This window comes from Acanthopagrus latus, chromosome 5 (genome assembly GCF_904848185.1).
Source record: "Acanthopagrus latus isolate v.2019 chromosome 5, fAcaLat1.1, whole genome shotgun sequence".
NCBI lineage: Eukaryota > Metazoa > Chordata > Actinopteri > Spariformes > Sparidae > Acanthopagrus > Acanthopagrus latus.
Window position 1 is genome coordinate 7,333,310 of NC_051043.1, and position 142,737 is coordinate 7,476,046.

At 42.9% G+C, this 142,737-nt stretch overlaps 3 protein-coding genes across 12 annotated transcripts; all 3 read left to right on the plus strand.

The window, feature by feature from the left end:
• The first annotated feature begins 14,416 nt into the window (after window positions 1–14,416).
• sorbs3 (sorbin and SH3 domain containing 3) lies at window positions 14,417–44,594 on the plus strand. 10 transcript variants are annotated; one of them, XM_037097465.1, is made up of 21 exons: window positions 14,417–14,513; window positions 26,117–26,189; window positions 26,937–27,125; window positions 27,301–27,373; window positions 28,085–28,218; window positions 28,442–28,505; window positions 30,338–30,376; window positions 30,465–30,552; window positions 32,269–32,377; window positions 34,775–34,828; window positions 35,007–35,114; window positions 35,763–35,818; window positions 38,829–38,899; window positions 39,510–39,571; window positions 39,757–39,803; window positions 40,042–40,156; window positions 40,249–40,374; window positions 40,904–41,449; window positions 41,556–41,659; window positions 41,760–41,866; window positions 43,303–44,594. In XM_037097465.1, the coding sequence occupies exons 2-21, from the start codon at window positions 26,178–26,180 to the stop codon at window positions 43,362–43,364; spliced, it is 2,166 nt and encodes a 721-aa protein (XP_036953360.1). In that variant the 5' UTR covers window positions 14,417–14,513; window positions 26,117–26,177; the 3' UTR covers window positions 43,365–44,594. The 10 variants fall into 10 exon arrangements, with proteins under 10 accessions (XP_036953360.1, XP_036953368.1, XP_036953365.1 ...); XM_037097473.1 differs by lacking the exon at window positions 14,417–14,513 and adding an exon at window positions 14,939–15,231 and having other exon boundaries at window positions 40,904–41,005; XM_037097470.1 differs by lacking the exon at window positions 14,417–14,513 and adding an exon at window positions 14,946–15,231 and having other exon boundaries at window positions 43,886–44,594.
• An 894-nt stretch (window positions 44,595–45,488) lies between these two features.
• pdlim2 (PDZ and LIM domain 2 (mystique)) lies at window positions 45,489–90,751 on the plus strand. Its single transcript, XM_037097474.1, has 10 exons — window positions 45,489–45,904; window positions 58,374–58,502; window positions 60,411–60,562; window positions 64,666–64,735; window positions 65,164–65,315; window positions 67,395–67,458; window positions 80,627–80,745; window positions 86,716–86,864; window positions 88,108–88,219; window positions 88,766–90,751. The coding sequence occupies exons 2-10, from the start codon at window positions 58,410–58,412 to the stop codon at window positions 88,953–88,955; spliced, it is 1,101 nt and encodes a 366-aa protein (XP_036953369.1). The 5' UTR covers window positions 45,489–45,904; window positions 58,374–58,409; the 3' UTR covers window positions 88,956–90,751.
• Window positions 90,752–96,953: 6,202 nt separating this feature from the next.
• Window positions 96,954–142,029, plus strand: adgra2 (adhesion G protein-coupled receptor A2). The gene is made up of 19 exons (XM_037097353.1): window positions 96,954–97,961; window positions 119,303–119,374; window positions 131,847–131,918; window positions 132,939–133,010; window positions 133,109–133,180; window positions 134,237–134,400; window positions 134,795–135,008; window positions 135,188–135,352; window positions 135,431–135,629; window positions 135,718–135,867; window positions 135,961–136,122; window positions 137,175–137,375; window positions 137,502–137,691; window positions 138,163–138,371; window positions 138,456–138,583; window positions 138,694–138,817; window positions 138,901–139,049; window positions 139,755–139,844; window positions 140,010–142,029. Exons 1-19 carry the CDS (start codon window positions 97,660–97,662, stop codon window positions 141,427–141,429), a joined length of 4,155 nt encoding a protein of 1,384 aa, XP_036953248.1. The 5' UTR covers window positions 96,954–97,659; the 3' UTR covers window positions 141,430–142,029.
• The last annotated feature ends 708 nt before the right edge of the window (window positions 142,030–142,737 follow it).

A 142,737-nucleotide genomic window follows, 5' to 3' on the forward strand; every position in this document is an offset into this window, starting at 1 on the left:
TTATTATATTTCATGAATTGTATTTCAAAATGTATGAAAATGTATCTTGCTGCACTTTATTTCTCACTATCAGTCATTTTAATGTCTACAATAAATATCGATTTCTAAATGCACATATAAGAGTGACAGAAGTTGTAGTGAACAGGTCTGATAGCAGCTTCAGTCGAGGAAAAAGCAGAAAATATCAGTAAACTGGATTATAGCGACAAAACTTCAGCATGCTTTAATATGAGTCGAATCTCAGAAGAAAAAACATGACAGCTATCTGTGTCGGCTGTTTATATTATTTATATTTTTATTGTGACTTTGCTGTTGTGAAACATTGCTATTCTTACTCACATTCAGAGTAGCCGTCACACTCATTTCCTGGTTTTGTCACAGTTATAGATGTGTAGCCTGTATTTCTACTTTGCACTTGCCCTCCAATAAATAGCCTAATAATAAACCAGTGTTTCATTGCTTTTAAAGAATTGCAGCTGAATCGCATGTCTTTTAAACCTCAGTGTTATGATGATCTGAATAAACTCATGTTGACAATAATCTGTTGACACAAAAGAAATGGCAATTGCATTTCACTCACAGCCACACAGGATACACAGCTAAGTAGTTAGCTTTCTATAAGTACTTCGTTTATTAATTTTACATGAATTAATCTATATATGTGCACGTCCCTGATCTCCTGTGATAAACATACAGGTCTTGATGAGGGAAACCAAACCAAAATATAACAGAGTATTATAGTGATTATTTTCTAAGGGAGCTGTCTGACTGAGTGTGTTTATTTCTCTCATTAATCTGCTGCATGTTGTTTGTGGATCTGATGGAGACACATACGAACACAACCAGGTGAGCTGCATCTGTTATCACTCATCTAAACATATGAATATATACAGTCAGTGTACTTAAAGGATGTGATCCCATGACAGCATCCACACACCAGTCAGTGATCCACTAACTGACTTGTTTTCTGCTCTCAGCCATTCTGTTTTGCCTCTTAACTATTCTAACATTACTGCCCAAAGTACTGATGCGCACAAACCTAACTAAAAATTCAGAGAGGGAAGGTAAGACACTTGCAGCATCCTCCTTCTCTGAACTCACTATCTGAAGACTGCAACTGATAACAAAAGGCTCCTGAAAACAAATCTCCAAAATGTTTCATGAGTTAAGACAGTTTAGCAGTGAATTTGTGAAGGTCTTAAATGCATTTATGCGTTAAAACAAATTCTGTTAAAAGTCGAAATTTTGACTATTTTTCATGTTTGTTACATTAGACATGTAAATTCACAATGTATTTGTGTAACAGCCATTTTGAAACCTCACATGCATGACAAAAGAAAAATGGCTGTTGTGCCTAGCAACAGTTGCTATGCTGCTGTGTCGGGGAGGGACTAAGGTTCTAGAACGTCTCTGATGTATGACCTAAGGTTCTAGAACGTCTCTGATGTATGACCTAAGGTTCTAGAATGGCTTTGATGTATGACACGTGAACAGAATGTCTTTGATGTCTGACCTGATAAAATATTAGACCAGGTTTCAAAACACGCACATTTGGTTGTAGACCTCATTACTGCTCAGATCAGTACGTGGAAACTACGCTTTGTCATTGGGAGACGAATCACACACATTTTGTGGTAGACTTATTTTCTACTAGTGTTAAAACTCAGACTAGTACGTGGAAACTACGTTAAGTTACTGAGAGACGATTCAAAGATGATCGATCAGAATCCAGCTACGGGCAGCATGGAAACAACAGCCACACAGGACACAACTCAGACACAGGAGCCATTTGGCACTGATGCTTATCGACCACAGGTTGAATCCTTTTTTCAAAGGATGACACCAGAAAGATGGCGAATGCTGAGTTTTGGTACTCCTGATGGGGCCACAAAGATTATGCTGGCAGACCTGCTTTTACACATACAAACATCTGTGTGTAAAGAGTTGCTGGCCCATCTTAGGAGACGTGCAGGTGTGACTTTGGACAGTCACACACTAGATGCGTACAATGTTACCGACGGACTTACTCAGACTTTCGCTGAGACTCTGGGTGTTTCAGATCCAGTCCAGTCTGCCAGCTCGAAAGCGTTGTCAGACTTGGTGGACAAAGAGATCTCAGAGTCCGTCAACTCTGCTCTCTCCTCTAGTGCGGACAGCAGGGAGCACATCACTCCCCCCAGCAGACTTAACACTATGGTTGAACATGCCAGCAGAATATTAATGGCATTCGCAGCCAAGATTAAGTTTTCTTCCAGTCCTGTGTTAGGTGGACGGAAGAAGGATGAAAAACTTAAATCTGCATCAGTCAGTCAGTCATCACTTGAAACAGTGGAATCAGACGGCCAAGAGAATATCTCATCAGAGGACAGCTTTGTGAGAGCAACATCTAAAGCTGCCGTGAGAATAATTAGGAAAGAGCTGGATGACATTGCAGAACCTGTTTTGGATGACGTGTCGGCATGTGAGACGCTGCAATCCGAAAGCTCTCAGCAGATTATGGCTGTTGCAGATGACATCGCTGAGCTGATTGTTGAAAAGACTGCAAGTTTGGAAGAGACAGGCTTTGCAAGTTCCAGTCCAAAACCCAAACAGCAGCAAAAACTGAAAATAGTGTGCAGCAAGATAAAAACCTTTCTTGCTAAGAGTCTTGCCAGGGCCGGCATTTGTCGCATCGCAGCAAACCTAAAGGCACAGTTCCTTCAGGACACGGACGATGACAGCAGTCAGTCGTTGCAGTCGCTCATAGATAGTATTGACTCTTTAATTGAGACAGACCAGTGTAACGATGCGGATGAGCAGGCTTCGATTCCTTGGTTCGAAAAGATCTCCAGTGGTGAATCCCAGGAGGTCACACGGGAACTGAGTGATGTCCTCTACAGTCACCTCACAAATGGAGACACCCCCGAGGTTTTCCAAGAAATACAAACACCTGGGGCACAAACCTGCTCGAACAGAGAGGTTGCCATTTCACGCTCTGTCATGTATGCTGACATAGAGATGCAAGTGAGGAATTTTCTAGCCCTAATGAGCTGGTGGCTGTATACTCAGAGTGACAGCCACAGTCAAAGTGTGACACGGACTTTAATGTACCAGGTGCCAAAGTCTCCCAAGACAGCCTCCAGAGTTGAGGAGACACCAAAGGTGGTACAAAACAAATTGTCTGTCCGACTGCTCGTTGAGATGGTGGTTTGGGACACATTCGTCAAAGTCCATGTGATTCCTGAAAGAAAAGAGGACATCATTCAGCGTTTATTTAAAACCATATGGGCTAAGGTTGAAGGTGCAGATTTATACATCAAATCGTTAAAAAACCTCAGAAAGGCAATTTTTAAAGAACTGTGTTTAATTTCAGGCAGTGCAGAGACACTATTGCTTGCACTGAATATGGACGACCCAAGACTTGATAGTTGCATTGCACTGATATTTAAAGATCACTTGACGACACCACCAAAACAACCTTGCGCCATCAGCAGGTTCTTCTCCTCTGTGGGCGAATTCATCTCCAAATCCTTCAGAGGTAGACGAAAGATTGGTGTCCTGCCTACTGACAATTTTCAACCTGTGTAAAACACGGGGTTAGGCAGAGAGAAATTGCCCCCACCTTCAAAGATCATCTGACGACACCACCAAAACAACACAGCATCATCTGCAGGTTCTGTGGCCCGTTAACAGCCTGAGACCTGACGTGACATGGGGTTTACTCCGGGATGCTCCGGTTTCTCCCACTTTCCTTGCAACCATGAAGCTGATGGGGGCTTTAAAGCCCTCAAAAGCTAATTGGTAGCAGGAGGCTACCTTGATGTCAAGGCTACTTCCTACTCCACTGGCCTCTGTCAATGTATAGAGCCCAGTGGAGCAGGAGGCAACCTAGATGTCCAGGTTAGCTTAAAAAAAACAACTTCTTTTCCTACTTTCCATAGGAAATAGACAATTGGAAACTAGCACATAATGGCCTGTGACCTGAGCCTATCTGAATTTGGGTGTTTCTTCTGTAATGACATGGGGTTTACTCCGGGATGCTCCGGTTTTTCCCACTTTCCTTGCAACCATGAAGCTGATGGGGGCTTTAAAGCCCTCAAAAGCTAATTGGTAGCAGGAGGCTACCTTGATGTCCAGGTTAGCTTTAAAAAAACGTCACACAAAACTAAAAATAACAACTTCTTCTCCCACTTTCCATAGGAAATAGACAACTGGAAACTGGCCCGTAACGGCCAGAGGCCTGAGCTTCTCTTAATTTTTGATGTATCTTCTGTAATGACATGGGTTTTACTCCGGGATGCTCCGGTTTCTCCCACTTTCCTCGCAACCATGAAGCCAATGGGAGCTTTAATGCCCTTAAAAGCTAATTGGTAGCAGGAGGCTACCTTGATGTCCAGGCTACTTCCTACTCCACTGGCCTCTGTCAATGTATAGAAACCAGTGGAGCAGGAGGCGACCTTGATGATGTAGCTTTAAAAAATCTTTTTAAAAATAACTTTTTCCCCCACATTCTATAGGAAATAAACAATCAGAAACTTTTAATAATAGACCAACAGAATACAAATATTAATAAACAGTGATTCAAAATCAAAATCTACAGTTGTGATGAGTGCCCACCACTTATTTATCCAAAGGACTGTACGATTTTTAATTACCCTATTCAAGATTGTTTAATCGCTTTTCACTAAAAAGGATGTTAGTAAAATGTAAGATGCAGTGATTGCAGTATGTTGAAGGGCCATTTAAAGAGGATAGCATGATAACATCCTGACCCATGAATACATGATGTTTAATAATGTAGTCATGTGTCAAAGTTGACAATAGAGTGTTGCAGGGATGATGTATTATTGTAGGCTAACCAGGAAGTTAGCATCCCCCTGGTTCCATCGACAAAAAGCTAATCTCGGTGGAAAACATACATTTAGATATTTACAAATTTTGTTCATCAAGATAATCTTCATAAATCTACCTCTTTTGAGATTTTCGAAGTGTAAATTAAATTGCTAGATGTTATAAACAGACTACATTGCCGTCACATGACTTAAAGCTGCAGTCTGGAGTTACAAGAAAAACATGGACTCAGCGGGGATTATTGCAGATTACTTGAATGATACAGTTCCCAGGTCAGACACCAGATAACCAAGATGTCACATTAAAATAACAACAACAGCATAAGCCCCGATTGTTCCATTTCTGACCAATACAACTAAATTACAGTGACAGGTGCCTGATGCCGAGTCACTATAGTGACCCGGGTAACAAACAATATTCCTCACATGGCGGGAAACAGAGTTACCACAGTGCAGCACCATGTTGTCTTTCTGAAGCATAAGCTAACCAGTAGCCATAAACACAATGCTAAACACTGGGGTTAGCATACAAGCTAACGAGCTAGATTTACCAACAAGCTACATAGCTTGACTGCAACATCGTACGGCCATATGCACTATTGCGAGTATTACTGTAACCACCGACACCAAAGCCTTGTGGTTAAAACATAGAATTAAACATATATCAAGCAGTGGTCCTTACTTGTCCAGCAGAAAAGCAGCTAACTCCGCTTTGCTTTGCTTCGATATTTATCCTTGTCTTCTCTCTGCTGCTGCTTTTCTTCGTCAGTCTTCTTAAATCTTCACGTTGACATGGGCAATGGTGGGACGTTTTTCAGCTCTGTTGTTGTTGTTGTCTGCCATTGTTTACAGTTTGGGTTTGATCATATCTGACCAGGTAAGAGCAGGCACTGCTAACAACATGCACGTGCTAGAGAATGATTGACAATTCTCAGACACTCCCTTTGGCTCTGATTGGTTGTGTTGATCCGGGAGCAGTGGATTCTTGCAAATCAAATTAGGGCCACCGGATGGAGCCAAGGACAGTGGATTTTTACACATCTAACCTGTATCTTGTTCTACTGTCAGATCATTATGACAATTTTAGCAAATGTAACAGAAAATAGTTACAGACTACAGTTTTAACTGTAATAAGCGACACAAACTTCTTTTCTTTCCATCCGAGAACTGCATGAGAGGTTGAACAACCCAGCAGCAGAGGTAAAGGAGGACCTGAAGAGACCACTGCTCCTGTACCACAACAGATCAACACTGACGCTCCTCTCCGCAGATACACTAAACATTACAGAACGCTAAAATATATCACATCGAATCATTAAATAAAGCTTCAGGTGCAGACGCTACCTTTTAAAACCAGTTATTCTGCTGCCAAACTGATTCAGTGTGACTGTTAATATTAGATTGGATTTGAACTCTGATGTGAAGAAAATGAGATCAGTTTTGTGAGTTTTGTGTTAACTTCAAACAGGTCTCTGGCTCAGGGGCTCGGTCAGTGATCCCTCCATGCCTCCAGTCTTCACACCTGTGCAGGATTAAAGGGAATCAAAGACTGAGCTATCATCTCCCAGTTTGATCTGACCCAGTCACTCGGCACAGAACAAGTCTCAATACATTAATATCCTGTGAAGTTTGTCCCTTTTCTTCTAGGATAAGTACTAATCTCAGTCCACACTTTAACTTTGAGCACCCATCTATGATCTTAGGAGACAGAATAGGTAAAAGCAGTCCAGTATCACAACCTTCAAGGATGTCACATAGTGAACAACCTACGGCAGGAGTTTTCAGGTCTACAAATATTTAAGTTTTTTTTTCTCCAAGATCGTAAGACGCGAAAAACTGCCAAACATTTCCCATAAGGAATGAATGGGACGAGGTCAAAAAAGTCGCAAATCTTCAACATTTTTCAAACATCTCCTGCTCTGGCATACGTTGACCTAGACACACCATTAAAACTATAAAATGTAGATGAAACTCCAAATTATCAACGTGATATCATACTTTTGCCTTAGCTTTCATAGTTTTTTTGACACGGGGCAAAGCGCACAGCCCACTCTCGCGATTCCCCGGCGGGGAATTGTCTAGTTGTTGTTGTTGTCTGTACACATGCACATTGTTGTGCAGATTTAATCAAGATGAATAGTTTTGATTTGGTTCTGTTGCAGTTGTTGAGTCAGAGGCGTCACACACATGCAGCGTGTTCTGCCTCGGCCCTCTGATATTCCACTGTCAGGCCGTGGGAGACCAAGTCAGGCTGAACCGGGGGGGTCGACTGGCAGAGAGGACGGGCAAGACGTTCAAGAACGGCCTGGTGTTCAGCAGCCGCCCGCTGAAGATCCAGGAGAGGATCCGTCTGAGGGTGGAGAAAGATTTGTCTAACTGGCACGGAGCTCTGCGCGTGGGCTTCACCAACGTGTCGCCCTCAGCCAGATCTCGGCCTCTGCCCGCCATGGCCATCCCAAACCTCACTGACACACCTGGGCACTGGGCTGCTCCTGTGCACGAATCCATCCAGAGTCCATCCAACCAAATACTATCTGATTTGCACATTTGTAACCAGAGGAAACAGTTTGTGTTGGACTATCTTCTAATTGTAACATCTCGGCACACAGGTGGCTCTCACTCTCATTCTGAATCTGTCCTTGAATCACTGAGAACCTTGTTCTCACTTAGCTTGCCAAACAAATAATGCTCTTTTTAGGCCCTATAGTGTTTTCCTGGCTGCCCGACATCATTCTAGCGAGGAACCTGTGTTTATTCTGGAACCCCTTGAAACCCTGTAGCCCCTATACACCCTCAGTTTGACATTTTATTTCCTTGTAGTCTTTTAGGAGCACATTTGTTTATTATACCCAGAAGAGTCTTTTGTTTGTCTGTTGTCAAAGTAGTGGACATATCTCCATGATTTATGTGTTTTTTGTTTATAATTCTATGTAGGTTGGGCTGGCCTGTAGGCCTGTTTCTGCAGTGCTGCCACAACTCTGCCTTGTGGCCACCGGTGTCTATGTCGGCCCTGCGGCTCCAGAGTCATCCAGCAGTTCGGCAGTTGTCCGTTGTGTCGACATGAGATCAGAGCGCCACCAGTGGATGGGAGGCATGTCTCTGGGCTGCTACAAGCTTCTCGGTGCAACAAACAATGTCGTATCACCACAGTGATCTGACTAATGGTCGGACAAAGAGTCAGCTGTGTGGAGATATTTCACATTTCCCACGCCAACTGTTTGACGGCTGTTTGCAATGTCTGCAAAATAAATGTTTGGAGGGGTGGTGGTAGTACTGCAAAGTTCAATACTACCAATTTAATCAAGCACATACAAAAGGACCATGCTAAAGAGAGCGCCCAATTCCTGCAGCTCAACACAACCAAAGGAGCATAAGACAGTACAGCCCAGCCAATAACTTTGGCAGAGGCACTTCAACGGCGCGAAAAAGTTTCCGTCGGAAAGCTTGAAAGCTTTGGAAATAACACAGAAAGTTTTAGAATGCATTGTTTTAGGTGCTCGACCAATGTCAGTTGTTGAAGATGAGGGCTTCTGTAGCCCTCTGGAATACTTAGAGCCAGGGTACTCTCTTCCATCACGCAAGTATTTTTTCCAAAACCTGTATACAGCTTATCATTAATTCAACAACGTTATCGGATCGGTATTGGGTATCGACAGATACAGAGCCCAGGCATCGGTTTTGGGACTGAAAAAGTCAGATCGGTGCATCCCTATCCTTGAGTAGAGATTGTTTTGTCAACCTCGTACGAGCTCATGAACCAACTGTCAACTTTTTAAATTGAGAATTGCATCTTGGAAATGGAAACCTGTTGTAAATAGTGACTTGTATTTCTTTTAAATAAATCTGATACCAGCACACAGCAGAAATAAATCTGTGCATACAGAAGCACAGGCCATAGACACACAGCAGACAGCCCCTAAATCTGCAGTCCTGAATCACTGCAGCAGGAGCCTCAATAAAGACTGAAATATTATTTTGTGTATTATGTAGCATGTTGTTCAAATGTGCAGCAAGGCAACATCTACTTTTAGTTTCGTTATTACTTGTTTACAGTTATAAAGGTTTTTTACAACTGCAAAATGAATGTTTAACAAAGCTGTTTACGACAAACCAAAACACAGGCAAGGTGTGACACTGAGGATCAGATGTAGCTGATGCTGCAAGAAATTAGCTTCATCAGCACCAAAGGTGTTTGTCACTTATTCACATTGTCAACTGAGCTTAAATTGTTAATAGTTCATTTGTTGTCTACAGATTTGCTCTATGCTGATTATAAGAAACTGATGATTTCACCTTTGGTCTGACATATGCAGACTTAACCTAAAAAGAGTAGATGATTAATGATTTGATTGCAGTTCATAATCAAGTTATCAAAGGCCTTCATGAGACACAACATAAACTCGCCTTGTTGGGCCAGGAAATCCCAGCAGATCACGATCAGTGTCAGTGTTGAACAGGGTCTCACACCCAGCCATGTGACAGCTGCAGCCCCATTCAACAGGCCTCTGGATGCTCATGTGTCAGGGGCACTGCTCAAAGAAGTTCAATGTTACTTCCTCTGTCTACCTGTGAGCGCTCACAAATTACACATTGGGTTCAAGTATGTGAAAGTTAGAACATAATATGAAAATGTGTGTAAATCAAGTGATGATTGTCACTTAAGGCTTACTTCCTGTTGCCAGTAAGTGACTAAACGACTATAACTCTGATGTGGAAAGTAGATGTTGTCTGGCTGGGACTGTAATCACACGTGAAATTTGGGGATTTGACCATTTATACTGAAGTCACAGCATCTTCCTGTTCACAGTGAATAAAATGTTGCCATAGCGTCAGATGAAAACTCACAATCTACACCATATACTATTATCAAAGTGACCAAACTCATGGTAGATCTTGCTGACCAGCCAGGAGAAGTGTGTACACATCAATGTATATAAGCTGTCATTTCCTGTGGCCAGAAAGTGGTACTCTGACCATAACTGAATATTAGCATGTAGGAGTCTTCTGCCCTGAAATAATCTGGAAATTTTTCAAAGTGGCTGACTTCCTGAGAGTCAAAACAATTCCTCGCATTTCATAGGATCCACGCACACACGATGGTTCACACGGCGGCCATTTTCCACCGTTAAGGGTGGGCTGTTTGAAAACTGGGATTATGTTCTGATACTGTGTTGTATTAACACTGGGAATCTGACAAATCCTTACCATTTCACTGCTTATACTGAAATTATTCATTTAGCTGTACTTTTATCCAAGTTTTTGGAATGGAAACTTGTTGCAAAGAATGATCGGATTTTTTCAATTTTTTCATTTTTTTTTCAGTCAGATTCTGGACATTTATTGGAATTGGAACACAGCACTACCACATTTGAGCTTACTGTCCTGAGTGTGATGGCAGCTGTGTCAGCATGATCTATAATTCTGTTGTAGGGAAACATTCAGTGACCAGCAGTTAGATTTTCTGCGATGTGTGCAGATTGTTCTCTAGAGGTAATCTACTTGATTCTATCAGGACCCTCTCTCTCTATCATTCGTGTTTTGTGTGCATGAGTACCTAAATGTCAAAGTATAAAAACAACTTGTTTACGAGTATAACTTCATATAGCTGTAAAATGATCATTAACACCGACATGTTTATTGCAGCAACCACATGATTCACAAGAAATGCCGTCATAAAACAATGACGAGGCAAGAGATTATTTTGTTGATTGCACTCTATAATGGTCAAGAATGAACTGTCAGCATTCAAAATAGGATTCTGAAAATGGAAACCTGCAAAGAATGAGTTGTATTTGTAAAAACAAACGTAATACCATACATCAGAAATCTTACATTTTTTGCAAACAGAGGCAAAGATACAGATTGCCCACTGATGGATCTACATGGTTGAGTCATTGCTCAGGTCAAAGCAGGAGCCTTAACAAAGACTGAAATACGAGTTAATCAATCAACAATCCCACTGTCCTATAAACCAATCATAAACACAGTGCCTTTTATCCATTTATTAAACATGTAGCGTGTCTATGGAGGGTTGTTGAAATGTGTATGTGCAACATTTAGCTAGTTATTACTTGTTAATAGTTATAAAGGTTTTATAGCAGTAATCAGGAAATACTTCATCATTGCTGCAAAGCAAATGATTAGCAAACCCAGTTAAGATCCTGGCAAGGTGTGACATCGAGGATCATATGTGCCTGACGGTGCAAAAAATTAGCATCATCAGCACCAAACGTGTTAATCACTTATTCACATTGTCATTGCTTTTTTAAATCAAGAAAGTAGCTCACTTGTCACCTGTTGATTTGCTTCACATATAGGTTACAAGACACTGATGAAGACATGCAGATTGTTTCTCAGATTTAATCTTTCTGATACTGTAAGACTGGAAAAACATCTCACATGCAAACAAAATGTTTGTCCTTTATATCTAACCCTTATGGTACATAATGTGGATATGCATTCCAGTAGCATAGATTATGCATTACAATTGACAGCAGACCAAACTAATCACAGGGGTGGATCTCAGCCACCCATTTTGAGACATAAAGTTAGATTAAGTTTTATTGGCATGAATGTTTCAGTTACATTATTGCCAGAGCTTAATTACAAATTACTGAACGATTACATTTTACACAAGAGACCTAAATACATAATTACGAGATATATTTTATGTCTAATACTGCTCTACTCAGGTAGAAGTACCGATACTTGTGTAAAAAAAAGGACTCTTATAAAAGTAAAAAGCACTGATTCAACTTCTTTACTCAACTAAAGGTAATAAAGTACAGGCTCTGAAGTCAACTCAAAGTGTAAAAGTTGAAAGTATCTCTTTCCTCAAGGACATTTCTACCAGCCATCTGTATGCAAAGCTAACTGAACCTCATGCATATTAATATAAATCAAAAACTATCAAATTTAAAGGTAGAATCTGTAGGATTTGTCCAAGCTGTTTCTTAAATGCACCAAAAAGATGGTTGATTGTTGAGTCTCATTCCTCATTAAAATTGTGGAAATAACGTCTTATCACATCAGTTTGGGCTCCCAACTCTTGGATTGTGCTGTACTGGCTGTATGCAACCATTTTTTTTATTATTATTTTTTTAAATGTTCTCTGTTGCTGTGGAGTTCCAGTGTCTTTTGTGAACTTAAGAGCTATGATTTTATCCATACACAGGCAGGAGCTGTTTACAGCATATGTTTAGGCTGGTTTATTTCCTGCATACTGTAGAGGATATTTTTTCCTCTTCTTGTCATTTTAGCCACTATAACAATGTCTTACACTGTTATGTGTTAATACTAGGTTTGTATTATTAAATGTGTTGACAGTGTGCATGATAAACCCCAGTTACACATAAATGTTAAACTTGAATTGAAGATAAAAATGACACTTCGATAAGGTCTTGAAACTATTTCTACACACTGATGGTGGCATTTTTAAGACTCTGGCGACATCTGTCTGTATCATTCATGGTACAATAGGAAATCCACACAGTTCTTCCCAGGGCCACTAAGAGGCAGTGTGCCACAGCTTATCATGTGACTGACCACTGCATAACAAAGTCTGACAAAATGAGACAAGAGGATAAGATGTTTTTGGCAAAATGCATCTAGTTCCCTGATTTTTGGAAAGAAGGTATACTCATTAAAAAACAAAACAAATGTGGCTAAATTTCCATCTAATTCTATTACATACGTTCAAAGGAAAGGATGTAATCTTTTGCAATGGTTTTTTTTTTATTTTTTTTTTTTTATCATGGGGACCCAATATGTCCAAATGAAATAACTAGATATGTGACTTATTACAAGAGACATAATAAATTGTTTGAAAAGCATTACACTTATGTCTAATACCTGTAATATGTCTAATATGTCATGTCATGTCATTGTCATAACTGCTTATCCCTTTCCATGGGGTTGCGGGGTGTTGCTGTTGGAGCCAATCCCAGCCTTGTCTCAGGGCGAGGGCAGGGTGCTCCCTGGATAAGTCGCCAGCTCATCGCAGGGCCCTCACTGATGAGCTATGTGCGGTTCAGTATCTCACTCAAGGACACTTCGACATGCGGCTCATCTCTGCACGTTGAGCTACAGCCGCTCCATGTCTAGTATATCATGTTTTAGTAGGAATTGCCTGAACTTTACATGTGATAAGTGAATAACACATGACGCTTTTGTTAAAGTTATTCAATTGATAAAACTCTGAACTTTTGGATTATCTGTAACACTTAACATTGAACTGTCATAAAATGCGTCACTGTTTTTGGCAAATTATGCTTTTTAGATTGTAGACTGTGTTGTAAGAAGTATCCTCAAAGTCATACTCATAATGTTAAATGTTACTGTGGTAAAAACAAAGTCACCATGACGAATTTGAGCAAAAATCTCAAAGTAACTGATATGTATAATGTTTAAGTATCAAAAGCAATTCTCTCACAAAAAAATTTGATACAATAGTAAAAGTAAGTCATACCCATATTTATGTGTATGTATACATCATCATTTTAAAATGTGCTACTATGGCTCCAATTCAGCATACAATCTGGTAAGTAACTAGTAACTAAAGTATCAAAATAAATGCAGGTGAGTAAAAAGTACAATATTTGCCTCTGAAATGTAGTGGAGTGAAAGTATAATGTAGTGGAAAATGGAGTACAAGTACCTAATTTAAGTACAGTACTTGGGTGATAACACACAATGTTAGGAAAGTAACCAAAAGTCATATGTTAAATATAACGCTAAAATATTACAACGGTATGACTGTTACAAACACAAAATAGTACTTGAGTAAAAGTCTACAGGCATCTGATATTAAATGGACTTAATGATCAGAATCTGTGTTTTTTAATGTAATTGCTCATAAATTAATTGCAAAATGTGTTATTTTGGCATGCAATCATATACATACAGCATGCAAATACAAAGTAACAGGTAACTTCAGTTATCAAATCAGTTACAAAATGTTGCGGCATAAAACCACTGATATGTAGTATGCTGATGTATAAATTTTACAGAAAATGGAAATACTCCAGTTAAAGTAGTAAGATTAAGTACAGTATTTGAGTAAATGTTCTTCGTTACATTCCATCACTGAAAAAAAAGAAAAAAAGAAGCAGAAATAAAATACCCCAGTAAAAAAGTATCTAAAAAATGTACTTTAGTAAAGTACTTGAGTAAATGTACTTAGTTACATTCCATCACCGCCACTTAGCAACATTACAGACAGAGACGGCACAAAAATGCCAAGTGCTGTGTGTTCAGATGTGAAGCTGTCAGTGTCATAAACTGATGTTTCTTTAAACATGGTGGCTCTTGTTTCTCCTCTGGACTGCGGTTCCTCCGACTCACGGTGTCACTGTGGAGCTGCTGGTTGTTGCCTCCTGCTGTCCAACGGGACGACGGACTCCAGAGGCAAAGAGCGACGCGACCTTTGGTTGCTGATCTCACGGCCAACCTGTTAAATATTTATCTTGGATGGCGGAGCTGAGAGACGCCTCTGGACACAGAGTGCAGGAATCCAGCGGGCGTCTGCAGACTAATGTGTCATGATGAGGAAGCATGGGAGGGGGAACACACAGATAAACCTCTTGGGAAGCTTAACAGAAGCTGAGCAGAGCCTGTAGTTGCAGGAGTACAGCTGATCTGATGTGGACTTCCGTTGGCTTTGCTGCAAGGTTTTCCTCATACTGGGTGAGTAAAGTGAGGCCTGGTAACTGGAACACAACATGGAAATACTGAGACTTCCCTGAGGCGCTCAACTGTTACTGTGTGCATGCATTAGAAATTCATTTAAAGGAACTCCTCTGAATGAAAGACTGAGTGAGGATGAACTGACAGGTGAGCACAACATCATATACATCATAGGCAGGGCTCCAGACTGCCTTTTGTTTCTGATCTGAATATGACAGACTCAACATCTGACAGTGGACAGAGCATGCTATTATAATATGTGTGTCACTCCTATTTATTGGGATGGGGATGAAAATCGCCTCCTCCTCCTTTCCACGTAAAACACTGGAGGGCGGTGCCACTGAGCCAGTGCCTGTATGAGAATCTCTATTATTTCCAGCTGCGGATGGAAACTATTACTGAGTGCCTTCTCCCTGATGAGCTGTAGTGTGCTTGCTCCCTCTCTCTCTCTCTCTGACATACACACACAACACAACACACACACACACACACACACACACACACACACATTCACACGCCTACAGACGTTCGGTCAAACATCCAGACCCTCGCTGAATCATTCACCAAAGATAAAAGACACCCTGTTGGCCTGAGAAAGAGAAAGAGAAAGAGGGAGGGAGAGAGAGAGGAGCAGCCGCGATTCCCTCCTTCTTTTTCATTCACTTCCTCTCCCTCCGTCTGCACTGAGGAGACCTCACTGCTCAGCCTGCACTCGCCTGTAAGTACTGTACAACTTGTGCTGCCACTTTACACCATGACTAGAGAGGGTATAGAAGTAGATATTCACAGTTTAAGAATTTTTCTGTCACTTTAATGAGCTTGACTTGGTGATTCCTGCTTTTATTGGAAAGCAAACACACATTTGAGCATCATGTTGTTTTCCTTCATCAACCAGTTTATCACTGGAAACCATGCAGACAAACCAGATCTGTCACTGTTGTCATTTTTCCTCATTTTCTCAGAAAGTCATTGAGCAACAGTTGTATGTAAAGGGCGGTTATGAGGAGGACTTTGCCTCAGTAGATGCCAATCTTTTACTGTCCGTGCTTCAGAAGACGGTTATCAGACCTTTGTCCCAAGAAAGCTGTTGCGTCTCTAGTTGCTGTTTTGGTCTAAAACATTTAATCGTGTGAATGTTTCCCTGTCAGAAAATCCCTCAATCATTTGTTTGTTATGCTTTTTTTTTTTTTTTTTTTAAATAAGCATCCTCAGAGCAGAATGTCCCACGAGGATTTGTTTTTCGCCCTCTCATCCTGGGACACTCACAGCTGAGGAAAATGTTGTTTACCGCTAAAATAAACCCAGATGCTTTTGCGTTGTTCCCAGAGAAATTCCACATGTGCTCCGTCAGAGTACAACCTGTGGTATGAATGACACACACCGCACTGAGCTCCTTGTTAGGCTTTACCTGCCTGTATCTCTTCAGCTAAATCCTCTTTACCCTGTGATTTTTTGCAGACTTGCTGTCCCTTGTTCCCTTCGAGGGGTAATCACCAGCTTGGTTACACTTTTTAAAATTTTTTTTTTAAAGTCATCATGTCATGTAGTTGTTGATTACATAACAGATTTATGTCATAGTTTATGCATTTTTAATGAGCCTCTGTAGCGACGGACTGGCACATACCACTCAGTGTGAAAGGACAGTTAACAGGGTGGTAAAGGTCCGAGGGACGGAGGTAAAACATCATGTGTCTTTTCTCCTCCTCTGACAATGTTTCACTGTGATTAAAAAAAAAAAAAAAAAAAAAGGGAGTCGGAATTGGTGAAGCCTTGTGTTTGTTTAGCGGAGACAAAGTGAACAAGGATCCAGTGTGAGGGAGAGGTGTCAGGTCCTGGGCCAAAGCTGCAATCGCCTCTTGCGTGATGACCTCATTTTGCTGCAGAGTGACAGGGTGTCAGATGTGGTCACAGCGGGGTGAAAGTCTGCTCCAGCGGGACACAGATTATTATGAGAGTACCCTCCGCCTGATGCCTGAAGCAGCGCTACCCAGCATGCCCCTCAGGTTCAGCAGCTCAACTGTTTGGCAAAAACAAGCCTGTCAGGAGTACAGGCTCAGTAAATGGATATCTGCCCCGAGTTACGCTCTACCAAGCCAGACCACTAAATTATTAAAAAAAAGAGCTGAGTCCTTCAATTTCATGTTGGTAGTGGCCAACACACACACACGCACACACACACACACACTTTTAAACTATTGACTAGCCTCTGTTAAATGTTATTCTTTGTTTCTTTGTCCTGTCTTCTGTTTACTGCTACAACCAACAGTAAACATGAGCAGGCGACTGGATCTCCCACCTTGTCACTGGCCTACCTGCTGCACCCTCAGTGCCAAAACAAGCCTGTCAGCATGTTAGATTTCAGGTTGTGCGTTGTTTGTCATCGCTGGCAAGAACTGCGGGCAAACAGGAAATCCTGCTTTTATTTGGGCAAGTTTTGTGTGCAAGAGCAGCGGTGGGATTTAAGAATTGTGCCTCATTGCTCTTTGAATGTTTTCAGCTCTGTGGTTTGAAGAGTCACCCAACCAGAATTTGAATGTTGACCGACTTATCTGTGCTCATACTGCATCTCCTAGTTTGAATAATTTGATCATCGTCCAGTCATCCAGTTACTTGTCAGTCTTGTTTTCATATGTAAGTGGAGACTGGCAACTCACATTGTGGGAACCAACAACTGTGTGGGGACCAAAATGCTGACTGTAAAATTTAGGGTCAGGACTTGAATTAAGGTTGATGTATGTGTGTGTGTGTGTGTGTGTGTGTGTGTGTGTGTTATTCAAGTTCTGAATTCTGAGTATTTAGAGAGCATAAATAACATGTCAATATAGTTGTAATTTACTTTTACTTGTAATTTTGATCTTTAGATAAATTTCATTGAGAAAATTACTTTGAATCCTCAAGAAACATTAAATGGCAGATACTTAAACTGTTTTACCCAAGTACTTTTTGTATGGGTCCAGATTCTAATTATCAGAAAATGTAAATAACATGTACAAATACATTCTAATGAACTTTGTAACTTGTAATTTCTTTACTTAAGGGTTACTTCTTTGTTCACCACAACTTTAGTAACTAATTACTTTGCAGATTTAGAGAGCATAAATAACAAGTCAACATATTTGTAATTTACTTGATTTGATCCTAAATACTACATACATTTATTGTCAGAAAATGTATTTTGACACTTGTAGCAAATTTATAAATTGATGTAATTATTATTATCTGCAATCAGTTTAACAACAACAACAAAAAAATTCTAGTAATCAGAAAGATGTTTGGTAAATGGCCAGGCCTGTAATCGACCCTTAGTATACATGTAAAAAAGTGTGTTTAAGTCTGACTTTGACACTTAAATACATTTATAAGTCAACACTTTTAACATTCAGTTAAACAGTCCAGTGTGTGTGATCATGAGAGAGACATCAGCAGGACCTGTCCTATAAGGTGTAGAGTAATGACCCCAAAACACTTCCAGAGCTACTGGAACAGAAAGAACCTTTGCAGGCCTTTGCAATCGCACATAAACACACACACACACAAGCAGAGGGAGGCATGGGAGAGATAAAGTTAAGAGGGGGTGTCATGGAGTCACTGGGCACTGTCTGGGGAGGTGGAGGTGATGAACTATTTTCATTCCCCTGGTTAACCCTGCACTGTGAAATATCACCTTATCACAACAATAGGGCTGCTCCACTGAAGGAGGTGCCCTGAACTGACAAGCCAAGAGCAGGGGGCCGAAGTGGGGTTGCTATGGTGATGCCTGTCAACCGGGAAGTTGTCCGCGGAGGCAGGCAGAGCGAGGGCTGGGAAAGAAAGAGAGAGAGAGAGAGAAAGAAAGAGAGAGAGGGAGACAGGGAGACAGAGCGATTATGTGTCCTGGTTAGTTTGAGAGAAAGAGCAGGGTCGAGTGTGCAGCGTGGTTTACGTGCAGGAAGTCAGGAGGAGGCGTGAGTTCCCTTGTTGCTGTCTCTTTTAAGGTGAGTACACTCTTTCCCATGGGATTAAACGCACAGGGAGTGATCTTAACATTGAAAGTGTAGAAACTTGTGTCTGCTCAGCTGCTGTTTAAGGTGGAGCAACCTGTCAGCCTGCTCCACAGGATTAATGCCTCAGACTTACCCATGAGTGCATTGTGTTGAAGGCGGGATGTTTTTTTTAACAGGTTCACACATTTGATAGGTGCAGTTTGGAGGTTGTAACAGACCTGTCGGGCTTTTGGGCAAGTGGTGGCAGGAACAGCTGTGAGCTACAGCTGGAGAGACAGAAACATAGAGAAAGGGTTACAGTGACAGTGTTTCCTAACATGTCATTCCTCATTGCTCTGCCCGGCTGCTATGTGTGCACCAGCAACAGAGCTCCAGAGAGTCAGAGGAAATCAGGTGTTCTCTCAGAGAACTTTCCCTTCCTTTGCTGCAGATTCTAAGTGGTAATGACCTGAAATCAGGACGGTGCAGTCATCACCGGTGGCTCCCCTTACTGTCAGGGTGATTTCTACAGCCGGCTCTGATTCCCTTTGTGATATTACTGAGGGTCTGAGCTGCCAGTCCTCATATCCACAGGCTACACTCAGCTTTAGAGATGCGAAACGACAGGCATGAGGATTTGTGTGATGTGTCCGCAGCTCCTGTGATCTCAGTGTGCATTTTCTCATGCTTCGCCTGACACATCGTGTTACAGTTTAACGTCCACAAATCTTAAATGATGTACAGTGTGTTTGTTGTAAGAACAAATCTGATAAAACTGCACAGCAATCCGGCTCCTCTTGAAAAGAGAGGCTCTGATTTATGACCCTGCTGCTCCTCCTGAGAACACATCTCCATTGACAAGAAACACGCATGCCGGCTCCTCCTGTTGCTCCGACTGGAGGAGCACCATACAAGGAGGTGAAATACTTCTCTCCTGATAAATGTGTGTATCCCCCAATAACTGCATATCATAAACTTCCCACTGCAGGACCTTGTATGGGCTGCATGTGCACATCTGCTAAGTTGCAGAAGGGCAGCGTGGCTGTGTGATCAACCTCACAGGACCTCTAACGTCTCTCACATAGCTGCAGAGTGACTCATTGAATGTGTTTAGAAATAAATGCCCCTTTTATTTATTCACCAAATGTGCTTGTAATTACCCTCTCACTATTTTTTTAAAGCAGGATTCCTTCGGTTTTTACGACCGCGTTATGTAACTTCTTGGGCCGCAGTAACATCTTGTACGTGCAAATTGGTGATAAGACTTTACCCTTCTGTCTGTCATGTCAGCTGATCTCCGGGAAATACACACTTCATCAGATGGTCTGAATCTGTTTGTTTCCACATGTATAATCTATAATCTACATGTGAGGAAAAGCTAATCACCGATGAAGTCACACATATAAATGTAAATTTATTATGTTGAAATTTTCAAATTTTAGATGACATGTCAAGAAACAAAGAAGTCAATCACATATTAGATATTTGAAAATGTAAGTCTCACATGTTAGTAATTTCAATTCATATGTGAGAAAAAATTAATTATCGGTCAAAGTCCAAACGTCAAGTTCATTTTTTTTTCTTTCATTTTTTTCTGATTTTAGTCAACATGTGAAAATATTCAGTTCACTTATGACAAGGCAAAGTTCCTTTGATGGTTGTACAATGTAACTCAGAGTATTTAGGGTCAAATGTAGTGCCAGTCAGTATTTACCCAAACAAAATTACCACCTTAAGCAAATACTCATATTCTGTGCAGTTTCCTTCATGTATGTTGCAAGGACTTAGATCCCTTCACTGGACTGTGAGCAGTAGTTTCCACGTCATGGAGTCAATGATTAACTCACCACCCTGCACACAGAAGCAGAGAACAACACTTATGCTAATGAATGGCTATCTGTTCACAAGTGACAGTTTTATTCTTTTTAATTTAAGTCTCAGGACATCCAGTCACTGCTCATTACTGACACATTCTCCACCGTCACTCTCTTGTATAGATGATTTATTGATGAATTGATGAATTGATGATTCCTCCGACCACAAATCTTTGCTTTCCTGACGGTGCGCTAACAGATCGCAGAAGTTCATGGGTCAACACTGTGACGGTTATTCATTAGGGTATGTGTGGTCACCTTGACAGCCCTGTTCTCAGCGAGAACAATGTAAGAAGCTCTGCATGCTGTGAAGAAGGAGGTCAGCATGGGTCAGGGTCTGTTCAGAGAAACCTGGTTGCATCCTTCTATGGAAGAGGCAAATGTGATGACTAATGAATGTTGAGGAATAATGACCTCATAGCCAGTTCTGTCATCAGTTATATGAATGAGAACTGTGGGGTGAATTGTTTTATCTCTTCACACATTTCTAAGGTTTGCCAATATTGGGATGTTTTTTTGCATGTCTATGTTGCTATTCCTGGTTGTGGAAACCTCCCATTGTGATTCACAGGAATCACAGGGGTGTGGTGAAGTTCAGTGACCTTGTAGCTGCTGAGTAGGTCTGCTCTGGCTCAGCAACTTCAGATAAAAGTCTAGTTCCTCATCCGCTCCTAATGGGTAAAAAAGGAGAACAGAAAATCCCTTATTTAATTTTTTTACAATGTACCAAATATTCAAAGGGACAGTTCACCCCAGGATACTTTTAAAACATACGTTTTTTCCCTCTTACCTCTTTATCTAGATTGTTTTGTGGATGTCTGTACTCTGCAATACAATCGAACTAGATGGCAAAAGACTAGATGACCAAATATAATCCACAGACCTTGTTGTGAGCAGTTTCATGTAGGGACTACTTTCTTTCTACTAAACTACACCTGGCAACCACTTTATCATGGAGGAGGAAGTGTGCATCTACTCATGGACAACAGGCTAGCTAACTAAGCCAGCTAATGTTACAGCTCAGCTGAGGAAGACACCAATAATGTTCCGTGCTGTCATGCACATGGGTCTCTCATACATGGTTAGAATCAGGAGAACCTGAAGGAACTCTGAGGATATTTGAGAAACCTTGCTCACTGAACTGTCCCCCTCCGTACTGTGAGCTAACTTTTAAACAGTAAAACACATCAAATGGTTTAAATTGACATTAACTTGGTGTGATAACTGACAAGTTTACACGTTAAAGTGTAAACTATTTAGCTTTACTGTTTCTAAAGTTTAAGCGAACTCTGGCAATGATCCCAACAGCATCATTAGAGCAGCAGCTAATGCTAGCTTCAGCTATGTTAGCTTCCAAAAAGGAGAGTTTAAAGGTTCTACAGATAGACTGTTCCTTCTGTGCAGTGATGCGGTTGGCGACTGTAGTTGAGTAGAAAGAAAATACTTCCACCATGAAACCGCTCACAACAAGGTCTGTGGATTTTCTTGGTAATGTCTCATGATTTTGGGAAAGAGATATTGCTGTGATATTTTCTCAAATGTATTTTTGGCTGACATCATATGGCCAATATATCCAAACTCATACCAAAACAATGTTCATGGATAAATATCACAAGAGAAAAAAAAAGTGCTTTTAATTTTGGGGTGATCTGTCCCTTTAATTTGATGGTGATGATGGAGTTGCTAGACTTCTGTTCCATGGATCAGTTTCCAGAGTTTAACATCTGGCTCAGTGCTCGAGAGGCCGGATGAGTTTCCTGGGGACAGAGGCAGAGATTTCCATACTAAAATCCCCTGATTCTCATTTTCAGCGTCCTCAGTTACCCTGTGATGGACTAAATGTAAAACATTCGTCGAAAGCAACATAGAACACGCTTCTGGCTTTTAGTTCGGAGTTTTAGGATGCTGCATGTTTTGAAAGTCTGAAGTGGACATCATCTCATCCTCAGTGATGATAAGAATGGGCCTTTTACGGCAATGTTTTTCCTTCCATCATGAAACTGATCTAGTGGTGATAATGAACCTCTGACCTAGCAGGGGTTTAAATTGTAAATACATGGGCTATAAAGTTTATGTATTTCAGAAAGATAGCATCAAGGCCTTTACACACCACCAGCTCTAAAATCCCAGTCTCCATGTAAAACTTAACGCTTCCTCTGCTGTTGAGTCTCAGTAATTACATAAGAATGCTCTGGGCGTTCGGAGCAAACCCAGAGAGAGCCAGACTTCTGGACAGGGATTTTCTTGCTAGATATCGACCCTGATTTTTCCTTATTAGGTAGGATTGTGTTTGGTGCTCTCAAAGGGGGAATGCGTGCGCTGCTGGAGGATTTCTCTGTTGGATTAACCTCCCCAAGGAAATGAGACACAGAGGCAGTGTTATGACATGAGCTTACTCATCAGGAGGATGAAGCAGAGCTTTTCAGTTTGTTAGCCTCTCTGAGTGGTAACAGTTCAAATGTCAACTCAATATTAATGTAGTGAAAACAAAAAGTGGTCCATAACTCTAATAATGTAAAGCATAATAGATTTATATTATTTATGTATTTTTTTGTATTATGTATATTATATCTATGTTTACATGAGAACAACATTTCTGTCCCACAGGGAATAATGAGGGTCAAGTTCTTGTTGTTACAGCCTTGCTTACACTGCATGAATCTCTATTTAATGAACAGCACTAAATATCTTCCTAACAGCTATATGGTGCTAAGGAAAACCCTGGCAGCGCTGGAAACACAAATAGGTTGTAGCTACACATCATTTAATCTAGAAATATTATCTTTTTAAAATACTTATCATGTCTTATTTGATAGACAAAGCTGATTATGCTTCAAATGCAGAGATCTCTACTGAAGTTAGCAGGCTAGCCATCCCTGGCCCATCTTCTCTTGAAATAACAGTTTGTGCCTCAAGCAGAGATAGTCTGAACAGTCAGAAAATGTATCTCTTTTACCATGAATGAAAATTGTGTTGAGCTAAGATGAGATTAAATGTCCTCTTAACTCACTGTAAAACACCCTTTTGTTCAAACTTGACTCGAAGGAAATAAAACTCACCAAAACCATCTCAGATTGTCTTTCCATTGTCACCTCTGTCTTGGTCAAAATAAATCCTCAATTCACCCTGAGGTGTGGACAAAGCCACTGTAAATAGCCTCCATACTGTGTCCAACATCGTCAAACTGACCTTTTTTGGGCTGGCCCCTAGTCTGCTGTCCAGCCATGTTCACTGGGCTGAGCTCGGCTTAGCGGAGCCCTGTTGGCCCCGGAGACTTCCTGTGTGATCCAAGGTCTTGGCCCAGGCAAATTCTAGGGATACTAACTTCATGGCTTAGGGCAAGCAGCGCTAATTTGCTGACGGTAACTAAGCACAGCCTTGTCTTGCATAGCCAGACCTAACTCCACAGCACTGTGTCTGCACCAATTCTCATTGGTATAGGACGGAAAAACCCTCTGCCCGCTGGCATTTAGTGTTAGAGTAAATAACCAGTTGCAGGTGGTTGATGTAGTTTCATGTTTTTGGTTTTTGAAAACAGTAGCAGACAGGAAGGGGTGAATAGGGCGCCTGGTGACATAGTTCATACCAACAGCCTACATTTGGTAATTCAGAGTAGCTCCAGCCAAGCAGGGCAGTAGTCGGTTACTCTATATTTCTGGAGCTGCTTTTGACTCCTAGTCATTAAAGCCTGCTGATTAAACATCTATCAAAGATGCTATGAACTGTAGGAGTTTGAAAAAAGTAGATTTTTTTGAGGGAGGAAAAAGTGCAATCATATTGCACTATGGGAAATGTAGGATCCCAATGTTTTCTTGTTTCATACTCGAGACTAAAAAGTGATGATAACACAGTCTCTGCTGCTTTGATTCTAACCTTTCTGTTTTATTAGACCTGTGCCTTGTGAGTCCATCAACATTATGGAAGTGTTTGGAAGTATTTTCTGTAACCATACACATGATTAAATGCATGGGCATGGAAACACAAGGCAGAGATGTTGAACTGCAGCAGCTGCTGTTGATACATGACTGGCAGCAGTGTGGAGGTGAAAAAGAAGCTCCTTTGTTTCCTCTTCAGAATTTCTGTATCATACAAGCCTTTGTGTAAATGGTTCTTGTTGAAAATGCCAATAAATGACTCATGTAGTTATTTGTTCATCACTGTGATGTGCCCTTTAAAGTGAATGGCAGTCTGCTGAGGAAAGGTCTGGTGTAAATGAGTACCAGCATGTCGAACACATTGTAAATTGGATTATGTTAAGCCATTATTTGTACATGTGGTTTGTTTGCAGTGTTTCCTGTTGTTAGACGGATAATCAGCTGGCTGTGATTGCGTTGGGCGGTGATAGGTCATCTGTTATGCCTGAGCAGTAATGGTATTGTTGCAGACACAATCCTCCGGTTCCCATTTTTTTCCCGTTATGTAACGCGGTTTATTGGGAGATGATGACTCAGATGGAGTGACATCGTCTGGAGACTGGAGCATTGATTCTATCTCTGCTGTAGCCTCCTACCCTTGTGCACAGAGACACAGAGTGCGTTCAGTTTTTCTTGGTCTTGACCACAATGATTATAGACTCTAATGCTCAGCTGCAAATGCCACATGGAAAACTCATCAGTGCAAATTGAATTGGGCAGCCCTCTGCCTGTAGTAGCCTGGCCCACACTTTCTTGCCAAGCTACAAAGCCATAGTTTGCACCACGACAAAATAGCCCAATCCTTATATTAACCCTATTGTTTACTTCTACAACTGATGCGTTTTCCCAACATGAGACCAAGAGCAGTTTTCACTGCAGTTCATGTGCACAAAGACTTGCACATGGGCTGGTGTGGTGGCTCTGCTTTCTATACCAACACTGTTATTATGGGCCATTTAGCCCCTGTAGATGAGAAGTGGCTGCCTCATGCAGGATCGGAAATGGCCTCCCCCTCATTTTCCCCCTGTCTTTGATGTCCAAACAGCAGTGGGCCTAATCTGTTTTTCGGAGGTGCAATTGATTAGGAGCTGTTCTCTGCTTTCAGTAGCCAGCCTCTCCGTCATCCAGCCCCCCCCGCCCCCCAAGTTCAGCTTGTTACAGCATTATATGACTGGGAAAAAATGAGGCGGGCATGTGAGTCACTTATATTGTTTTGGGTGGGTTTTTCCCTTTGTAACATGGAAAAGCGGTGACGGTAACTTTCCCTCTTCAGGATACAACAGGGATGGGATAATGGAACAGATGTCAAAGCTGCCTGGGTGTAAACTGTGATTTATGACAGAGAGGCTTTTACAACAAATGACTCAAAGGGTTAAAAATGGCACCCTGCAAGACTGATTGTAAAAGAGATACTGCAGATTATATTCACAAACACTGATTAGACATGTCAGATAAATAAAAAAAAGAAATATTTTTGTAACTTTTATGCCATGAAAGTATTTTCTCATTCAGTTTGGACTTTGAGCAACAAAGTCCTTGTAAAGCCAATTTTCTCCTTAAGTTAGTTTCATTTTAATAGCAAAAAAGGGCTACAACTATAATTTCATTGTGTAATCTTGTGTTGTATAATCTAATACTCTTGAGGCAGAGCAAGTAAACGATAGAAATGAAGCGAGACACAAAAAAATGCCCAAAACACAAATAAAAAAAATAACATCTTGGTCTTTCTTGCTCTATCGTGAAGGTGCTGAACAGCTTAGTCAATATTCATGATTTTGCAACTCTGGATAATATTATAATGGAAATGAAAGAGGTGTCATTTCAACTAAAAATGCATTTTTGTGTCTTTGCAGATACTTTTGATGTTGGGCGCAAGAATTTGATATCTGTCACACAAGGGCAAAAACAGATCCCATGCAGTCTCAGGTAAAGTCATTTTCTAATCATGGTGAATAAGAACATTCAATCCAGAGGAAAAAAAAAAAAAAACAGTCCAGGAAACACTCATGAGTGTCTCACAAATCAGTTCAGTCCAGTGTCACAACAACATGCCTTTGGTGCAGATAACAGTTCTATCGTTACCACGAGGCACAGGGGCTTTCCCATGACCCCCAGCAGCCACACAGAGAGGACCAAAGCACCTGACTCACATACATAGTGCTCCAATAGAAGAGCTAAACTGGTCGCCATGGGTGGGTGGGGGGAGTAACGAGATCACTATGGAGACCACAAGATCGGTGCTGGCCCTGCTGGACTTTGAGGTTGACATCGACGGCCCCTTCCCAACCTCTCTGGTCCCGGCTCCTCCCCCCTGGCTGGAGAATAGAAAGGCCGGGTGAATAGGGAGTTAATGGGCTCATAATGGTCCTCTCCTGTTTCAGTGCCCCCACTCTGCACCTTGAATGAGGCCTTTCTGCAGTCGTGGCAAGAGAGATGATGAAGTGGGTGGAACACCACTTCCCACTGGTCCTGCTTTAAATAAATTAGGGGCCTTTTCATCACAGGCTCCCCCACAGAGGCCAGTTATTCTCTGGAGAATAGCTCTGCCACTAACAAGTTCACATGACCTCCCATAGAGAGCGGTGTTTGCCCAGAGCCAACAGGAGGACATGACAGGAGCAAAGTTCAGACATTGTTATGTTCATCCATATTTCTCATTTCCTCTATGTATAGCAACGTGCGGACGTGGTCGGGGATCAGAATGGCTCCCGGATCATCTTCTCTGGGGAGCCTGATGGTTCCTCAGGTCAGCAGATCCTAACGTCTCCAGAGCTGACCCATGAGGTTGTCATCTCCCCTGGACTTCCCACACCTCCTCTGAGTCCTTTTCGCTCCACAAGGCAGCCATATGGAGAGTTCAAGGTATGCACAGTGATGTCCTGGAGGCCTTGTTAATAACAATGAGGAATTCAGTAAACAAGTGCTCCTCCCTGTGGAATAATGATGCATCACAGGCTATACATTCAGCCAGGGTCATGTTTTGAACCCATCAGTGTTCCAGATGTCAGTTACTGACAATAACTTTGCCTCTCTCAAGGTAACAGAAGTGAATGGAAGTGGACCAACAGCCCTCAGCTTTGGATCTTATTATGGTCCCTCACAAACACATGGTAAGTTCATTTTCTTTAAAACAAAAGTGATGAGATTTTAAATAGTTAAAATATCCATTGAGCTCCAAGTGATTAATAGAGTTGGAAGTATCCGTTGAAGTGGACGTCCAGAAAAGAAATCCATAAGGAATGCACAGTTGTGGATTTTTGCAGATCTAGAATATTTGGCTGCTAATTTGGGCCAATTGCAGATGATGATACTGATACCGAAGTAAAACACCATCTTATTGGCTGTTCATATCAGTATAAATGTTCATAAATATTTCATTTAATGGCCTTTATTGAACAATGCTGCTCACTGGTAATATCGTTCACCTGAAGAAGATGGTGTCAGTTGAAGTGTAGGCACTGAAAGCAGTGCCAGTAAGTTGTGTATGATATGAATGAACAATAAGAAGAGTTAAACAAGTGTTCTGAAAGGACTGAAAGTGTTAGTTGAAGTGTTAGCATTGACAGCAGTTTCAAAGAAAAGAGATGAATGGGGCCAAAATATCAGATGACATGTAACCAATCAAACAAATTTCAACTGTAGCGATGAAAGCAGTTGAAGTGTAAACCGTAAATTCACTTGAAAATTCAGTTAAAATGTCACACAATAGCTTGGACTTCTCTACAGTGTGAGGCATTCACAGGCTGTATGCTTCACCTAAAATTGACAATTAATCGAAATGAAATAATCACTGAAATATTATTGTGGCGGCTGTAACTCAGGCGGGCTGTCCAATGGCGTCCAGAGCTCCTCCACTTTACCACGCAGCTGGACCCCCACCAGGGAGGAGAGGCTCATCAAGTTCTCAGGAATTGGTCCAGTTGATGAAACGGGCATGCCCATTGCCTCCAGATCGGTAAGACCGAGACACTGATTGTGCTTTTCAAAAGTGCGCACACCTTACAAAAATATCGCAAGGAAATGTATGTTTTCATGTGTGGATTTATTTCGCGCATGGATGAGAATTTCCACATCTGCACACTCCACTGTAGCTGACGTTGTTATGTGCCATACTTCTCACAGTCTCATTTCTCTAGAGTTGTTTATCTTTTGCACCCTCCCTTCTTCTCTTATACCAGAGTGTGAACAAGCCCAGAGACTGGTACAAGAGCATGTTCAGACAGATTCACAAGAAGCCAGAGGGTATGTACTGTACACTCCTCCTCCTCCTCTTCTTCTCACACACACACACACCGGAGAGAATTCCTCTCTGTCAATGTCAGGTACTCCAGAGCCGATCCAGCAAACAGATTACTGCTGAGGCAAAATAAGACATGATGAAAGAGCCCCTAAGTCTTATGTCATTTCTGCTTGTTAGCTCTCACAACAATCCAGGTTCTTATCTCAGCCCCTCCTCAATCTAGCTGTTCATTTGTCTCTATTACACGTTGCGTAATAGAATCACATTCCCTGTTATTTGTGTGGGTAATGGCACCATCACAGCACTGTGGTGGTTTCACTGGATTGCTTTGGATCAGTTTTGTTTTGGACGACTATTTCCAACTCGCTGAAGGGGATTTTTCTTCTTAAACAGTCCTGGAGGAGCACTGTCAGAATGCAGCCCTCTGAGATGCTACTGATGATCTCTGCTGGTGCAAAGACAGGATTTCTTTCTGTAGAGTTCAAACTCTATCTAAAGTAGTTAAAATTAGCCCTACCTCGTCCAAGTGTGACACTAAACGACTCCTCGTACATTAGGACTAGTTCCTGACCAATGCTGGACTTTTGGGGCCAAAGTTGATACCGCTATTAATCAGAATCAGAATCAGAAATACTTTATTGATCCCTGAGGGGAAATTGCTTGTGTTACAGCTCGTCCCATTGGAAACCCTTAGAAAATATGTAGAAAAATAAACATTGCATAAAAATATAATAAATGTACATGTTCTACTAGAAATATATCTATATTTATAGTGCAATAAATAATGCTACAGTTGAAATATGGGTTATTGCACATTATTTGTTGTAATTATTACACGTCATTTGGTTTGCCAACTCAATACAAAATACAGAAGAGAGAAACGAAGCATCCAGAGTTTTGCTACTGACTCAGAGTGTCTGACACTCAGAGCGAGGAGTTGAACAGTTTGATGGCCGCAGGCAGGAATGATTTCCTGTGGCGCTCTGTGGTGCATCTTGTTGGGATCAGTCTAGCACTGAATGTACTCCTGTGGCTGACCACCACATCATGGAGTGGATGGGAGCCATTGTCCAAGATGACATGCAACTTGGACAGTATCTTTCTCTCTGACACCACCGCAATGTCACTGGCCTTGCAGATCAGTCTGTTCAGGCTTTTACTGCTGCTACCATGCCTTGTAAGGGAATAAGAAAAATCTGATATCGATACGCTGGCTGATTTTCTTGTATACATAGAATATATACAGAAACACAGACCTTTTTGCAACTATCCTGCAAATATGGTTATCAAACAGTTCAAGAAAAACTCTTAATAGTCCAATATTCCCCTGAAACAAGAAACTGCACAGGGAATTTAATGATTAGAAATGACTTCAAACATATTTTTCCACTTTGTTCTATCTAACAAAAATTGTCTTCATATCTGCACATATCCAACACATCAGCAACAGGCTAATATCGGCCGGTAATACTGGTCGTCAGATGTATCATTCAGGCTCTAATTAACACATTCATAAAAATAATCAAATTGTAGTAAGATACTGCAAGATACTGAACCTCAAATAGCTCATGATGGCTGTTTGTTATTGTTGGCACCTTGCATGGTAACCTCTGTCACCAGCGCATGAGTGTGTGTGAAGAGGTAAGGTCCTTTTGAGTGGTTGGCAAGACTGCAACAGCGCAATAAAAATGCAGTCCAATTAGGTCTCACTGTAAGAAAGATCCAGAAGAAATGTAAAAGTGTCATATTTAATTTGAATGTGTTGATATAAAGTACTCCAGTATTTGAAGTGCAAATAAATCTTTTCAAATCTTTTTTTGTCCTTGTTTGTCAGAACCTGAGCTGGAGGATTCAGAGCGGTGGTCAGCCGAACGTAAGTGAATCCACCGGAGTCCACGTTGCTGTCCTGTGCAGTATTTATTTATTTTAAGACTGATCTGCTCTGATCCACTGATCTGCAGGGCTCCAGTTATCTGCCAACAGCGAAGAAAGTAATGAAGCGGACAAGAATCTCTTCAGGCTAACACCTTATGGTGCTCTGCCAGACTGGTGAGTTGATCCTGGTTTGATGTAACTGAGCATAGCACGCAACACACAACATCAATCACATCACATATAAACAGACAGACTATCAATCACTCACTTTCGCACCACTGGGCAATTTAATAAAATCTTGAGTCAACCTCAGCTGCATCTTTTCCACTGAGGTAACTTAATTAACCTCTGGGTCTTCACATGCACACAGCAAGGCCCGGAGGCAGATCTCAGACTTGATCTTATTGAAGATATACTGACTGACTTTCTTGCCAAAAATTTATATTGATATTGCTCCTGCCACTGTACTCTGAAAGTGTGAAAATATGTAACTACAGCCTGTTAGCCTAGCCTAGCAAAAAGACTGGAAACAGTGGAATCAACTAGCCTGGCTTCTTCTCGAGTACATGGCAACCTCACGGTGACAAAAATAATTAGATAAGTGAGATATTATGTGTTCATTTGTGAGCTTTAGAGGATCTGCTTGGTGTTTTTTTGTTACCTTCGAACAGAGGCAGACTGTCTGATTCTACCTGTCTCCAGTCTTTGTGCTAAGATAACTGTCTCCTGGCTAGCTTCATGTTTAGCAGACAGATAGAACATCTGTGTCGATCTTGTCCTCCAACTCTCGGCAAGCAAATAAGCATCTCTTTAGTTCACCAACCTTTGACCAATCGAGAGCGGCAGGGATTTTGTGTTTCTGTAGACTTACTCTGAGGTTAGCATGGCCCTGGTTCCCTCAACCAGATCTTTTCAATTGGATTATCGCAGAAAAAAAGCTCTGTGGCAAACACAGGTTCATGACACTTGCGTCTTCTGTTAATCTCGATCACCACTTTTATGATTTCTGATGCATGAATGCAATCGGCAGAATCTGAAAGCGAGCCTGTGGCTTAAAACAAACTACATCCTAGTAGCAAGACTTCAATGTCACCACCACTAAGCCTTCTTCTACACTTTATTACACACACCTGACTATACATCCATCAATCCACCAGGTTGGAAAGCTGGAGTTAGAAGCATCCAAAGTCTGCCTGTAGGGTAGTGAGTAGATGATATAAAGTAGTGCAGAGCAGTGAGTAGATGAGCCTCCATGTTCAGTGTAATGACCTCTGTAGTCTCATCTAGCCACTTGCCTTTTTCGGCTACCCTTTTAAAGATGCGTAAACACTTTCAAATTCACAAGTTGGGTAATTACTGATATTTTTTTATGTTGTAGAATAAAACCTAAAAAAACTCTAAAGCCTTTGTTAACCGCAGAACTTATTCAAGACAAGTTGACTTTGAGACGTGGGAACAGGAAGTGCAAAAATGCAAATTTATTTCCATTTCAGGGCTAATTTCTGCACCACTTAATTTTGGTTTTCATTTGCGTGCAAATGTTTAGAGAGATAGAGATTGTCCCACACATTTGACAGATCCATGCATCACAATGTTTACATGTGTTTGTCATAGAAGATTTAATAGTATGCTGATGTTTAGGTATGTGCTGGTTTTCTCAGCGACACCATCATGAATTTATCCCCGACATCAGATAAACACACAGCTGACGTCTCATGTGAATTCCAACTAAATCTCAGGCCAAGAGCAGTGGAGGGAAACTTGAGGGACGGACAAGTTTGGATTTGTTGCTACAGGCACTCACAATGAAGCCATGATTAAGTTGCTGTCCATGGTGTGTGTGTGTGTGTGTGTCTACGTCTGTGTGTGTGCTGCGGTGTTATGTTTCAGGAGTGAGGATGTAGATAAGCTGTCAGACCCGGGAAAGCAGCACCCTCAGCCGAAGAGCATATTCGACTTTGAGCCTGGAAAGAGCGCCGCCTCAGAGAGCCGCAGCCAGGTACGACCTCACATGCTGTCATAGCACAAAAATAGGATGTGATATCACTCTGATTGCATCACAGAGGTGTTTCTGTATAGATCCTTAACCTGTAGATTTCACCAGCATTGTTGTTGGCTGTAGTCACTGCAGTTCTTTGAATAGAATCGCGCTGTTTTCCCTGTGCGGGGGCTCAGGAACAGGTTTGAGGAAGGGCGCCTTTTCTTTAAGGATTATAGACTTAATTCTCGTATTTCATCTTCTCACGCGAGGTAACTTGTTGTTTTGGTCAGTACAGATAAGAGTGTACCTGCTGCTAACCGCCAGATGTGCTCCCTTCTTCTTTTATTCAGAGGATCCAGTAGGCCTCCAGCTTTCATTCATTTAGATTTTCGGACAAGAAAGGACACAATCTGAGTATTTACTTTGGTGTTCCGCTCAGGTATTGTGCTGAACGTCACTGACAGGTTGACTCATATTTATTATCCTCTGTGGGTTGTCCTTTATTGTCCAGTGTAATCTGCACTGTCCAGCAGCCTTTGTACTTGAACATGCAGGCGTTTGTGTGTGTCTTTGAGATTAAATCCCAGAGCTCTTGCAACAATGTCCCAGATCTGGTGCATATTGTGCCCTTGTGTCTGTGCCCGTAAAGAAAAGGAATCTTTGTTTCCACTCCCCCACGAGAGCTGAGGTGTCTTGTGATCCGTATTAAATGGTGTTAACCTCTTGTGGTGCATAATGGCTCACGGCATGGAGACTTATTTAATTTCCTCTTTATGACAGCAGCCTATGTTCTATCCCCTGGACAGCGGTTAGAAAAACCAGCGCGCAGACCATATCAGGTGTTGTGCTGCTTCGCAGTGACATTACAGTCTGTGATTGTAGTGAGGATGACTCCCAGCTGAGGGGAAGGCCTTGGCGTTCAGAGACACGCATTCAGCCAAGGTTTTAGGGAAAAAACCTGAAAATGGAGCAGAGGGTCTGTAGTTCTTGCCAGCAGAGCCTTTTAAAGTAATGCTCGATATAATCAGCTGCTCACTTAGAGTTAAATCTTTGTAAAGAAAGGTGAACGTTTTACTGGGCTGCTCATTTAATCAAGTTCTGTATAATACGAACAAAAGAAATATGTGGGTGTTTCATTATACGTCTGCTGGCATCTTAACATCCAGCTTGTATCCAAATGTGGTTTGACAACCTGTTATTAGCATATTGGCTTCTCTCCATTTTGAAATCTCTATTCAGTTTCTTCTACTTCTTCTTCTTCTTTTTTTTTTACCTTGTAATAGTAGGATAATTAAGGTATTTAAGACCCGCAACTTTTAATTCCTTCAATATCTGCAGTTGAAAGTACCTTTCCATCCACCGCAGTGCATAAAATCCAGTTCTTATAAGATATATATTGTCTTATATTTAAGTATGTATTTGTATTTGTTTCCATGAAAAGATGCATACCCGAACACTCCAACAAGCTTTTTGCAGAAGACTGTTGGTCCACATCCCTCTTAACTCCTTAACACACCTTCAAAAAACTGTTAAAGTATGCAACATTTCTGAAAGAAGTTTTGTTCAAAACATTTCTAAATTCCAATAAAAAAGGAAATATTTTTACACCCATGTCTACTAAGGAGAAAAATAAAAGCGTACACCTACCAAATTCAAGTTCCTCTCTTTTACTGAGCTAAGACAGACTTAAATGCTAATTGCTAACTTATTTCTTAGACACTGCTTTACCCCACTGCTGCCGACAACCTCGCTCTTGCGTCTCTAACACTTCTTGATGCTCCTGTCCTGGTTGAAGTCACCTTGGCAGAGTATTCCCTCTTGTCAAACTAGCCTCCGTCCGTCTTGGTTAAAGCTGTTGTTTTAGCCCCAGTCCAGAGCTGGTCTTAGGGCCAATAGCTACACGGCCAACCGAAGTGACTGGCTAACAGCCACTGCTCCCAGTTGTTTGTGGAGACCTTTGACAGGTGGCAAATTCTTACGTATTGTATTTATTTTTAATTTGATTGGAACAAAGCATGTTAAAGAACATCAGTATAATAATACACAACATAGATTATACTGCTACATGCCCAGGACATAAATGTCTTTTACAGCATGTCCCTATAACCCTGACTGTATATGACAGCTTCATTATTTCCCCAGACACCCAGAAACCAACCAAAATCCCTGAATAATGTTTTTTTCTGGCCTCAGGATTTCTGTGTGTCAAATACTTTCAGACAGTTCAATCAAAACAACTTTAGTTGGGCAGATGCACTGTGTGAGCACAGATAAACCAAACATAATTATGGTCATAAAACACATTTCTCCTAAGTTACATTCAACCACTTGTTATGGAATGAACTTTTTTTTTGCAGCCCCAGCATGTCTAGAGACTTCTGTTCGATGATGTTTCTCTCTCTGCTTTTTCTTTAGGCTCATTTAGCTCCGAGGAAACAGCTGGAGAAACCAAAGTCCCCGTCTATTGAGGTGAGTTGCTTTGACAGAATTTAGATTTCTGCCATTTCTGCAATCCACTCTGTCCAGGTTTCATCCTATCAGTCATTGAAAAGGGTCACAATTAGCCCCAAAAGTCACATTCTTTCAGCAGACTGTATTAGTGTTTTAATTTTCCCCTTCCAACTCCACCATTGGTCGGCTCGACCAGGCCAGTCTGGTCTCTGAGCTGAGTCGTTTTGAGGCTGAGCTGGACTCGGAGATCCAGGGCCTGGAGAGGAGACTTTCCCAGAAGAAGCAGCATCGAGGCCGGGGTGAGGTACTGAGCCCCCCTCCTGACTCTCTCTGTTGAAGCATCCCTCCTCCCCCACAATCTTAGCAGAATCCTCACCCTCACCCCCACCCTCACTCCCCCGCCTCTGAGTGAAGGCAGCCAGACCCTCCCTGCTTGCTAGCTTTGACCGCGCCTGTTGTTTTTCCTCTGTGACCTGGATGAGAGCTCCTGAATCGCCTGCCTGCCCTGCACTTGGATTGATCTGCACTGTCAATCACCTGCCTGCAAGTCCCTCAAATTTGGCTGCCAAAAAAAACAAAAAAAACTTTTGCAATCATATTTCCTTTAAATCACATTTTTTGATCATGTTGTTTAGAGCTTCCCTCTGCAGTCCCACAGTGCTTGTCTTAGAAAGACACTTCGATGTAAGCCTGCCAAAAACTGTCACTGATTGCCATGCTGTTCCCGATTCCTGTGTGATTTAATCTGCTTCTGATCTGGCTGAAATCACAGACAGCTCAGACACATCATGAGCGGTGTTGTTTTTCTAGCCTGAGGAGGATAGGACCCAGGGGATTTCTTGCTCCTCTGGGAGTGGTCAGCACCTCTACTTTGTCTGAGTTGTTGTGAGATTTCCTCGGAGCTGTGAGGCTGCAGGGAACAAACTGTGTTTAATGTTCACTCTGCTTTCAGGAGGCCAGAGGCCGGGATCCAGTGACCGCTCCACAGACCGGGACCACACACTACAGGTCAGTGACAACATTACTGACACACATGAGCAGGTTATATTTACATCTTTACAGACCTTTTAACCACATTTTAATCAATTATCAGCATTTCTCTACAAGAGAAAGACTGAAAAGACTAACTTGAGGTGTTTTTTCAGCCTGATACTGAATGTAAATCTATGTTACATTACATGACGAAGCAGTATCGAGGCTTCCAGTGCTGACCAGTGTTGTAACAAGTACCCAAAAGTAATATTTAAATAAAAGTAACAGTATTGTGTAAAATATTACTTTGGTAAAAGTGAAACCCACCCATATGAGTCTAAAAGTGTCCGACCATAAGCATCAAAAATACGTGTAAAAGCAAACTATACATACATTTACATGTTATTTACATTTCTGATGGTCAAAATCAGTGTCTTGTTTTGTTTTGGTTTTTTTTAAAATCCGATTGCCGATTAATTGATTTAAAAGAATGTGCTACTGTGCAAGCTGCAAAGTATCTACTCACTAAAGTAATCAAATTAATCTTGTGGACTGGCTCCAAATTTTAGTGGAGTGGATGTCTAGAGTAGCAGAAAATGAAAATACTCACTTGAGGTACAGCTACCTCAAAATTGTCCATGGTACTGTATCTGAGTAAATGTAATGAGTTACTTTTTTGAATTATTACAATGACTGTGAAGTGAAACAAATATTATGAAATTAAAAGTCTTAAAAATGCCATCGGTAAATGTACCTAAGTATCAAAATTACTAGTAAAAGTAAATAGTACATATATTGAGTATGTAGTAGTCAGCATTGTCCTGATTAGTGGCATCAGTGTTGTGTTAATCCAATTGCTGATAAAAAAAAATATATATTCTAAATGTGCTCATTTGGATCTGATGCACTGTGTGGTAATTAGTACGGGAGTAAAAAGTACAGTGCTGACCTGCAGTGGAGTGGAAACTGAAGTAGCACAAAATGGAAATACTCAAGTAAAGTACCTCAACATTTAAATACAGTACTTGAGTAAATGTACTTAGTTACATTCCTTCACTGTTTTCCTGGCACTTCTTTAAATTTTTGTACAGAGTTGTAACAGTGTAGAATAGACAACTAAATGTAAATAAAGTTAGTAAAGGTGATGAGTGATGTTATTTGTATTGTGTATTCACGCAGGGCAGGTTACTGGAGATGTCTGGGTCAATCCGCATGCAACAGACCTCCTTAATCCTCTTTGATATTGCTTCATCAAGTGGGAGTAACTGCCCGCTGCTTCCTGCTGTTTTAAGCAACCGAGCACTGTGATTGGATGGCGCAATCATTAATTCTTTGCGGGGTACCTTCTCTGTTTGTTGATCAGGTGACTCTCTGTGCTGGATTCTTTTAGGAAGCTGTTGAACTTTAACAAGCCGCACAAGTACAGTATTTGTTACTTCAAACAGCAGGCAGCATTCCACATTTCTCACCATGTGTGTCATGCTTTCTGGGAGGATTCTCGCTGTTGTTTGCTAAGTTGAGTTCATGGGGTTTGACCTTCTCTGGCTTAGTGGGATAAGGGGGCTTTTATTTTTAAAGAGCTTGCTGCCAAGGACGTGTGAAACCAAACCATACGGCATCAAGAAATTGCATGTCTTTAACTGGTTTTCAAGTTGTTTGCCTGTGTTCATCCAGCTGCAAATACTGGAATACAAAACAACAGTGTCAGTGTGGAAATATGCAGATGAGTCTAGAGGAAACCAGGCAGGAAGCATTGGGTTTTTGGATTAATTCTGAGTCCAGAAATGACCAGACTCATGGATTTGATCGTGAATAGAGTTTCAGGGCAGTAAAGTCCCCCCCAATACAGACCTATAGTGCTGTGTACCCATAGAAATCACCATAGACAAGGGTCTCACTTGTGAGATCAGGGGGTGCAACCATTCAAGGAGACTTATTATTAAGGTCGTTTTAAGGTTCATAATTGTATCTTGATTTAATGCTAGAACAGGTTTACATACTTTAATGTAAAAAAGAAACAAACATCACTTTTCTCATCCTGCTGCAGCTCCCCCTCTGTCTGAATCGCTCTGTTTTAGCTCCCTCTAGCTCCATTAAGGCCCTGCTCTTGATTGGTCAGCTGACACATGCCTGAGCCAGCACCGCTCACAGCATCTCCGGTTGGCTTCGATGTGCTTTCGTCTTCCTGTTAGCTTCACTTCTACTGTGAATGTAAGCACATATTTATGCAAATGTCAGATCTGGTCATCTAGTGTAATGTCAAGAAGTCGCGAAACTAAAGGCAGGACTACTGATGAGGCATTTCAGGAGCAGTGTTTTCTGTGGGAGAGAGGAGCTTCTGTTGGCTCGGACTTTGGGCTTTTTTAACCTTACAGACCTTTTTCATACACAAGAGCCTGTATCACGACAAATGAAGAAGCATAATAGGTTCCCCTTCACGTCATCCTTCTCAGGTGAGCGGTAACTTTGACTAGTTCGATCATGATGCACACATCCTTTTGCCCTGTGGTATGGTTGTCGGGTGCAGTTCAGCAGAATGAAAGTGCTCACAACGACGTCTGAGGATTATTTGAAATGTACATACGCCGAGTGCCATCTAGTTCCAGCATTCAAAAGAAGATGGACAGTTCTGTGACTGATATCTCCGAAACTTGCCGACTCGCACCAAAACAATCTAGAAAATGGTATATTATAAATTTGAGGGTGGACTGTCCCTTTAAGCTCCAAACTTCATGACTCACACAGTATCATCTGCACACCCTTCTAGCTAGTCTAATCATTTGTGTCATCTCCGTCCAGTGTATGAAAAAACCAGCAGCTGCAACCAGATGTGTTGTACACTTAGTATGCAGGAAATCCTCCCACACACTGTTTCGTGGAGAGTGTGTGTGTGTGTGTGTGTGTGTGTGTGTGTGTGTGTGTGTGTGTGTGTGTGTGTGTGTTTCACTGGCCTTCATTGTCATCAGAAATCCCCTCCCCCGATCAGGAGACACAGTGACAGAATTCTAAACACAAAAATGTTTTATTTTCTTCACTTTGCTTTCAGCAGTTCATCAGCAGCAAGGCAGCCGGTCCATCGCCCCGCTGGAACATCATCGACCTCTGCTCCCACATATGGTAAACGACATACACAAGCGTTTTCTTCCCTTTTAGGCTCTGCAGCACACATGCACATTGGGATTTTCCCATGAAACTTTTGATAAGTACCGCAGCAATTTATATTTCTAGCAGCGCTGTCCACAAGCTGATCGTTTTCTGCTCTTCTTCATCTACTTTAAACCGACCATAAGTCATGCCCTCTAAGCTGGAGGGCGGCTCTCTCAATCAGGCTGCGCGTATTTGATGAAAGCGTTTGGTAATCTAATATATTTCGAAGGTCTCATGATTCTCCCGCTTTGCCACGGCTGTTTATGCTCTGTTTGGCATTTCAGACGAGGCTGATGGGAGCATGAAAAGCTTTTGCAGATCTTTCCTACAGACTCTGAAGGGTCCTGCAGATGGGTGGGGAGGAAGCCCACAAAAATAGGAAGTGGAACTCGGAAGACCTGATTAAAGATTAGCTTTATTCAATTGTTCTTCCTGGATATGAGTACAGAGTCCTTCTTGAGCTCGTGGTTGTGCAAACTGCGATCGCTTTTTTCGTAGCAACACCTCCCAAAACAACATTTGATGAAGGAAAGAGTTTCAGACTCCACTCATGCTGCCCTGACCTGACTTTGTTCCACAGTAGAACGTCTTTCCCCTGCAAATGAGACCATGGAGCACCCACCCAAGAAAGAGGAGAAAAAGGTACATATCTGTGACTTTTTTGCCAGCTATAATGCGAGGAAATGTTTCACAAATCCATTTTGTTGTGCGGTGTTAAAGTTGTGTTGTTTTGTATTTGTTATCTGGGATCATTCTGAATTGTTCACATAATAACTGCATTCGCACACATTGTCCCAAAACACTAAAGGATTTGTTTGTTTTTCCAGATGAAAGCAGCGCGTGCCAAGTTCAGTTTCCAGGCTCAGTCACCCAAGTGAGTTACAGCGTGAGCTGATGTGATAAATATGCCATTTCCTTCCTTGCAGGGTCATTTACATTTTCTAAAAGAAATCATTACATTGTAGCATTACCAGACATTATTATCAGATCCAAAACCCAAATTCTCTTCGTTTCACACGCTCATTTAGAAGTCTGAACTTGTGGCTTGATTCTAAAATTGAATGGATTTTTCTTTAGTGTGTCTCATGATCTTTATGCCTTCCTGCCTTCAGGGAGCTCACGCTGCAGAAAGGCGACATCGTTTACATCCACAGGCAGGTCGATGCCAACTGGTTTGAAGGAGAACATCACGGCAGAGCTGGCATTTTCCCCACAACTTACGTGGAGGTGAATATCTTCATGTAACTTCTCGGCACTGTTCGACCGTGCTGGTTATCTAATTCCCTCTGACATGAATCTGTTATCGCTGTCCTTCATAGATTCTGCCTCCTTCAGAGAAGCCGACTCCTATAAAGCCCCCCACCCTGCAGGTGTTGGACTACGGGGAAGCTGTGGCTCTGTTCAACTTCAACGCTGACCTACCTGTTGAACTTTCTTTCCGTAAGGTGAGTGTTGAAGTGGAGCTGCCGTCGCTCTACATTGAGCCTCTGTAGCTGTTTGTATTGGAGCACACACGTCAGTTTCTGGATGAAAATATAAACACCTTAACACAGTGGTATTCTCTTTAAGAGAGATGAAAAGTTTGATATCACTGGCATGTTTGAATACTAAATGGGAAGCTAAATAGAGCTGCTGAGATTATCTTAGCATCAAAACTGGCAACTAGGGAAACAGCTAGCCTGCCTCTGTAACAAAATCCACTGAGCAGAAAATGTAAAGAACTAAATTTGAAATGTCTTATGTTGTTGCTGGATCTGCACATGAACTGAACTGGAAAAATTATGTGTTGAGTCTGAGTGTTTCTAGTCTGTATGCTAAGTTAAGCTAACCATCTGCTGGTAATTGCCTTATTCTATATGCAAAATATGCAAAAAGTAAGAGCCCCACCTTGAAACACATCAGCATTTAAATGTCATTGGATGTAACGTTAATGTCTGTGTAACATCAAACTTTCCAACATGTTTCGTTTCTTAGGGTGAGGTGATCGATATAACCCGGCGTGTTGACGATAAGTGGTTAGAGGGGAGGATCTCAGGGACCAGCCGGAGTGGCATCTTCCCCGCCAGTTATGTCCAGGTCAACAAGATGCCCCGCACCAAATACTCCACGGATGACTACTCACCTGGCCCCATGTCGCCTGTCTCTCCTGGACCTCAGAGTCCTGGACGTCCACTCCACTCACCCTGCCCGCGATCACCGCTGTCCCCTTACACCCCCACTTCCCTCAGCCCCAAGCCTGAGCACTCCCCCCTGAAGCCGTCCTCACCTGTGCCTTACGGCAGCCCAGCTTCACAGTCACGCTCCCCCACGCAGACACCCAAAGAAACGACCAGTCAGTGGCCCCAGAGCTCCCCAAAAACCCTTTCACCCACCATCCAGAACAGCCACTGGGCTGGGACAAACTCAGCTAACCAGAGCTCCGCTGTTAGAGCTGTTTCACCTTCCACTCAGTCGTCAGCGTTCGCACACAGAGCAGGAGCTACCACAGCGAACACTCCCAGATACACTGACCCCTCACAGGTCTGCTCTCACTGCATGTCCCCCCCCCCCCCGGTTTTGCTTTTAGTGTTGTTTATCAGTTCTATCAGTTCACCATGTCTGATGCAAGGTTTTTTATTTCTTCCAGGGTGCAATACCAAACCAGGCTGCTCCACCTAATCCACACGTTAACTCCCTGCCACACACGCAAATGAAAAACAACCCTGGTTCTGCTGTGGCGCAACACCAACCGTAAATATCCAGATTTGTTGTTCACATCGTTGCAGCACAGACCGAGTGTTGCAGCCATGGTAAATTTGTGGCATCGGACCATTTGTTTTTTCTATTCCAGATACAAAGCTGTTTACAACTACAAACCACAGAACTCAGATGAGTTGGAGCTCAGAGAAGGAGACATCGTGCAAGTGATGGAGAAATGTGACGATGGCTGGTTTGTAGGTAAGAAAGGAAGAGATCTGTCTTTAAGAATAAAATCTTCACTGTATGTTATCACTGAAAAAACAAATGCTATTTCAAAAATAAGTTTTAAAAAATGCATTTGTTATTACAAAGAAATCTGCACTTGAAACAAGATGTTTGCTCATTAAGATATCTTGGGGTGAGATGTGATGTCCAGAGCTCTGAGTACTGTTCTTTTTCTCAACTGCATTCGTTTGACAACTTAGTAACTAGTTACTATGCCGTTTTAGTTTAATGTTTAATATTTTGATCCTAATTCTTTTGTGCTTTTACTGAAGCATGACACCATGTAGAGATAGTTGACAAATTAAAGGAACAAAAAAAACCCACAAGTGTGCCTCTACTGGAAGGACAGAACATCAGTCTTCCAACAGATATTCCCTAATTTGCTGTTTTAGGTGAATGGTACTGAGTAACACGTCACTCTGAAACCTTAAATAGGTTTTTCCTTGCATTCACATTAAGTGACTTCGAGGGCCACTATTCACATACTTTTCATACTCATGAAATTATTTGGTGATTTCTTGTGTGTTTCCTGCATGTATCTGCAATTGTTTTGCATGTGAACCTTTAACCTTTAATTTGTCACCCTCCTGTAGATTGCCCACCAGTGGGGTGTCATAGGGGCATTAAGAATTTTTTTTTTTTAATTAAAAATTGCATTGATAGGCCGCTTCATCTGGAAATCAGCAAAGATAAAACTGTCTTCTTGAAGTCTTACCTGTTCTCAACAATGACAGGAGGCCAGGAGCCAATCAATCAACAAACATTAATAATATTTATGAGATAAAATGCACAAGCGTTTTACATTTTGATACAAATTGACTAGCTTATTACCAATTAAAAGTGATGAGATCTTTATTAGATATTTCACTGCATCTGCTAGCTGCTGCTCCATTTTAGTTGGAAATGTTCTGGTTACTTTTGGAAGAAACACTAAAAATAGTTGGCACCTCTTCTGTCATGGAATCATTCAGATGTTGGAATGATTCATAAACATGAATCCTTCAACAGAAAGAATAAATGGCATATTTAAGCTCTATCAGTGTGACATATACATGTGTGGGGACAAAAAGTGGGGACTGATATGCCAAGAGACATTATGGAACATTTACTAATTAATTTAAACAGCAACAAGAAAAGTAACAAATAAAGAAATTAATCAATTTATTTTTGTTATAAATAAGAAATTGTACTTTACTGCAGAGTATCATTGGTCTACAGTATAGATAAAAAACAGTATTTAACAGAGTGATCGGTATCAGAACATTGTGCAGTGTCAGCGCTCCCTCTAGTGGACATCGTGAAACATTGCACCTGTATTTGCTCAGTCAAATGCACGTTGTTTTAGTTTCAGACTCGTCCATGTATTAGTTTTTGTTGTGTGACCACGGCGTGTGCTCTGTTCTCTTTAGGTACGTCAGAACGGACTCGTGCTTTTGGGACTTTTCCTGGGAATTATGTGGCACCGGTTTGACCTCCCCACATCCTGCTTGCCCCCACGTCCACCTGGACTCCACCAGTCACTCCTTCCAGCAGATCCTGCTCTGACACCCCAGAGTTTCTTTTCCCATTTACCCTCCACACTCCTACATCTGGTTGAGTCAGACCTGCTTGTTTCCCAGAACAGAGGTGAAGGCAGGGACACTGTGTGGTTTCTCACCTCACCTCCCTGCATGAGTGCATGTGTGTGTTCCACTGAGACTTGCGGAGTGTTTTCACACACGCCACTTGAGAGGAAAGAATGAATGCTGATGATACTGTTTCAGATGCGGAGAATGGGCTGTTTGGTTCCACAGCTATTTGCAGCTGCAGGAAATTTGCATTCCTTCCCTCTGAGCAGCTGAACGGTTCCTTCTGAGGCCCTGATACAGTATGATGCTGCATTCAGCTTTTTGTGACCACGGTGCCATCACAAAAACCACCACAGAGAGTTTTTTTTAATAAGGGTGGCACATATTTTCTGGCATTAACATTTCCTTCGCATGTCTTCCTCAGATTATCTTACAGATCTCTGAAAGCACCACGGGCAAGTTTGAGGAAACAACATGAACATCTGTAGATATGTGCTTAAAGTAAACATGACATGTTTACAGCACTTTTACTACGCTATGCAGAAGAGCAAATATGATTATTGCATGTAAGTTGATCTTTAGAGAATATTTGGCATTTTTAAAAAAAATAACAATTGTCCCTCTTAAGCCATGGAGTATGATGCCAAAGTTAATAGCTAAAGTGATCATGTTCTGTTCTGTGTTGTAAAAGTTAAATTTACGTTAATTCCTCCACAGCAAAAAGTGGAACGATCGTTTAATGTTTTTGAAGTAATGCTATATGTGCCAAATCTAACCTTTTAATAACACTTCTCTTTTAAATAATGTCTTCTCTGCTTACGGGGTTAACACTCACACTTTGACAGTATTCCCAGAACCACTTGCTGTATGTTTAATGTAACCTTTGACAAATGTGGCGTTTCTAAGCCGAAATTAGAAATCCCCATCATGAAGTTTTATTTGATATATCATATATTCATGATTTTCACTGTAAAAAAGAATCATATTAGAAGCCACAGATGATTGTACAGACTGTAACCTTTTATCAAATTGAAAGTATAATATATATTTGCTTATAAAAAACAATGTATCTCATGTGTATGGTACGCAATTTTTTAAAAAAGCTATTAAACTTTACAGAGTGATGCTGAGTAGCCGTGTGTTCATGTCATTTTATTTGAAACTTCTTTTGAGATACTGGTGTATTACTTTAACAAGGTATGGAGTTGTCCAGCAGCGTAGTTGCAGCATGCAGGTATTTATACTGAATCCTTCAAATGCACATAAAAGCGGCAACCAAAATAAACTACAATGCAGTAAACATAACAAATTCTGACAGTACTTCTTATGAAATGCTCTGCATGAACTAGATTCTGAACTGAGAAGAGAGATGGGCTTGTACTGTGTTGATCACACGTGTCCAGATTGGTTAGTCTGACAGTTTTGCAATCATCCTTCCTCTGCTTCCCCTCAAATGTTTAAGTTTTTAAAGGAAATGTCTTTAATTACATATTTTAATTCAGATTTGGTAATTTTGAAACTAATTTCTGACTAATTTCTAGGATTAGAAGACTTCAGTTATTTATTGAATTTGTAACCACAACGAATTTGTTTCATGTCCAATAGTTTATTATTCTCACTATAATCTCAAAGGGCAAATTAGACAAAAGAGAATAATTATTGGAAAATAAAGTTTAGTTTTTGCTTCACCTATATTTATAATTATTATAATAACGATGCACTATTAGATCACTCATCAAACCGGAATATAATAAATATACTAAATGAGTGATTAATGACAAAAGAAGAGCGAAATTAATATCTCAAACAAGAAAAACTAATATTCAAACCAATAACATTAGCTGGCGACTCACGTGCTCAAATTGTTTGGCAGGAGCGCGTGCTGCTGTACTGCGCGCAGCCAGCAGGTGGCGCGCGGACACAAAACACAGCTGCTGTGTATTTTCAGATGAATAGATCAATTATCACTTACTTTCCTTACCTCTCATCTCTGTCCTTTCCTTTCCTTTCATCGCCTCTCCTCTCCTCTCCTCTCGTCTCCCCCTCCCCTCCTCTCCTCTCCTCTCCTCTCTCCTCTCCTCCTCCCTGACGGGACACGCCCCGGGTTTCTGCCTGAGTCAAAGCTTTTATTTTGGTAACAGCACATGGCACCGCGAGCTCGTCCCAGTGATCGCACTGCGCGCGCAGCCACAGGTGGTGTTGAGCCGTGCCTCCTCCTCTGAAAGGACGCCAGTCGGACAGAGACGGGACTAGCAGCGCCTCGTCTCCTCACCAGTGCCCCCACGCTGACGGAAGGAGCTCAGAGAGAAGTGTTTTGGAGACAGCTGTTGTCGGAGGCTGAGGTGAAGCGGGAGCTGCTGGGTGCGTGTTCAGGGGACGAGTCGGGGAGCGCGCAGAGATTCAGCAGGTGGAGACTGCACCTTAAATCACTGCACTCACCTCGGTAAGCAAACAAGCCTGACTTAAAGTGTCTTAACTGAACAAACTAGATTTAATTCCATTAATCCAAACTTCTGAGGGGATAAATGGTACCTGTGCGTCATGTTGTGTTCTGCCGCAGGATTACTGATAATTAATAAACCTGATGGACTGGTGTCTGTTAGAGAAGAAAGTGTGGGAACCTCGGGGAAAGCAGCGAGCCTCTGCTAAATTATGATTGATGCCGCAGTAAAAGTGTTCAGGAGCCGCAGAGGAAGAGCTGCTTTGGCCAGTGATGCGTGTTGAAGAAGTGGAAATTGCAAGTCAGTCTAAACGGATAGAAAAAGCTGAACCACACGGAGCACACTGGGTGTAGGTCGGCAGTTCCCACCCTGGAGAGCACCCAGGAGAGCAGGGAGGCTGAGCGCATGAAGCAGACAGTGTGATTTGTGGACAGGGGGCGGGGGGCCAGGTGCAACCTCAGGACACCTGAAGTCAGTGTTTATGTCACATTAGCTGAATTGGTGAAGCTGTTATCTGCTCTCCTCCTCTTTAAGTGGCCTGTTGAGGTTTCCAGGTCTACTGTGGTTCAAGTTCAAGCCAGCCCTGCCCAGACATAGTTGTTGGTCCTGCTCACCTCAAGAAATGTGCAGAACTGAACAGATCTGACTTGTGTGGGCAGCAGGCGGGAAAATTCTTCAAGAAAAAGTTCTCCCTGAAAACGAAAATGCGGTTATGTTCCACTTCGGCCACATGAAGTAGATGGAGACTTGTTTTAGAAAGAAAAAAATAAGGGGAAAAAATGTGTATCAATTGGCTTCATACAGCTTGTACAGTAAAATCCAAGTTGTGGAAGCCCCAAGATCCCAAATGAACTCAATATAGATGTTATTTACTTCGCCTCTTAAATCTTCACTGTAGCTGCTAAGCTAGAAGTGTTAGCACGCACCCCGTCAGAAACGGGCTAAAGAGCTTGACTGTGCCTCGACGGTGTTGATAGTGTCTCTTCAAATCAATTTGGGACTCTGCATTCACTTGCTCCTCGGATGGTCCCGTTTCCTGAGTTGAGAAGTTGCTATTCTGACTTTGGTGTGTCACATCGGAATGTGAGAGCAACATGGACACCAGAAAGACGTTGTTTAACATCTGATCACGCCAACAGATATTTCCAGTATTTGAGTGAGGAGGAAGATTAAAGGAAACGTTACAGTGACTTTGGTAAAAGTTTCTCACCATCAGTCCGATGTTTACTTTCGTCTGCCATGTTTCGGCAACATATGACGTCATTCTGACAGCAAATCAACGCACTGTTACGTGGTTTGTTACGAAGGAGAAACTTTATGGACAAATTTGATTTATGTCCTTTTTTTTCTTTCTTTTTTACATTTTAAAACATTTTACATACATTTTAAGGCCCCATCTGCTTTGGTTGTTTAGGAGAATGCTTCAAAACTGTTTTGCTGTGAAGCTCCAGGGATGTTTTTGCGGACTTCAAAACCTCACCTGACTTTCCATCCGCATGAGGCTGGGTAGATTAATGACTCCACTTTTAATTTTTGGTTGAGCTGTTCCTTTAAGGTGTTGGTCGGCGTCCCTGTATAATCCAGACCAGTCCCTGTGAAACCTCATATTCCTGAGCCCCCGCCGCCTGCTGTTTGTGTACCTTCCCCATTGTGCCTGAGCCTTTCATGTGTGTACTCTACCTTTCCCTCCTCTCACTTTATATTGTGTTTGTTTCCTGATGGCGTTGTTTTTTGTTTTTTTTTGAGTGAGAAAGAGAGAGAGAGAGGGAGAGAGAGAGAGAGAATTCTGTGCTTTTCCTCAGCTAGGATGAGGCTGAAGCCATCAAGGAACCAAAAACAGACCACTGTAATTTTGGACAGAGCGAAGCAGCAGCTTTTCAAGAAAACAGGGAAAAGGCCAACTCGTTACCTTCTAATTCAGGGAAGGAATTTTTTTGTTTGTGTTACAGTTGCGTTGAGGTTTTAACTGACGCAGAAGAACATTTTTGTTTTCTAGTTTTGCTACTGTGTTGTATATATGTATATATATATATATATATATATATATATATATATATATATATATATATATATACACACACACACACACACACACCTCAGGGCAACTTTTTTCTTTGAACGTGTGCACGGTCATGCAGGAAGTCTCACAGATGCAAGTGGGTTTTTTTTCTGGCTGTGGTTTTCAGATTTAACTGATACAGAGGAGGCATGGGTCTGACTGTTCTTTGTCTCACATTGCATCAGATTAAGCAGAAAAAGCAGTTTCACAGAAAACTTAGTTTCTCGCCAGGCATCAAACGATAGGCTGAGGTGCACCATTGCAGGAGTGTGTGTGTGTGTGTCAAAGTACAAAGCTGGCGGTTGCTTGGTGTTTCTTTCGAGAAGAGCGCCTAATGGTGCATGCAGAGGATGTGGTGAAGTGAACTGATTGCTGAGCAGCAGAGTGTGGAGTCTGTGAACTGCAGTAACATGATCTGCAGAACATGATGATGATGATGTTGAAGATGATGATGATGCAGAGGGCGATAGAGCCAGTAGCCGATGTCCTTGTCTTGTTACCTCACGGTGGACACATTCCAGCCCAGTGCTGCAGCAAACTGTTAAAGGGATAATGGGTAATCTTAGAAATAGATGTTTTTTTAATTGCAGTAAATGAGGTTGTGTAACTTTTTTTTTAAAGGATTGTTCCACGCAAAATGTTAGATTTTGTCATTATCTGCTCACCCACGTGGGCAGATAATTGAAGCTCTGTAGTCCACAGAACATTAATGGATTGCAGCATTCTCCTAAACGATTAATAGGGTTGTGTTTTTAAACCTATAAAAAGCAAAACAGAAAAGCTCCAGAAATATATTGTGGGCTCCAAAATGGGGATGAGAAGATAATGACTGAATTTGTATTTTTGTGTGAACTTGTCCTTTCAAGATTGCGTCAAAAAGAATGTGCACCCTTGAAAGGGAGTCGCCCATAAACGTTTCAGGTATGGCTTCGTCTGTAATTATTTCGATTACAAATGCGTGATTAGTGATAATATATGACCACAGAAACTCATCAACCAACACCCTTTTTTTGCCGTCATGTGTTATTGTTTGATATTTTCTCATCTCCCTAGTGACTGCAGCTATATCTGACCCAATGGGTGTGAGTTGGAGATTGCCCAGAATGTTGTTCCACTCTGCTCAGTCCAGGGAGAGGCTTGCTGTCGCATTCTTCTCCTTTTTATTCAGTGGGTGTGTGTCCAGGTAGCTGCCGACCTGTCAGGGTGCTGTGTGACGCACAGGGTAGAGTCAACATCTGACTGCATCGCTGATGAGAGCTGTGGAAAGTTCACACTGGTGAATGGCCACCAATGAGAGCCGGGACGAGCGTGATTCATCCCAGGAATATTCCCGGTCAGCCGCTGTGGTTCATCTGAGAGAGAAAGAGTGAGAGTGTGTGTGTGTGTGTGTGTGTGTGTGTGTGTGTGTGTGTGTGTGTGTGTGTGTGTGTGTGTGTGTGTGTGTGTGTGTGTGTGCCTTTGCCTCAAAGCTCAGCGAAATCTTTCAGTTTGAATGCGTCGTGTCTGCTATGTTCATCAGCTATTCTTTCTGCATTAGCTTGTCGGGGAGCCAGTGCTTGTTCATTTCAATTCAGTGGATTTTGGCCCGGAGTTGAAGAAGAAGAAAAACAGTCTCTGCTCAGAACTGACTCAGGGAAGAGGTGAAGGGTAGATGTAGGTGGCCAGGTTCAGCTGCCAGACGTTTTATTAGACAGAGGTTTAGTCGGATATCTGTTTAGTTAATCTCTGTTTTCATTAATACTTGATTTCCACGACAGGACATATGATTACATCTTGTTTTTCCTAATGTTTCATTCCTCAGAATAAATGAGGTGTTAATTCTTAGGGTTAGCTTTTTTAAACACCATGATGGTTGCGGTTTCCTGCGATGCACGTATTTATTGGTTTCCCGTTTTGCGCTGCATGTTTAGCAGGCCACGCATTCTTTCCATTTGATGCATTATTTCAGGTTTCACTACAAACACTGTAGAGGTGTGGGAATTTCTCAATTTTTAAGATGCATTGCAATACGGAGTTGGAACATTGTGCATCGATTCAGAGAGAGAGTATAATGGAGAGTCTGCAGCTTATGTTGATTGTCCTCAGCTGGACAGTAAAGTTACGCCACAACATTGCTCTCATGCTTTGAATTGTGGGTGGACATGATTACGGACTGTTAATTTTACTTATAATAATAATAATAATAATAATAATAATAATGATAATAATAATAATAATAATAATAATAATAATAATAATAATAATAATAATAATTATTATTATTATTATTATTATTATTATTATTATTATTATTATTATTATTATTATTATTATTATTCCTAATCATGTTAGCTATTTCCACATCTGCAGCCATGAACAATAAATGTTGCAGCAAACCCAAATAATCAGCCAAGATCTGAGGAGGTGTGTACAGCAGAGTCAGTTAAGGCCTCATCTTAAAGCTGCCAGGTGAAAACAATATTATTGTAGATTATGACAAATGTGTAAGGCACTGCAGATGGATAAATGATATGTTTTTTAAATTTGTATGTATTGAGAAGATACAGCTTTTATTTTGTAGGCTGCTGTAGTCTGATTATTGGATTCACACCTCTAATACTAAGGTGTGCTATACAGGATTTCCTGTATAAAACAATGTAGACTCATGCAAATACTAAGCTGGCACTCGCTGGAGTAGATGCTTCTTCAAACTGTACTCACTCATTGATGCCACCTAAGTACAAGCCTTATACCCAGAGTAATTAATGAAAGTGTCAAAAAGCACCCTTTCTCATGACGATAGAGAAAGTGAGACAGAATTCCTGTGACAACCAACACAACCAACACCAACACAACAGACATGGGCACAGGCACAGGAAGTAAAGGTGCTGAGGCAGCTGCAGCATCGATTTAACAAAGCATTATGAAACCTTCAACATGTATCATGTATACCAATTGCCGAATTTACAAGAAAGCCCTAATAATTTGTTGACAACAGTTCAAAAGTTTAAAAAAGTTTCTCTAAACTCCACAACTCACAAGATGTGATTTTTGTAATGGAGTCTGGAGTCACTCCCAGCGGACCTGGACATGGGTGAAAACACAGCCTCCTTGGTGGAGGTCAGAATCCCTCCCACTTGTCACTTACGACCCACTAGAGCAGACCCTACCTTCCCCTTTGTTGTTATATTTAGTATTTTGCTGTGTTTGGTCTCAAACCTAGCTCCTCAGATACCACTGCTTTGAGTTAATGACACTCAACTCTTAATCATCTTGTTTACAATCAGCAACTTGACAAATCCTGCACAGTGTGCCTTTAAATACTCATAGAACTGTAAACATGACCTTGGTTACCATAGCAGTATTGTGGTGACATGCTGATCAGAGTTAATGACTCATCAGGCTTGAGTCATCATAATTTTTGCCACACTCCAGTAAATTACACACACAGTTTCAGACTTGTTTTAGCACGTTTCACTCTTTCGCCCCAAATTACCCATAACTTTGTCATGGTAAACACACTAAATTGAAGATCGCACATCGGTTGGGTATAATTGTGTCGTGCCTAAATGAAGGACTGCCCCTGACCACCGGGGACTTTTATTGAGGCCTGTGGCACAGGTTTTTTTTCTAATATCTAGTTAAACTCAGATCATATACCGCAAACCCAAAGTGACATATTTATATTTATGCATGACAGAAACATTCTGCTACACATTAACAATCCCATACTAAGAATTGTTTTCATTCATCTTTATTCAATAGGTCAAAAAGAAGCGTTTCAACTTTTGCATATAATTTGAGGAGGTAAAAGAAAACACAGCTCTCTGGTTTTGACACAATGATCTCATCCGATTTGATCCTTTAGTTTTCTGCATGAGCACAAGTGATGTGTTATTGAAAACCTTTTTCAGATGAAACCCTTCAGGCTCTCTGCATGTTCGAGCAATGAGTCTTGAATCCAGCATTTGAAGACGGCCTCCTCGCTACCCTCATTCCTCCAACATCTCTCTCGCCTGTAGGGACAATCCCTCATAGACGTGACAAGTGCCAAAAGGCCTTTAATATATTGAGAATGCAGATGACGGCTAAAACTTCCTCTAGTGAGTGAAACGTGTCCATATGGAAACTGATGTGCTGTCTCATCTCCTGTGATGTTTACCTTTTTGAACGGCTGATCAATCCTGACATTAAATATGTCATTTCAGATTTTAGATATTGTGATACTGGAAAGGACTTGTTATTTCCTGGTTTCTATTACTGCAATATAGTAAAATATTTTGTAAAATACATTTTGAAAAACTCACAATATACTGAAGCCCAGGTGATTTTTATTTGTTTTGCCTGACCAAGAGCTCAAAGCCTAAAGATATCTGGTTTACCTGCACATAGAAAAGTTCCTCACAGTTCAGTGGCAGAAGTTTTTGCTGTTTTTTTTTTTTTTTTTTTTAATTTACATCAGAGCACAATTTGTGGCCGAACTTTGTGGCAGACGCGCTTTTAATGTTACTCTGGCAAACCTGTGGATAAAATATCTGCAGTGTGGAAATAACTTAATTTCAAAGGTGTGCCCTACCATCTCTGCATTACATTACATTTACTCCACTTTTGAGTTACAGCGTGCTGGTATGCACACTTGTTTCGTGGGTCTCATACAGCAGAGCATTTAAAACAGGCAACTGAGGAGATGCAGAACGCTTGTGAAAAAGACAAGCACGCGTCCATGCCATTTTACGTGCCAGCGTGAGGAATAGGAAAAAAAGCAATGGATGATATGGAGGTACCAAGTGTGGGCTGCATCTCACACACACTTCAGCTGGCTGTACACGAGGGTCTGCTGTCACAGTGCAGAATCACAGCGTCTCCTGCTAACGCAAGGAACATGGTCAGCCAATGTTGCATTAGCTTATGTAGAATAAGAAAGAGCCATATGAAAATATATGCTTTGTTCCAACAAAATAAAAAAAAAACTATTAAGGAACGGCTTGGATGCAGGTACTTTTTTTTCTTAATGCAGCTGTATTGTCCTGGAAAATATTAGTTAAGGCTAACAATCGGATCAGGACTCGGTATTGGCATTTACTAAATATTAAAGGACTCGGATCGGGGTCGGGGGGAAAAAAAAAATCTGATCGGGACATCCCTAACATTTTTGCTTGAAATATCACTATGGCAATCAACTGATGAACAACTTGGCGTTACATTTGTTTTAGGTTACCTAACATAATCACAACTGAATGTATAAGCCAATTGAAGAATCCATTAGGGAGAACTGAATACTGACTCTTGTAGTCCGTCTAACGTGACGCCTTCTTGGAATGCAGGTAAGTCTTTGTGTGCACAATTCAAACACACTGGGTCAGTGGGATGTGAGGGTATTTCACTGCACCTTTAGCTGCAGCTCTCCTCACACTGACCTCCCGCTATGCAGCTGATGCCGGACTGCGAGCCATAGAGATGACTTCATGACTAGAATTCTTCTCATTGTGTCGGCCGCGTCGAATTGTAATGCCGAACTGGCGCGGCAGCAAAAGCAGCGAGATGTCACCAGAACAGAATTCACCTTTTATGCGTATTGGCAGCTCCCCAGCAGCACTTTTGTGTGATAGAGGGGTTTCATCAAACAGTGTTCAGCACTTTGCTTTATGTGAGCAGCAGCGCGGTCTTAAAACCTCATCACTGGCCAATTAAGCACCTCGAGTGTGCCAATTATCCTCTCCACCACGACGTGTTGTTTTTCTTCCTGCACTGTTTGTCCGCTCTGCTGCATTCCTTCACCGTCCTTTCACTTTGACATTATCCACCACTTGCGTTTTTTATGGTGCAGGCAGTGAACGTTTACGCAGGGAATTAGCAGGGTGCTCGGCTGATAATGAGAGCTCTATAGGAGACGTTGCAGAAGCTCATGGTACTAATTGACACCCCCAAAGGCTGGGAAACATTGGGGCGGCTGCTCCCTGTCATTATCACAACTGCACTTATTTCTGGAGGCCACAGCAATTAAGAGACTCTAATGATGGTGAGCCCAGTAACCCTGCTAATTGGCCCAGACTGTTAATAACTAACTGGGTCTGCACTGCGTGTCCCAAGCACTTGTGGAATGTGCGGCCGATGAAATGGGCCAGCGCTCGGAGGGATTTAGGGGAGTAGGGTGGCTGATGTCCTAGATCCACTTCATTGTAGCATCTAGAGCCTCTCCAAACGTACTCCTCATACTTTTATCTGTATTATGCAATGTTTGTAATCACTGACAGGCTTTTATCACTTTATTTATGCTTATTGAGTTAGATTATAATTTCCATTCCACCGTTGGCCACAGCACGTATTTCTGTCTACACTGTCTGATATGAGCTGCTTTGGAGTATGAGAGTAAACTTTGTTTTGAGATCATCAGATAAGAACCCATGACTCACAGTGACTGTGTGTATACAGAGGTGCGAAAACATGGTAAAGCTGCAGTTACTGGACAACTACTGATATTGTCTTATCTGCTAAATGGTTTTATACTGAGAAAAAAAAAATCCAAAGTAAAGTACATTTTGTTTCAAAGATCTGGAAATACACTTCACCATGACACTGTGTGTCTTTAGGAAGGATCAGGCACATTAGGATGATGCAAGACCAGTCTCTGTTTGTGTTGTGAGTTAAGCAACAGATGATGCACAATTGTTCGGGTGGAGACATTTAATTTTTGGAGAGCAGCAGTGTGTACTTAAGATGGCTTATGTCATTGTCTATGGGTGCAGCTAGGTATTACCTGTTACGCTGACGTCCTTGGTAACAATACATGCACATTTTCTCAGTGAGGAGTTACAGTTGCAGATACAGCGTACGTGTGTCAGTGTGCGTCTGAATTGTGCAGGCCTTGATGTGTTTATGATCCTGTAAGTGCTCCTCCCATTATCACTTTGCCCCACTGAGCTTTGTGTCTCCACCTTGCATTCATTGCATTTATACAGCAGACCAGCTTCATTTAAACTGCGAGCAGAGATTAGTAAACTGTAGAGCTGCTACGATCAAAAACTCTTGCTAACTATGTTGATAACTGACTAATCAGTTTGAGTATGTGCGTTACCCCCCAGAGTGGCCATCAGAGTTTGTGTACCAGCTCACTACCCGGACTCTTTTGAAAACAAGAATTGCGATGTCAATGAGACAATGAGACTTCCTGTAGTCACAGATGCCCCCAACTGTTGCCCTGACTGCAACCTTGTTGTGTTTGGCCTCTGAAGCTTGAGTTTAAGTTAGATAGATGAGGCAAATAACAACTGGAAGATGCACACTAACAGCAGGGGTTTTTAAATCAGTGTCAAAATGGTAACTGTGTTGAGGACTGTCAGCTTATCGACTGTCGCCCCAACCCAAGCGGACAAAACAAGACATACGAGGACGTCATCTCACACTTCAGGAGACATTTTCCCACATTTTCTAATGTTGTTGACCCAACACCTAAAATTAATCAATAGATTAATCGACAGTGTAAATTGTGTGTTAGTCGCAGCCCTAGTAAACTGAATTACTGGGACATCAGTAAACTATTTCAATGCTTATTAAGCATTAAAGCATTATTATTAAGCAGCATAAACTCTAAGAGTTTATTCTGCATGGTTTTTGCCTACTGATTGTTATGGATGATTCGATTTTACATCAGTTTCTTTTGTCGTTGAAAAACTAGTAAAATCATGATGATGTGGCATTTCTCCCAGTCCCAAACAAGCGTGTTTTCGCACATCTGGAGAACAACATTTTTAAGCCAGAGCCTCTCTGCAGCTCTACACAATGTTAATGAAACATTGTTTTGTGACACATTTTACATTTATAAATTGATTGCAGTTCTTGTGATTTTGTAATTGCACTCAGTCATATTGCGATTTTGATTATTTGGCAATTAATTGTGCAGCCCTGTCCAGGGAAAATTTCAGAAGATGGTGTCAGTTTTAACAGTGAGTTTAGTTTATCTTGGTCTGGAAGAATGGAGTTGGAGACACTGCTTCCAAAACAGTAAAGGTATCTCGACTGTATTTGAAAGGCTTTCACTTGTTGCCAACATCACTGTCATGTTTCGCAACCCATCTCGTTACCCTGCTGTACCTTTCTGATAAAGGCATTATCATCCTCTTCATGCTGTTTGTGTCAACAGTTCTACACTGATAACGCGCGGAGATGTTCAGACTGAGTGACCTGTTGGTATGAAGCCCAAACACAACCCCAAAACATGCAGTTCTCTATCATAAAGTCAAGGAACATAAAGCTGGATTGTCAATAATCTCTGCCAAAATAACAGGGATAACCTTGCTGTTGGCACACAGCTTTTACTCATGTGGATCATCTACAGAGATGAGCTCATGCAGACGGTTCCACATACTGCTGGAGAAGACGGCCATGCCACTGACAGCAGCACACTGTCATTATAATTCTGTATTTTGTAATGTTTTGAAAGCTCAGTCGTCTCCAGTCATTAAAGCGCCACATCTGGGGAATCGGTTCCTTGTTGGTCCTGTCATGTAGCTGTGTAGTTTTGTGATGGATGAAAAATACAACACAGAATCTTCAGCCTTACCATACAACATAATAGTTTTTGACCCCAGCATATTATTCAGATATAGAGATTTGCCCCATTTGGAAAAGAAGTGAAGAATTAAAAGACCAGTGGATGATATTACAACATGATTTGTCCTCCTTAGTACTGGATAAATGCCATGCTGTCTGCCTCCAAGAGGACGGAACAATCAGAACTCCTCACATGGTTTCACTAAACATTGGCGTCTCCAATGAATTGATTTTAAACACTGCATTTACAGTTTTGGATTTGCAAAAATGTACAACAGACTTTGTTGAAAGCAAGATCTGTACATTATCATGCAAACTCAAACTAAATATAACTAAATGAGTGTGTGTGTGTGTGTGTGTGTGTGTGTGTGTGTGTGTGTGTGTGTGTGTGTGTGTGTGTGTGTGTGTGTATATATAACCTTGTTTATTTATGCCTTCCATTTTCACAAATGGGTCTTAAAGGGTGTCCATACTAGATGTCACGTATCATGCTACACCACTGTGTACTGAAGACATAAACATTAAACACAGTGGTTGCAGTTAACGCAACAGAACGTTCAGCTCCTTGTACATTGTGCTCCCACTACGTTTTCTTTGCATTTATGTTCTTTTTCTCAACAGAGCATTTGGCTTTAATGAAACGCTCTGGTTTTACAGGCACTTTAGCAATGTTGGTCATGTGTCTCTGGTTTCAGATTCTTCCCATTCCTGTTTGATGTGGTTACACAATCCGTGTCAAGGGGACTTAGGCCAGTGGAAGTGAGGTGTTGCTGGAGATGAAAGGCGGCTGATGCAAATGTTCACTGTCTTCATCTGTTGGCCCAATATTAAGCCTGGCCAGCAGTAGGACTGCAGCAAGGATTATTTTCGTTATTATCTGCCAGTTACCTTCATGTAAAATACTTTCATGGTTAAATATGTAATCAGATATTTAAAAATAGTGAAAAGTTCTCCTCCCCATATTTCCAGAGCCCCACATTTCTTCTTTTGTCCAACCAACAGTCTGTACCCTTGCTGATATGGTTGTATATCAGCACATAAATTATAGATGTCTAAATACCTTTGGCACTGTGAATCGTAGCCGCTTTCTTTTCTTTATGAAGCTAGCAGCTGTGCAGTCCCAACAATAGTGCCATCGTAGCCCTAACAGAAACTTTATAATCCATCCTGGAGCTCAGGTGTCTTTTGGGGGACTTAATACATAATTTCACAGTGTTGAATTTGATATTGAATGTCTCCTGTGAATATTTAATCCAGTTTTTGATGATGAAAAAATGTTAGCACAGATGCTGCCACATTTGATTCTGTCAATCAGAGGATGGTGTGTAGGCCAGTGTGCACTCAGAACCCCTAACTTGGACCCAGAGTGAAAAATTAGCACGTGCCACATTAACCACCACAGCTGGGTGTCTGAGGTGATCACACCATCAGCCTCAATTTTTATGCCTTTTTTCCCCCCTGCTTGCCAAGACTCTGGCAGACAATTTTCAAACGCCAAAAAAGTATTCATTATAGATCTCAGGGTGATTTAAAAAAACTTCAGTGAGATGCAGTTTCCTTTTGGTCATGTAACTGTTTGCACATCCATGTAGCATCACTGCAGCATGCATACTCTGATAGCCGAGGTTGACCTGGAAAAATTACGTACATAACTTGATTGTGCATTACGGGGTTCATTTTACACAAACAGGATAAAAGGAAAAAACAGTAGTGTAGGTCTCAGAGGTAAAGTATGTCTTAAATGATTAATCAGTAATCAAAATAGTTGGCAACTAACTGACCAATTGTTGGACGTCTAGCCCAGAGCCCCTCAGCAATGTGCATGTTTATGTCCCACATGTTGCTCACACTCAAATCTAATCTTCAGTGTGTCTCTTTTTCAGGATTCTGACGGGAGTGTGAGCTGACCCGATCACTAAATGGCACTGACAGTGAACCTTATTGGCCCGTCACCATGGGGCTTCAGAATATTTGGAGGAAGGGACTTCAAGAAGGCCATAACCGTATCAAAGGTACTCGTCAAGAGTTTCCATGCTGAACCTAGTCGCGTCTTATCAAACCATATCCTCTGTTTTTGTAAAAGCACAGTCTGTAATGGCATGTCATGCAAAGTCAACTTCCTCCTCACTACGACTCTTTTCTTGTCTTTGTTTGTGTTCGCGGGCTGCTCTGTACCTATTTCCTTCACTACTGAAGCCGTTGGAATAGAGTGGAAGCAGATTACATTAGAAGGAAGCCACTGATTACAGTTACAGTGGAAGTTGAGGTGGGAGGTGAGGAGTTCCTGATTCCAGAGTTCAGTTTGAGAGTTTATGCTGGCGTGCTGATGTGCGTGCATTACCACGTGCGTCAGTGAATTTGTGCCTCAGCACGTGCATGATGTTTTTAGTGACCATATTTTCCACGTCACTGTTTAAAAAAAAAAAAAAAAAAAAAAGGGGAAGGTGGAATAGACGAAGCGGAAACGTTACCACTGTAAGCAGACAGCACACAGTAAACACCACCAGGAAAGTCAGACTCAGACTAACTCCTGCACGCCAGAGACACCCAGTTCTGCCCACTGCACATCCTCAGCCTGGATTTTTCCAGTGAGACTTCCCCCAGTAGTCCCTCAGACCATAAAGGATAAATTATGGCTGAAGCATGGCAGAGTACCAGTGTTTCACTCAGACCTGGACTTCAAAGGCATTTGTTGTTCGCTCCCTTTACAATTTAAGCTAGAAAAACATGTCTCTCCCATGATAAATGGGCTTTAAGTCTGAATTTTTGACTGCTATCCAATAAACAACACCAACATGTTTGCTTGTCTCAAATATCAAACGGGCTCTCTGAAGTGACAGGGGTTCCTGCTGAGGAAGAAACTTCATCATGGAGCTTGTTTTGCAAAGCCTGGTTCGAGAAACAGCCTGTCACCCCCACCCACCAGTAGCTATAGGGCTGGACCGTCTGAAGTGGTTGGCACTTGGCACACAGACGACATAGATGCCCTCTTTTATTCCTGTTGGCCTGAAAGATAGCGTAGCCCCGATCCACTCGGGCACAGACCCTGGTAAAGGACCCCCAGCTGCTCTTGGTTTATGTGAAACCAGGCGTGTCCTGATCAGAAAAGGCACGCACTATTGTGGGTCACCACAGCAACGCTTAATTGCCTCTGGAGTGGGCCCACAGACATGGCACCTCTGCCCTCACGCTTGGCTTAACTGACAAACAGCCTGTTGACTGGCATTCTCTTTGCGTCCATTTTTCCGTCGGAGATGTAAGAGTGAGACTTTCATCGACTCTGATTGGCTCTTATTTATTTTGGTCTGCATTCTTTGTTTTATTGCTTCCCTCTGTTTACAATTGTGTTGGGAGCACTGTTTGTGGCAAATGTTCATACTTCTTTCTGTTTTTTAAGGCCGTGTGTTTGGGTGTGGATGCCTGGGACACAGGACCAAGCTGATATGGAGGCTAAGACATTATGTTTTGGCCCATTAGTTTGGAATTCCCTCTGATGTGGTGGTATAGCATTGACTTTGACATGCGGAGAGGCTGGTTGCAAAGGTCAGGCCCAGTCAAACCATCAAGTAGTGTCACACTAATGACTTTTCCCCGAGGGTGTCATGAATCTGTCTACTGTTGACCGGCACTGCCTCATTCCATGTGTGTGAAACGCTGCGGCCTCTGTTGGTATTTATTTGTTATGATTTGTGGTGAGAGCCATTGGATTAAGAGCGTAGCAAAAGTGTGAAGCAATGGTCAACACGTTTCCTTATTTACATTTGTTGATGGTGAACAGCAGCAGCTGACAAATTGTCGACATGTTCATAAGATACAGATCTGTCTATTCTCGCCAGATGAATAGTATCCATAAAAGTTATGTTCAGAGCAGGACCTGGGCCCACTGGGACCTAACTTGCACTCATTCCTCTGTTCAACAGGTCAATGGGGGCAGCAAGGCACATCAAGCAGACCTGCAACCCGGCGACATCATCTTGGAGATCAACGGGGAAAACACTTCAGACATGCTGAACGTGGAGGCCCAGAACAAGATCAAGAACTCCAAGACTCAGCTGCAGCTGGTGGTGGAGAGGTGCGCTGCCACACTGCTATAGAGAGAGATACTCTTTCTACCTTGACTTAGAGTTTGTTGTTGAGCATATGTATGCTTTGGATTTACAAACATAAGAGCATGCTACGGGTGTAATGACGAGAGTTGCTGAGGTGAGAACTTTTCAATGAATGGTGGTAGAGATTTGGTAGTTCTCAAAAATCTGTCAAGCGCTGTTTTGATTTACAGTTAATGCAAACCGAGCTTTTCCTGCTGCTGCAGCGTCACATTAAAAGCATTTAACAGGGGACACACCACATATTTTGAAGTGGGCAACTCACAGGAAATGCACTGTGTTCAGTGAGTTAGAACTTACTGCGATCGTCCATTAAAAATGCCAACCGTCATTTTCAGCGTTTTTTGACAGCAGGTCAGTTTAAATTCTGTCAGAGGGAAATGAGACAAGGAGCAGCTGTTGGATGAAGAGCTACACACCTCAAACTTCACAGTGAGGTAACCAACTTCTTTTCCCTGATGTTCGATGCATGTCCCGGCCTTAAAGGGATGGGAACATGTTTTATTTTTACAAGTCGAGAAAGTGTTTACAGCTCAACTTCACCTACTCCCTAGGTGCATTGTGAAAGGAAGGAGAAGTCTAAAGAGCTCAAAAGCTCCAGCAACACTTGTAGTATATAGAGTAACTTTATTATTAGACCGATGTGTTTCAGCTCGTGACCATCAGTCATCAAATGATACTTAAATTGGAGTCCTTTGTCTTCTCAAAATTTGAGTTTTGTTGGACTGTTGGACCTCGTTCTCACTCTGTGACGGCCTGCTCCAAACAGCAGCCTGGTTCTGTTGACTGACTGATGCTCTAAATGGTGCATTCAGAGCTGCTCATTTAGGGCTTCCATTTCTACCAACTTTTCAAACACATTTTATTGCACAAGACTGCCCTTAAAATAAGTGTTTATTTATTTTTGTTTGCTTAGTAACCAAGGTATGAAGCAAACTGAGGCTCAGAGTTGGAGGCCTGAACAATACAGTGCCATGCAGCCTTCCTCTGCATGGTTCCCCATATGCATATCTTTAATGTCCCTAATTCTCTGTGTTCGTGCCAAGACCACAATCGCCCCAGCGCCCATCTCCATTTACACTGTTTTCGACTTTATCATGCGAGCACTGTACAAACAAAACAAGTGATTGTAATCAGGGGAAATGCCAGCATGTACGAGAGCCACACAGTTCCCTTCCCTGGTCCTTCTTAATAAACATCGTTTTGAGATTTGCCAAGGCCATGTTGGATGACGGGGAGTTGGCTACTTAAAAGGTTTTCCTCTGAGCCAGGGCTGCTCTTGGCTGGCATTTTGATTAAAAGGTCCTCTCTAAATTCTCATTTCTTGACACTGTTGCCCCTCTTTCTTAATCATTCTCTCTTATTGCACCCAGACACACACACACACACACACACACACACACTCTCACGCTCGTGTATTTTCCCATACTTCCTCCTTGGATGTCTTGCGTCCATGTGAGTGAATTTTTTCCTGCTGACCTCATGTCTCCCACTGGGCCAGAAACAACAGCATAACCCCTTGCTTGCCCAGAACAATGCCACTGTGTACTTCTGCCATGTCTTTAATCCCATTCTGTTATCTGTCAGCGGTTCTCAGCACCGAGACCTTAATGTACCTCACAGGCTCCTGTCTCAGTGCCACTCGTCAAGCAACAAATATAGATTACTTTTAGATTGTCTCGTAAGAGGTTTGTAATTGAGTCGCACAAATCTGTAATTTTTAATTTGCTCTTTGCTTTGTTTGAGTTGAGCACGTCCCCTTTTTCCAGCAAAACATCTGGTTGGCAGTCTGTTCACATCAAACCAGCAGTGATGTGGGTACTGGCTGTCATCACACAGATGGTGTAGAGGCTGGCAGCAGCCATTCTGCACAGAAGAGTTTTCTTTTAGGCGTGTCTGCTGTATACAGACGTAGTGCTTTGTTGTTGCTGCATCCAAAGTGCTCATCCCAGACTTCGCTAACTGGGTTATTTTTACATGACAAAGCCACCGCACCATCACTGTCTTGTCATTGACCCTTCAAGCTTTTTAGTTAGGCTTTGTTTACGGCTTCTTGTTTGGACCTCATTGTTCATTGATGTCTCACGGATGATGTCACGATGATTAAAGCATTCGTCCTTCTGTGATCCCCTGGCTCTCTGCTCCTGATGGGTATAGCTTTACCACACAGTTGAACTGGAACAGTAGATTAGAGTTTCTCTCGTTGGTGCTGAGACTGTGATATTATCTCATTTGATTATGAAAAATTAAAAATGCACTGGAGGTGCTGGTGCTACGACGACAAACACAAACCTGACTGCATTTGACTCTTGCTTGAGCAGTAATGCAGCAGTGCTAGCGATCAAACCTAAACGGGAGAATAACAGAAGGTCAGTTTTTTTTATATTGCGCAAAATGCCAAAAAAACCATTTCAAATAAAAAAAGAGAGGACCAAAAATCTGTGAGGTATCAAAACTTGGCATTACATTTCCAGAAACATTTGCAGATTTAACTTTTTTTTCCTCAGAGTTGCTGATGAAGTGTTTTTGGAGTTTAAAAAAAAACAAAGTATTGAACAAAGGGATCACTTCGGCAGCATTACCAGAACCGGTCTATTATACAAGCACAAATTAAACAAATGTTAAACATTCTATAAAGCAGTGGCTTCATGACCAAGTCAGTAACGAATTCTAGCTGTTTGGTGATGGAAAATGTGTCACAATATACAGTAGTAAACTTACATCATCACCTTTGAAATTGTGGTATTTCTCAGCCCACATCAAGCATTTGGCCTTGTTTTCTTCGTTCATCATCAGGTCTGAAAAATGACCATTAATACTAAAATCGTGGCTCTTATCTCAACCGCAATATCTTTGAAAATCATCTAATCACAGTTTTACTCAAAGGATGTGCCTATTTTCTTTTGAGTGTGAATCCTCTTGAACTCTGCTCAGTGTTCTTGTAAATATTGCAGCTCTGAGAATGGAGAGGTATTCTCACAATGCACACATTTGAGGAATCTGCCTCTGGCAGGTTAACTCCAGGTCCCCTCCATGACAGCTGTGAACAGCAAGTATCAGCAAACGGTTTCAAGTGCTGATTTATGCCAGTTTCACATCCCCATGGTTTAAAGTCACGATTAGAAGAATGTGCTTCTGAAGAAAAATGCTGTTTAGGACACTTGTACCTGGAGGTTATAGATTAGAATAGACACTGATCTGATCATTGACCTAAACACGTCTCAGTGTCTAAAGACCTTGACTTCCTCTGGTGTTCTTGTCTACATGGTAGAAAGTTTACAGCACAAGGTGAGCGTGTTCCTAATTCATAGTAATGAGTTTTTCAGACCTGCCACATTAATATCTCTCCTATGGGAAGAAACATCTTATGGCAGCTGTATCAGCTTTCATCTTCTCGCCATCTCTTTCTTGTAAACAATATTTGGAGCCCGGGCCATGAGAGGTGTGTTTCTGGGTGATTTACCACAGGCATCCAGGCCTTCCTGTGTGCCTCATTACCCCGGGCTCAACTGAAAGCCAGTCAGCCTTAGGTTCTGCAGCCAGGGGGGCACTGTGTGTTTGCATTGGCGCTTATACTGCCCATATTTTCCCCTCCAAATTCAATGATGGAATTGCTTACAAAGTGTGTTTTCTATTTAAGAACGTCAAACAAAAGTGACTAGTTGGAAAGATGAGATCCATCTAGAGAATATTTTGAAAAGGGGGACCAAGTCTACAGCGCTCGTCTTCTGCAGCAATCATGAAGATTCATGGAAACATAGCAGTGGACGCTCGCCAGGACTCCAGCAGGAGGGGTGTCCAAAAATGAAGTTTACTCAGATTTATGACCCATAGAAAATGGATTAGCTTCTCCTCACTCAGCATTTTTCCTTCAACTTCTTGAACACATTACATAGATTATTTTGAGTACATCAGCTTGACCAAATGTCATTTAGACCTTTTTGATTTAACGCAAACTTCTATACTGCCCTGTTTTGATGTTTTTTGATTTTTTTTAGTTCAGCTATGATGATATGGCGGCGTTATCCCACATGCTAAACTTTGGATTCTATATTTTCTGTCTTTCAAGACCTGAACCTCCCAGCCCCGGACAAACCAACGGCATCACCACCCCTGAGCAGCTCACTGGACGATTCCAGGTCGGTGTCGTAGGTCTTGATTACTGGACTTTATGATTGCTCATTACTGCCTCTTTGATTTGGATAAGGTCCTGTTTTAGCTGCACAGGGTGTGACCCATCATTTTTACTAATGCATCCATCACACATCTGTTTATCACATATCGGCTGTTTTCACCGTCCTCAAGATGGAAGCAATACAAGACATTGTTATGATTTAGTGCTTGTTCCTGAGTTTTATGGAGATCATGAATCCCAAAGCACCACCTACACTACATGGTGATACTGAAGACAAAATACGTACTCCTGTTTCAGGATGCAGCGTTTCCTCCTTTGCGCTGACATTCTCACAGGTGTCATTTTTATGTTTCTCAATTAAGCCTCGCAAAAATGCAGTTGTGAAGATCGAGTTTCGTTCAGCAGATACTAACGCAATGACATGTTTTGCAGGAGGCAGTAATAGTGAGTCGAGATGAGAATCAGAACTACAGCGAGTACACCATCTCCAGCCCGGCGTCGCTGTCACCCGGACCTTATTCACCACATCCTCCTGCCAGCCCCAACGGGAAGAGGGAGATACTGACACCCACCATCAACAAGAGGTAGCTCACTTGAACATTTCAATGTTCAGGGACGCAGATCACATCAGGTTTTATTACATATCCGACAGAAATCATTCAAATGAAGTGGCCGCAATGCATATTTAATGGCATGTGGGGCCGGCCGCATTAATTTGTTTCACCATCACCTGTTTTACCTCAGCGAGTTGAGCCTCGCCGTGCCTTCGATGAACCCTCTCCAAAGTACAACCCCCCTGTCTCCCTCTCAAAAGTGTGTGTTGCAAAACGATACTCAACTCATGTCCGTGCAGGAAACCTTAGAGAAAAATGGTTTTAAAAGGCTTCTGACTGGATCTTTTTTCATTTCTCATCTGGATCCAAGTTTGCACATTCAGACATCTGCTGTCTTTAACTATCTCATGCCAAAGGTGGTTTCTTGAGGCAGATGCAACCCTGCACCTTTTAAGCTCAGTAAAATTGTGCTGTGGACCGCAAAGTTTGGAATTAACCTAAAGAAACATTCAAAACATGAAACTTTAATATTAGCTTGCTTCCAGCATTTGGAATTGCTGGTCCATGGATAAATAATTATAAAGAGGATGCAGCAGTGCCGCTCAGCCTTGCTTCTTATTCTGGCCAGTGGCCGCTCGTGGTACTGAAGTAAAATGATCCTTTTCCCCCCACAGAGCTAAAGACTAAAACTATTGACAGGTCACCTCGAGCTCCAAACAAGGTCAAGTTATTCAGAATTTTTGACCGATGGAGTTTTTAGATTTGTAAAACCTTCCTCAATCCAAGAAAATCAATTTAAAGTATGTGTCGTCATCCCAATGTAAAGTCTTTGGATACTTTCATCATATGTACCAGTGAGCAATTCTTATTGGACTGAATAGGTGCCATCTTTGGGTCTGGTATACTGTTTAAAATCCTGTTTTTAAATGAAGCATCCATGTTTTGACCACTGAATACTGAAAACCTCATCTAGCCTGTCCACTCTTGCGTTGTTAATGTGCTAGCGAATGCAAAGAGTTGAACTATTTGAAGTTACACACATGAGATTTGGTTACTTGTAAATTATAGCTCGGACAATCGGCCTGAAAGACGAGATTAGAAATAAATTCTTTCGGCTTGAACAGGGTCTAAGATAAAGTCTTAGAGCCTCGACATTTCAGACGGACAGTTGAGTCTTTTTCAGAAACCCGTCCATTCACTGCTTAAATAGGCTTACATCTGGACAAAAGGTTGCAACAAGTGCTCTCTTGACTCCACAACAGGCCAGAGTCAATAGGTATGGGAATAACAGACAGAAAGTGGAGCCATGGGATTGTACTGTAGTAACAAAGGATATGCACAGGATATCACATTCCACCGTTTGCATTCACTTCAACAAAAGGCAGAATGTGGAACGTTCACCACGATCTCTAACAGCTGTTTGTTGACTCTCCTGGACAACTTTTAATGGGTCAAAGTTTATACTCTAGTTTTCACCCTCATTTGGACTGATGAAGCTGCTGTTTTTCTATCAAATTCACTGTAAATCAGTGTTTCAGTGGATAATATTGTCAGTATATAAATATAATATAAACAAGTTTATTGGTTCATCAAATTTGAACTTGGGCAGATCCCTGTGGGAAACCTGCAGAACTGGAATATGTTTAAGCAAATATCAATGTGGTGTATGCACGTGTAACTTTCAGTCTTAATATCAACATATATTGTGAGTGTACTGCATTTGAAGGCTCAAATAATAGATAGAAAACTGATGACCACAATAACTGAACTGAATTAAGTCAAACTTGAAATTACGAGAATGTTTGTTTTTAAGTCATCCAGCAAATACCTGACAAATCAAAATACTTGATCACAGTAATGCAAAAAGTCATGAAAAAGTATAGTATTGCAGTTAATCTGTGTAGTTGATTGATTGCAAAATGGTCAGATACGGCCACAAAAGCGTAACAATGCATCCAGAGATATTAAAGTACTCGACAACTTGATAGTTTTGAAAAATGTCAGAGGGTTGACATTATTGTCTGTCTCATGGTTTCTATAATCATATGCCCAACCTAAAATCATACATACCGTATGTATCATTGACTCTCTGTTGTCTCGATGTTACAGTGTCCAGCTGCGCTCATGGTCTCCAGAGGAGAAGAGTCACAGACTGTCCAGACCACTGTCACAGGTTAGTTGTTTCTTTAAACCGGCCAGATCCTATATTGCTGCCTGAACTTTCTGAGATGTGCAGTAGAAAGTTGCCTAACATTGACTGTTTACCCTGCTAAAGAAAAGCAGCTGAATTCCAACTGTAAAGTGTCTTTAATTAGATATGGAAAATTGGTTCCTAGTGAGCATGAAATTATGGTTTCCTCTGAGAGGAGACATGAGAGAGCAGTTTGTTGTGTTCCTGTCTTTGCACTAGAGCTACGATTGGTCGAGCTGATAGAAAGAAAATCAGTTGCCAAATATTTTGATAATGGATTCATATTTTGTAGTAATTTTTCAAGCCGGAAAAAGACTCTTAACCAGGAGATAACCTGATGAAGGTCTGAGTATGGTCTGAGGTGTGCGAAAGCTGCACTCGCAAGTCGTTTTTCAAGCAAAAAATGATTTCATTCAAACTGCTTGAATGTAAGGATTTGCTTTGTCATTGTCAAATGAAAATGTGTCTTTGGGTTTTGGACAAAAGAAGAAATCTAAAAATGTCTCTTTGGCCTCAGGGAAGTTGTCATGAGGATTCATGGCAGGCATGCAGGTTTAGGATCTAGGAGTTTAATATAGCCGACAAATGCATGCAGCTGTTAAGAAAAATGTTTTAGTCCTCACAAAGTCAATCTGTGATTTATCTGTAGCTGCAGTTCACTTTGTCTGTACAGCTGAAGGTTTTGTCCTCGTGTGTGTATATTTATTTGGCTGCACTGTCCCAGACTGTAAGAATAACACTTGAAATCTCTGCCTTTCCTCTTGAATTGTTTCCCTCCGATGCCATAGAAGATGCCCTACAAAAGGTTTGTGGACTCCAGCGTGCTGTATGTGGAGTCCACAGTAAAGGCAGGATACAGAGAGGAGGGTTGACATTTTTACAGCAGGGAGTGTATAAACTTCAAAGGTCAGTCTTTGAAAATATCTGACATTAAGCTGAGCAACAGTCTGGAGCTGTTTCATGCAGAGCCTGCCATAGAGGAAAAAAATGATTACTTTCTGTCAAAAACAATGGCCTTAACCTTTGGTTGTCTGAGTGGAGGCTCATTAGTCTCAGTAAGAGGTAAAGTATGGGAGGCAAATAAAATACAGACAGGGGTTATCATGAGACCACAGCTTAACTATGCTGTCCTTATTTACCAGTCCTGCAACAAAACCAAGAAGGGGGACTCTGGCATCTGGAGAGACTTCAGTGAGTTAAAGAGAGAAATTGTTGTGGGAAAGTTCATCATGAGCTATTCCAGCTATGCCTACATGTTTCGTCTCAAGCCTGGGTCCCACTGAAGACAGAACATGTGAGCTGACAGAACAGGAAAAAACATACGAGACCTTTTGTATCGACACAAGGAATTCCAGCCATTTTTATCATTCTGGACATAATGTCAGATAAATATGCAGAGGTTTGAACTTCAAAACATTCAAGGGTTGCTTCTAAGAAGCCGCTGGATGAGAAGGTCCTTTTTTTAAAACATTGCTCCTGGAGTTTTGGATTCTTGGTGTTGTTTACATGTTAAATGGGATTCAGATGTACTGTCACTCACAGCGGTGTCCACTCTCTGAAGGTGGTGGCTTACGTCAGAGCAGTTTTCATCTGTTTCCCGGTGGGAGACAGATGAACCAGTCTAGCCATGATGTAACTGGGCTTCAAGTGGCTCTTCTGAGGATGCTGTCATTGCTTTTGCTGCAGATCATGACCAGTCTTTCTTGAAATAAAATGCTCATCTTAGTCATGACGGCTGTGAAAGCTGATCCCAGCAAAGTATAGTCTTTAGGGAATCCAAGACAAAAGTCTCCCTTAATAACTAATTTGATGTGACTGCAAAGCCACATGGCATGTTGTCTCCAGCCAAGTTGTTTTAGGGCAGGGAGTGTGTGCAGAGTGTCTGTGTGTGCAGACATGAATCAGCTCTCTGACTGGCTCACTGTTAAGGCAGATGCAACTGACATGAGTGTGATATGTGATGTTCATTTTGAGGACAGATGCCTCAGGCAGACAGTAGGCCAGACTGAAGATGATAAAGTTGTCTAGTGTCAAGTCCTTCACACTTGGAAGTGAATTAGCTTGTCTGTGCTTTGCGACCCCCCCCCCGGCTGGAAAGTAATTGTAAATGACCCATTTCAGATTCCAATGGTGAGTGTTGTGAAGGGTGTTTTATACATGAACATCACTTTGCTCATCACGAAGGAGATGACTCGGCCTCAGTTTGATCAACATGAGTATTAACCACGCAGAATGGAAAGTGGAGGAGATGAGTTGCATCATGGGATATTAAGGATAATGTGTTTTTGGAGATTGACCCAGACAAAAGAGAAATGCTGCATTCCATTGTACTCTGACCTCCAACATGGAAATGTGCAATTGAAAAGCCTTATTAATCAGAAACAGGACAAGATGTTCATATTGTAAGAGTTCTGGTTTCAGTTTTTTGTCCCAGTGTTGACCAGTCATGTTCAAACCGGGTGTCTTTGAACGCAGGTAAGCAGCCCGTGTGGAGAGCACGATAAGAGGAACGTCTTGTCCAAGATGCAATCTCAGAACCCATCGGCAATCGTCTGACGAGTCATTAGCTTTGCAGATATGCAGATAAATTAAGACTCAACTTCATTTTCACTTCTCAAGTTGCTGATCAGACAATAAACAATGACTGGCCAAGGAAGAGGAAGTCTTGGTCTGATATCCACTATCCACTGGCTATGGAAGCCCTACAGTATAGATTTTTGTCTTCACAGGCTTAATAGTCATCAGAGGATAGTCCATTGGTTCCGATATCATGTCTGTTCACACATGCTCAATTAATCTTATTGATATGACATGTTGTCGTATTATTCCTCACTGCAGGCATTGTAAGCCGTTGTTAAGTACAGATGCTGATGTTTTCAGCATCAATCCCAAACCACATTCAACAACCCACTGTGGAGTTATAGTGAGGCTGCGGCCAGCAAACCATGGCGGAGCACACTTCCGTGTTGGCCTACCAAAAAACACATTAGGAGCTGTGTTGTGGCCGAGAGCTCCATCAGTGAGAGGAATGAACGCGCTCATGTCACAGCTGTCCGTCCAGGACGGCCTCACGTGTTTGTGGTATTTATGGAGTCGCTTGTTCTCCCATTCTCCGTACCATTTTTAAATTCACCCTGTTCTCTCATTTTTCCAGTGTTGGAATCTGTATCATTTATATCCTCTGGGAGTTGTTACATTCCTTTTATCTCCTGCTGCTCCAATATCAACTTTGCCTTTTTTGGCTTTTTCAACTGTTCGTCAGTATGTTTGAATTAATATCAAACTGTATGTTTTCAGAAGACTGCAATTTGAGCCGTGTAATCACTGCCCTGTCCACCGTTTTTTTACTTTTTAAACCTGTTTTGGACTGTTTGCTCTGCCTTCTGTGCCTGACAGCCTGAGTGTTTACCATCATCCAGCCTATTGGATGAGAGTTTGGGGTTTTGGCTGACCCCATCCTCCGAGGGATGTCTACCCTGGTTTTAAAGTGGTGACGAGCCTCCTGCCGCAGCGCTGTGATTAGTGAGTGGAGTTCTTTCAGAGCGCTCGGTGGGGAAATGGCTGGGAAGAGGCCTGCCATGGGCACTCTGTGCATTATGCAGCTCAGGCTGGCAGGAACACAGCAGCCCAGTGAGCACTGAGATGTGGAGCCTCCATGACAAGGGCCTCTGTCCTGCCTGAGAAGTGCAGAGTGCTGCTGTATCAGGTGATCAGCCTCTCTGAAAAGCTCCTAAAAGGCTTTTCCACCCCTGTTTTTGCTCCCTGAGTGTGGAGAGTGGGATGCGCAACAGGATCCCCCATTTTCTAGGGTGTTGGATGTCCTGAGAAAAAGCCTGTGTACAATAGTGGCTGTTATGGCAGAGGCTGTGGAAGGCTGCTGCTGCTTTTTCCCCCCTCGCGTCACAAGGCCTGTCGTTGTGTGATGGGAGCTGGAAGAGACGGGGGTCGGGGTGGAGCGCAGTGGACACCAGGGAGCCTGCTGACATTCCCAAACTGTACTTAAACCATCACACCACTGTGCTCAGCCTGGAGGCTGCTCCAACACAGCTACGTCCTTTGTGCCTCATTATGAGTCCAAATTGCCTGCATATTAATTATAACATGAAAAGCATTAGAAGTATTAGACAATGCAGTTCCTGGGTTTGACTTACAAAAGACATCTTCATCGACCAGTGTTGGGCCTTTTCTGCACATTTCTTTCATTGCTTTCCATGCTCAGTGCTTATGGGAATTCTCTCTGTTTTTGTTGCGGTTAGTGCATCTAAACTTGACTGTAACACAAATTTCCCCTGGGTCAAGAATGTCTACATTGACCTTTACATTTCCCATACCACAAACATTTGGCCATGTGAATGAATGTTGTTCAGGATGTTGATCCAGTACATCTCTATCAAGCTTTAAAGGGTCGTGTGTTGAATACTGCAAGTGACCTTTTTAATCAGTGGTCCTGTTGCAGGAAGCATTCCTTACAGTATCAACCCACCAGCTTACCCTGACCTCCGACCTTCATTAGAGAAACATTTAAAGAAAACTGCAGACATTTAAAATGCATTGCTGTAGACATGAAAAACTCCTGCAGGAGTCCATACGTATAACTTTTTCTTTACTAGGTGTTACTTTGTATGCTGCAGTTTTTGTTTTGTTTTTTCTTGCCATGATGTGGCTGCCTGTGTTCACTGACTTTAATACCATTTAATAACAGCTCACCACCATGACAAAAGGAGCAAAGGCATCCTGGATTCCTTGAAGTCAGGCATGAGATTATATCTGAACTGGCCGGCCACCGTCATGATTCAGAGCATCTGTTTATATCATCAAGAAATGACCACAACAGGATCTCTATTGCGATGCACAGGGCCAAAACCAAACTGCTTTGACCCATCACTGGGCCATTAGGACCAGGCTCCATGTCTGGGTTTGCAGTTGCTGCACTTTGAGGTTCCTGAGGGTTGCCTCAGTGGGCTGCAGGATCCTGTGCTGGGATAGGGTGGTTGCTTTATAAATACATCCCTCCTAGTGTAGGATGGCCAGCTCCTGCAGGGTGACACTCAGTGCAAACCCAGCCTTTCCTCTTTATGCTATATTGGGCGGAGTGGCCTTGGCTGCATGACATGTGTCAGTAAGCTCTTTATCCAGAGAGGGCAGGGTAAGTCTATCCATACATCCTCTATTCCATACATCTCCACCGTTCTCCTCAGAGCAGCCCAGCCTACACGCCAGCGGCTGGCTTCGTCCTGCACTATTCTGGAGGTTGTGGTGGACTAGAGTGCAAAGCTGCGGTCAGCGCTTTGAGCCAGAACTGGTGACTTGGCATGCAGGAATAGAACTAAGTTTATGTTTTTTAAATGGAACCAGAATGTAAAACTTTATATTGCACGCACTGCTGGTTGAAGATTGCGGTTATTACCGAGACTTTACTTTGAGAGAGTTGCTGAGGTAAATGCGCCTCACCTGTAGCTGCCTCTCCTCCAGCACTAAATGTAGACATGCATAACTTTTCCTTGACGATGATGGCTTGGAATGATGTGCTATTTCAGGGCTGACATGAGCGGGGCTGTTGTTTGGATTGGCAGGTCGGCGCTTTGCTAAGCCAAGCTAGTGTCAGGGGAGCGAGCTGGCTGTGGCCACGGTGGAGGGATGTTTTCTTCTCTGCACAGTGAGCTCTGTGACTGGACAGTGTGAGGTCTTTTCACGTGGACTCGTCGCCGTTAAGCTCGGGGTCCATTGTGGCCCCAGTGCGGGCGGCATGCCTCTCCTCATCCCCGCTGATTGATCAGCACGCGTGTTTTTCTTTCCCCCAGAGTGGAAAAGCAAACTGGGGCACTTTTGATTCCCCGTGCTTTCCAAAGCCCCCGGGCGCACTCATGGGGACACTCGGCCCTGCAAGTTTTATGGGGAAATGTTGGCCGGGAGAGATGGGCCTTTTTACTAGTTGCTGCTGTTTACGAAGGTGGTTGAGCGGTATGTCAACATTCCAAAAGTTGTTGTCAAGGGAACGACGTGTATAACTGCCCCTCAGTGTGTTCGTGCCAGCAAAAACAGACATGTCAGCGTATATTCCCCTAGTTTTACACAGGACAACACCTACGTTTGAGGGTAATGGTTACTATGGCTGCATTTGTTGGTCATAAATCATAATTGTTAAGCTAGTAAAATGGCATCTGCAGTTAACGCCGAAGAATAATTCTGCTACACCGAGACCCCATAAAGGCACGTCTTGCTGACACTTTGGATTTATGTTTTAGCCATACACGGAAATTCCTGTAGAAATATGAGCATCGGGCTACACTCCATCATGTTGTATTGCATTACAAGTTATAGTATTATGTTATACAGTAGAGTTACTGTGTTTCTGTGTGAAACTGGAGAGAGACGCACCAGACTGTTTCTATTTACTGCTGTCATCATTAACCATTAGAGCTCTGACTGTCACCTTGTTATGGAGGGACTTTTACTGATGAGCTGTGAAAAGTGGCACCACATCTAGACCTCCCAACTTCGACATTTTTGAGTTGAAAGTCAGCTTCTTTCGATGGTTACTGCGCTTTATTTGATGCATATGAAAGGAGGCATCCACGGCGACTGTAAATTAAAAGTATCATGAAGTCCAGCGAGTTGAGTCCAACCATAATGAACTCCAGATGTCTAATGGGCTTGATATGCTGCTGCAGTCGGAGCCTTGTGGGGAATTTAATAGGGATGAAAAATGCGTTGCTTGTAGCACCCTTCTCGGATAAATAAACGCTCAGACTCGGTTCTCATTCCTCATTGTGTCTCTGACTTTTTGGTGGCAGTGTGGGTGAGTGAGTGCCTCCCTCAGACCACCTACACTATGATCACATGAGACGGCTTTGGCTAGTCTCGGGGGTCTCAAAGTCTTTACTGTGCCATTACAGTTCACACACAATCGGGTTCATCCACATTCATCATGAGCATTACAGTGCAGAAATTGCTTTGCTAAACATTTCCACTTGCATCTACTTTTAAACAGTCCGGTGTATCATTAATGTGTCTTTTCTGAGCTGTTATTGAGTTGCGATTAAAAGAAAAAAATTCTCACAGGCAGGAGACAAAAAAAAAGTCAATTTAGCCCTGTTTCATTTGACAGCGGCGACAGCTTACAGAGAAATTACTGTCTACTGACTGTCGTCCTGTTGTCTTCATCCCTCTGCTGTTCAGTCGGCCTCTAATCTTATCCATATGGTTTATATCTGAGGCAGTTTGATGGTGTGTGGCCGCGGTGAACAACTGGAGAGGGGGAGGTACAGTATTAGCACCGGCATCACGAAGATCTGTCTCTTTTATTCCCTGTTATTGAACGCTGCACAAGGATTTTTATGTTCAAAGACTTAGAGAGGATAGAGAAGATTGAGCTTGACTTTAAAAGCTCACTTCTTGTAGTGACTGGGTACTGTTTATGAAGAGCTTTACATTTCTTTTTTGATAAAGGTTGAATGAAGCCTGCCCTGAGGTTTAAAACATCTTGATCCTTTTCCAGTAAGGTCGCTACTTGATCGGATATATGAAAATAATAAAACTACACACATTTTCCTTAGTAAAAGGAAAAAATTCATGTATATCTCCTGAAATGAAGTTTCTTGCTTTTACTAAAGTAAGACAAGTTCAATTTCCTTAACTTATCATAAAACAAATTTCATTCAAATCTGACATGAACAAAGTAAAACTGACCAAAATAGTCCTAGTTTGTTTTCCCCCTATCACCTCTGTTTTGGTTGGGGAAAAAAAAACAACATTTTTTTCAGAGTAAGATGTGAAAATATTCTGTCTCTCTCTTTAATCTGCCGCTTCACACCTCTCCTGTTTATGCCTGTTGTGTTTTTTCGCTCTTTGTGTCATATTCCTGATCAGGACCACTGTAAATCACCTCCATCCCTTGTCTTCAGACTGGCATCTGTTGGTCTCGAGAGCTGTGTTCCGTCGCAGGGTGGTGTCCTGCCCTGCTAACTGAGCCCTGTTCCCTGCAGTGACACCCTCCGTCATCAGAGGTTGCAGTGTGTACAGCCAATAGGGCCACTTACCTCCACAGCTAACTGAGCTACTTTCTCATGGCAGGTAGTCGCCACAGCCAAAGATAGCTACAGCAAAGAGTATAGTGAGCAGCAGTCAGCAGTTACACTGCCCCCTATGGTTTTGGAGCCACCTTCAAATTCTGCCATCATTTACAAGTAACAAAAGTGTTAAATGTTGGACTTGAAAATTCATGTAGCTGTAGTCAGTTTTCCCATCAGCGCCCTGGGTGAGTCACATTGTTCCGATCAGACCTTCCATAAAGCAGCTGCAGTGGGATATGAGGCAGTAATAAAGGTCAAGAATGTTAATGAGATAAATTTTGATATAAAACAATGTCCCGGCGAACATTGTGTTTTGTTACAGAATGTGCGCACAGCAACGCACCACTGCTCAGACATAATTACAAGGCAGGGTCCATCAGTGACAGTGGATAACGAGTAGGTTACCATCAGCCTCAGGTCTTTGCTCAGGACCTCCACCAATGCACACTGCTGGATAGGAAACAGTGTACACAGCGCTGATTATTACCCAGCCCAGGATGTCTGCTCGTGTGTCCCCCCTCCTCATTGTACTACAGCAGTCATGTCTGTTGTGGAGACAGTGAATGAGCAGTTATAGCACTTTCTTGCAGCAGCACCAAGTTTCCCAAAATAAGAACTCCCCTCGGCATCGCTGCTGTGTGCTGCTTGTCCATGCCCTGTAATTGAAGCTGCAGGGTGGTAATGATGATGATGCAGAGTGGCTTGCTTGGAGCCAGACTGAAGGCTCCTCCACTGGCACTGTCCCCAACGTCTCCCATGGGTCTTGATCTGAAACAGCTGCCCTCACTTCAGCTCACCATTTCCTGTTTGTTTGTGTCTTGAAGTGGCCAATCATAGACGAGGGGCTTGTTTTCATTTTAAATTGACTCTCTTGCATTTTTGACAGTTTTTCCCTCCCGTAATGTGCCTTTTCTTGAACATAAGCCAGTCACACTAAATGACTTCAATCTAAGCATGACATTTAAGTTCAGTCATCCGAAGTCGCTCTTTAGAGCAGCAAAGGACATTTTGATAAAACGGTAATGGTAATAAAAGCTGGTATCCCTAATGGTTTTAAATCCATAAATCGCTGTTAAAAAGTGTTTTGTAGACAGATTTAAACACAGAATTCAGCACAATTGATTGATTTTGTTGCTTTGAGAAATTAGACTGACTGGTTTGTCAGGTCAGCTCACACATTCGGTGCTGAGACAGTCTCCAGCCCCCTCCCCTCTGCCAGGGATAAAAGCGGGTAGAGAAAATGGATGGGTGGATGGATGATTCAAATAAACAGCAGACAACTAGTCTGCCATCTTTGCTGCAGATGTCTTGCCGCTGCAGAGGGACTCATCCCGCAGAAATCTTACAGATTTCAACATCAAAACTTGGAAAAACTTGGTTTCAAAATGTAATATTAAGTACATAACTAAGTTTGTTCAGAAAATCATATCCATTCATAATACTTTACTTTTTGGGGGTTGTTTTTCATGACTTTAACCAAACACATGACTTTGAGGTTGAGGTTGTGATGTACTCCCTAAAGAACTATTATAGTTAAACCAGACAAGACACATCGCTTACCTTAATATTCAAAAATGTTCAGTTTTTTCACTTAAAAAAAATGAGGGGTTGTATTTCAGTGTTTTGAATGTACTCATAAACTCACACAGGTCAGATATGTTATTGTATATGCAGGTCAAGACCAGTGCAGTGGACTTGATTTGGCCTAATGATTCTGGGTATGTTGACTGTGAGCTCCTGATTAAAGTTTAATGCAGCTTTAATCAGAGCTTCCTCCTCTCTCCAGCCACAGGAACCAGGAAGAGTTGGCTGATTTTTGTCAGTGGTCTCTCTGAACCAAATAACAGGCTTCCCTCAGCTCGCCTGTGCCCCTCCCTAAAGTTTGTTGGTGCATGAGACATTGGGGCATTGTTGGCACTTCCATGGCGAGGTTTACCAAACGCATTGTAGGCCTGAGATCAGCCGTGTGTAATGGTGTGATGGCTCACAATGCAGCAGTGAGGATTTTGGGGGAGCCCAGCTTACGGCCGCTGCCAGCCGTGCCATGGTTACTGCTGTAAAAGGCTGGCATCGGAGACTGTAGAACAGATGATTGTTGTGGGAGAAATGCTCTGGTGGTGCAGACAAAGTTTTTTTGAACTTGCTAAGGTCAAACTCAATCACAGCTGCATACTCCCTGTCACAGTGGAGCGCTTGTTTTTACTCTCTCTCCCTCTTCCCTTTTGTTTTTCTTTACTTCATTGCATTCCTCTTGAGTCTCATAGATCAGAGTTGTGATTTTACCCGTAATTCTTCTGTTGCTGGAGAGCATGAAGATCCACGCTCAGTAGCCAGACGCTTATATAACATAGGCTTGGTTTGCATTAGTATGGATTCACATACACATACTGTGTGGCTTCACTAGGTTTTCCTGAAAGAATCCCTAAAGCATGTATGTCTATCAGGTATATGCTCTTGAGATTGGTTCACAGCAGGAGAGAACATGGATGTCTCTATCCTTGTGGTCTGATGATATGGAATATGTGCTGTTATGAGCCTGCAGTCATTATGCTGGGTTTATCCTGGGAGGAATCGCAGGGAGATGTCCCTATGATCGTTTCTGGTAAAGGCTTCCTGGCACGCACCGCTAATCTGCCCACTCGCTGAGGAAAAAGAAGAGGAAAATTGGACTCAATTGAGAACAGAGACATTGTTCAAAGAGCTGCTGAATTGGAAGCGGGTGCTGCTGGCACTGGACACACAAATCTTTGACTCCATCGGTGCCACTGTGTCAGCTTGGAGCTCCAACATCAGCTCCAGCTTGAGTCACAGGCGTGTACCAGTTCAAAGGGCCGGGTGGAGACATTTCTCCGTTTGGATGGAGGCCGCTTGACACTGATGCCAGCTGGAGACAGTTGAGGGAGAAAAGCTTGTGAGCTTTATTGTGAAAGTTCTACTCTTGAGACTTTTGAGTTGTCTGAGGGCTATTTGATTCATAACTGCTCCTGGACTGTGCACAGACCCAAAATAAAGTAATAGCTTTGTATTCCTGGTAAACTGGAAGTTGTGAAACTGTTGAGAGACAAAAGTTTTAAAACTATGTCATTTTTGTTAGTTTGCTTTTTTGCAGCAGGGTTTAAGTAGGCTCTCTATTATCTTCAGTAAGTGGTAGGCCTATAAAGTTTAGGACTGCACAATAGTGTTTTTTTCAGCAAGTGCGTTAACCGATAATCAGCTGCTCTCATGACTGAAATCAGTAAGTCATCTGACATTAGATATTTGATTTCTTCTTCCTCTGCTTCTCTGTGTTTATTGAAGGATTGCAGACCAACTTTAGAGAAGCTTGCTGCTAAATTGTATCAACTCTATTTGTCAACTTTAATTCATACCTTATATAACACATACAAATTGGGGCCGATAATTTATCAGGCAAATATTTTATGTCCATCACTACTAAAATGAATGAAAATATTGTCAAAATCACAATATAGCCAAGTGTTTTTTTCCAAAACACAGATGCTGCAGTTTTTGGATTTGTGACAAAACATCATAATGAAGTTCTGTAGTGCTGCACAGGTGTTCTTGCCTACAAATGTTGCTCTGCAGATGAAAGAAAAAACATTTGTTTGATTCAGAACCTGGCAAATCTCATACCATCACATCATAGTAGTACTGACAAAAGTTTTATCAGTGAAAATTAATAGAATTGAGATGCAAATATGACCATTCCCACTAATCATGTAATAATTGCAAAATTTGTCTAAACAATCTCAATATATATACTTTGTCATAATGTGCAGCCCCAGTAAGTGGTCAGTATCCCAGGTGGTGAGGAGCCAGACAGGGTTGTGGTTAAAAACAATTACTTTGTTTGGATTCCTGACAGTAAAAATGTCTGCTTTGAGTTATGTGCTGTGCAGACTTGGTCCAGGTGTGCAGAGTGTTTAGTGTGAACATGTGCCTGAGGTCACTTTCATTAGTGGCTCACTCCTTCTCTCTCATGACCTAATTAAACTTGAATAAATCAACCTTTGCCCATAATGTTGTGACTGTGTGCTGCTGCCTCTGGTCTCTGCAATAAAGAGTGGCATCAGCACCTCAGCTGAGCCCTTTAGTTTATGAGCTTCTGGTGTACAGAAGGTGTGTAGCGCCCTCTTCTGTCAAAAGACAAATATTCTCTTAAGACTATGCTATTAGTTTCCTTCCATAATAACAGTGTAACTTGTACAGAAAGTGTTCAGTTTGATGTTCTTTTCTCTCTTTTCTTGACGAGGGATACTGTTTCTACCTACCATGAATAACTGTGAGATTGGCCGCGCATCTGGAACCTATTGAAGTACATTCTGCCTCTGTATTTCCTATCTGACCAACAGTTGAGTCGGTGCCAAACATCTGTTGCCAGACAGTCCGTCATCTATCAGCTGAGGGGCTGAAGTGCAGTGCGTATATAAATAGTAATCAAGATAAGAAATGTTGATGTGGGTAGCTGCGATTGTTGAGACTGATCGGGCCGCAGGAGAGGAATGTTGGGCGTGACTCATGCGGTAGAAATTTAATGTGAGAGCACAGGGCAGCAAATTCAGTCAAAGGGTAACCGCGTTTATTGTTTATTCTGTTCTCAAAACTGAAACTCCAGGTTTCAGTCAAATGTGATGACGTAGAAAGAGCGATCCCCAGCGTTGTGTATTTGGTGCGTTCTCATGTGGATCTCATTCAAGCTTTTATAAATCTCCCCAGTTTTGATCTTGACTGGATATATCCTCCATGAAGGTGTGTCAGACTGTGTTTTATTCCAGGCTGTCATACAATAAAGTCTCCTCAGATTTAGAGCTTCCTGAAACAAGGACGCTACATTTGTTCAGTGCCAACACTGCTGCTTATCCAAGATCATTTTCCTGCCTCTGTGATGACTGAGCATAGCTCTTTCTGTGACTCTTTTTCAGGAACCATTACATCATGATCTAAGCACTTGCGCCCTGTCTCAATAGATGCATTAACTCTAAAGCTGCAAAGTTGTTTTTTTTTGAGCTGCTGCAGGAAGTGAGACTTTCAAGATTACTCACTTTTTCTTTTGCTGTCGCCCTCCGCTTCCTCTACAGGAGTTCTCCCCTTCAGACTACAGAAGTAACTCTGTGTCCAGCAGAACCCCAACGCCACCGGGACGCTACTCGCCTCATAGCCCCATTGATCGGGACGTACCCATGTCCCCTCGCCGCAGGTAAAAACTGCTCGGATCGCACCTGTAAATCATCTTGTTTGACCATGGTTCACTACAAACATTTTGTAAATTATTATCTGTGCATACACACATCTAATCTTTTATTTGCCCAATTTATTGCGATGAAACATGAAGTACAAATACGACACAATCCTAGAAAATCTAATCTGACGTATGGTAGCTCTTCTGAATCATTGCTTTTACTGCATCTATTGTAGATGTGTGAATAAAAAACCTATTTATACTTTTGAATATGAACAATCCAAAGTTTTTATAGTGCACAAGACACACCTCACACAGAACTGAACACACATTTTATGCCATTTTAGGTTTATAACTTCATGAGAGAAAAATGGTAAGTTTGGCAAAGTTTTAACATAAAAATGACATTTTATATTCCAGTCTAAATGGCCATTAAAAACAGTTACCCTTCAGAGTTAGAAGTGTAAAGCGGCAGGATGTCCAGGCAGTCATTCAGCGCCATCTATAGGCCAGTAAGGGTGACACCCACAGATTCAGGCCTTTAGAACTCAGTATTACCTGGTTGTGTTAATGAAGGTTCGCAGTCATCCAGGTCATGGTAAAACAACAGAGGAGGTGGCCTAAGACATCCCTTATCACCCACCTACAGTGCTGTACTGAGCTCTCTCCCCAGACAGCTTAAAAACCATTCACACCTGGGCTCAGCTAGCCTTAGAAACTCATATGAAGGCTGGTTTGACCAATGACTCACAACGCCATACTGACTCTGTAAGGACACTCCCACACAGAGTTTAAAAGCCAGCCAACTCCTCCAGTTAGTTAGAACCGAAGAAGCCTCTTGAATGAGAGCTGAAAACGTCTTCCAGAAACTGAAATGAGTCCACTTGCCTACGATACAGCACCTAGATTATCTGGTTGTGAAACAGAATCTGTCAGCATAAGCCAACACTGACAGTAATGAGCACCTTATAGTAACAAACTGCAGGTCCTGCTTTTTGGGGCTGTGACAGACAAATTGCGCTGATTTAACGGCAGCAAAATGTTAGAGAATTTGTTTTATTGTACTGTGTTATTTCTACATATATATATGGATATTAATGGCGGTGCACTTGTGACAAAATGGTTATACTTACCATGACAGTATTGTTAAATCAACATCTCTGACACTGTAATCAATTTTTTTTTTCCTCAGGGTTTTTGGATATTGTTAAGGATTAAATGAGCTTATATCATTACTTTTTTGATAATGCAATATTACTTATTTTGGAATTAATGCGGTCAGCCAGTTTCTGCTTGGAAAATTCCTTTTTATATCTGTAATTATTGTTTCCTCTAGAGGTCTGCTGATTTTGAATTTTTAAAGACTGATATAAAAACAAAAGCTTTGTTAAGTAAAAGCTAGTAGCGTACTCATCACCCCTTAATCACAATAATAAAATGAGAAATGAGCTATTTTTGATTTTATTTGAAACTGATTGCTGTTGAACTGAACACCCAAGTCAATGAATATCTAAATGAATAAATAAATCTGGGCACTTGAACTCAAAGTAGCCAACAGAAAAGTTTTTATTGTACTTTTTGAGATATTATTTTTCCAAAGTCAATAATTCAAATCAAGAATCTGGATTTATAATGTGGAAAACTCATCAGCCACTGTTTGAGCTGAGTTCCCCTTATATACCAGTTTTTTCTAATGTGTCCTCTCGGTGCCAAATCGGTCTACATCTAGTCTCCTCCTTTCAGAAGTCTGTGAAAGGCCAGTGAACTGCCTCTCAAATCTGAGAAGTCTGTCAAACCAGTGCTGTCATTTAGTGTCAGTCTGTTTGTGAATTCACTGCTGTGCTGCAGCTGACCCTCTGTTCTTAGAGCAGTTTGCAGCTGCATGACAAGTACAGATGAATGTTCAGCCTTTGGGAAACACTATATTGTTTCCACCACCTGTACGGCAGTTCGCTTTTCCTGTTTCGCCCCTCTGATGAGGTGATGCAGCTGTAATTCGACTCAGTTTGTGGCGTGCAGGTGCTGCCCTCTGAGCATTTTCTGTGTTCACGGAGATCGTCCAGTGTTCTCGGTCACTGCAGAAATGAAAATCTTCTTTTGAGTCTCTCATATAATCCTTTGTGTCCACTCTCCCGGCTGGAGAGCCTGGTGCGAGTGTTTTCACAGTGCAGGATGGTTGACTTTGGCCCCAGTTCCTCCCTGTGTAACCACGGCCAGTGATATGACGTGTCAGCAGCTACACTCATGTACAAACACCCCATATTCCCCCAAAAATTCTGATTGTACTTCTCCCCCTGATTGGCCCCCAGTCTGGAGCCCCCAGCCTGCCCACCAAGCCTCTCCCTGCTCCTCCCCGACCAATCACAGACTCTGTGACACCCATTTACCCTCCCCTTCATGTCGCATGGCCAATGAGTTTGAGGCCAGAGGCACACCTTTCAGTCAGACTCTGGTTTTTCTGTCTCGTCTGGTTTAGATAGAGGTGTGTGTTCGGCATCTGTAAGCGTGTGCTGATATTTTTTTTTTGTTTGTTTGTTCTGAGCCTCAGCAGTGTTAGCAGCACAGGGACAGTTACTGGAAAGAGTAGCTCAGCTTCTTTTTCTTTGATCCATTATTCTTTCTTTCTGAGGTGAGTCTTGTCATTTTAACTTTTGTCATTTGGATTTCTTTTTGCCAGTGTTAAATTCTGTAAGTAAGCCGGTTTGAGTAATAGGGATGGAATTCAGCCTTGTGATCTTGGGTATGTTTTGGCTCCATGCATGTGCTATGACTAGATTACTATCAGTGCTCCTCTGCTCCAGGTCTGGGACACAGCACACTCATGTTAGATGCAGACATTGTGTCGATGTGAGAACATCTACTCTGAAGATGTCTGATTCTTTTGTAAAGACTGTTTCCACTGTATCCACTGATCCTTACGCTCGACTGCTTATTCAGATGCATGCCATTCCCCTCTCCCTCTCCTCTGTTATTTGTTTTACCCCCACTTGACCTAGACTTTCCATTTGTTTTGAGACTGCAATTTCAGAAGGGACAGTGAGCGAAGTGAAAAGGGGAAATGGACTGAGGGTGGAGCTGAGCATGTGGAGAACTTGGAGGGTGTTCTGTAGAGGTCTGTTTTCAATTTGAACCATGTTCGGAGATGCAGAGGAAAGGGTCTGAACGTTTGGTCGCATATTTGTTGTCTTGTCAGTTTGCCATCTCCTGTTTCAGCCATGTTCATTTAGCAGGAAGCCTGAACCAAAAGCTGAAGTCCAGGAAGAAACTTTACATGTTAAAAGACACACAGCCATGTTTAAAGCTTTATAAAACCTTAATGAACATATGAGGTGTAGTTTTAAATGCAACACAATCAGGAAGCGTCCATGAAAATTTGAAAAGCAGCACAGTTTTTAACATTTTGTCTTTGATGTTTTGCATTTTTGGTCTTTAAGACACAAAGGAAGCCCTTTTCTCTCACTGTCCCCAAACAGCACATGAGAACAGTGATCCTGAACCAGAAAACACAGCAACCAGTGAGTGTTTTCTGTCAGGCCAAGCTGCTCACTGTTCTTGACTGGCCAAGTCCATCACCTGACCTCAATCCAACTGAGCATGTGTTTCCCAGACTGAAGACGAAAGTCCAAAATGAGCGAGAAGTGAAAACTGCCATCTCACTAGGGAAGATACACAGTATTTGCTGATGTCTGTGGCTCATTACTCCCATAGATAGACTACAAAAGGTTTGACACTCAATATGTAACACAGCCTTATTTGAGATTGTCAGTTGTCAAATTCCAAATCAGTAAGTTGGGGAATGTGTGTTTAAAAAAAAAGAAATAAAAAAATGCTATTCTTCCACCGTCCAAACTAAAGCTTAAAATTGACATTTTAAGCCCGTCATCCTCTTTCATGCTGGAATTAGAAAATTAAAAATCATTTGAAGGAAGATAAAGCAAAAACAACTTGCTTTTTGCAAATCTTTCACTGTCCACTACTTTTGGACAAAATTTTGTCCTTGACCAACAAGATAAGTTTGTCAGACGTATTAATACATTTTTCCCCCATAGCACACGTACGTCTTGCAGATGTTGCACACGTACATCTTGCAGATGTCGGTGCAAGTTATGTTGGAAAGATGTAGTATAAGAACTGTTGCTCTTTGGGAGACATTGCTGACGTATGGACCAGTGACAATGTCTTACAAATTACCAAATGCTCCCCATACTATGTCACTGCAGCGTAAGGTCTGCAAGACACATGTATGCTATATGGGTTTCGATACCACGTGTTTGAAATTATGTGATAACCGCACATAATATTGAGTGCTGAAGCTATGCAAACAAAAAAAAAGCAGAACTACAATCAGATTGTAAGTGCTGCACAGATTGTTCCCTCTACCAAGGTTTCACTCATGTCTGTTGGTTGGTTGGTTTGTCAGCAGGAATACACAAAAACTGCTCTAACTACTGATTTCCACGTAACTTAATTAGATGATGGGTCTCGGCCCAGAATAGACCCCAGCACCCTCTTGGTGCAGAGTTGGATAAAGGGACAGATCCAGGAATCCTTTCTCACCCTCTTAATTTACATTTTGCATGAAATCAAAGGTGGAGTGATACTTGCCTCTGCACACCAATTCATTTCCTGTGAAAATGGTCAGGTAGAGATGGTCTTGTTGAGGATATTGAATGGCAGACAGCTGCTAATTTGACAACATGGAATACAGGACCACGGTGGTTTACTTACCGGGTTTTGCAAAAATGGAAAAGAAAAAAATAATGGTGTTTTGTGTGTTTTTTGGGTCCTGGTATCATCAGAGGTAAGGAGTGTCATGTTCTATACTAGAGGTTAAAAGTTAATCACAACCTTACAACATCTAAATGCCCCATTAAGGCCTTATAGTGTGGTGATGGTTTAAAGTTTCATGTGTGTTACGTCGCAGTAAGAAACAGCATAGATGGTTGAAGTTTCGGTCACTGTCTCCCAGCAGATTCCTCACAGCACAGGTGTCAGTTGACCAGTGAATATTTTGTCAGATCTGCTGCTTGTGACAACAGGTGAGACAGTCAGTCAGGTGAAGTTGACTAACAGTGGCTGACAGGTGAAAGGCATCAAACCACACCTGGCCCAGCTAGAGTGATCCTGGCCAACCAGTTCCCGCTGACAGCAAACACTCAGCTCCTCCACTCAGGCAAACAGACGAACGCGAGAAGCAGGCTTTGTGTCTCTGTGTTTCCTTTACGCTCGCTGATACTTCATGTGTTTCTTCAGCAGGGGCAGGGAGGGATTGGTATTTCAACCACACATTATAGAAGCAGTAAAAAGTAACCACTTTTCCACCACAGCAGGGGTAAAGAATTTGCTTGTAAAGTGAGCCACTGTTCTTTCTTCTAATTTCTTAATGACTCGACGGCGTGTACTACCAGAAGGTGAAAGCTTCCTCTCCCCTGCTGCCCCCTCCTGTGAACTGACTGTCTGGAAACACCCACGAGACGCAAAGTTAGAAGTATTTTTTTCCTGTTGTTTCTCGGCGGTTTAGTAGACTGTTTAGTAGGAGGTACAGAACTAATGTCTGTTATTTTCCCTCATGCCTTTTGTCAGGCATAGGACCTTCTCATTTATTTACACACAGATGATATTCAACCACTGTTGTATTAGAGTATAAAAGATGTCCTTTGTTAGATGCTTCCATTGTCAGCCTTCTGTTTTTGCCTTGGGGCTTGAAACCGTGCTTCTGGTAAGAGAATATTATGGGGTCTTGTTGAGTGTGTGTGATTGGACACTCTTTGGCCTCTTGCCTGTGGTGTGCAATCTAAACTTCATGCTAGAAGGTCAAAGTCTTAAAGCCAGCTGCTGCCCCTCACTCATTTCCTCTGGATTTAGTTAAACCAGACTCGGGACTCTTTCATAAATGTACATTATCTGCCGAGTGCATTAAGTCAACAACTCAATAATTTTAGTGTGATAACGTAATTTTTTCTTTTTTTTTTTTTCTTCCTCCTACAGCAGTTCAAGCTCTGACTTCGCCATGCAGAAGTACGACAAGGAATCTGAGGTGTACAAGATGATCCAGGAGAACAAGGAGTCCCGCACGGCACCTCGTCAGTCCAACACCTTTAAAATGCTGCAGGAGGTCCTGGAGGCTGACGAGAAAGGTTAGAAACACTTTGTGTTCAAAGTAGATATGGACTATTGGAAGGAGAAAGATTGCTGCCTATTTAGCGCGCAGTGTTGAGTAATGTTTATTGTTGCTCAAATGTTCAAACACAAATTGCACTGTGAATTAAGATCATGTCTCATTTTTGAGTTAAATGGGTGATGGGTGGTTAAACGCTTTTGATTTCAGTGTGTTAGTACTTGGAAGCACGCAACCCTGAACAAGATGAGCAAGTACAGAATATAAACAGGACAAAAGAGCTTGGATTGCCTCCATTTTTTTTTTAGATCTGGACTGTACAACTCTTTTTACATATCACAATAAAAGATTGCACAAGTTGTCCAAAATCTAGGTTGAAATATAGTCTCATGTCACAATGATGATATGATATTGATATATCTCCCAGCCCTAGTTTATCTCAATAACTTGTATGCAGGGGTTGTTCTCAGTACTTGGCTTTTATGTCAAATGCATCATCATTCATATTATCTTCTACAGTTGCTGGCACCATTTTAATATTGTACCTGTTGAGTGCATAGTGCAGAATGGAGCTGCAACATTAGTCGATTCACTCATTCTTCAAGCAAAAATGTCAGACATTTGCTGGTTTCAGCTCCATTTGACGTACAGATTTGCTGCTTTTCTTTGTCATTTTTGAAAAGTATTTCAAAGATAGACTGTTGGACAAGCTGTCAGTTCAGACTCTGGGAAAATGTGATGAGCGATCTTCACAATTTTCTGCAGAAAAAGACCGAACAATCAATCAATAGCGAAAATAATTGCCAAAGAAAAGTATCATTAGTTGCAGCTCTAGTGCAAAACAAGCGAGTGTGAGTTACTCGCTCCTAACTTGGACTTCCATATGGCCGTCACCTGTGCAGGATGTAGAGAAGAGCTCTCCTGTGTGCAGTTTGTGTTGTGAACAGCAGATCGTGAAATACATGTGTCCTCCTTCCCCTCCCCTCTGCCTTGATAAACGGCTGTGCGAATACATCCAGATAGTAACGACATTCTTTCATGAAGTGATAATGACCAATGTGTGGAAATCCATTCCATGAAGCGTGTCCCTCGGGTGCTGAGCTGGTGATGACGAGTGGGGAAACACAAACAAGCTCCACTGACAGAGAGCGGTGAAGACAAACAGAGTGTTGATGTGATGAACAGAGAGACTGTCGGAACCTCCCAGTGAGCAGCTGTGTTAATGTGTTCGCGTGTGTGTGTGTATGTGTGTTTGACTCCAGAGGCAGCCCTGCGGTTCCCAGGGAAGCTCTCGCCCAGCGCGCCCAAACCAGCTACATCAGTAGGAGGAGTCAAGAAAACCCACACCTGTCAGAAGTGTGGCACCAGCATTGTGTAAGTGTACAGTCACCTGCAGTGACACGCTCACTGGAATAACTTAGGTGTGGCAGTAATTACAATCATAATTTGCCCTGCAGTAAAAGATGTTCCGCATGTACAGTGTGTCACAGCCGTTTTTAAATGGACAGCTGCATTTAATTACACAAAAATCAAGTCTGTACTTCTTTCTAAAGCAGATCAAATGTGGACATTTTCTTGATTTAAAGGATGAATATCGACTCAGCCTCGTGCTGATGGACAGTAAAGTGAAGATCCTGGAACTTCAAAGCAAAACAGTGTTTCACTCTCCTAAACAACTGAAGTAGATGGGGATTTACACAAATACACGAATAGATAAATAAATAAAATGGTGGAAGCACACAGCTCTTCCTGCATAATCCAAGTCTCTGGAATACACCCACTTCAGACGGGGCGACACTAACTGTTTTTAGCAGGGTAGCTACAGGGAGGATTTTGGTGTGAATAACACTCATGCTGATTTGCATCGGAAATGATGACGGGTAGTTTGTCTTACGTCTGACTGCATCCATTTCTCCACAGCACGGTGGCTGTGCGCATCACGGACGACCACTACCGCCACGCCGAGTGCTACACGTGCACAGATTGCGGCCTTAACCTCAAGATGAGAGGTCACTTTTGGTTCGGAGATGCGATGTACTGTGAGAAGCACGCCAAAGAGATGCACCAAGCTCTAGGATCTTCCCCTCGAGCCACCGTGTCCCCTCGCTAGTGAGCCGGCCACTCCTCACCCGCCCCTCTCTGGACGTAGGGTGCTGCTCGTCTGCCTGAAGCTCCACCTCATCCGACTCAGTTAAAGACATTGGGATGGGGCGTGGAGGTGGACACCGGTCAGCGATATGGCACAGGATATTCTTTTCTGATCACATTTAACCATACTCTGCAATATTATGATTCACTTTCTTGCCTTTCTTATAATTGTATGAGAATTGGGGCTTTGTTTTCCATGCGGCCCAGCCTCCACAGTCTCTTTAGGTTATTCTTAGCTCTAATGATGCACAGCTGCCGTGGACTCGAGCCACATCACATTGTACTAAGGCCAGATTTGCATAACACCGACGCTTTAGACAAACTCAACAGGACTGGCTCTCTGACTCTCTGAGGATCTGGACAATCATCTGAATCTCCTGCTGACACAAAGGGACCAAAATCTCACCTACACCGCATGCCATGTTTAAAGACGCGCTGTTCACAGACAGCGTTGTGTGTGTGTGTGTGTGTGTGTGTGTGTGGGGGTGTGTATGAGTGCATGCTTTCTTCTGCAGGCCTTCCCTGCATCTGTGTGTGCGTGTGATTGTGTGTGATTGAGAAAGAGAGGAAGGGGGTCCAAGTTGTTACAGATGGCAAAGGAGTATGTGAATTTCTCGCTAGAGTCAGGCCAAAAGCCCTTGAGTTTGTTTTTTTTTTCTTTCTTTTGTAAGCAGAATTTATGAGTAGAAATAATGAGAATATACATATATACTGATGACTTGTTTTGCTGTTTTGTTGCTTATGAGGGACTATAGATTAATTCAATATACAGATATTTTTGATGTTTTTGTGATTGAACTGTATTCTATAATATAGACCATTTAAAAATGCATAATGTATGCACAGGACATTTAGTGTGAAAATAATTGATGATGCTACACTTCAGTCCAGTTACAGCAGTACTCAGAGATACACTATGATGTTCGCATTTCATGTGGCACTTAATAAAACCGCACAACCTGAAGCTTCTGCAGCTTTACATTGCATTACTTCTTCCTGATGCCTGCCCTGACTTCAAGTACTTTCACTGACTCTTCATCCCACATGTGCACCTCACATTATTAACTAAACATTATTAACACACAACCAATATAGAGATAAACAAAGTCGTTAAAATACAAGTTCATGTCTTGAGCTTCACAGCTGACATTTAGTTGCATCTTGGCAGTAAAACACAGGTGTAACCACTTACAGTGATGCTGACTTCATTTCTCAGAAGCGTCCCAGTAAGAAGTATGTGCAACACAAAGGCCCTGGAGCTTGGGTTGCACCATTGTTAATGTTATTAATGACATCTGTGCTTTTCTCTCTGACACGTTAAAATGCCTGCTGTGAGAACAGCCTCTCTACAGTACATGACAAGTGACAACCCTATTAGTCCTTAACCAGTGATGCTTTTTATAAAGGTTGTACTAACATGAACAAGACTGTGTGAGTGCTAGTGACAGCACCAGAAACTATTTGTTAGATAATAGACATTTTCAAGCACTTACATGACACTTGTTTACAGTTTATAGACACTTAAGAATGTTAATTAAAGCCTTGAGATGCCTTCATTTCAAAACAGTATTACAAACACGTTGACTGTAACTCACTACCACTTGTGTTATTGTTAAACTTTAACTAACCTTCTGGTTGCTTTAAGATTGATACACACTTTATCATGCTTTTATGAGCTGTTAACTGTGTTTTACAGCAAAGCAAAAACAATGCCTTTTAAAGGTTGAAGGATAAGTTCACCTAAAAAATAAAAGTTCAGGCATTATCTGCTTATCCTGATGCCAATTGAAAGTAAGTGAAGTTTTGTGCTGCAGCAAACATTTCTGGAGCTTCCCATGAAAACAGCATTGCAGCATTTTCCTAAACAACTGACGTCAGGCATAATCCAAGTCTTGGGATGCCAAATTGATTTGAAGAGAATTTACAGCTGCGCAGCTCTTCCTTCCACCCAGCTACAGTGAAGGGTTTAAAAGAGTGAAAATAGTGTATATTCAAATAAATGTAAGATCTCTGGGTTTCCAGAGACTTGGATAATATGGAACAAGTTGTATAAAACCATGTCATATTTTGTTTTGTTTTTCCTACATTTTAAAAAGTCCCCATCTACTTCAGTGATTAGGGAGAATGTTGCTACGCTTTGTTGCTGTGAAGCTCCACAAAATGTTTTTTTTTTTTTTAAACTGTGAAACTTTATCAATTTTCCATCAGCACAATCTTATCCTTAAATAAATCCTTTATTATGCATATATTATTATTATTATTATATTATTTTGTATTAGGTCTAATAATCCAATAATTTTCTTGGAATGTCAATTAGCGCCTCATAAGAACTTTAGTGCTTATTAAAGGACCTTTGATATAAAAAGAGTTGCCCATGAAACATAACTTGTTTCACAATTCTCCATGGAGGATGAAAGATTTGCATGCAGACATCCTTGTTTGCTACAATAGCAAACTTATTACATAACAAATATGATATGAGAAGCTGTTGCGTCTCATACCAGTTACTGTTTTGGCAACACTAGTGCAGAGGAACACTGTGACCTCAGTGTCACCACATATTTACATATAAGTAAAAGGCCTGTGAGGCTTTGAGATGCTTTTGATACCATATGAATAACAGCTGGGTGGAGTTTTTAAATCATAGGGAGTGGAGGACAGGTTTGTCGGGTGAAGGTGTCACCCATGTCTGACAGATTGTTGTTAAGCAGCGTGTGCAAGAAGCCCAAATTTAACCCGCCTTTCACTGCCTTCAACTTCAAGCATTATCATTTTAAAGATATTAGTGTAGGTCACTCTGCTGACCAGCAGAGGGCAGCACTACTACACTTTCCCATGTGCTACTGCAGCCTGACATGTATCTTCACTCATACGGTTATTGTTTTTTTATAAGAGGCAAATGTTTTTACCTCTGGAAAAAATTCTTATCAAGAATTAGGATTTGTTGAACAATGCATATGAGCACACACCTAACAACTATGCATACATTTATTTCAGTACATTTAATTTTTGGGGATGTACCAGTATACTGACCATCATCGGTATCGGCCCATATTTGACTTGCTGACAGATGTAAAAAATAAAATGTCATTGAAGTGGCTGCATACAGCTTGTCTGGTTTAATCCAAGTCTCCAGAAGCCCCATGATCCCAAACTGATTTCGAAAAGATTGTTATCTACACCCTCAGCGCACAGTCGAGCTCACGCGCCCACTTCAGGCGGCTTGCTTGCTAATGCTTTAAGCTCAATGGCTCCAGTGAAGATCTCCGCTTTAAAAAGGGTGTAAAGAACGTCTGAGCTGTATGGAGCCATTTTGCATCTTTCTTTTCGGTTAACTCTTTTAACATTTTAAAACAAGTCCCCATCTGCGTCAGTTGTTTGGCAGAACGCTGCAGCACAGTTTTGCGGTGAAGCTCCAGAAATGTTTTGTGGACGACAAAACATCTCTGCAGACTTTCCATCTGCATGAAGGTGAGGAGATGACGCCAACTTTTTTTATCTTTTTGGAGAACTTTTCCTTTAAGGGTTGTTTCATGAAGTTGCACGATCAAATGTGTGTAATAAAAGGGCTGAATTGTTTTAAATGTGTTTTTATATATATATATATATATATATATATATATATATATATATATATATATATATATATTTTATATATATATATATATAAAATGCAGATGGATTAAATAACAAAACAAAATATCGGTGTCAGAATTGGCTCTTGGCCAGCTTTTGTAAACTGGTGCATCCGTTAGGATACAATTCAGTATCAATATTTACAGGATTAAATGCTACTGCATTAGGCTTACCGCTACTGTTGTTATGTCTACTGCTAATATCAATTCCTAATGATCAACAAAGGTATTTATTGCTGCAAAGTATGGCACTGCATTATGATTTGATAACCCCATAAACTGTAGAGGCAGTAGGTTTTATGTCCCTATAAATACTTTATTAAAACCATTCATCCAGGAAGCACTGACGACTGCTCGGAGAGGGAGGTCCCTCTGTGTGCTGCTGATCACACCACTAGATGTCAGGAAAGACTCAGTGACAGACGAGGGCCCTGCCGCCTGGCGTTTGCTTCCCGGCTGGAAGTTTTCTTTTGTTTATCCTTTGGCAGAAACCTTCGCCTGAGCTATGCCTGGAGCTCAGCAGTCACTCGGTCTGGTTCACATCTCTCGTTGCGCCGAAAACCTCATTGTTTTTAGATATTTCTGTTATAACGTGAGATCTGGAGGACCACAGGAACGTGCCCGGGAGGAATCATCAAAGAACCATCTCACGTACGGTCTGTCTGACATCCCAAAAGCTTGCGTAACTTCTACAAAAGTCTCCCCCAAGACATTATCTCAGTCTTTATTCTGTGCTCTCTGCGTTCCACCTTTCCTTTCCCGATGTTCTCCCCTTTCTCAACACCCCACCTGGAATGGAGTCCAGATGTTGAGCAGGGAGAAGGAGAGATTGCTTGCTTGGCTATAAGGAGCGAGAAGGGGCTGAGGGGTGCACTGAGAGAGAATGTTGGAACGACATTAAAGTTTGTCTGGATGCCATTAAGTACAATTTGATGTAATGTGCAGTTTGGGACGTGACATTTTAAATGGAAACTGTGCTTTCCAGATGAGAGAGATTTGGGCCCGGTGGAGTTGGAGGGGGGTGTTGTACTTGAAGCCTTATTTAACAGCTTGGATAAACAGCCCGCTGTTTCGGTGCTGAGCAGGCGCCCATCTACTCTTTGGGCTCTCTTTCAATAATCACGCTGACTTTCTGAGGCCGCTCCAGAGTACAGTATCATATACAGGAATAACAAACCCGGGGTCCACTCTGTGGGTCAGAGCACAGTGGACCATTATTCTGCCGGGCACGCTCGCACGTCTGAGGTGCCTGCAGTTTGGATATGTCAGCGAATAGATGTCAAGCCCAATTGCACAAAGTCCCGTTTCAAAAGCTTTCCTGGTTCACCTTCTCATATATTGAAATGCTCTCCAGATTTGAGTCGATACGGTGTCCAACCTCCCGGGCCTCTCGTATATCAAAAAGTATTTTTAAAACAGAAATCTGTGGAGTCCAGGGCTGTATTTTGGGAACTTTCCATACACACAGGCGAAAAATGTGAAAAGGAGACTTTGAGGAAGTTTATGACCCTCTGTGTTTTTTGGATTGTGTGTGCTTCTTTCAGGGGGGAAAAAGTCATACTTGAAAAAATACATATTATTCTTTCAACACGAGCCTTATTTCTAAATCTCAGCATTTGAACTAGATCTGTCGGCCCACAGACGGTGTTATATCTGCCCTGACAACTAAAACAACATATGGTAAGCGAAGAGCAACACTCTCTCGCCCAGTTGACTTCACTTCTTGTTAATGTTCGGCAGGTTGTTTGTTACAACTGCGAAAACTCGTTTACGTTCAGAACAAGCTCGCCTCTATCACACAGCCCTCCCTAACCGGGGCCATCACCTTCTGCTGTAAGAAGTACCCTGCAGTCAGACTGAAGTAAAAGTAATGATATGCTGAAACATTGCTTTGATTGTAAGGGAAACTCACTCATAAGAATAGAGTAAAAGTCTGAAAGCATCTGATGTGAGATGATTACAAAGAACTTCCCCTGTATACTATTTTTTCTTCTTCTTTAACCTGGAAAGTAACAAAGTGCATTTACTCAAGTACAGTACCAACGCAAATTCAAGGCGCTTTACTGGAGTATTTCCATTTTATACAGCTCTATATCTCCTCCCCACTTCGTATCAGAGGTCAATGTTGTACTCTTTACTGCTCTACATTACTTACTTTACAGATTACTGTCCTGTCCAGTGAAAACCACGTATCTCTAGATGTGCTGATGTTGAATATTTGTGATAAACTCATAGTGTTGTGCAAAATACTCATAAGACATACTCGAGTAAAAGTCCTGAAGTATCTGACAGTGATTGTACTTAACCATCAAAAGTAAACGTAAATGATACATATATTTACACTAATGCACTGAAAATACTGTGTACTACGGGTCGACTGATGGTCAGAATCAGTGTTTTTCATGTAATCGATTATAAAATAGACTGATTGAAAAATGGTACTTTGGCACTGATGCAGCATGTAATCTGTGAAGTAACTTATAACTACGGATATCAAACATGTAGTGGAGTAAAATAAAAAGGAAATATTTGCCTCCAAAATGTAGCGGAATGGAAGAGCAATATAGCACAAGATGGAGATACTCCCAAAAAACATCGAGTGCTTGAAGATTGTACTGAAATGTACGTGGTTACACTCCATCACCACAGTCACCACATAAAACTTCCACTCTGTCCCACATATGTTCAGTACTGCAGGTAGCTCGTTGGTGCCTGCGGCCTCTGAGTGGACACGACCATAACTGCCTCTGGACTAGAAAAACAAGGCACTAACTTATGTCACAGAGTTGCCATCTACGAAATGACAGCTCCGTCTAATTTTATTTTCAGGATCAAATTGTTCCAGACGGCCGTAACTCTTTCTGCAGCAACAATTCACCGGAGTGTATCTATAACAGTCTTCGCTTCCTCTCCTTCCTGCTGATTGAATGAGAAGCATTTTGATTTGCCGGAAACACACAATACACCAGAGGCCTTCAGCATTCATTCATAACTGTTGTTTATTCTCCCAGAGCAGGCGCGCATAGAAATCAAGACCTTCCTGCCGTCCATAGCCCGACTGGAAGCAGCTAATTCAAACAAAAAAGCAGCAGAAACATCAACAACATAGCATCCAACTCATTTATATTAAGTAAACCTAGTTTTTATTACCCTCAATATCATTGTCTTCTTATGATGTTCTCGCTAATATGACAGTAAGGCTTATTACCTCTGCTAAGGAGGATGTGTTTTCACCTGTGTCCATTTGTTGGTTGGTTTGTCGGCAGGATTTTTCCAAAACTAGAACGGATTTCAACAAAACTTGTGTGGAGGATGGGTCTCGGCCCAGAATGGACCCCATTAATTTTTGGTGCGGGTCTGGATGTTTCTCATACATTGCGAAATAGGCCATTCTTTTGACATTTTCATTAATTCTTTAAGAAAATAGTGGCGGGGCCTTGATGAACAAATCTGGCATGTTTATGTAACTTGGTATCTATGAGTGAGAACAGAAGGGGACTGTGGGCCTTGGCAGAGGTAAGTACTTGACCGAGTACCATTCCAGTCATTTAAGAAGGTAATAAGCTCATGTCACCTGCAGAGTGATAAATCAAGACATAACAAATGACAAATTCAGTGTATTTTACTTGAGTATATATGTATACTTTTTTTTTTTTGAGAACTTTATCTTCTAGCTAATAGCAGCTATAGTTAGCAGCAGTTAGCAGCTACCCTGGTACTTTGCTGCCACCTGTTTGTTTGGAGTATGAATATAACAGAGGATCAATTCTTACGTATTGCTCCTTTAAGTACATGTTGATTAAACATACATAATTTTAATTAAGTCAGGTTTGAAAGCTGATTACTGTAGTGGGGTATGTTCACAGTGTGGCATCAGTACTTTCCCTTAAGAAATACTTCTTCCAGCACTGAGTGTTGTGTAATTCTGACATATGTTTCTCTTATAAAGGCTTTAAAATTACACGTTATTATTCCCAATCAGCTTACTTACATCACAACGAATATATGCAAATTATTTAAAAACGATTTAACTTTTATTCATATTTGAATAGTGGCTGCCGAACACTCTCACTTTCTCTTAATGTTGTGCCATATTATTTAGGGCCAACACCAGCAGGACGTATCCCAGTGGACTGTGTGATGGAGGTGTGTGAGGTGAGCTCAGGTGTGTTTCCCTCCTGTCTGTCTGTCTGTCTGTCTGTCTGCCTGCCCGCCTGGTCACGTGTGAACCTTCTTCTCTGTCTGTCTGTCTGTCTCCGGCCGGGCTGGCTGCGCTAGGACCGCGGGGACCAGAGCGCAGACGCAGACGGAACGGGCGCACTTGGGGTTGTAACTAAGTGAGTTTGAGTGTGACAGAGGCAAGCAGGCAAAACCGCTAGATTTTGGGAATTACACAGGAGCCGATCCTGACCAGTTCACTTACTGTTCGAGATATATGTATATTAAAAAAAATCTTCTGCTGATTAAATTCAGCTCAAGCTGGGAGCGTGTGCGCACAGGATCGGAGGGGAAACGCAAAGGAAAACTTTTTTTTTTTTTTGCTGAGCAGCGGAACAGATGGGAAAAAGTTTGAGAATATACTTTGTCTCAACTTTCTTCCTATAGATGAGTGTGTGGCTCCGGCTGTGACTGCTCTGTCGCGAATCTCATCAACCCGGATTAACTTTTAGAGCCGGAGATAACGGGAACGAGGAACACTCCCGAGTTTCCCTAAAAGTGATGTAAGTCTCTCCAGGTAATTAACGCGCCCTCCAACTTTTTCGAGACACAGTCCTGCGCCTGTGTGAGGGTGTTGGAGACGTTTGGATGGACTCACACATCCACTCATTGGCCATCTGGACCAAAGGGAACTGTGCGCCCGGGCTGCCATGACATAACGGGACACTCTTGGAAAACCGGCGCTGAATATTCTCTGAAATGAGCGGATAATTAATTGCTGAGCGCTCATTCAAGACCTGAGAGATTATTTCGTTTCTTCTCGCCTTCTTTTACACCCCCCCACCCCCGAGAGCTTCATGGTGGAGGTATGGGATGACTGGAGGCGGGGGTGCAGCTGAGGTGAGATCCAGCCGAAGGACAATGTTTGCGCCCGGCGTTGGCATCCCTCTGCTGCCGGGGCGTCTGGTACTGATGCTGCTCCTGCTGTCCGCCTCCGAGCCGAGGTTCTCCCAGGCTTGCCCCGGCTTGCTCGCCTCCACCAGCGGCTGCAGCTGCACGGACGAGCGGTCCAAAGCGCACGGCGTCCCGGCCGTGGGGAAAAGGGTCAGCTGCAGCAAGGAGGAGCTGAGTGAACCCCCGGATGGCAGCCTGCTGCCCAACAGGACCGTTGCTCTGTGAGTTGGAACAGTCTGGCAAATTATGTGTTACCTCTGTGCTAATGATGTATGTTCTGATCACCCCGCTGCTGCCGCTGCTGCGGTGAGATCACGCTGACCTTATAACCTTACAGATTGTGCGAGGAAAACCTCGCTCCCCCCTCAGGATCCACAGTGTTTCCACGGGTGAATGTTTAGTTTGAAACATGAAGAGACAAATTGAGGGTACAGTCCTCCAGTTAAGCCCACACACACCCATGACTCCGAACCCATGACCTCAGGTTTAACTGTATTGAGGAGTAATAAAGCTCATTAGGTCAGAAGTTTACATCTTGATCCAGTTTGACTCTGTAGTGTGGAGGCCTCTGTAAAGCATTAGGAGGATCAGTGAGAGGGCAGCCATCATCTGGCCCTGCCTCTTTGACACAACTCTGTCACTTTAAATTTGAATCTGACCCAGCCAGACAGCTCTGACTTCAGCTTTCCCTTTCACCCTCCGCCTCCCCGCCCTGCACATGGTCCAGCTGACTTGCAAAACTAGAATCAAAAGGGACAGATTTTCGGTTTTCACCAGAACCGTTTGGTGAGAACCGGACTGCAATAATTCTGGACCGAGCCTGATGTTTTTTTAATTACGGAGCAGTTATTCATTTGGTCTGCTTGGACAAAACTTGAAAGGGCCACATCACGCGCCAAAACACACTATCTCCCATGATGGATGGACTACCGCTCTGTCAGTGACACATTTTTTTGGGTGGTGTTGTAAAGCAGCGAGCTCTTCACAGCTGCTCAGGCTTTCTGAAGACGCTGCTCGTTCCCACAGTGTGTTACTGTCTGTGTACTCTACACCCAGTGGGAGAAAAGCTAGCTGCACATGGGCACAGTAAAAGAACATGTTCAACTGAGGTAAAGTGAGTGGATTTATGCCCCAGGAGAGCTTAAGGCAGCCAGGAGTCAATTTATAGGTCCTTATGTTTCTTGCTTAATAAAGGCAGAATAAACATCTGGGGAACACATTGCTGGAACCCAGCGGAGGAACAAAAAAAAGTGGCTTGGGTGGCGTTGGTCGAGGTGATTGAAGACCATCCTCCATCTTAGCGTCTGCTCATAGTGGTCGTTTCTGTTCACATGTCCAGCATCCTGTGAGCAGGCAGTTCCACCGTTAATCCGCCGTTTCACCTTCACCTTTCTCGTGTCTGGAAAGCTAATTTTCCTGAAGATCTCCTCGAGCGCCCACGCTCCCGTCGTCGCTCATGACATTAGCTCCAGATGTGGAATGTGAGAAGTTGTGTTGATATTCGTGTTATTCCTGACATTCCTCAGCCCGCCCGGCGACCGCGGACAGTATCCCAGGTGCAGCAGGGGAGCTCTCCCCGTGCCCTGCGCCACCTCGGTCCCTCCCCGCGTCGGACGGGCCTGACAGCCAGCCCTCTCTCCTGGGGCAAGCCTGGAGGAATGCTCTCCTCCATGCTGAGCAGGCGAGGGCCGGAGGACACCGGGCCCAGGGCTTCCGGGGCCGGCTGCTACGTGTAATGGACAACAGCTGGCCCCTGTGAACATTCCAGCTGAGGCCCCTCAGCCTCATGGGAAATCCCAACAGGGATTTGTTTATTAAAACTATTAGTTGGCTGTTTGTTGTTCCTGCCAGCCGTAAAGAAGCAACCAGTCGCCCGGTATTATCACCTCCTCCTCCGGCTCTTGATTACATTACTGCGTCAGATTACATTCTGCACAGTTCCTGTAAACTCACGCCTATCACCAGTTTAATGATGCATCATGCTATCCTCAACCGTCCACCATTATGTCCCACTTTCCCTCTCATTCTTCATCTCCAGCTCCCCATTTCTCTCCCCTTCCCACCCCCTCTATCATGAGTTCATCCACACGCAGTAACTCTCAACCTAAATATTTAGTCGTCCTGGTAGGAAACTGCCATGTCCAAACTCCTTCCAGATGTGAGCCTGCGCAGGCTTGTGTTTAGGCCTAATTATGCACGGCTGCAGAGGAGCTGGATCTCTGGGAGAGGAAGAGGAGAAGGGGAAAAACAGATAAGAGTGTGAAAGCGGAAAGTGGCGTCGCTGAGGGGAAGGCAGGAGCGAGTGACGGAAGTCGAAGAGTGGCTCAAGTGAAGGAGAGAGCTGAGCATGAGGAGCTGAAGAAGTGGGAACAAAGAAAGAGAGCAGAGCAAGAGAGAGGATGGAGGAGGGAGAGGAGAAGCTTGGCAGGCGGTTCAGAGGGATGTGCCCCTGGAGACTGAAAACTCCCCTGCCCCTGACTAACAGATCTTCGACACTGGGGTGAGAGGGAGGAGGAGGCAGCGCTCGGCAGCCCTCAACAGCATAGCTTCACTTCACAGAGCTCCATGTCTCCATTATTATTATTAGTCTTTTCTGTGTGAAAGAGAAAGCTATTCGTTTTTTTTTTTGTTTTTTTTTTCTGTGATGAAAAAAAAAAAAAAATCTGCATCTGGACACACATGATATACATTCAGCCTAAACACACAGAGCGGTAAGTCATTCCTCCGCTCTGTGTGGTGGCAGCTGTGTTTGTTTTAATGTTTTTAATGGATAACAGACAAATGAAGAGAACGTACAGTGGCAGTTCTATGTGCGAATGTGCTGCCGTCTCCTAGCTTGCGGTTTCTACCCAAGTCAAACCGTGCTCCTCCCTCGGCGTATTTTGTTGTCATCGTCGCCGGTGACTGATGGCTTTGGCTCAGTGGGTGCCAGCTTGAATGAGTGGGCACAGATGCTCAGGGTGTGTTGGGGGTGGGGGGGGCAGCATGCACGCCCTTGGCCCTGATGCACCCTCATCCAAGACAGCTGCAGTGCAAGACAGTTGCTCCCCGCATTGGCTGCACTTGAGCCCAGTGTGTCAGTGTTGCTGGCTGGTATTCAGGGTTTAAGATAAAAATATTCCAACTAGGGCCGTAATATTTTTGTCTGCGAGGGTCACTGTTGTAAAAGAACAGTTGTCCTGGATCCAGTTTGGACTGGAGAAGTTATTATTGAGCAATGGCCAGATCTTGGTTTCAGCTTGCTCTTTTGCAGAGACTCATTCCCAGGTCATCAAAAATTCCTTGGGTTGGTTGTCGGCCCATCCCACCAACCGACTCAACAAACAAATCTTTTTTTGCAGAATCACAAAACAAAAGTTATTCGCTTTGTTGCCTCTGGGCAAACGAGAAGATTGATACTGCTCTCAATTTTCTACTTTAGAGATGAATCTACAGCTAGCAGCTGGTTAGCTTAGCCTAGCATAAAGACTGGAAACAGGAGAAAAAGCTACTCTGCTCTTTCCAGTGCTAGCAAAATCTGCGTTACCTCTAAACCCCGTTAATAAACACATTATATAACTGTTTGATACATGCGAAAACTATTGTGTGAAGTGTTTCCCATTTTTTTGAGTCTTTATAAGCTAAGCTACGCTAATCAGCTGCTAACTGTAAGCTCATACTGAATGGACAAAGCATTCAATAAAGAGTTTTGATTACCATCATATAGAAATAGTTAACTTAATACTTTGCTTTAAGTTAACTATGCTTTGCAAGCCATTTTGAAACAATTTTAAAGGTTTATAAACATTAGTTGTAACTTTAGAATGTTCATCCAAATTAAGTTTATAGAGGAACTAGGCAGTATTTATTAACCATTTCCTAAATATTATAAACATTAGTTTTTCATTTTACACACTTCCTTGTTAGGTAACAGTGAAATAACTATTAACTGAAGTGCAATTCACTTTTTAATAAGTGTTAATAAGTTTTACCACTGTTTTCTCAAAAATATCAAATTATTTATTTCACCAAAAAGTTTGTCTTGAATTTGTGTCAGTCCTGACATCAAGTTTCCATTACATTTTACAGTGGAGATTTAAATAGCTGCAGTGACTGTTACCCCACAGTGCAGTGCAATAATGCTTTTCTTCACGCAAAAACCTACAATTAATTGCTTTTAATTAAGGCTTTCTTTTTCACAGCATGCCTCATTTGGGTTACTCAAAGTAGAAACAGGCAACTTTTCCTTCCCTCTTGCGTTTCCAGGTGATATTTATTATATATTTATGGCACTGCTTGGCACGAATCAACTGGATCGCTTCATGTTTACTTAGAGAAGTAGCTACCAACAAAACAGGGCAAATCATGAGTTTATTCATTCATTTAGTCTACAAAGGACACGTCAGAGCAGATAGAAATGGTGCCAGGTGGCTAGCCCGGCCAGTCAGCCCTCATTTTCTAAGTAGATTTTCTTAGAAAATCAGCCGACCGAATAGCGTAGTGAAAGTAAATTTTATGGGGAATCCATATAAATGCTAATGGTGCAGTTGTTTGACATTTTGGGAAACACGCTTATTTGTTACTGCTCTTGATGTTTTACCCGTCTGTTTTCGGACTCGTCAAGTACTGACGCTTTGGGATGGTGGCCGACCTGACTTACAATCCCAAAGTGTCAGAACAAGATGAGTTGAGAACGAGACTCAAAAGTCAACTTTTCTTACAAATGGGACCTTTGAATAGCTCTATTCGATTTGAATGCATGTGCTTTAGAAGAGGTGGTAGACAGATTTAGTTTTGTTTTGATCACGCCAGGTTCGCTGTTTCCAGTCTTCAGCTAAAATATGCTAAGCTAACTCCTGGCTGAAGCTTTGTGTGTACCCGACCCACAGAAGAGTGGCGTCAGTCTTTCCATCTGGTGTATCTGGGAACATTGAACAACAAAATGATTCCTGAGAATGCTTTATAAGCATATCTGGCTCCAGTGTAGCGACACTTAATCTTGCCTTGATAGTGGCTGAACCAGTCTTTAGCTGGAAAGGTTCTGAGGTTGAGTGTGCTGTTTTAAAGACGCTCTTAACCTGAGCTTCGAATGACTCGTTTTTATACTCAGCCCACATTTGTCTGGTTTCTCTCTGTTCAATTGCGGTCCCATTTAGCTTACCATCGCACAGCCGGTCGTTTACTTGACTCACCTCAACAGTATCATCGATTGGCCACAGCGTGGTTCGCTTTAATCGCCATTTTATCCCGCTGAGTCACGCCGTCGGCCTCTTACTTGTGGCCTATGTGTGGACGGAAACCAAAGGGGCAGCAGATGTGTCGGTGGTGGATGTTGGGTCTGTGAGTCAGTGTGTGTTGAGACGGGAGTATGGCGATGAAGCGAACTCTAACAGTCCTCTTATCAGCGGGGAGAATTCCAACGGCAGGGAGAGTGCCGGACCCCAGGCATTCCTGCAGCGATAGGGTTTATTTATATGGGGCAAGGTGTTGAGAGGAGGGGGGAGCGGGCTCTCCTCCGCACATGTTAGGTGGGGCAGTGGTCAGCAATAAATCAAAAAAGCAAACAAAGGCCTGACACCGGATACTCTGAGATTTTTACTCAGCCGCAGCACCTGCCCATGCCACACAAGCCTCCGTTTTATTGTGCCCTCAAAGGTCGAAGTGACGCGACTCCTCCTGACACACACTCTGCCGCGCTGTAGCTGCGCCGATGATGAATGTGTCTGTCACTTATCACCTTGTTGTGTTTGTTGATTAAAAGGCTGCGATATTTCGGAAAAAAAAAAAAAAAAACCCTGGCAAAAACAGAGCGATGTGTTGTCAGGGTAATCTCATACCCCCAAGCGGCTTTTTTGTTATTTTAGTTTTTCCTTTCCCGCCGCTCTCTTCTTATCTTACTCCAAAAATGCCTGACTTTGACTTTTCTTTGCCAGCGCTAACTTCCCTCTCCCTGCGCCTGACCGCAGCGGCCCCCAAAGTTCCTGCTCTGGGTCGACAACACATGGATGCAGGCGGAGATAATGGGCGTCTACAGCAGGGAATGACTGTGGCTTCAGTGTGTGCTAGTGTGCGTTTCCGATGTGCTTTCTCCTGAGGAGTAATGCGTGACAAGAGCGCACTCACCCGTTGGATTTAAGTGTAATCTGACCACGCTTTAATAACTTTTTCATTACTCTTGTATTAGAAAGATCCAGGTTATCATCTGTAACAACATTGTCTTCATCTATGAAACATTTTCATAGTTTTTAAGAGATTTAAGACTGTACAAGAACAATAACAATATAATAATGGTGATGCAGCCTTTTTTCAATTTTAGATCAAATGAAAGAATAGGTTCTCAAAAGAGCTTTAAACAACTTTGCAGACTGATCCAAGCTCAGTAGACAAACTGTTCACAGCTTTTGAAATCTGAAGACAAATGCCCAGTCCCTCTCGACATCGGTCTGGATCTCGCTACAGCTATTGAGGCTTTAAGTCATGATGTCCACATTAGCTTGTGTCCCAGTAGCTTCTGATGTGATACCAACTAGAAGACTTGCTTTTAACATTTAAAACCTTTGAGATTTAATTAAACAAAATTAATTTGTCTACACACATACAAAACTAACTTTCCAGTGATGCGTTTGGGTGCTTTCATGACTTTCTTATGTCGAGCCGTGATGTTAAACCCAAGATGATTCTTATGTAAAATGGTGTTTGTTAGAGGCAACCATAAATATAACAAGCAATGATATTAGACTGTTTTTTTTTTTTAAAGCATACTGTCCATCTTGGGTGGCTACATTACACACCAGTTACATTACAGTGTATTGTATCAGGTTCACAAGTCCCCTCAACTGACTGATTCTGTGTGCAGTGTCGCTCTGCCGACTGTGCTCAGATTATAAAACAAACGAGATATTTGAAGAGCATCTCAACCACAAAAGAAATAGAATAGAATAAACAACAATTTATATATATGTTTAATATTTGTTTTTTTTCCGCTTGAACTATTGAACGTCATTGCGGGACAACTTTGGCCCACAGGGCCGACTCTGGGCAACCCTGATCTAAACATACAGAGAAACCACACAAAAGGTTCTCTTCCAAGGCTGGATTGTTATTTATTTGTAGTATTACAAAAAGAAACAGGATTTTGAATGAGTTTTTGTCTTTTTTCTTTATTTGTGGAACAGAACCCGAAGGTTTTGGTTTCCTTTCGGGTCACTCTGGGATATACTTAGTTTAATGTTTTGCGAAATATGCGTCATTTATGTATTTATGTTTTTGCCAAGAGTCAGATGAGAAGATAAATCCTGCTCTTAAAGTTCCAGTTTGTAAGACAGTTGATTGTTGAGCCTCATTCTCAACTTGCCAAATACTGAGGCCCTGGTTTTTCCCAGATTATCGTCGGGCTGTCCGCTGACTGAAAGCATCAGTATCTGACATGTTGGGAAAGAAACTCAACAAACTTACAAACTGGACCTTTGACCTTGATAAGAGCCGTTGGCTTAGCATTAATTCTCGAAATACTGGGAAACCAGCTCTGTCCACAGGCAACTCTACATTAAACCACAACTTGGTTGTTTTTACATTTCAGTTTGTGTATTAATTCAATCTAGAAATCTATTCCCAGTCTTCCCAGCTTAACGTTTCCTGGTTCTAGCTTCATACTAACTGCAGTTTGAAATGAGAGAGATATCAGTTCTTCTCACCTAACTCTTCACAAGACAGGAAATTCCCAAAATAGGGAATTGTGAAAGTGTATAGTGAAATGCAGTGGTGAAGTCTGGAAGGGACATTTGTTTTAGACCATCAGTTCATTTAAACGGAACTCCTTTTACAAACATCTTCAAACAAAAGTTTGGGTCAGTCCCACACAGATTTCTAGCTACCAGTTACACATTAGATGCCTTATTGACACAAAAAAATAATCTCAGAATTATTTTGTCTGTAACCAAATGTACTCACATGTCCGCTTTTAGTTTGAAGTCTATAAATATAACCCTTAGCTTTTTTTCCTCCATTATCTGCTTACGTGTAAAACAAACAACGTTACAATTTCCCCATCATCGCTCCGAACCATTTTTAATGCTGAGTATGCTTTTGCTGTAACACAGAACCACAAGATATTAAAAATCTGTCACTTCAGTTCTTTCATCCATTGCTCCTTCAGTAAATATGAGTGTGTTTATAGCCCCGCTCAAAGGGACAGAGGCAGTTGTGAAATATAGCAATAAGCTTTTATTAAAATCTTTGTTGATGGAGTAAACCGCTGGTGAGAGCTACAGCATGGATATAGATCCCTTCTGCTGGAATCAAATCATTCTTCGGAAAGTATGTTGGTCCACCATGCCTCATGATTAATCTCTGGGAAGTCACACAAACAAACTAAAAAACAAAACCTTTGCCACAGATGACTCTTAGGACACTCTGAGAGTATCTGGGGCAGAACCATTTTTCGCCGATCCTTTTGTAAAAAGGAGCCTGATTTCCCAGCAGTCTTTGCTCAGGAGCAGAAAACAGAGGCTGGTTATGAGACAGAACAATGAGACCATGTTCGCCAGGCATACACCACATTCCACTCACTGTCTGAAAGGGCTAAATTCACTAAATTGCCTCATTAAAAGTGTAAAAACACTTTAGACAGTGATTAAACTGACTGTTGTGTTCCTGCTCTGCGGCCATAAACTTTCCAATTTGGTTTGTCTTGACTTGTCTTTGACTCTAAATAATGCAATATTTATTGCAGCTTTACAGTAAAGGCACCGGTGTTTTGACTTTGTGCTCTCTGGCTGTTAATATTCATAGCAGCTACTTGTTTACATCTTTAAAGTCCACTGGTCGTCCAGCTTTTGTAAACTGTTATAGGCGGCACAAGAAGCGCACTTCACGGACGGTTCCTGTTAGCAAACCTCGATGAATTGTCTAATAAGACGGGCTCCAAGTGGGGGACCTTCCTCCCCAAAGTGGGTATTGTGTGTGTCTTCGCCTGTGTGACCGTGCACACACATGTGGGAAGGGCGTGCATGGCCACAGCTCTCAAAATAGGCTTCAGTCCTCCCCTCTCTAATTAGAGACATTTCAAAAACCCAGATTTTAATTTTAGACTAGTAGCTTTCGGACCACTTTTGCACACACACACACACACACACACACACACACACACACACACACACACACACACACACACACAGATACACACATAGAGTTAAGCATACACACTTTCCATATAAATAAATCTGATAGGTCACACACTTGTGCAGCTAAATCTGCACACACACACACACATACAGAGCCACAAACCACAAAGCCTTACTCCCTGGCCCAGCCTGGTAACCCAAGCACAATGCAGTACGCTCTATAATAAGTGGTTGCATATATCAAATGCAGGAGCTCACTCCCCACCATATCGAGCCTCGAGGCAGGAAAGTATGATAATAGCTCGAAGTAATGTAAGATTCTCTACATACTATAAATCATCCGACTCATTTATTTGCCTCTTCAACATCTGCGACAAGAATCCGTTCCACCCCTTTAATGTGGCTTCTCTCGGCCTCCTCTTCCTGTTTGATGACTGATTTGCTCAATCAGGTTTCGCAAAAAATGATTCCACCAAAAAATATTTTGCATGCAATTACATGGATGCTCCTTTCCATGACAGGCGGTGAATGGAGGCTCGTAGCTTGGCAGCATTCCCTAGTGGCTGCTACAGGCCCTCCGGTGGGTCAGGCACAATGGGCACATTCACATCTTGACATGCATTTGCTGCTAAAGTGCCCGTTGTGCTCGAGGGCATTTAGTCTCTCTGTTGCATTCAGTGGCGTGACTCTCAGAGGACAGGATCAGGGTGCAAGGGGCTCCTGGGACCGCTGGCTTAGGTGGCTCGCTGTCTTTTTACGACGAAAGGGTTAAGCTATTTGGATGGACCCAGGCGCTGAATAGTCAGCACAGTCTGGAGGCCTCTTATAAAGTACTTATTGTAACAAAGATGACACAGCCAGCTCCCAGTCTGAGAGATCTCTCTGCTCATGCTCTCTTTTATTCCTCCTCCCTCAACCGCCCTCTTCTTGTCTCCGCAAAAGTGTCCATTAGCAGGAGAGGGACTGAGGGATGAGGCTCTCAAAGCCAACATGTCAAAAGTGACGCATGTGCAAACAGTCACCATAAACTTCAGTGAACTGGATCATTTCATACCATAAAAAGAGTAATGATAATCTTGATGTTTCGCGTCTTGCAGAGCCAGCACAGTAGCAAATCTATAATACGCAATCCAAACACAATCAAACCATCCGCACCACATTCGTTATATATGGGGTTGGGTGACACGGACCGGCCAATATGAAACTTTTATAGGTTTTTTTTGTGTTTTTTTTTCCACAGCCCGCTTACTCACATTTACTGAAATGACAATTTGCTTCCCCAAAACTATAAACACACGCAAAAAAAAAGCCACACTTAGTCTGGCCAAACCTCAGACATTGGAGACTAAATTAAACACTTTATTCCAAACATGTTATCTTCCATCTAAATTAAACTGCGGATTACTTCTTGCCTCGGGATGACAGACGGAAGCTGCCAAACACACAAATGCCACAGAAATAAGTTGAAAACTACAATCGTGGATCAGGACACAGGCAACAAGTTCAGACAACAAAAACCAGTTTCCCTCTATCTATTCACATTTAACAGTTTCACACAACCTGCTGTTATTGCAGTAGGGTTTTGTAAGAACTGCTATTATTTGGTTGCTTTTAACTTAGCGGCAACATGAGCAGCAGCGTATGAGACTTTGTCACGGACAGAGCGAGAGACTTGTTTTTATCATCGTTCCTGCTGTTTACACAGTCAAGACAGAGACATGCATTCCACAGTAGTGGACTTGAAAAGTTGGCAAAGCAGAAAATACACACCATAATAGCCTGTCCCCTGTCCTTACTTGGACATCTTTTGTGCATTTGCCTTGAAACATTAACCGAGCAATGTAAGACAGTATTCGACAGAGACAAATAATAACATGACGATGAATGGAATAACTTTTCAACACAGAGAACACATGAGAACGTGACTGTGCCACTGCCTTAATGTGTGTTGTCTCACTGACAACACTACAACATAACTGCAAACATATTAAGCTTTGTCAGGGACAGAATGATCATTTGGCATTTTAATGTTACCCCCCGGTGTTTACGCAGTCCGAGGCAGAGACAGTTGCTCTGTAGTTGTAGACTAGAAAAAACTGGAGAAACTGAAAAAAAAAAAGACTTAAATGACTATTTTGTCCAAAATCTGAGTAAACACACCACAATAACTTTTGTCTTTAATTTTCCTCATCATCGTGTCCTTGCTTGAAAAATCTCTTGTAAACATCAACAGTGACCGTTCACAACACAAAAGTCCAGAGCGCTCAACACGGCCACATGAAACAGAAAGTAAATAAAACAAGCGACATGCCATAAAAAAATAAACACAAAACACAAGTATCATAAAGCAAAGAAAATCACCGGAAATTGATTTTAATCAAGTGCTACATTTAACGAGGGAACCCAGAATAACTGAGCACAGACTCCGTGGCTTGATGAGTAATACAGGAATTCATTGACTCCCCTCAGTCCATACCTCTCCACTTAACCCTCGTAAGTGGGGCTCCGACTGACGAAGGTGGAGGGAGAATGGAGGATGGCTGAGCCGAGGTGGACGGGGAGTAACAGCAGAGACGCAGGCAGGCAGGGCAGGACTTGATGTGCTATCGCTGAGCGTGACTGGCAGCAGTGAGGGTCATGATCCAGACAAGCTGAAGCAACAAAGTGGCGATGAGTGGCCGAATGACCAGGGATGAAGAAGTGCTGCTAGAATGATGCGCTGATGGATGGCAGGTGTAGCAGCCAGGCCAGATGCAGGCGATCAGGTACTCAGTCTCATAAACACAGACAGACCATGGAGGGAAGGAAACGGCAGGGAAAGGGGAGAAACACTAGAAACGCAGGGAAGGGCTGAGGTTCTGGCACCAACAGTATCATCAAGTGGGTTTTCAAAAGCGATTTGAAAGACGAGAGTGAGTTTGCAGCGCTGTCTGTCACCTTTTCACATTGTTGTAGAGACCCTGGAACAACAAGGATAAATGAATCTGGCGACTAACTAACCTCAGATGAGGCCTCTCGGGGCTTCATAAGTAATTAATACAATCTGAGAATTAATTCTAAAAGCGACAGGTCACTTTGTAGTAATAATACATTTACCTTATGTAGCTTTTTTCAAGATTCTCAGAGACGCTTCGCAATAGAAACAAACACACAAACCCAGGTGTCAGTGTTCTGAGTCACAGTGCTGGCAGCAGACTGTTGGACGAGCTGGAGGCCGTGGGTTGCTTTACTAATGCCAGAGAGGAAGGAATTACGACTAGTTATGAAGGCACGAATAACAGTTTCCAGATGGTTTGTTCCAAAGAAAAATAATGATTTATTTATAATAGTAACACACTTTTTTTACAACAAGTTTTACAACAAGGTAACAACAGCATCAGCAGTGAAGGTTTCCCTCTGTGTTTAGGTGCGCTGGCTTCTGGAGGTTTTTAAGTGAAGTCTCATTTTGACACGCTACAGTATGTAAAGCACAGGTGTAATTATTAAAATCAGTGATGGCTAAATTACCTTTAGCTGCTTCAGTGTCAGGGTCCTGGTAGAAAAAAAATCTGGACTGTGTACAAAGGCATCCACTAATGAGCCCCTGCTCACATCCTCGGCTAATTTTCTTTCTCTCCCCAGTCCTGCTCCTGGTATTTTATCGTACTGGTTCACTGTCACACTCTCACACTCTGGCTTACTGGGACACCTAAATAAAACAGATCCATCATTAATGGGCTAAAAGTCTTGTCTTTACAGATCGCAAAATCGTTTAATGAAAGGTATGCACCGTATAACTGCAAATGTACTGTATGTACCAGTTAGTCTCTCTCACACACACACACACACACACGTACACACATCCTGTGACATGTCATGACCCAGAATTCTCGGCCACTAATGAAGCACTGCGCCAATTACTGCTGCAGGTTTGTCGCCACAGGAGCCCCAACTCAGCAAGGGGTGTGTGTGTGTGTGTGTGTGTGTGTGTGTGTGTGTGTATTTTCATGTGTGTGTCTTAATGTACACTAAGTGACAATAGACTGCTGACTTCAAAGAAGTTGAATGCAGTTGATTTCCTGCCTCGGCCTGAAAACCTTTTATATAGCTGGACACACTAATGTGTTCATGTTGATGCCAGTTCAGCTGTAGATCTTGGAGGCAAATATTATACTTTTCCTCAACTACATTTGTCTGTTACTTGTTACTTTTCTGTTCAGGACAACTTGACGTATTACAGATAAGTGGTTCACATGGGATAGCAACGTATGATGAACTTTACAGTACATATAGTACATGAAGTATATTTGGGTGAGGTTATGAATACAGGAGTTGAAGGAGTAGTGGGGTATTTTCACAGTTTAGTATTACTTTTACTTTATTAAAGGATCAGATTACTTTTCACACTGCTGACAGCCAGAAGCTTGTTAAGGACTGCAAACAGTGGGAACAGTTTGCCTGGCTCTGTCCGAATGTAACGAAATCCACCCGGCAGCACCTCTGAAGCTCACTAATTGACATGTTGTGTCGCTTGTTTAATCCATGGAAAAGTGTAGAAACAATAGTGTGTGTGGTTTTATGGGAGGTTATGTGTCTTGGACTTTTTTATACTAAACTAACAGGCTTAAATTTAACGGGCAGATAATACTGGAGTGTGTTCTTCTCATCCAACTCTTGGCAGGCAGTGAATAGGCACATTCTACAGAATGAGTCTATTCCTTTAACTCATTTATAAACAGTGTGTAATGTTTCATGCAACACAGGTATTATCATATTATGCCCTCTCTGATGTCATAACTGGCTCTCTGATTGAGGCCCAGCAGCTCCTTGTCCTCAAGGTTAAACTGCAGTATAACATCGTTCTCCTGTAATGGCCTCTGAGCTATTGGACCTGGCATTTGGACGTAGAAAGCGGTCTCAGAAAACCTTGTAACAGCCAAATTAAGTAATACATGTTTTTAATCCATCTTTCGGTGTAACCACAATATTTTGTTGATCCACTACGTCTGTCCTCATTACTGCGTGTGTGATGTGTATGTGAAGAGAAATGCTGCCACGTCCACTTAGCGCGCCTCCGTGTACTGCCAATACTCTTGAAATGCAGCTCTGGCAAGCAGAGGCGTCTCGAATGGAAAGCAAAGAGGGAAAATGCAGTAAAAAGAAAATGTTGAAGGTTTTGTATAGAATGTTCACAGCTGTAACGTACACAGTTAAAAGTGCTCACACAAAGCCGGGCTGTGAGTGTAAAAGTGGATAATTGCAGACCATTGCTTTCAGCAGAATTTAATTACCTCTAAGGAAAACTCCCTCAAGGCTGAATTATTATTTCTAATTCATATGAACTTCGGTACTGCTGTGACACAGACCGGCGTGTGCGTTATCGAGTCAGCATGCTAATTAAACTGGGCTTAATTCAATAATGACGCTCTGAGACTCTCATTGAAAATCACCCTCATTATCTGGCTCCCATTGGTCTGTGAATTAGGACTGGATTTATGGCAAGTTACCAATCCCTTTCAAGGGTTCTTGCCTTTCACCTCGCGTGTGGTCCTCGAGGGTAAGAGACCTATCCAGAGTTAAATGATGTTTACACAGTGGCCCCCGTTGTGTTGTTTTGACTCTCTTTATTACGCTGAACCTGCGTCTCTCTGTCTCTGCTGGCCTCGGAGCGCTCGATCAACGCCCGGGGTGGGACGGGCGGCGGAGCGTCTAATCAGAGCTCTTGTCTTCACATGGAGACCGGTCGCACCGCAGCAGCTCCAGCTGTTCTGCCGGTCACGCTACATAAATGCGCCATGTTCAAAATGAAAGAAAATATCAGCATTATTCAGAGATCGTAAAGGGTAATACATAGGTAATGAGAGCAGGCAGCTTAGCCTGCAGATGAATTCTTATTAAATATAAATCCCTCCTTAAGACTCTCATTGTGTTTGTGGTTGGCTGTGGAGGCCTGCAGCTACATAGAGATCACTGTCCAGGATGCTTGAATATTTAGAAGGCAACAGGGGCCAGTGGGAGTCAGCACTTTTTACTCAATGCATCTCATTCACGTCCGGGACTAAATGCCAAACCAGGATGGAGCATTTCCTGTTTATGATTCCCATGAAGTTTAAAATGTGTCTGTTGGGGAGACTGTGTGAAGGGTGCAAAGATATCGACACCAAACCTTCAGTGGTAACCGACTGCAAAGCAGGACTTCCTGTTGAGTTTGGGTTTCTGGCTGCGGTTGGGACAGAATGGGTTTTCCGTGGCCGTCCCTCCGCACCAGGTTGCGATCTGGGGAGCTGAAAGGGCTCCGTTCAGCTGCTGCACACCACACACAGGCCTTCACAGCTCCACCACACAGACCATTCCTCAGCGAAATGATCGGTTGACAGTGACCCCGAAACCAAAAGCAGCTGTAGAAATCACGCAGACAGTTCTAGTTTACAGCGCACACAGGTAAACACAGACATATGTGAACACACACACACACGCACACGCACACACACATACACACACTACAGTAGGCCTTCAGGCAGTATGTTGCAGTGAGACAACCTTCAAGTCAGGAGTCAGGGGGGAGAGCGGAAGTAAATCAGTGAGCACATACGATTGCGACATGCTGTCATGCCCCTGTGTGGCCCTCAAAGGCTTTGTGGGTTTAGGAAGCAAATTGAGCAAACCAACAAAGTGAGTGGCACGGTGCAGGGAGGAGCCACTGCGGTTTACTAGACAAGACTCTCAAGCACACCAGTGGTAGTCTTCATTTGGGCATTAATGAATGGAAATTACCACAAAAAACAACTGGTTTTGATACAATATGTATTCTGTGCAACTAATGCTTGACAAAAAGTTTGCTTTGACACCAAGACGTCTGTTTGGAGAGCCCTCTGCCAACATCTGGCTCAAGGTGATGGAGGGGATTTTCCATTCTTTTATAAGCAATAAACAATATTCCATAGTATCAACTTTTACAACTTTACCCTCAATTTTCTCAAGATAGGTTGTTTTTTTCTACCCTGACCCCTTTCACTGTACCAGATTACCTTCAGCTGAATCAGGTTAATGCTGGCCTGACGGAGTATTTTTAAGGTTCTTATCTATTTCACATGTTTTCTATTCATAACCTTTCTACAGAGACCAGAATTATCCAAGAAACATGCTGGAGAACTGAAGTAACTAACTGAAGTCAGCTTATTATGGAAAATGTGACCCTTCTTTAGTAAAAAAAAATATATTATCATACGCTAATCCTCATGATTTGGTCGAGAAATTGCCAGGTCTTATTTAGAACAGAATCTTGCCCAAGTGAACAGTGAATTCATTTTATTTTATTTTATTTATTTATTTTTTTGTATACGGGGCAAATTCTCAACAAAAGTTATCTCATGACAGTATATTCCTTAACTGCTTCATTTACACGGACTGAACATTGCCCCTCATGGCCAAGCACTTTGTTGAATGTGGCAATAGTCTACACATTGTAATCAGTTCTACACATCTATCAACCGGGCAGCCCACAGCCTGATTCAGGTGGCATGTATGCTGCTTCTCTCTACGCAGACCACCATCGAGCTCCTGTCAAAATGCTAAATGTGAGGGCGGGACAGCGTCGCACTTAAAAAATCTGAGCACAAACAATCACAGTGTTTGTTTATGTTGTGGCTCTGGGATTCCTGAATCACGCCCCAATTTCACTGCACTGTTTAACACTGTCATTTCAAACTGTTGGGCCACAGACCGAAGAAAATGACTGCTCGAGTTTACCCGAAACTACCGCTGGTCCAAGACGTCAAGGACGCTATCAGAGCAGCTCAGCACACGAAGTGGAACAGCAGAAACGTGAATTGTTTTTTTTTACCACGTCTCGAAATCTACATACACATGTCTGTGTACTCAATTCAGACTTGTAGTCAGCAGGCAACACGGCAGAAGTGAAGCGCTGGTTCATATACTGTATGTGCTCTCCATGTGTGCTGCGGTTTCACTGACCCTATTTAACCCCTCTACTCCGAGTGCGCCACACAAGAGAAGGTCTGGTGTCTGTGCTTCTGTTTGACCCGCCTCTTTGCATGTGACCTCCCGCCTTTTGATCTTCATGTAAATGAATTAGATGAAACGGGTGGATGGGATCCCGGAGCCTGACATGTGGCCCTGGTTTCTTCGACGGATTCAATTAGCCCATCTGATCTCTCAGAGGCCTTTGTGGTCTGAAAGGGTTAAGTGAATGAGAGATACCATCCACAGTCTGGACCGAGTTATGACAGTGTCGTGCCATGTACAGGGTATTGCTCTTGAGGGCCGATTAGCCGAATCTGATCTGTCGCTTAGGGAAGAGACGCCGCTCGTGTACGCTTCAGGCTTTGGTAGCTGAGCAGACGTTAGTCCTCCGAGCGGCGTGATTAAGAAGCTACTCATCTTCTTTGCTTGTAAAACTCTGTTAACCTTTGCATACTCAGGTGATGAAGGGATGCACTCTCATGCGCCTCCGCTGTCACCTGCCTCCAGACACTCCTCCATCTGTCTGCTGCCTGGCCAGGAAGTGCTCTCTCTGCAACCCCTGACCCCTCAAACCGAGTTCTGAATAAACAGCTAATTGGCTGGGTTTCCTGTTTAGCCTGATGGGAACGCAGACTATTTCTGTCTGTTTACAGAGTTCTGCCTCTCTCTCTTTCTCAGAGTTGTACTCTCTGTATTGTTTATGAAAGAACAATGTCCTTCAATCACTACAACTGCGCTCCAAACATCAGGCTTCGGGGATTACACAGTAGTGACCAGCCTCTGCAATTCCCTTGCGTTCCTGGAAGTCTTTTGTTGTCTGTGGGAGGGTTTCAGTTAGCTCATTTTGTGGCATTTGTTTATTTGTGAAAGTGAGCTTTCATGTCCCGGTGTACAGAACAGCAAGATAATTAAAATATTGTGTGCTGAAATGTCTTCACTTGAGACAAACAAGGGTTATTGTGATAGGGGGCCACATGTGAACTTCATCTTTTTCCAAACATGCGTGCAAACAACACGCAAATAAACACATCTGCGTGTCTGTATTTGTTGGTTATGTGTTTTGTGTGCATAGACAGCACGTTGGTATCAAGCACGCTCAAGAATCGCGCACACACACGCAAAGCCAACTACGTGCGCTGCGCTTTTTCTTTTTTGCATAATAAGCTTCGTCGAAAAGGAACTATCTGTATCTAAACTGCCTGCGTTGAATTAAATGGATTGCGTTTTTGCCAGATGTGACTTTCTCCTCTCCTATCTGTATTGAATTATTCAGGCAGTTCCGGATCTTCTGTAGCTTTCATCTGAGGCCTGCATCCAGTTATCGGAGAGATACTGTGCCCAGAGTCAAGTGAGAGACCTAAAGGTTCAGGAGTCGTAGGTTCAAACTCAGGCTACGCCACATGAGGACTGGCTCTGCTCGCGTCTATACAAAGTCTCCACATAATGGTTTTGATTTATTTTGAAGATTGAGCGTTAATTTGTGAACATGACATGCTTATTATTTTTTTTTTCCAAAGCTGGAAGAAAGACTGGGATGATGTCAATTTCTAGACTTCTAAACTGAATGTGGATTTTGTGTAATTTGACTGATACAGCATATTTTCAAAACCCTTAAAATAAAGATGATTTTTGGTTTAAACGCTTAGTAAAACAGTCATTAACGGTGGTGCAGCTCTCGTCTCTAAATACGTCTCTCTGGTTTTCTTTTGGTAGATAATTGTAGGAGGATATTGGTTGAGGTGTAACTGGAGCAGAAGATGATTCTCTTTCCATCCTTTGCGTTTCTTTTATTTTGCTTCTTGAATGGATAACTTCTCCCTTTCACCCTGGTATTGTGGCTCTCGGTGAAGTAACCGAAGTGAAGGAGTGAGTCAGACTGGTTTGTCCCTGTGTACCAAGACTGGATGATTAAATCTGGTCATTAAGTGAGCTGGAAGGTGCAGAGCTGAAGGCAGTGTTTTTATTGATGTGGCAGGAAACAGGGGGGGCTGACTGCTGCCGCTGCTGCTGAATGTGTAAATCTTGCAGACTGTTCACATGCCGCTCCTACTTTTAAAAGCGCTCACACAGCTCCACTCTCTCGATTGAGAACACACTTAATGTCGCAAACAGCCCATTAAGCACCATGTGGTAGGGGCGAGGATGATGTGAAACTGAAGGGTGTGTTAATGATGGTGGGCTGTCGCCAGAGCAGAGCCCCCGCAGCACTCTGAGCTCCTGCTGAGGGGACCAGGCCAGAAGCAATAGCAAAGGGGATCCCGATCTTGGTTGAGTACTTTGAAAGTCAACACTGACTTGAAGCTCGAGACAGGATGCCACTCGCTTTTTAAAATATCTGAGCAAAACCACAGTCTTCCCCTCGCTGTTCCCCAAGTGCTTTAGCAGCCTAAATTTGGGATTCACAATCCAAACCCCAGACTCAGTGGTGTCAAAGATTTGTGCTTTGTGGGCTCAATGACCTCCTCCATTAAACTTCCGTGTACTCACACTTCCTCAAAAGAAATAAATTGGCAATGACAATCTAGGCTGATATTTGGCAGAGCACATCACTATGCAGTTTGAAGCTATTATGTAGGAGGGCTTGCACAATATGTGAGGACAATCTGCACTGTGCAATAACATTGTTCAAGACTGCGATGGCTTTATGACTCGCTGTGAATGTATTGTTCTAATGTGTAAGTGCCTTTGTTAGCTCCTTACCCCAATTAATCTGAGGTTGTCTGATGGCTAGTTGGGGCTTCATCTAACTGGCTGAATGATGTTGATGCATGGCCCATGTCAACCATATCACCGGCATAAATGTTGGCAATGTACATTTCTGCAAACCGTGGATATGTCGAAAGTTTACTTTTCTTTAGATTATAAATTTTATCTTGTGACAACTCCATGTTGTGCTGTGGTAAGGTTAAGGCACAAAAAACACTTGTTTGAGGATTGGAAAACAGCATGTTTGGCTTAAAATGCATGTTGTTCTCACCACAAACAAGGCTAGAGATGCCCCAGGGTCTTGTCAAAAACAAAGGGGTTTGATGCAACAACCATGGCTGGAGATGTCCCAACATTCCTTCAAAATGTCGTTAAAAATGTCCAGCAGTATCGCACATAACAATATTTCAAAACGCAGTCATGAACTCTGGTCACTTGCTTGGCAGCCTTCTTTCCTGTAACCTGTCCCCTCCAACACTTGATACGAAAGTCGGGGTATGTAATGTGACAATAACCACTGATATGTTGCAACGTCTATTTTGGTTCAATTTAAAAATCTCGCAACAGTGCTGTGATTTTTCTCAGACGGGGTTTAGGCACATGTTTTGGCTTAAGCTGCCTGTTGTGGTCACCAAAAACAAGACCAGAGATGTCCCCACATTCCACCAAAATGTAATTTTTTTATTGCCACAAACACAGCTAGAAATTGTTCAGCTAGAAAGCATTCTGCTTATAAATACACAGCGGCTTCACACATAAAAATGTTGAAACACAGTCTTGAACTGAGGTCACTGGCTTGGTAGCCTTTTCGCCTACTACTCCACCACCACTGGCTCCAGTGCCTGACATGAAAGTCAAGTCACATGTATGTAATGTGAAAATAACCACAGGCAACTTTATATTTCTTTAGGTTTAAGTGTTAATATTGATCTTGCGACAATTTGCTTTTACCCTGGTTGGGTTTAGACACAGTAACCACTTGATAAGGGTTAGGAAAAGCAACAACAACATCTTTTTCACTTCAAATATCCGTTTTGATGCCACAAAACGTGGCTGGAGATGTTCTGACATTCCACAATAAAAAATCCTTTTTTTGTCACTGCAACCACAGCTAGAAACTGTCCTGAGGTCTCCTTAAAGTACCCAGTAGTTTTACACTTACAAATGTTGAAACCCATTCTTCAACCACGGTCACTGGCTTGGCAGTAAATACAAACCACTGGCTGGCTGTAGCTTAGCATAGAGACATGATACACAAAAGAGTCAAACCATTCTCATATGCAAAGGTCTATCTTGAATCAGAGCAAAGTGATTACTCTAAATAACCATGTCCCACGATCCCCTGTCGGCTGAAGCAGCTCAGCCTCACTTCCAGTGTGTCCTGTTGCCCCCTGCCCTCTGGTCTGATAAGAGCCCTATGAGCCAAGTGATTCGCCGGCAGGGAAGAGGCTAATTAACATGGTCCGTGCCGTCATTCGTTTGATGTGGGAAGACATCCTTTTGATGTAGAAATGTATGCAAAATGATTATCAAGATCACAGCTTCCTCGCTAATCTCGATGTCCGAGTCTGTTCTTTATCATTAATTGGAAACATCTTAGGATAATATTTCTGGTCAGGCTAATCTCGCAGCTCCAAGTGGACATTTCACTTGGCTCTCATCCTTCTCTTGTGACCCCTTTAGTAAAACCCGAACTCTCCAAAGCTGCCGTCCAAGATAGTGATTTATCGTGTTCTAGTTTATTTTCACTGGCATATCTTTAACAATACTGTTTTGTTGTTTTCTTTTAACAGGATACTGAGCCACAACAAAATCCGAGTTCTGAGAAACGGCTCTTTCTTTGGACTTAACGCTTTGGAAAAACTGTGAGTAGCCTGCTGTTTATCTAGCAGTATTTCACTTCTGTAGATGCTACAATGTCATGTGTATTGTTTACATGAGATATAGTGTATGCATCCATGTAGGAGCTGTTATTTTGGCTGGCCTCAGGGCCTCTGTGGAGAATTACAGACACGGTGTTAGTGGGATCTGAGCTGATCTGTGCGCTTTTATCCAGTGATGGGCTTCGTTCCAACAGGGAGGATGATACACTCAGACTGGCTATCACGGAGTTTAGTTATGCTGAAAAGTTCACATTATTACACTTTAGTCCTTCATTATCAGGTAAGCCCCACTCCAAAAGATAAGGGAGATCCCTGGGAGGGAGGGCGTGTTGGCAGCTTGGCCTGTGGTTCACAGACAGTCTGGCCCTCCTCAGTAGCATCGTAATCTCTCTGAATGGGGTGTGAGACAGATGATGGACAGGATAACTCCTGGGGAAATATAACTGAATGGCAGTACTGGTTACCATACTGGTGCCTATGAATAGCTCTTTGCCCTACCTCTCCTCTACGATCAGTCTGTTGGTTGGTCTGTTCACTACTGAAATATCTCGACATGTCTTGGATTGGTTGCTGTGAAATTAGCTTCAGGTATTCACGGTCTTCAGATGATGAACCCTACTGACTTCTGTGATCCCCTGACTAATCCTCTAGTGCTTACATGAAGTTGACATTACAATCAGGATTAATAGAGTGCTACAGGAAGGATTCCCAAATCTGGCTCCCTCAGCTTGTATAATATAGTATAGTTTTTTTGGGTTTTTTTTTTTAACCTCAGACGAAGAAGTTGTATTTTCACTGTTTGGCTATTTATTTGTTGATTGGTTGGTTTGTCGGCAGTCTTGCGCAAAAACCACTTGATGGATTTTCGCAAAACCTGGATTGAGGATGGGTCTCGGCCTAGAATAGAGCCCCGTCACTTTTGGTGTATCTGGATATACTGCATCTTAAAGAATGTGGTTGCTAAATCAGACTACAGAGGTTTGAATGTCGTGGACCTTGAAAGTCAAGACACCCAAAATCATATACTCATGCCAATAGTGGCTACTAGCAGTACTAATGCTAATAAGCAAATTTTAGCATGCTAGTGTAACCGATGGTGACTGACATTGCGTGTGTTGTGTTGTGATGACGAGGCCCAGAACAGGGTATCAAAGTTGGGTCTTTGGATGTGGGGTTGTATGTGTTACTTATACTGAGTCAGTGTGTAACCTGCAGTAGATGACCGTCAGCTCTCCCCCTGTGTGGAGAAGCTGCGCTTAGCACCAACAGGGAAGCAGAGTGTTGTACTGCCAAACAACACAGACAGCAAGATGTATTTTGGACACCTAAGAAAAGGTACACTTAAAAATATGTATTCCATTTAAGTGTTTGCTATATTGTTACCATCAGACAGCCCTTTGCTTTGGGACTAATTTCCTCAAATGTACAACTTCCGCATATCCACGCTCAAGCACAGGGATAATTACCTCAAACAACCCCATGTCAAAAACCCAAACTATCGCTTCAACAGCAAGGCTGAAACACAGAAATCTCTGACAACGATGTCGCTTGGCTCTCCCATGGAACATGGGACAGACACTGAGTCTCAAACATTTGACATCAGATTTTGTGTAATCATAAAAGTACATATTACTAGTACATGTTGAACTTTGTTATACATATGACTGCTATATAACCAACTTTGCATGAAGATGAGAATGTTATCATGTTGGCAGGTCCAAACAAGGAACACTGCAGAGACTGCAGTAGCTTATTGAACTCTTGGAACCATAAACCAGAAGATGGGGCGGTTGGCAGTACAGGTCTGATACAGGAGGCCCGTGTATGATATGATATGACTATCTGTCTAACTTTCATCACAGTCTGGAGTGGCGTTTAATGGCTCCAGCTGCTACCACTCCTGGCTTTTTTGGATACTGTGATGTGAGAATTACATCTAGCCTGTGTTTCCCACCAGAAGGTGTGCTGTTTTACAGAGCATCCCAGTAAATCTTTATAGCGCCCTGGTAGCTAACAACACACATGGAGCAGCTTCAGTCGGATACTGTAGTCTGGCAGACGTACTTGTGGGAGGGGGATGGGCATGTTCGGAGGGATATTAGTTCCACATGCCACTCGGCGCTGCCACCCATGACGCTAACAAGCTTCTCAAAAATGTCGAAAGAAAGAAAAATATGGTAATTTGCTGCAGTTTTTAGCTCGTTAGGACCTACCTGCTGGAGCGCACACCAGACGCGCTGGAAGAGATCAAAAGCCAAATTTGCTGAATTGCTGTTTTTGTGTCTGGCATGTGAACGCCATGGGTGAACAACTCCACGTTCTTAGGTCTCACCCCGACTGTCTTGCACCAGCAACGCTGATAAAGCTGCTGACAGGAAGACAGGAAACCAAGAAAGCTGTGACTAATGCTACTCGGGAGAATAATTGATAGCAAAGTAAAGCTAAAGCAGATCTGTTGCTTGAAGTGTTTGCTGTAAAATGAACCGATGTTGCTTGTTTTTGTACGGGCAGACAAGGTTCCCTGCAGCGCTGTAGGGTCGGTGGGTTGGGTAACCCGAGCTTACCCACTAACTGGCCCTTGTAGCTGGAGCAGTGATAAAACTAGCGGGGGGCAACAGGGTGGAGCTTTCCTGGAGGCTCATAACTCGGGGACCTGTGAGAAAGACACAGAACAGTCTGACAAAGTAACACACACACACACATATTTATGCTCCGCAGAGAAAGATGTGGGTGTCTGGTGTAAGGAGAGGACATAACGTAAATCATGCAGGCCTCATTTCACTCCTCTGCCTCAACCTCCGCTGGCTCTGTGACACACAGCGGTGGAGGTCTGCTCACTTACTCTGACGTCTTCAACCTTTAATTGAGCCCTGCACAGCTTATAATTACATCTGAGCTCATGGCAAAATTGCTGTCTGATGTGAAAAAAATGCCGCATTGAAATTCACCGTTACAGTGATGGAAAGGTTCAGGAGACAGCAGTGAGTTCACAGTGAAGGTCTGGATGTAAACTGGGAGATTTCAGTTTTATTTCGTCTCCTCAGCCCACCATCGCTCCTCAGGTCCTCTCATTGTTTCCAGCATGTCGGCTACATGTGCTTGTCATTTGGCGCAGTAGTGAACAGTTACTCATATTATGTGGTCAGTGCTGTAATCAAAGGCCAGCCCACTAGGGCTGAGTAAACACACATCAGGGAATTACACTGCATCTCTTCCCCTACGTGACGAGGATAAACACAGTCTGCTCCCCGACTGCACACACACACACACACACACACACACACACACACACACACACACACACACTCTCACTCGCCGTCCATCTTTGTTGTGACTCCGGCGTGTTTCCTAGTATGGGCACCATCGTTGCTTCGTTTCGAATGGGCCTGCTAACTCTCTCAGTAGACACACACTCACACCCGACTTCTATTGAGAGCTGAATGCAGTCTGATCTGCTGTTGTTCGCTGGAGAATACAGCTCCAGGGCAGGCCACCCTCCTCCAGGCCTGGGCCAGACAGTGCAGCAATCTACACAGTTAGCCCTTTCATTGGGACAAACCTCCTCAAAGCCACTATTGCCTTCATAACCTGCCAAACCACCCAAGTGCAGAGGAGCAATTTAGCCGTGTTTGTTTTTGCCCTCTTACTGGACTACTGTGTTTTTGTAGCTCTTTTAAATAGGCCTGCCATCCAACAGCTACATTTGGATCCTGGAATTCCTCAATTTTTCCAGCTTTTGGGATGAAACAGCCGTTGAATCATACCTCACTTCAGTGGCTACGCTTGCTAATTCCAAAATAAGCCGCTTCTAATGGACACCATCATGACTTTGAGACCAGAGGTGGGAAGTACAAATATCTGTACTTTCTACTTGTTTACCTAAGCATTTGTGTCATTGCACCCCACCTTTTCACACAGGACTGATTTCACCCCATCAGTGTATATCACGCACGGCACGCGGTAGCGAGATGAAACAACGTAAAAGACGTTACACGACAGAAACAGACGGAGAATGGAATGGGGGCAAAGGCCTGTTAGTGTCCTGTGTTTGTTGCTGCACAGGATGCTTTACCAACCCAAAATGTCAGTGTTTGACGTCCTGGGAATGAGAATCAGCAATCAACTATCTTTCTGGCACATTTACGAACAGCTTGGACAAATCCTTCTGATTCTACCTTTGAGTTCAATATAGTCATATAGTCTAATATGATGTGAGGTTCTGTTAAATTGCCCAGAAACGGCTGGTAGAAATGTCCTTCAGAGGGAGCCTGTCACTTTACTTGAGTAAAGGAGCTGAATCAATACTTTTACTTTCACTCAGAGTCTTATTTTACACAAGTATCTGTACTTCAGCTAGAGTAATGAATTTGCGTGCTTTTGCCACCTCTGCTCGATACTGTACTTGTGCACCTATTCGAGTGCCTCCACCTCCACCACCTCTGTGCATGCCCTTTCTGATGAGAGCTGACGCTGGCAGCCCCACTAACGAGCCAGGACCTTTATGAGTTGCGGACAGATCCCAGCAGCCTGTCCTGCACTGATTTGAGGCGAGGTAATGAGAATAATGAGCAAAGAGGGCCGAGGCAGTCTGGCTCTTGTCCAACTGGGCCCCACTGCACCATGGGACACAGGACAGACAGGGCACAAGGGGCCCTCATTACCAGGTCTGTTCACCCTACAGGGAGAGCGGGAGCAGGGAGCAGAGAGGGAGAGCAGAGGGCAGCGATGATGATGGATGAGGGAGCAGCAGGGCGCTTGCAGTGGACAGGGCTGAAAGGCCGGAGTGAGGCTTGTGGTTAGAGGCCCAAGGTGTTGGCAGCGTGATAGACTTTGTCAACAAGAGCCTGAATGTATCCATACAGTACCTGACGGGATTGTGCTCTTTACACATGCACAGGGAATTTCTTCCGAGGTTTCTCAAAAACTTCCTGTTGACTGGATCGTTCACGAGCAGGAAATAAGGACGTGTGATTCATATGTTTCGAGCAACAAGAGTTAAGGGAAGTTTGTGCTGAAACCTGCGACCAATAAGTCACACAGCGCATGAGAATGTGCAGATGCTGGATGTGTTTAGGAAAATGTCTGCATGACAGAAAACATATACACTATTATCACATTACGGTGAAGAATTCTCAGGGCAATTCATTACTTTTTGACTTGATAGTATCTGTTTTACAGAAAGGGGGAGACAGGCCACTCAGTCTTCGCCCGAGCCTCGCTGAAGCCGACCTTGAAATCGCCGCTGCCATTCTGAGCAGCCAGGGGTTAGGAAGTGGTCCAACTTAAACAACTTTACCATCTGACGGAGGGGAAGTGGAGCCGAGATGGCTAAAGATGGTATGGTGGCTGGAGAGAGAAGGCGAGTAGGGGAAGGAGAGGAAGACGGAGGGAGGGAGCGGAGGAAAGCACACTCCTGCAGTTTGTCTTATGTAAAGCCGAGGTTGTTTTTCTTAGCGGGAGATTAACATTATTTCCACACAGGCTAAGCAAATTACCTTAATGAGCGGGAACAAAGCAGAGGTGGGTAGCAGTATAGCATGTAAAAACAGTGGAGAATGTGTGGACATGGCAAGGAGCCCTCCTGTCTAGACCGGTCTGGGTAAGACAAGGTTCAGATTGTAGCAGAGAGCTAAGGCCAGCATGGGAGCCTCACTTCTCCCTCTCAGAAAGAAAAAAAAAAAGAACATTTGTGTTGGTGCGTTTGCCCGCACACGCCATCGAGTGGCCCCCGGTTAGACAACGGTCACCTAATGAGAGTGCATGACATTAAGGGGTGGAGCGGGTGAGGAAGGGGTTAAGCGTGCTGGAGAGTGGAAACAGAAAGGGGGGTGCTGCTGGAGTTGATAGACTCCAGATGTGTCTTTCAGATAAACTGAAGGAACGGGGTGTGTTTGTATTGCAAGCCGAGCTCAGTCATGGCTCTGGGGGTTTATTGAAACAGCGAGCGAGCCCCCTCATAAGCCCATTACCAAATTGTACGCTTTATACGCCAGTAACTCTCTCTCGCACACTCGTTCGGCAAAACTTGATATGGTTTCAATGGCGTTTTTCCTCCAAAGGAACTTGAGCTTTCTCAAGCTTACTTCCCCCCACTTCCGTTTGTGTGCCTTCTCTGCTTTATTTTTGCATCTCCCCTCTCCCAGCTCTCTCGCTGGTCCTCCCCCTTCCCACTCTCTGCATGCTGTAGTCCACCTACTGGCAGAAAATGCACTGACGAGCATGAGTCTCCCTTTTCATTGATAATTTGAATGAAAGGCGTTTGTTCCTGTTTCCCTTCCAGCTATTAAGAGGGCATTGTTCCAGCCCAGTGTCGATTATCTTATTGGGAAAGAGACTTTTGGGTTGTTCAGTACGAATGACTCAGTTTGACAGAATAAAACAGCATTCCTCCGCCTTTTGTCTCTTTAGAAAACTGTCACCACCGGCCCCGAGAAGCTTTGACTTTACATGATCATTAATCTGACGGGCGGATATTATGATCGACTGTATGTCCCACTGAAGCCATAAACCGACTTTCATTGTTTCTCACTGCTGTGCATGCTGGTAGATCTCATGAAAGTTAACAGAGCTGCCCAAACCGGCATCGCTCCCGAAGCCAGAACTGAAGTCAATAACAGCCCGTGGTTCCAGAGTTTTCCTTGGCAGAATTATCTCCAGGCCTTCTTGCTGCAGTCTATAGAAACATATAATCAGTTTAGGACATTTTACACATCAAATGAAAGTGTATATTGCTATTTCTGTACATCTACATTTGGATCAAATGTTTATTTTACAGTTTCTCAAGTGCAGAGTTGAGGGGCTAAAAGTAAAGGCACTGGCTGATCAGGTGGCGATCGTCCAGATCTAAGAGGAAATATCTGAAGTATGCCTCCAAATGTTTAATACATCGAATAGAAAAGGTGTATCTTTGCTCCTCCAGCTCCATGGCTGCACCAAAGCAAGTAGTTTCCAGATGAACACACACACACAATAAAAAAAAGTTGATTAGGTATTTCTAATCTGAGAGGAACCAGAAAAAAATAAAGAAAATAATCTGGGGAAGGGGCAGCAAAGCAGGAAATTAGTAGAAAAACAAGAGCTCGGCAGATCCCGGTTTCCTGTTTTGGGGGGAAGGCAGGAGTACGTTTGGGGCCTGTGTTACAGAGCCCCCATTGTGAGCAAGTGTGTTGAGGAGTGGGGAGGTGGGGTCTGCGGGGCCATACACAGGGCCGATTCTGCTCAGTACTGAATCCCCTAACCCACCTGCCCCTCCCTACAGGGGAAAGCTAGCTAGTAAAAAAAAAGTCGAAAAAGGAAACTGTAAAAATAAACGAGCAAGGGCCTCTTCTAGACACGCCAACCAGACAGGAAATGACACTCGGCACAAAAACGGTCTCCACTGACCTATGTCAGGAACCAAGGTGCCTTTGCTTTCTTATTCCAACATACCTTTCATCCATCCATAGACATATGTATTTGTTTTTGTCTTCGGGCAGTTGCTTTTTATTGCTTTGCATCAAGAGATACATATGAGTATAGAAATTGGCCCTGTAATGTCTTTCCATTAAAAAATTCCAGGAACAGGAAATTCTTGATTCCAGTCGAGCGATAATGAGTTGCCATTCCCTGGCTTCAGTCATTTTCCCAGCTCCCTCCGGGGCCAGGGCCTAAACAATGTCAGCGGAGCACTCCAGTCCCCGCTGCTGTGCTCCTGATAATGGAGCACTCCACGTCTGGAGCGCTTTACAGGCCACGTCTTCATTATTACCCCCTTGCTGCCCTACAAGCAAGTCGCTCCTCTCCAGCCTGCATGGGGCCCAGGTGCTCATCCCTTATGCCCACAGAGAAATGACTCTCCAGAATGGCAGAGGACCAACCCCTATTGATCAGGAGGAGGTTTGTCGGGAAAAAAAGACAGTCTTAATGGCAGCCGCTGGTGTTGGGCCCAGCGGCAGCAGACAATGGCCCCTTCTGGGCTGGAAGCGAGGTTGAGTCTGTCACAGCCCAATCACACAGGCCACATGTGGCGAAGGGGATAAAGCAGTGCACTCCCGAGGTTACAGAGCATAACTCAAAGAGGAAGACCTTGGCCACAACAATAATGTGTCACCACCAATCACGTCGCTTTTTGAAGAAGGGCATACTGCTACCGAAGAGAATAAAAAGTAATAGCTACAAGCTGCAACTTTCAACCTTTTTAAACTTTTTTCACGGTCAGCAGGCGAGAGGCTTTAAGCTATTTCTCATCTCGGCTATGATCCTCTCGCTTGGTGACAGCTGTTGTCATCAGTGTCAAGGCCACTGAGCTGTGAAGCTGGTGTCAGGGAGGGCACTGTCTACTGCAGAGGGCACACAGACAAGTCATCGCCTGAGTTTGAGGCCTGCTTTGAAAAAAAAAAAAAAAAATAGAAGTCAGATATACGTCTGAGAGCTGGGGGCGAGTGGTGAGCGGCTGCAGCAGAGATTTAGCCTCAATTACGATAGCGAACGAGAGCTGACGTTTGGGGCCACAACAGAGCGAAGCGCCTGGCTACTGCATCAACTCCTGTTGACTCGGGTGAGCTCCTCCACATTCCCCAGCTCGGTGATAAGAGAGTGTATCAGATGTAGTGGACTGACGGTAGCCACACACAACACCCTACTCTCTGAAGTGGAGAATAGAAGTGCATATATTCTTGAGTGTTAACGTTGGTTTCTAGTTGGAAATTGATCGATAGTCTTTTCACCATCTGTTCAACCGGCTAGGTGTGTCACAAAACACAATGTGGCATGATCATTTTGATAATTTGTTGATTTGTGGTTTGAAAGAGACAATATTGATCAGCGTTAGGATATATCTAAATCAGATAGCAAGTGACAAGTGGTCTACATTAAGCCGTAATTTCAACAGCTTTAAAGTTTCATATAAATGTCATGAATATGGAAATATGAAATATATAGGCAGAGAGCTGCCAACAAGAAGCTTGCAGGACATTGATATAAAGCTAAACTTTCACTTTTGAACCAGTTTTGAGCATCTTTTCACCAGTGACCATTGCCGTTATTTAAATGTCTTTTCAGTGGGAAAGGGCTCACTAGGATACTTACGTTTATATTGTAGTGGTTTTATCACAACAAGCAAAAAGTTTATCTTCAGAGAGCTTGATGTGTGGCTCTCAGCACCTGTTGGATCAGCATAAACTCTCTCTCTTGTTCTATTTACTACCCGTACAAGATGTTACGTGCTTAACCAATGTATTGCAAGACCAATATCATACCATCAGTTTAGATAAGACCTTTATTTTGTAAAGCAGTTTTATTGAAATGTAGATCTATTTTGCGTCAAGAAACAAGTACTAAAGAGACGACATACTAAAACAGTCCTACGGTGCAGAAAAAAGGAAAATACTCCTCCTACATTGTTGGACTGGATGGTAAAAAATCAGGATGCAGCAGAATCAAGTGTAGCCCATGTAAAGTAGCCTCAAGCAAAAACCCAATCATCAGAGTAAATGCTGGCAGCGGACGCTTTTACAATCACAGATATGTTGAAACTTTACATTTCTTTAGGTTCAGTTTTCCATTTTAAGTTGTGACAACTCTGTGTTCTGGTCAGGTTTTGGCACAAAAACTACATGGTTAGGGCCAGAAAAGGATCGTGTTTGGGCTCAAAATACCTACTTCACCAAGAACACAGCTGGATTGTACAGACCTATCAACAAAGATATCTGCTTGACGTTGTCCCGAGGTCTCCATGAAAGTATCCAGTGGTTTCACTCTTACAAATGTTGAAACTCAGTCTAGAACTGTGGTCACTGGCTTGGCAGCCTTCTTGCCTATAACTCCACCGCCATCCCCTCCACCTCTTGATATAACAGTCAGGTTATTAGCATGTAAACGTGAATGGGATATGACACATGTCGTAGAAATAGCAACATGGTACATAACTCGTGACATGCAGAGATGGCTGTCGTTGTCAGGTCGCAGCTGAAGGCCATTGAAAGACAAGCATGAAAGTAAGATTGCAATCCTGATTTCTGTCTACACAGAAATCAGTACACGGGTTCTTCCTCACTTGTCTGTTCTCTTTGTAATGCAAATGCATGTCTGAGTGCGTATACATGGAGGTCAGTGTTACACAGCCAATCCTTGAGTGTGAAAAGGACAGGGAGGGAGGGAGAGACAGTCATCAGAGAGAGGAAATAGTGGGCAGTGCCGCGTCTTTCATCGCTGCACTAATGAGCCCCGGGACACACAGACTGGAAACTGCAGTATTGTTCTCCCCCCCTGCCCGGGTCAACAAATCCTATACAGCTACTGACACACAGACACACATGTACATTCAGTGCAGGACATACAGGCACACACAGATTACCACATACCCTGTAAGGCCACACACAAACACTGGAGTGTATTCTCGGTCTCTGTCAGACACACCAGCACCAAAATGATTTTTGTAACTTCTTGGTCAGAATCACGGAGGTGGAAGCGTCTCCACCTTTTTAGAAAGTTGTTAAGTTGTTGCAAAGTTTTCTGCCTGACAAGCTGGCATGCTCTCAAAGAGCTGGGCTGAGCCGTCCAAGGCTGTCTGCTTTGAGACAAACACAACAGACCTCAGCCTTTTGGTCCGAGGCCAGACAGCTTTTGCTCCATCATTATAACCTGTCTCCCGTCTGTAATCCAGATATGAGCGATGGCCTAGCCAGAGCTTGGACCGACAGCAGAACCCCTGATCTCTGACTCTATCCCTGCCACACCGCACAATCTAATTCTCTACGGGAAGCCATTTTCTGAAACAATTTGACTTTTGATCAAAATAGCTCATCTCCTGGAAAGCAGACAAGACAATGGTTAGGAGATGCCTGAGGTTGTGCATGGTGTGAGGCAGCGTGGTCAAGAACAGCCCTGACAGATAATCCTTGCGGAAAGAAAGGAGCAGAAAGTCCCCTGAGGTCTTGCCTACCACAGCGGCATCTTGGGCAGAAGTGAAACAGACAAAAATGCAGCCACAGCAGTGATGCTTCTGAGCTCCTACTAGGAAATCCTCCTCTCCGACTGATCCGGTGGGAGCAGGCATTATTCATGCTGTAGCAAAACGGATCACATTACAGTGCACATCGGCCTTGTCCCGCCGATAACCATCCGTCTTCTGACCTGCTTTAACCTCGCTATTCCCACCTGGCCAATAAAAAACTCCTTGCATTCAAAATCTAGCGGAGGTTGGCTGATGGAGAGGGGCATCTGGCTGAAGAGTTAAACACATGGGCGTGGGTACGGAATGGGAAGAGGGTGGAGGAAAGTGCAGCGGAGAGAATGAAATGACATCCTCAAAGGCAGTTAAGGGGATTAATATTTATGGTGTGTAAGTTTATCTTGGGGAGAGTCATTTTGATACAAGCAGAAAAAGCTTGCTCGCACTTTTCAATCCCACTGATGTTTTATTTGGGCGACTATCTGCATCTTGCTAAACTCGAGCCCAGTTGGCTGATGGGATAAGAGTTTCTTATCTGTGTGCAGAAATACCCCACTGTGTCCCAGTGGAGGAGCCAGCTTTAGGAAATGTGTCTCCACTCCTCTTCTTTTACAATTAAAGGAGTAGTTTCACATTTTGGGGAATGTGCTTATTCTCTTTACTGCGAGAAGAAGATTGATTCAACTTTCAGCGTTTCTTTATGTTGCAACTTTGCGTTTGTTTAGGTTTAGGTTAGGTTTAGGTTTTTTTCTATTTCTCTCTTGTCACAATGTAGTGTCTTTGCTCTGGTTTAGTTTTGGCACAGATGCCACTTGGTTAGGGTTGGCTTAGAGTAACTGTGTTTGTCGCCACGTTCACCACTGGAGGTGGTCCGACTTTGCTTGAGAAATAGCCGGCGCTGGTCATCACAAAAATATCTGCATTTCTGACTCAACCTGCAGTTGGCTGTTTGTCAGCCTTGATGGCTGTAATAACTCCACCACTCTCTGCGCATCCTGATGTGAAAGTTAGCTAATAAGCGTATAATGAGAATGTGATATGCCACATTTGCTACAAATGTCAACCTTGGACATATCTGTGGTTTGAAGAACTGCTAACATATCCTGATGACTGGGCTGAATGACCTACTGTAAAACTGAGACTGGTCTTAACACTGTTAAGTTTTTGTGCAGATTAAAATAATGAGATATATCATGTAATTGACAAAGCTTTAGAGGTGCTGGTAGCAGGAGCCACCACACAGACCTTCACAGCAGCTCTTAAGAAACCTACAGGTGGCATCATGGAGATTACGTCCATGTTTTATGCAGTCAGTGCTTAAAATAGAGCCAGACAAGCAGTTCTTCCTTCTTTCCTGTCTTTTTGCAAGGCTAAGCTCCCGGCCCTCGCTCCAACCTACTACACAGACAGAAAACTAACTGTCGGCAGTGCATTTCTCAAACTTTAGATCTGTCCATTTAAGACAAAGACAACTTCAACCCTGCACACATTCTCTCATTGACCTAATGTTTTCTCTCTCCCCAGGGACCTCAAACACAACTTAATCAGCACCATCATGCCTGGAGCCTTCCAAGGCCTGTCTGAGCTTCGGAAACTGTAAGTAGACATTAACATGATTCACATTCCATTTGGTTCAGAGCAGCAAACATATTAACGGAAATCATAAGTGCAGGCATGGAAATTCTGTATTCACTTGTTTGGTATGAGACAAATAGAGGAGTCGATACGAGCAGCATCGCTTGCCAACTTCACAGTAGCTGTGGAGAGACACAGGCTCGCATGTACCCTCAAGTCTATCTTAAGCCGATTCTGTTTTGGCTGCTTTGGCTGCTTTAAATTGAGGCAGTAACACTCGGGTAAGGCCTCCTTAACCAAGTGTTACCGCTGATCCTTGCGGGGGCCATGCAATGTCATGTCTAGTGCCCACGATCCACCACTGTGGAAACCTCAGGGCCTCCTCACACGGCATTGGATGTGACAAGGCGGCTGTTTGCAGCCACTCGCTGCTCAGTCACTGTGCTTTTGGACACCGAGGTCTGGTTGCGGCGTGGGTCGGAGCTGATCGTCTCTGCAGCACCGCGTGACTCCCCTTCCCTCCTCCCCCTTCTTGTGTTTTCCCTGCAAGGTCTGGGGCTTCTCAAAACAAACAGGGGGAGATAAACACATGCTCTGGACAGCTCTCTGCTGGGTAGTGTCAGAGGTGCAACAGAGCAGATCCCTCTCTGGCTGCGGCTATACATCACACTCAGAGGTGGACGGGAGAACAGGGGCCCTGCTTTTACCCCATCAGTGATAAACCTTCATTGGGGTCCCACGGAGAGGAGATAAGGGAAAGTGGCAGGGACTGTGGGCATGTTTGTTTAGACGGTAAGCTTTCTAAGGCCTCCAGTTACACAATACAAGAGGCAAGAAGACAAAGAGAAACTTTTATCATTATTTGTTTAATCACGAATGGGACCTAGAAAGGTTCTGCACAGTTTTATACTTGTATGCTGAGTATGTAGCGTTTGATCTGATGTCACAAAAACAACGCGAGTGTACCGAGAGTCGAGGTATTACAATCTGTGGCTGAGCGACTGAGACGAGTAACATTCCTTTGTCTTTTCACACTTTCAGCGACCTTTCCAACAACCGCATTGGCTGCCTGACTGCCGACATGTTCCAGGGATTGACCAATCTCACTAAACTGTAAGCGACAGATGAACTAATTCCAGTAATATTATTGTTCTTTATGAGTTGCAGGGGGAAGTTGTTGAGTTCACTTTTTCATATGTAACTTCTGCTAGGATCCTCTCTGGCAACATCATATCGACCTTGGATCCAGGGGTGTTTCAGGAGCTGCCGTCCCTCAAGCTAGTGTGAGTATTAAACGCTGTCGTCACGCCAACACATTCACTCTCACAGCAAATCACTTTATATCTGAATAAAACAGTAAATAAGGCAGATAAAAAGAACATTTGTTCTTTCAGTTTATACTTATTCTGCCCATGGATTGCTCACACGTTTGTAGAATGACTGCAGAAAACCTCAAATAAACAATGAAGATGTATTTGGCATGAATTTATTTTGATTTGTATATTTTTTTTTTTTATCTCAGTCTTATTTGCAGATGAAAAACATAGTTGAGCTAATGCTGCCATAAATCAGAGGATAATCTTCTCTGCAAACATTTCAAATGTGAACAAATGCTTGCTTCTTCATGCAGCGCTGCCAGTTCTTGCATTTATTTTGATGACAGGCAATTCATTGCAGAGCGAAATCAGTCTTTATCATGTGACAGATAGAGTGTCGGGGCGGCTGTAATTCAACTTCACCATTTTTTTGCGATTAAGATATTTGTTTTTCCAACACTGGAGGTTAGCTTGGGTATGACAGCAAATCATCAGCCTTTACATACATTTGATATACTTGACATTGGTCATTTTAACAATGTTGGCTGATACATTTCCGCCAGTGATGACACTCAGTGGCAAAGTTGCACTTACACTGAAGAAGAATACCTGGAATAAAAAAGCGATGTCTCTGGTTCTGCTCTATCGATCTCATAATTCATTTTTTAAATTGTCAATACAAAAGTCCAGCAGTGTTAACATAAGATTGCGCTTATGTTACCCACAATTCAGCTCAGCCACTGAGTGATATCACCAGAGAGTATTTATCAGAATACATGCTACTTCCTCTGGAACCACAAAAGGTGTTTTTTTCACATAAACAGTAGAACTCTGCAAGGCTGTTGATAATAAAACCCCCTACTGTGTAAAAATGGTGTAGTTACCCTTTAACAAATATGCATCATGCCAAGTATTTTTTGTCATCTACATCTATGATGTGTTGATCCTATAATGAGATATCACTGTATCTGAGCCATGCAGAGTGAAAAGTGAAAACTTTCTCACACCTCTCTCTCTCTCCAGAAACTTCAACTCGGACTACCTGACATGTGACTGCGGGTTGCGCTGGGTCCCGGGTTTCTTTCGCGGTAGCTCAGCCCGGTTGGGGGACGAAACCCTGTGCGCCTACCCCAGGAGCCTGAAGGGAAAGCCCCTGCGTGGACTGAGGGAAAGCCAGCTGAGCTGTGGTGAGAGCCTGGCTAGAATGAGACATATGAATGAGGCGGTTCACCGCTTTGTTGCAGAGAACATTGGCTTGGGGATGACAATGACAGTGCACAGAGCTCGAGCTCATCCCAGAGCTTCTAAGAATTAGCAGACCAAAAGGGTGGAAAGAGACGCATCCCAGCAGCTCGGCGGGGACATATTTCTAAAAGTATCAGTGAGATGTGTTGACAACTAATCCTGTGGGTTTTATTTACGAATTGCTGCTGCCTGCATCCAATCTGCTCTAGGAAAGCACACTCATAATAGCTTCTGTGGAAACATTTAGCTGAGGTTTGGTAATGAGAGAGCAGCAGAAATAATTCAGAGTGATGCCTTGACGGTCACATCTGCATCTTTTCCCACCGTGTTGCTCAGACGGCCCTCTAGAGCTGCACACCCTGTCGCTGCTGCCGTCCCAGCGTCAGGTGGTCTTCAAGGGCGACCGGCTGCCCTTCCACTGCACCGCCGCCTTGGTGGACAAGATCACCACCTTGCACTGGCGTCACAACGGTCGGCTGGTGACCTCCGACCCGGAGATGGGCGTCCAGCTGGAGAACAGCGTGCTGCATGACTGCACCTTCATCACCAGGTACAGGAAACTTAAATCCAAAATCTGACCTCCCTCTGAAGATGCCGTCTATATAAACACGTTTTAATCTCGCCTTGAATCGATTAACTTTAAAAAGAAACGTTTAACAAATGATGACATTCATTGCAATTTGTGGTGGCGGTGCGTCATAACAGGAAGTCTCTACCCTCTCTATCCAGTGAGTTGATACTGTTCAACGTACATGTGGAGGCCAGGGGAGAGTGGGAGTGTGTGGTTTCTACTGGGCGGGGTAATACCTCTCGCAGTGTTGAAATACTGGTGCTGGAGAACAGTGCCTCCTTCTGTCCAGAGGATAAAGTTGTCAACAACCGTGGGGAGTTCAGGTTAGTTACAGCTGCAGTGATATTTATAGTATAACTTACGATTCGGCGTTCTCATTCTTCCCTGGCTTTAATCCCCAGGTGGCCGAGAACCTTGGCAGGCATCACCTCGCATCAGTACTGCCTGCAGCTGCGTTACCCCTCCCTGTCTGTGGAAGGAGGTATTGAGCAGAAAAAAGCTTCCAGACAGTGTGACAGTTATGGGAAGTGGAAGGAAGGTGATTATTCAGACTGTCACTACACCAATGGCATCACCCGTGTCCTGCATACGTTCATCCTGGTCAGTACTGCTGTCAGAGAAAGGTTTACTACAATGTACGGTTCCTGTTCCGCAGATTTACTTTTATATTTTCGCTATTGGCTTGCAGAGGCCCATCAATGCGTCCAATGCTGTCACCCTGGCACATCAGGTGCGCACGTACACCCTGGAGGCTGCAGGCTTCACTGACTCCGTGGATGTGTTGTATGTGGCGCAACTGATGGAGAAGTTCATGGAATATGTCAGACAGCTGCGGGAGGTGAGAAAGTTGTGCATTGTTAAAAGTTTGTTATGCTGTCTCCTGGCACACCCATCCTTTCGCTGTAAAATGTCTGTGTGGGTTGTCTCTCAGTTGTCAGAGGTGCTGGTGGAGATGGGGAGTAACCTGATGCAGGTGGACGACCAGATACTCACTCTTGCCCAGAGAGAGAAGAGAGCCTGCAGCTTGATAGTCTACTCTCTGGAGATGTTGGCCTGGCCTCAGCTACACAGCCATGCTCAGGATTTCTCCATGGTATGCTTTCATATTGCTATTTTTTTTTGTTATCTCATCATTGGCTTTTCTTTAAAGAGTGAGTAGAAAACCTAATTTATATACTTATAGCTGATTGTGATAACAGGAAATACATGTATGTGCAATTTGGGAGTAAAAACGTATCCTAATATTACAAAACATGCAGTGTTGTTAAGAATGTACTTATTAATTCATTTATTTATTCAGTCTTTATTTATATTCAAGGATCAATACAAATACAAAATAGAGAAAAGGAAAACTACAGACGAGCATGTCAATTACATCACAGGAACATGAAACTATTCCATAAGGCGAACTTGACAGATGACTCAAGAAAGACTGAACTTAAATGCAAACTAAACTAATGAGGGGATGAGGAGCAGGTGAGGAGCAGGTGGAATGAGGCGGAGAAACACAGGGAAGGGGAATGACCGGAGGAACCAAGAGAGCAGGGAAGGAGCTGATGGGAAGCACACTGGAAACATCGCCATGCTAATTAGACCGATGCAAGACGGGCGTGGTGGGAAAATCAGGCTGGTGAGGAGCAAAAGAAAAAGAGTTGGGAGACAGAACACAAAAAACCACCAAAACCCACAAATAACCCACACATAAAAGAAAAATAAAATTAAAGTGAAGTTAAAGGACTGTGATGACATATATTGATAAATAAAAGCCAGTCTCATGAATAGGCCAGCAGAAAGCCATTAAAAACTTTTGGATTATAATTTGGATGATAGATCAATGAAGATACTTAAAATGTAAAATTTTACGTTCTGTGTAAACCCTAAACATTACAACTGTGGTAGATATAGATAAATTAACATAAAAGTAATTTAAATTAAAATACAGCTATATTAAACAGTTATACTTTAGATAGTTCAATAAATAATATTAATATTTCTGCATTTGTGGAGTTGTGCACTTATATTATGTCAAGTGATTCCAGTCATGTTCAAATGAGAGAAATCTGCAAGTTTGGATGTGAGACAATTATCCGGGTGACTGATGAACAATTGATAAACTTTATCCTTTCTATTTTTTGATACGTACAGGTGTCGAGGAACATTGTGATGGAGGCCCACTTAATCCGACCTGCCCATTTCACGGGCATCACCTGCACTGCATATCAGCGTCGTGAGCTCTCGCCGGTCAGCCAGGGGATGGAAATGGCAGAGTCCACGAATGAGCAGCAGCTTCATTTTCGCTGCAGCACCGGCTCCCACAACACCTCCCTCAACAATTTTCCCTTTAAGGTGAGGCATGAGCACCCATCAGTGGGTCTATTACAGACTGCGCCATCAGTAATCTGTTGAACCTGTATTCAAAGTGTACTTTACATTTGCATTTGTCTTGTTTTTTTTTGTTTTGTTTTTTTCTAGAATTCAGTAGCCATGGCCTCTGTGACTCTCCCAGCCACTCTCTTTCCTCCTGATGCTCCTGCAGACTGTAAGCTGCAGTTTGTAGCTTTCAGAACCGGCAGCTTTTTCCCTCTGGCTGGGAACTCGAGCAACAATGGGGAACACTCTCGCCGACGTAGCGTCAACACACCTGTCATCTTTGTTGGCCTGGGTGAGGAACCACTGAAAGAAACAGAGCATCCTAAAATGTTGTTAGAAAGAAGCTCTTTTATTCTTTTGCCTGTCAGGATCAAACAAACACCCGATGTTTTGTGTGGATTTTCCCTACCATACCAGATTTTTCATTAGTGCTGCACAAAAAAAAAGCTTATTAAATTGTCTATATCTGAGCCACTGGAGCTGACAAACCACAAAGCATGCTTTTTTTTCTCACCTTGACAATGTTTGTAATCATGTTTCTGCACAAAGGGCACAGCGAGTCCCAGTCTCTGAGTCACCCGGAGAATTGTAAAAACTCAGTATAAAAGAACATGAGTCAGGTTTAGAAAAACGAAGAATAGACATCACAAAATGACTCATTCAACAATTCAGACGTAATCATCAGTTTTAATTTCAATATACAATAAACGTTCCAGTCATCAGTACAGTTCTGTATTGGTAAAATCCATCCTTTCTTTGGCAGACGGCTGCAGCATGTGGAACCACTCAGAGCCCATTTGGGTTTCGCTGCGCCACTTGTCCCCTGGTTCTGATGCTGTGGCAGCCCAGTGGAGCATGGAGGCACTGGAGAAACAGGGAAGCTGGAGCCAGGAGGGCTGTCAGCTGGTCCACAGTGACAGCAGCACGTCCACGATGCGTTGCTCTCTGCTCAGCAACTATGCCGTGCTGCAGGTAAGACAGCCATCGGCTTTTATCATTCACCCAGGTTCGCCAGGCTGAATGAGACTTTCAGTAGTGCATGTGATTTCTCTGCAGGAGGTGCCTGACTTCCCCAACCCAGCACCCATCTCTGTGAGGGTGCTCCACCCTGTGGTCTATGCCTGCACTGCAGTGCTCCTCCTCTGCCTTTTCACCATCATCATCACACACATACTCCACCACAGGTACTGCAGTGTGTGTGTGTGTGTGTGTGTGTGTGTGTGCATAAACAGATGTCTCGCTGCTATTTGTTATTTGTCCTATGTCCTCATTTATGTCTTCTGTGCCCCTACAGTTCTATTTACATATCAAGAAAAAGCTGGCACACATTACTTAATACCTGCTTCCACATCGCCATGACATCAGCCATCTATGCAGGAGGGATAAGCTTGACCAGCTACCCGGTGGTTTGTCAAGCAGTAAGTCCTGATTCAACATAGTCTCCTCATTGTGATTTGTCGCGTGCAAGCTCGGTGTCTTATCTGACTGTAACATGTGACAGGTTGGCATCGTCCTGCACTACTCCTCGCTGTCCACCCTGCTGTGGATCGGAGTCAGCGCCAGGGTCATCTACAAAGAGGCTGTGTGGAGAATGCCACGGCAGCCGGACGGAGAGTCTCCTGCTCCACCTACTCAGCGACCTATGCTCAGGTCAGCGAGCGAGCCTCACCCTCACATTCTTCCTGTGCTTTGAGATTGTTGTTCGCGATCAGTGCGGTTTATGTTTTTAGACAGATGCAGGAGTTCTGGTGCACGGCCACCCAGACTGTGGCCCATCAAAGTGGGTCATTGTGCTCGTGAACCAAAGTCCCTCTGTTTGTAAGGGAACCTTGGAGGGACATAACAGAGTGCCGCTATAAGCCACAAAAAAAGCAATAAGTCAATATGAACTCAGAGTGGGGGAGGGGAGGAATGTATGAAACCAACATAACAGAAGCAGAGGGGGTCAAAATAAATCAGAGCGGGGTGATTCGGGAGGGGTGCAATGTTCTTTCCAAATATTCCCTTCTATTTCTCCTCTCCCTGCCCCTGTGATCCCGAAGCTGCCATCATACACTGACCTCACTGGCCCCTTTGTAGCCCACTCGGCTGCATGGCATCATACGACAGTAAATCACAGGCTTCTGGTGCCTTTACTGACCCTTGTGTCAGCCCGCACACTAAAGGAGTGAAGGATCACGCAGCTCCGTTCAGATTATAGATGGTCAGAGAAACATAAAATTACAAAAAGAAAATGACACGGACACGAACAGTTTAAAAACATCATTGCAGTCAAAGGTCATACAAGAGCTGCTCTTCATCTCTCAAGCTGAGGCTGGGACCTTGTGTTTGATGTGTTTTTCACTTTTATTCAAGGTTCTACTTGATAGCTGGAGGCGTCCCTCTTATCATTTGTGGGATCACCGCAGCTGTCAATGTCAACAACTACGGAGACAACAGCCCTTAGTGAGTTCTTCCCTTTTCATCTTTGACTTATTTCACTCTTGACTTATTACTTACTTGGTGTTGTTTTGTTTGGTGCTGAAGTGCAATTCTGTGGGAGATGCTGAATGCACAGACATGTCCTTGTTGTGCACTGACCTTTTCTGACTTCTTTTCTGCCTCTTGCAGCTGCTGGCTGGTTTGGCGCCCCAGTCTGGGGTCTTTCTTTGTTCCGGCTGGCCTCGTGGTGCTGGTGACCTGGATCTATTTCCTGTGCACTGTGTTTCGCCTGAGGCACCGTCAGGCCAAAGAATGCACCGGAACCACCCTGTCCTCTCCTGTGACTGAGAGCCAGCCTGCACTGGCAGGAAGCACCAGCCTCCTCTCCACAGACTCAGTGGTGGGGCCTATAAACCCTGTTGTGGTGCCAGAGGACCAGTATTCACTGAAGACACAATTCTTGGTGCTGGTGGCAACCCACTTCCTGTTTGTGGTGTTGTGGTGTTGTGGAGCCATGGCGATGTGGCTAACAGGGCACACTAGCTTATTGTTTAGCTGTCTCTATGGGATGGCTGCTATAGTTTTGGGTGTGTTTCTGGTGGTGCACCACTGCTTCCGCCGTCTGGATGTGCAGGCCTCATGGCTGTCGTGTTGCCCAGGCTATCGCCGCTCCCATCCGATGTCCACATACACACACACCTGCACCACGGGAAGCGGGGTGCAGACCTCTGAGCAGGGATCACAACTTTTCATCAACTGCCATCCACCCGGTGACTCGCACAACTCCTCATCGGCTCGCTCGTCATCCACGCCAAGTGGAATCAGCAGCGTGGGCCCCGGGCCATGCAAGCTCACCAATCTGCTGCAGGTGGCACAAGAGAATTCGAACAACACTTCACGTGCCCCTGCAGGCAACAACACCAGCACCAGTACTGACAACATCACCAAGCCAACAAACAATATTCTGCCCACCATTAACTCTGCAGCCCCAGTGCATCCCCAGAGAAGGAAGGTGAGTAGCAGAACTAAACAAGGTAGCAGTCAGTATCACCATCGAGGTGAGGGCCGGGGCCACTACCGTCTCAAAGCTCTAAGGACTGCTGGTGGTGGGGGTAGCCTGGGAGCTTTGGGACCCCCTGGTTCAGAACACCTTAGTGCTTCACATGCCGTTTACAAACAGGCCACGAGCGAGAACGGCAGCATCCACCACAGCCTTTCAGAGAACCAAGCCAGCCCGCTTACCAATGGGAAGCGCATTGGAGAGTCAGTGGCAACCAGCCCCTCAGAGGGAAGTGACGGTGGCAGCAGCGGGAGCCGCAAACCCTTCCCCCTGCTGCCCACCATGGCCAGCAGAGCGGCCATGCACGGCGCTCAGAGACGATGTGCCAGCAGAGACAATTTGAAACTGGCAGCAGCTGCGGAGCGAGACACTAAGCGCTGCTCATACCCTTTGAACAGCGTCACCACCACTGTGCCAGGGGCTGCTGCGCCAAATGGCACTCTTAAAAAGTCCGTGCTCGAGCTAGAGCAGGACATGAGTGGCACGGACCAATCACAGAGCTCGGTTGGAATGAAGAGTGGCCTGTGGAAAAGTGAAACCACAGTGTAACCCGTACTTACATGTGAACTCCTATGCATGACCTTAATGGACTCTTAAATGATCGGGTTATGTTTTAATGGTCTCTTGATTATGATAATTATATAATTTAAGACATAAAATGAGGAAGGCATCCAGGACCCTAAACTGGTACTTTTGCCTCCGTAGCATTGTAAGAGTTTGCTGTGAAATGGTAAAAAAAAAAAAAATAATGAGGCAGGTTTTTTTTAATTGTCATTTTCAAACGTAAGATACTCACTTATTTTATTCATTTCACAAAAAAATGTACAAGATGTCTCTGAAGTCGGCATGTGATGTTGATTTTGGATGTCAAATGAAAGCTTTACTGTGTTAGTTGTGATTCTTCTATGCATATCAACTATAGCATGAAATGGAATGCAAGACGGTCCATTCCCAAAGTACAGCTATACGCATTTAATCTGTGGAAAACATTTCACCCCTATGTTCGCTTCACGTAATTGTTTGCGTGTGCTCATGTATGCTTTCGAATGTTCTGTGTGTGCGTGTGTGTGTGTGTGTGTTTGCGTGAATGTGGCTGTACAGAATTTCAGAGTGAATTAAAAAAAAAGCTATGCGAGACTTTTGAATATACGATGAAAATGTCTCATTTTTGTTTCTGTGTATTCTCATCAGAGCCCAGAAAGTAAAGGGGGGAATTAACTGCCTTTGTCTCACCTGGACTTGGTTCAGTTTTCAGTCGAATGCAGAAATGATCGTCCTCTCCTGGATGGCAGGGCACCCTCTCTGTCGATGTCAGGGATTAGAAACTTGTTAACCTCGCAAATCAGGCAAATCTTAGTGGGTTTGTGATGAATTCCATGCTGACTGAACAGTAAACCTTCTCCTCAGTGCAGTTTTAGAAGTGTTCTAAACATTCCTCATACTCATCAGGGGCCTGACAAAGATCATCACTGCGGGCAGATTGTAAGCTTTTTGAATTAATTGAGTCAGAATGTTGCCTTCACATGTGAGTGGATTTACAAAGGCCTAAACTGGACTTCAGTTTTTTTAGTTGTTGTTTTTTTTTCTTTTAACCATTTGATTCAGGAAATTTAATTTACAGGAAACTATGCAGCTCATTGTCGTTTTTCGCCGTTCTTTGGGAGGAAGTCGTCATTAAATACAGACAATCACATACGGTATATGGCTACTTTCTTGTGTTTTAATATGGCCAGTTTGTCATGAATATTATTTGATAATCTGTGTGCTCCAGATGTAAAATATATATGTACCATGAAGACACGCTTGTTCATAATTCAATACGAATCTCAATGTCATCATGCTCAGGTACTTCATACA

Bases quoted from the DNA above. Each gene is read 5' to 3' on its own strand.
- sorbs3 (XM_037097465.1), top strand. The intron at 28,219-28,441 runs GTAAGACCGAGA...CTCTTATACCAG, and splicing joins TGCCCATTGCCTCCAGATCG to AGTGTGAACAAGCCCAGAGA. The intron at 30,377-30,464 runs GTAAGTGAATCC...ACTGATCTGCAG, and splicing joins AGAGCGGTGGTCAGCCGAAC to GGCTCCAGTTATCTGCCAAC.
- pdlim2 (XM_037097474.1), top strand. From the start codon at position 58,410: ATGGCACTGACAGTGAACCTTATTGGCCCGTCACCATGGGGCTTCAGA. The intron at 58,503-60,410 runs GTACTCGTCAAG...TCTGTTCAACAG, and splicing joins AGGCCATAACCGTATCAAAG to GTCAATGGGGGCAGCAAGGC. The intron at 67,459-80,626 runs GTTAGTTGTTTC...CTTCCTCTACAG, and splicing joins TGTCCAGACCACTGTCACAG to GAGTTCTCCCCTTCAGACTA.
- adgra2 (XM_037097353.1), top strand. From the start codon at position 97,660: ATGACTGGAGGCGGGGGTGCAGCTGAGGTGAGATCCAGCCGAAGGACA. The intron at 134,401-134,794 runs GTGAGAGCCTGG...CGTGTTGCTCAG, and splicing joins GGAAAGCCAGCTGAGCTGTG to ACGGCCCTCTAGAGCTGCAC. The intron at 135,009-135,187 runs GTACAGGAAACT...CTCTCTATCCAG, and splicing joins GACTGCACCTTCATCACCAG to TGAGTTGATACTGTTCAACG.